This window comes from Microcebus murinus, chromosome 7, assembly GCF_040939455.1.
Source record: "Microcebus murinus isolate Inina chromosome 7, M.murinus_Inina_mat1.0, whole genome shotgun sequence".
Classification (NCBI taxonomy): Eukaryota; Metazoa; Chordata; class Mammalia; order Primates; family Cheirogaleidae; genus Microcebus; species Microcebus murinus.
Window position 1 is genome coordinate 99,119,064 of NC_134110.1, and position 144,179 is coordinate 99,263,242.

The following is a 144,179-nucleotide window of genomic DNA, read 5'->3' on the forward strand; positions in this document are numbered from 1 at the left end:
TTGGTTATTTGGCCTCTTTGTTGCTTCTATATGGATTTTAGAATTGTTTTTTCTAATTCTATGAAAAATGATTTGGTATTTTGATAGGAATTGCATTGAATTTCTAGATTACTTTGGGCAGTGTGGTCATTTTAACAATATTGATTCTTCCAACCCATTAGCATGGGATGTTTATCCGTTTGTTTGTATTATATGTGATTTCTTTCATCAGTGTTTTGTAGTTCTCCTTCTAGGAATATTTCTCCTCCTTGGTTAAATATATTACTAGATATTTTTTATTTTGCAGCTATTGTAAATGGGATTGAGTTCTTGATTTGCTTCTCAGCTTGATTGTTGGTGTATAAAAGTGCTATTGATTTTTGTACATTGATTTTATAATCTGAGACATTGCTGAATTCATTTATCAAATCTAGGAGTTTTTTGGAGGAGTCTTTACGTTTTTCTGGGTATAAGATAATGTCATCAGTAAGCAGATAATTTGACTTTCTCTTTCTCAATTTGGATGTCCTTTCTTTCTTTTGCCTGATTGCTCTGGTTAGAACTTCCAGTGCTATGTTGAATGGAATTGGTGACAGTGGGCATCCTTGTTTTGTTCCAGTTTTTAGGGGGTGCTTTCAACTTTACTCCATTCAGTACAATATTGGGTTTGGGTTTGTCATATATGGCTTTCATTAGTTTGAGGTATGTTCCTTCTATGCTGAATGTTTTGAGGGTTTTTATCTGAAGTGGTGCTGGATTTTGTGAATGCTTTTTCTGGATCTATTGAGATGATCATGTGTTTTCTGTTTTTACTTCTGTTTATGTGGTGAGTCACATTTATTGATTTTCATATACTGAACCATCCTTTTATTCCTGGGATGATTTCATCCCACTTGATCATGTGAGTTATCCTTTTGATGTACTGTTAGATTTGGTTCTTTAGTAGTTTGTTGCAGATTTTTGCATCTATGTTCATTAGAGATATTGGTCTGTAGTTTTCTTTTTTTGTTGTTGTTGCTTTCTTTCTTGGCTTTGGTATCAGGATAATACTGGTTTTGTTGAATGAGTTAGGAAGGATTCCCTCATTCTTGATCTTTTGTAACAGATTCAGTAGGATTTATATCAGTTCTTCCTTGTACATCGTATAGATTTCACTTGTGAATCTATCTGGCCCTGAGAAATTTTTTTGTTGGGAGGGTTTAATTACTGATTTAATATCATTATTCATTATTTGTCTATTTAGGAATTCTATTTCTTCTTGGTGCAATCTTGGGAGTTGTATATTTTTAGGGATTCATCCATTTCCTCTAGGGTTTCTGGTTTGTGAACATATAGTCGTTCATAATAGTCTGTGATGATCTTTTGTTTTTCTACAGTTGTAATGTCTGATTTTTCATTTCTGATTATGTGTATTTGAATCTTCTCTCTTCTTGGTTAGTCTAGCTAGTGTTTTATTAACTTTGTTTATCTTTTCAAAGAACAAACTTTTCATTTCATTGATCCTTGTATTGTCTTTTGGGCCTCTGTTTCATTTAGTTCTGCTCTGGTCTTTGTTATTTCTATTGTTCTGCTAGCCTTAGTTTTGATCTGTTCTTATTTTTCTAGTTACTTGAGGTGCATCATTAATGTTGTTAAATTTTTATCTTTTTACTTTTTTATATAAACATTTAATGGTGTAAACTTCCCTCTTAGTACTGCTTTTACTGTATCCCACAGGTTTTAGTATGTTGAATTTTCATTAATTTCAAAAACTTTTTAAATTTTCATCTTTATTTTTTCATTGACCTGTTGATCACTCAGGAGCATATTGTTTAATTTCCATGCATTTGTATAGTATCTGATGTTCCCCTTTGTATTGATTTATAGCTTTATTCCACTGTTGTCTGAGAAGGTACTTGATATGATTTTAACTTTTTAAAATTTGTTAAAGCTTATTTTGTGGCCCAAAATGTGGTCTGTCCTGGACAGTGCTTCATGTGCTGATGTAATGAGTGTTTTGTAGTTGTTGGTTGGAATGTTCTATAAATGTCTGTTAACTCCATTTGGTCTAAACTCCAATTTAATCTTTTTGTTGATTTTCTGTCTTGATGATTTGTCTAGAGCTGTGAGTAGGACATTGAAGTCCTCCACTATTATTGTGTTGCTGTCTATCTCTGTAGGTCTAGTAAAAAATTTTTTTGTGTGTGAATCTGGGTGCTCTGATATTGGGTGCATATATATATATGATTTTTATATCCTCTTTCTGCATTGATCCCTCTTTTTTTTTTTTTTTTACTGTTTTTGATTTAAAGTCTGTTTTATCTAAGTATAGCTAGTCCTGCTTGCTTTTGGTTTCTGTTTGCATAGAATACCTTTTTCTGCCCCTTTACTTTATGGGTAAGGTAAGTTTCTTGTAAGCAGGATATAGTTAGATCATTTTTAAAAGCTATTCTGCCAATCTATATCTTTAATTTGGAGCATTTTATCCATTTAGGTTAATATTGATACGTAATTATCATGTTATTAATTGATTTCTAGTTGTTTTATAAATTCTGTGTTTTTTCCTTTTTTTCTATCTTTTTGTCTTTGTGGTTTTCTGAACTTTTGTCATATTACCATTTAATTCCTTTCTCCTCCTCCTTTATGTGACTGTTTTATGAGACCTGTGCATTTTATTTTATGTATTTTCATGATGGTGAATATTGACCTTTTGTTTCCATGTTTAATACCTCTTTGAGCATTTCCTATAGGAACAGTCTGGTGGTGACAAATTCTCTGTGTTTGCTTTTCTGGAGAAGAGCATTTCTTTTTCATCTATGAAGTTTATTCTGACAAGGTATAAAATTCTTGGCTGGCATTTTCTTCTTTCAGCATTTTGCAAATGCCATCCCATTCTCTTCTGGCCTGTGTGGTTTCTGCTGAGGAGTCCACTGTTAGTTTGATATGGCTTCATTTATAGGTAACTAGATGCTTTCTCTTGCTAATTTTAAATATCTTTCTTTCACTTAAACTTTAGTCCTTCTGATTATACTATGCCATGGTGAAGTCCTTTTTACTGTGTATTTGCCTGGGAACAGTTGGGCCTCTTGTATCTGAATGACTACCTCTCTTGCTAGTTCTGGGAAATTTTCATTGATTATTAATATTTCCTTAAATAGGTTTTCTAACTTTTTTTATCTCTCTTCTCCCTTGGGAATACTGATATTTCATAAGTTCCATTGCTTTAGGTAGTTCCAGATGTCTTGTAGGCTTTGCTTATTCTTTTTTATCTTTTTCTTTTTTTGTCTGACTGGATTATTTCAAAAAACCTGTCTTCAAGTTCTGAAATTCTTTCTTCTGCTTGTTCTAGTCTATTCTTTTTTTTTTTTTTTTTTTTGAGACAGAGTCTCGCTTTGTTGCCCAGGCTAGAGTGAGTGCCGTGGCGTCAGCCTAGCTCACAGCAACCTCAAACTCCTGGGCTCAAGCAATCCTTCTGCCTCAGCACAGCAACCTCAAACTCCTGGGCTCAAGCAATCCTTCTGCCTCAGCCTCCCGAGTAGCTGGGACTACAGGCATGCGCCACCATGCCCGGCTACTTTTTTCTATATATATTAGTTGGCCAATTAGTTTCTTTCTATTTATGGTAGAGACGGGGTCTCGCTCTTGCTCAGGCTGGTTTCAAACTCCGGACCTCGAGCAATTCGCCCGCCTCGGCCTCCCAGAGAGCTAGGATTACAGGCGTGAGCCACCGCGCCCGGCCTAGTCTATTCTTAAAGCTTTCAAATGTGTTCTGTATCTCCTTCAACAAATATTTTGCTACAGAATTTCTGTTTTTTGGAGATTTTAGAAAAATGTCTATCTCCTTGATAAATTTCTCATTCATATTCTGAGTTGATTTTCTTTGTATTGGTTTTCGGATTTCTTTTGCATCTCATTGATCTTCTTTAGAATCAATATTTGGAATTCTTTTTCTGGCATTACAAGAAATTCTTTTGGATTGGGATCTGTTGCAGGACAATTATTGTGGTCCTTTGGTAATGTCATATTTCCTTGCTTTTTCATGTTTCCAGTGTTCTTCTGTTGATATATATGCATCTGTGGAGCAGTCATTTGTTTTGATTTTTTAAATTGCTTTCAAAGAGGAGAATTTTTTCCTGAAGATATGTGTTGGTGTGTATGAGTGTTGGTTGAGTGTGACACTTTTGTCCAGCATTAAACTCTCAGAATGACACTGGCTATAGGCTTGGAATCAAAGAGGGCTGGCCTCCTTTTAGGGGATCCACTGTCCGTCCTCAGCTGGGTGTGGCAGCAGCTGAGTCAGCCCAAATTCAGCCCACGGGTGAGGTCCTGCCTAGATTTAAACTCCCGATGGGGAGGCTTGGGCTTGTGACTAGAGAGGGTGGGGCCCTCTTCAAGGAGTGCAGTTCATTCAAGGCTTGGTCTTACTGCAGCCCATTGCAGGTTGGTGGGTATTGTTGTAGATGCGTGTTAGAAAGCCTAGTATCCCTACCCCTCCCTCACTTGGCAAGGACTACAGCTCAGTCAGCCCACACTCAGCCCAAGGGCAGGGTACAGCCTAGTATCAGACTCTCAAAATGGTACCTTGGGCCTGTGACTGAAAGGGCTGAGGCCCCACCCAGGCAAGTAGTATGGGCAAGAAACTGTGAAACATGTCCACTCACATCTCAGTCATAACAGCAGGGTGGTAGAGACTTTCTCCAGCCTGCATGGAAGTACCTGGGCTCCTCTATACCTCCTTGGAGCCATGCAGTGGCTGCAAGTGCCCCCATAGTTTCCTGATATTTAGGCTCAGAATGGCACCTGACTCAAGCTGCTCTAGGTTTGAGAGCCCGTGGGATTTTGCATGGGTCCCTTTATGGGGCAATATCTCTCTCTCTATGCAATTTCCAAACAGCTTCCTATGTTGGGCCCTAGAACTATGTGGGTCAGGGGGTTCTCTTGTAGCCAAGATTATAAAAGCTTGTCTCAGAGTGTGGAGCCTGGGGGCTTCTCTCTTACATTTCCCCACATCTAGAAGCTTCTCCCATCTCTTAGCCAATCCTCAGCAGGGAAAGCTTCCCATGAGGGTTGGGGAACTTGCACCCTTAGGGCCACATGCAGCTTTCTGGATCCTTGAGTGTGTTCTTTCAACTGAATCCCGATTTTACAAAACAAATCGTTTTACTAAAGGGATTTTTTCTGTTAGCATTTGGTCAAGGGGCTGTACTTGGGGATCTGGAGGGCCATATGTGGTCTTCAGGTCTTCAGGCTACAGGTTTCCCACCCCTGCATCCACTCCTTACACACTTTTGGTGCTTCTCATCACTTCCCTGGTGAATCCCAGTGTTCTCTCCTAAATGATCTGTTCAAATTATGAGACTCTGCTTACTAATCTGGTTCCTCTCCAGGGGGAGGCACATACTACCTGTGTCTATTTGGCCATTTTGACCTTATCTCCTGCCCAGGTTTTTCAGTGATTCTATGGTAAGGTTCTAGCTGATATAACAATTGCTGTAAGAGGTATCTTGCCAACACCATTGTGAGCCCACAGACAGAGCCACCAACCTTCTACTATGCCATTTTATATAAGAGACTTAAGCATCCATGGATTTTGGTATGAGAGGAGAGTCCTGGAACCACACCCCATACTGAGGGACAGCAGCATTCAAAGGAAGGCAAGTCAAAGGTTTCGCGTGAGTCAAGGTAAGGTCGGTGATCAAAGAAGGCAAAGGGCGTGGGGGAGGTTTGGCAGCAAGTACCAAGGATACACTTGAAGGGAATTTGGGATAAGGACAAGATGGAAATGCCATTGCTAAGAAGCTAGAATACAAGCTGAGATGGTCACTGGGAACCTAGGGCACCCACCAGGAATTGGACATTTAACTATCATGCTGTCTTCCCTGTTAAGGGTCAAGATTTAAAGTGGAGTTGAATGTACTAAACAGAGGTGCAGTGGATATATGGTAAACTGCACTGGAGGACAATCATCTTACCTGAATTGTGACATATAACAAGCTCTACCCTGCAAGAGGCTGCAGGGTGTCCTGGTTAGCAATGCAGGTTCTGAATGTTGACTGTGCCACTTGCCCACCACATGGCTCAGGGAAATCACTGTATTTCTCTGTGCCTCAGTTCCTTTCCTATAAAACGTAGGCAATAATAGAAACTATCTAAGGGTTGTTGTGAGGGTTACATAAAATAATAGCCATAAGGCACCTTGAACAAAGGTTGGTACATCTTATATGCCCAATAAATGTTAGTTTCTAAACTTTATTTTTCACTTGTGGTAAAATGTGTCTTGGTCTTGGGCACACACTGCAGCCCCACTGCCCACATGTTCAGGCTGCCGTAGGCACACCCCCGCCTTCCACGAGTTGTTTCTTCCCAGTCTTCTCTGTTCAGTCCTCTAAATGGGGATGTCTTTTTCCACATCACACAATAATAAATAATAAACAGTCACAGGAATGATAAGAGATTCACCCTAAACCAATTTCAAGATAAAATATGTAACAGATTCATTTCTGATAGTGTTTTATTGTTTTCTGAGCTATAATGGAGAAAATTGAGCATTATTTGAAACCATTTTATTCTAGGAAGCAAAACTGCTTCAAACTCTGTCTCAAATTTATCCCAACTCCTGTGGTAGTCAGCACAGAATTTCTCTATTGCTTTACATGTAGAATAGCATTAATGATATTTGTCTCTCAAAAAAATAAAAATGTTTGTAAAGTACTTACAAATTCAAAAAAAATCTCATGATCCTCTTATGAGGTTATATTTTGAAGGACTTGTTACAATTATTTGGAGATAAAATTATTCAAAATTAGAATAAACTAATCTGTCTTATTTATAGTATCTTTGCTAAATCTCCTCATTGAAATATATTTACATGACCCTGAAAATGTGGATGATACAAGGTCAATATTGTTTCCATTATCTTTTTGCTAACAATAAGACCAATTATGAGGCAAATAACAATGTCCTTGTACTTCATATGAAAAATGACACTAAGGACACACTATCAGAAGGACTTGTTCTTTGTTAATTGATAAGTAGTTATATATTGTGCTGAAACCGCCTTAATGCCTTGAATATCCTTCCTCACACATGCAGCTTTTGCTTTTCAAAATACTTAACAGATCCCAAAACATTTTTATAAATCATTTACTCATTTATTTCTTGAAAGACTATTCTGTGCTAAGTATTATACTAGGCGCTGAGGATACAGAGACCAAAACTTGTCCTTCAGGAGCTTATAGTCTGGGTGGGTAGAGAGGGATTGAGAGACACTCCTGATCTGTTATTTGCATGTCTAAAGGTTAATGTGTAAAAGGGTACAATAAAGGATGAAAAAGAGTGATTCATTTTAGTTATAGCGATGTTTGGAAATGCTTCTTAGAGGAGGTGACTTTTGAGCTGAGCCTGGAGATAAAAGGTGTTCACCGGATGGAGGGTAAGAAGAAAGAGGTGAAAGGACATTCTGGCTAGAATATTTTAGGCAAAGTCCTGGATGTAGAAAGGAACCCTTCAGGATAGCTGAAGGATGGCAGAGGGAAGGTCGCTGAGAAGGAGGGAGGCTGCAGAGGGAGCCAGAGGCTGCTGTGAGATGGGTGTTATAGGTATTCGTATTTTAAGAAGAGCTAGATTAAACATTTGACAGACATGCCGATCTGTAAGTAGTGTTAAAACATTGCCATGCCTGTAATAATGGAAAAGGTTTTATTTATCCACCTCTCTTTACCACCTAGAGTCAGTGGGACCCTCATAAGGCTTTGGGGGTGGGATAGATCTTGTTAACATTGGGAGTTTTTCCACCCACGTCTCACCTGCACTCCTCCATCTTTCCCTGACACAACACTTAACTTTTCCACAAAGTAAGAGCCAAACAAACATTTCATGCCCAGTGATGTTGGTCTTCTTAGGCTCTTTCCATCTACCCCTAATTGTAATCCATGGAATGGGAGATTGCAATCTGCACAGGCCCCCTGGGCTTTCTCACTCTCACTGCATCTTCCTGTGTCCTGCTTTGTTCAGGGAAGAGTCATGGAACCATGTCTGCTGTCTGATGTGCCTTCAGGCAAAGCATGACTGCCATAGTTGTCACTAAGATATTGCCAAGACTTGAGGAAGTCAGATGTGAGGAGTTTTTTCCCTCAGTATGCTGAACTAACAATTACATGGTGAGAGCTTAATTCACATGCATCCTCTCTGCATTTCTTTGAGTATTCAGTGGGTAGTTGCCAAGTAACTGAAAATGTGTCTAGACACAGATGTTTCTATTTTCAACAACAGGGTTAATTTTCTGAGTTACAAAGTAACCCCTGTAGCATAATGCATAGAATAAGGTAAAGATGAGGTGTTAAGATCTGTGATTGGGCTACTGAACTTCACTAACTGTAGGGACTTTGTTCTCCAAAATAATTCACTAGTGCTTTCCTGAGAATAAACCTCCAATTGCTAAAAAAACATCGGGTAGGAAGCAGTTAATGGCAGTCCTGCCGTCTGTTTTTTCCTTTACCTGGGACACATGAAAGAAGTGCTTCAGTGAAATACCCTTGCATACTAATAACTAGACCTCCTGATAAAAATGCTAATGGCATTTATGAGTAAAAGATAATGGAGAGCCCTTATCTGTGAAATGTTTTCAGTAGTTGTTCCAGCTATCTATTGCTATGTGAGAAACCACCTCAAAACTCAGTGGCTTAAAACAATAATTTATTATCTCTCACCTTTCCATCCGTTGATGTGGCTCAATGAGGTGATTTGTTGCTTGGAAACTCTCACCCAATTTTAGTCAGATGGTGCTGCAGTTGCAGACATCGGAAGAGATGGCTGGGCTGGACTTTTGAGATGGCTCCCTCATGCTGCCAGGCGATGAAGCTGGGTTAGGTTTTGTGGGCCGTATGGTCTTTGTTGCAGCTACTCAACTCTGCTGTTGTAATGTGAGAACACAAATGGATAATACACAAACAAATGAACATTCCATTGTTTCAATGAAATTTTAATTACAAAAGCAAGTGGTGGGCTTTGGCCCACAGGCCATATTTGCCAACCCCTGTTCTATGATCTCTCCAAAGGAAGAATGCTTATCCTGTGTCTTGGTAGCAATTCATCAGTAAACTTAGTATTAGGTAATCTGTGTCTAATACAATTTGATAATTGGACTCACATAGTCCCTTAGAGAATGTCTTGAATGTTTAGCACAATGCTTATGCATAATATAGGCATTTAATATTTGTAAATAAACTGGTCAACAAATATTAATTGAATTCCAGTTGTTGGCATACGTCATACAGCTGGCCCTCCATGTCTGTGAGTTGCATATTAATGGATTCAACTAACTATGGTTTAAAAATATTATTTATGTAAGGGACTTAAACATCTATGGATGTTGTCCACAGGGAGTTCTTGAACCAATCCCACACAGACACCAGGGATGATAGTATACTGATGTTCAGAATTTTCTATAGTTCAAGTATGCCTATACTAATTGCACTTAGCTATGAAAGAATGGAAATGGCAAAGCACATACTTTTCATTGTAAAAGCAGAAGTTCCTGTTAAACCTTACTTCATTATTGAGAAGAAATCTACATTTATTATAGTATATTTAGAGATCACAGAGCATATCTATACTACTTCTAAAGTATTTTTAACACAAAAGAAAAGTAAGCCTCCTGGGATATGGTTTCCGAGAAAAATTTCCTTTTATCTGCAACAGGATCTCTTCAAATGGAGGCTATTTGCTATAGTATCTCCCCCAATTTAAACCTAGAAAAGAGAATGGAAGGGCACAGTCTGAGGCATATTGTTAGTAATGGCTTACTGAATAGACAACAAACTTTTTAAAAATCTTTCAAAATTCTGATAAATGTAAAATAAATATTTAGACTTCAACTACATGGAATTTCCTTTCTTCCTTTAAGAACTTTAAAAGAAGTAATTTTCCAAAGAGATTAATAGATGACAGTAATTTTTGATATGAGTCCTGGGGTTGGATAAATAGCAGCTATAAGGCAAGGGGAAAAAAAGAGAAACTTGTATAGAAAAAATATCTGAACTCATGTTAGCTTTTTTTTTTTTTTTTTTGGTAAATAAAGTTTTACAATAGAAAATTATTGAAAAATATTTTAATTTTGACACATATAAAAGCAATACAAAACCTGTAGTTTTAGCTCTGTTATAAATAAATCGTTTCATAAGACAGTAGAACTTTTAATTTAAAAATAGACTCAGAATATTCCTCTGTTATTTTCTACAAATATTGCTAACTATTTTTATTTGTATTTTTATTTTGTCTTTTTGAAACAGTGTCTTGGTCTTTTGCCCAGACTGGAGTACAGTGACACAATCATAGCTAACTGTAACCTTGAACTCCTGGGCTCAAGCAATCCTCCCACCTTAGTCTTCTGAGTAGCTAGGATGACAGGTGTACACCACTATGCCCAGCTGATTTTTAAAAATTTTTTGTAGAGATGGGATCTTGCTATGTTGCCCAGGCTAGTGCCGAACTCCTGGCCTCAAGTGATCCTCCTGCTTTAGCCTCCCAAACTACTGAGATTACAGTCATGAGCTACCATGTTTGGCCCATTTTGTATTTTAGGCCCATTGTATTTGGGGCCCATTGTATTTTGGCCCATTTGTAACATTCTAGGAGAAGTTAAGTGATCATAAAGTATACCATAGGAAATATTGGAAAAGACATTTTTCCAGTGGAAGAAAAGAAAAATATGCTTAGCGAAACTTGAAAATCAATAAAAATAACTGTAGAAGACATTTTATTTTTCCACCCTTAAGGCTTATGTCATGGTCACATACTAATTCCAAAAGGGAGGAACACAGAAGTATTGTATGAATCAATAGCTCCTTATTTTTCTCTATTTTAGTAAATAAGACTTCCAAGCCTATATGCAAACTTATTCCTGTTTCTTTTCCCATGATAGCATGAGACAAAATCCCAGGGCAGGCTCAGATGGCAGGAAAAGAAAATAAAGATGAGATAGGAAAGAAAACCTTAAAAAAATGAAAGACATTCTTTAACTTCTTTAGTTATACATCAGAGGTGTGAGGTTTTCTATAAGAATTAATATCAAAATAAGATTCTTTATGGGATTATAGTTTGCAATTTGCCTGTTTCCTGCTTTCCCACATGAACCAAAGTTCCTCAAAATAAACTGGCTACAGGGTGGAAGTGTTAATAGTAGAGTGCACCCCTTTGCGTTCTGCTACTCCTTTGGCATTTTGGTACCAAGGCTTAAGTTTCATCTTTATTACCAAATATAGCTTTATGAAAAATTTAGTTGATGCAAATTTTATCAAACTGATCAGAGATCTTTAAATGAGGTATATGGATATATGAGGGGGACAGCATTAATGTTTTAAAAAGAAATATAACTTCTTAATGTTATAAACATAACTTCTTACTGAGCATTCAGTGGGCAGAATAGTGGTGAGTTTTAATCACATTTTGGAAATGTAAAAATATTCCCAAGGAAGTATGTGATTATGGAGCCTTTGAAAATAACAATAAAGACATCTTCATATTGCTCCTGTACTTCAGGGATAGAAGTGATGGGTAGAGATGCATGCCCTACACAGACTTCTAGGGGCAGGACTTTGTCCTTTGTTATGCTTGATGGTATGGGGAGGACAGTGAGAGAAGGGTTTACTCCTGTAGGTTTGATGCCATAGTTTTCCAAAGAGCACAAAATGATAAAATGAAGACTCATTTTGACTTTCCAACTAAACCAATCATGAAACAACTGGTAGATCTTTTCTTAATAAAAGATGTTCTGTGTCACGCTTTCCTTGTCTCAACCTTTCTATGTTTCTAACATCACAGTGGCAGGAAGCTCAATGACTTCTTCTGCTTGTGTTAGGAATCGTCTTTTTCTATTTTGAATACGTCTTTTCTTCATCCTCCCTCCTCAAGCCCCACTTCATTTGCTAAGCCCTACTTATTTTGTACAGTGTTTTCCTCTTTACTTATTGGTTCATTCCAACTCCAAGAGGACTCCAGCAATTTTTCATGAAAAAAAATTTTAGTCCTTTTTTATTTCATTTTTAGGTCTTCTACATCCTTACCACTATTTTGCTAGGATCACCAAACTGTGTTACTAACTCCAGCTTGACAGGGATATTCTGTACTACAGATAATGCCTTAATGTCAGGTTATCAGTATATCTGTCATCCATTCCTACCCCAAAATTTGACAGCAATGCCTAAATAAACTCCAAAATCTTTCAGCCAGTCTCATAAGGCTCAATGCTTCCAACTCAGCTATTTTGCCCAAAGTATCTGTTGTCCTCAAAAGCCCATGGCTATTTGATTTGTAATTAAAATGCTAAAATATTTCCAAAACTTTTTCATATGCTAGCATCCAAGAAGGAAGTCCATGATAAGCAATTATTTTAGTACTTCTTGATTTCACAACCTATTCCTTTCATAAATTAAGTAGAAATCCGTACTTTTCTAGTATTAATATGGTTTTCTTCTATAATTTCAGACTGATTTCCTTTTTCCTTTCCAGATGGAGACTGGAAAGTAATTGTGGTCACTGGGGATCTTGAAAATGCTGGCACCACAGCAACAGTGTCCCTTTATGTCTATGGAGAAACAGGATGTTCAGGTCCAATTATTTTGGGATCTGGGAAACACCAGCTGTTTAGCCCCAACAGTGCAGATATATTCAAGGTAAAGATGATATGGCTATAACTTGTTTGCTAAGATATATTATTATACATAAAACTTTCCCTAAGATGAAATTGAGAATGATTTTTTGGTTGTTTGGTATTGCATTTGCATTAAATTTTCTTGATATACATGAAATGGTTTGTCCTAAGGCAGTTGGGAAACAGTAGTTATAACAGGAACATAAGATTTTTGTTTCTTCTTTGTGTTTTATTTGTATAAAGACAAAAAAGAATATAAATTTTAGAAAATTTTAAAATTTGAGTGGAAAATATCAAGTTGAATATTTCCATTTTTTAATATCTGTCCTAGTCCATATCCATGCATGTTTTATACAGGCATACTAAGGAATGGCACCATAGTATGATGGAAAGGTGGTACAGCCTGATGGCTAAGACATGGGCAAAAGTACCAAAGGATCAAGATTCAGATGCAGACTTTGCCACTTATAAGCATGGTTGGGCATGTTACTTAAACTTTCTATGCCTCAGTTTCCTCAATAACCCTTACTTTAAAGGATTATTATGTGTATTAAATGGAATAATCTCTAGAATAGTGTCTGAAATGCTCAATAAATGTTTGCTATTAATATTGTAGTACATGGGCAATTTTGTAGCATCGTTTTTTACATGTAATATTACCATTTATGCAAGGAGCTATATAGTCTTCCTAATTATAATTTTTATTGATTAAATACTGAGCAATATACCATAGACAAATGAAACAGTTTAGTATTATTGGATATTTAAATGGCTTCTAGGTTTTTACTATTATAAATGGTACACTTTTAACCTTAGATTTCTTCTTATTTTTTTTGTAACCAAGCTATTTTATTTTCTTCTGATAAGTGCTGAGAAATGAGATTACTCTTGATCCATTTTGACAAATTATTTAATACATTGTAAAAGTGTCTGATTTACATAGCACACTGCCTACCAGGACAGTGTGACATAGTCAACAACTTTGTTGAATTTACTCATCAATTCCAGCAGTCTCTTGGTAGAATCTTTGGGGTTTTTTAGATATAAGATCATATCATTAGCGAAGAGTGACAGCTTGATCTCCTTTTTCCCCATGTCGATACTCCTTCCCGTTTATATAACTGATTCATGTCGTATGTGACAATGTGGGGCACCTCTAATGTCCTCCTGACCCAATCATAGTTGTTGTAGGAAAACTTGATTGTAGGACTGCATAGACAGAGGAGGATTCTAATTTCAAAAGAGACTTGCAAAATGGTATCAATCACTTTGTATTAATTTTGTTATCTACCCTCCATAGACTACAGGGTCAGTCCTATTAGTGGTACCTCACAGGGGAACAGGAAAGCTGAAGGAAATATGAGATCCTCAGAAAAACAAGGCAAAAATAAGAGTGAAGAGTCCATTATGGCAGAAAGTAGGGAGAATAGAGAGGATTTCCTAGAGAACAAGTACTGGACCTCATTCACTCACTAACCCTTAAATCTTGTATATTGCCTGACATAGACCAAACACTCATACATATCTGCTGAAAGCATGACAATTTAATGAAAATGACGTTGCTAAAATTATTTTTATTATTTACTGCTTTATGTTGGGGCATCTGTTACTGAATTTTCCTGGTGATCATTCTCCCCTTGAAGGCATTATAAAGGCCTCCCATGTATCTTATCTTGGTATTATTTACATATAAACCTGCCCAGAGATTTAGCTGGATTTTGTAGCATTTTTTAAAATTGAAACACTGAATAGTACTCTCAGTTGCTTGGGAAAAGTTAGTGCTGAAGGCATTCACTCCTAGAGGAGAGTTTTCTACTTTTGGTTTACTATTGTGTGAAGCCAATTAATTTTGTAGATAAATAGGTTTATTATTTATTATGAGCTCTTAGGACCCTTACAAAATCATTGAATATCCCTTATGTTCCTTAGAATAGGATACATAATACATTTTTGCCTTTTAAAAAACAATTTATATAAGCAGCAATCAGAAAACCTATGTTTGAGCTTCAATTCTGCCCTTTATTATCTAAGGAAACATAGATAAGCCACTTAACATTTCTAAGCCTTAATTTCCTCCTTTGTAAAATGTATACAGAAATAGGCCGGGCGCTGTGGCTCACGCCTGTAATCCTAGCTCTTGGGAGGCCGAGGCGGGCGGATTGCTCAAGGTCAGGAGTTCAAAACCAGCCTGAGCAAGAGCGAGACCCCGTCTCTACTATAAACAGAAAGGAATTAATTGGCCAACTGATATATATATATATAAAAAAAAAATTAGCCGGGCATAGTGGCGCATGCCTGTAGTCCCAGCTACTCGGGAGGCTGAGGCAGAAGGATCACTCGAGCCCAGGAGTTTGAGGTTGCTGAGAGCTAGGCTGACGCCACGGCACTCACTCTAGCCTGGACAACAAAGTGAGACTCTGTCTCAAAAAAAAAAAAAAAAAAATGTATACAGAAATAACTTATAATATTATTGTACAGACTGAAACTGTTAAATATTAAAACACTTTATGTAAAGTATAAAACATTTTTATCATTATACTCTTGAGGCTAACTCTTCTGACCCACAAATTGGGGTAGGCTTCCTAATGGGGTAGGAATTAAAAAAATTTTTTATATGAATGAAGGCAGGAAGGCAGCTGGGCAGATGGGTAGTAGGTGGCTATTGCTAGCATGGGGGTATGTGTAAAAATGTCTGGAGGCTGGAGTAGGAGGAAGGAACAGAGAAAAACAAGAGTACGTTGGCTGGGCTGGAGCAAATCAGTGAGTACATAAATCAGTAATGTTTATCTTGGGACTTTTCAATGTTTAAAGGTTAGATGACCATGTGGTTCTACACAGTATTAGCCATTGGCTAAATGGATGTCAGCATGTTACTTTAATTTTGGCACAATTCTGTATGGTTGTCTTCTTTATATATTCTTTTCTTATCTCCCCTTTTTCTCTCCCTCTTCCTTCTTTATCTTCTCCTTTTTATTCTTAAGTAGCCCTGAAACTTGGAGTTTGGTAGTATTTTACATTTACTCATTCAGCAGTTTAGGAATTGCAGCACTAAACAGTGCCCTGTTGACATGATAGACTTTCCTGTGAATGGCATATTCTATAGACAATTTAACTTGAACTTTTCTTTCTATTACAAAAGTTTAAGTATTTTAAAATAGCACCTGTATTTGGACCACCAACTTTTCACTTATGAATTCTTATCAAGAAAAATGATTAGAGTTGTTTCCCTTAAATACATAATAAACTATGGAAATGAAAACCCCAATGCAGGTGACATCAGCAAGATGGCAGAACGACATTTTCCCAGCTTTGGTACCCCATAGAAAGACCAACTAGCAACTATCTACAGATAAGAATGCCTTTGTGGAAATCCAAGAACCCAGGGGAAAGGGGTAAGGCTGAAGCACTCCCTTAGACCATAAAAACTGAGAAAAATATCATTAAAAGGGTAAGAGAAGTAGTTTCACTTTGACTGCAGCAGTCCTACCTCAGGCCAGTACATACCAAGAGGGTTCCCCAGGGCCTACAGTTTCCTCAAAGGTAGAAAGTGAGCCCAAGATGGATATTCAGCTTTCCAGGTGTTCTGGGGTACTTCACAGAAGACCCACTTCTGCCTTGTCTCACAGGGCATACTAGGGGAATTGGCAGGGCTAGACACATGGGGTCAGCCAATAACAAGGAAGGAAGGCATAGCTCAAAACAACCAGTGCATGGATTTTGTGGTACAGTGGAACCTACCCAGTGACCCTGCCAACTACAGGACACAGCCTGGAGCTCCACCTGAATGTAGAAAGAGCATTGCTTGGGCAGAGAGCACAACTTAGATCCCTCACCAGGGGAAATTGTGGGATCCATTCTATAGCCCCACCCAATTATGAGTCCAACCACAAGTACCACTAGGCCAAGGAGCAGAGCCTGTGATCCTGTACAACTAGAGGCAAATGTGTAGCATAGCCAGTGGTCCTGCCAGACTGTAGAGCCCAGCCAATGGCCCCACCTGGCCAGGGAGCCCAATCAGCAGTCACACCTGACACAGTTGCTGCCCAGCAGCCCACTGGTTGCATAGCCCAGAAAGTGGCTGTACCCAACCTTAGAGCATGGGCAGAGGATCCACCCAACTAGAGACGCTGACAGCAAGCTCTACTTGCCTGTGGATGCTACCAGCTGGCCCATCTAGAAGCCCAGGCTGGGCTGACTGGTGAAGGTCTTTTCCTTCCAAAGTGAACTTATATAGGCCTGAAGAGGTGACTGTCTCATTGAGGTACTTTCTTAAATGCACAGACACTAATGGAAGGATGTGAAGATGGCAAATAGTCATGTAAACATGACACCACCAAAGAAAACTAATAAAACTCCAACAATTGATCCTAAAGAAATGGAAGTGTATGAATTGACCAACAAAGAATTCAGAATAATCCTTTTAAATAAGTTCAAGGAACTTCCAGAAAACACAGACAGACAGCTAAATTAAACTAGAAAAACAATGGACAAACAAAACTAGAAGGTCAATAAATAAATAGCAATCATTTTTAAAAAATGAATAGAAATCCTAGAGCTGAAGAATTACATAAATTGAACTGAAATATTTCATAGAAGATTTCAAAAACAGACTTGATGAAACAGTAGAAAGAATCAATGAACTTGAAGACAGGTCATTTGAAATTATCTAGTCAGGGAGCAAAAAGAAAAAAGAATAAAAAAAGTTTTTAAAGCTTATGGGATTTGTGTGATGCCACCAATTGAAACAAAGTAGTATTATGGGAATTTCAGAAGGAGAAGAGAGAAAGAAAGGGACAGAAAATCTATTCAAAGAAATAATGACTGAAAATTTCCCATCACTTGGAGAGAATTGGACACCTAGATTTATGAAGCCAAATGCTCACCAGATGGGTTGAGGCTGAAAAGTTATACACGGAGCACATTATAATTATATTGTCAAAAGTCAAATACAAAGAGAGAATTTTGAAAACAGCAAAAGAAAGATGACTCATTGCTTGCAATGGGGGCTCCATAAGACTATCAGTAAACTTCTTAGCAGAACCCTTGCAGGCTAGGAGAGAATGGGATAACATATTTAAAATATTGAAAGGGAAAAAAACTTAGAATCCTATACCCACAAAATCTGTTCTTTAGAAATGAAAGAGAGAGAAAGCCTTCCCAAACAAACAAAACCTGAAAGAATTCATCACCCCTAGACCTTCCTTACAAGAAATGTTAAAGAGAGTTCTTCAAGCTGAAATGAAAGGACACCAACTAATAATATGAAAGCATATGAACATCTAAAACTCACGGATAAAAGCAAATACATAGTCAAAATCAGAATTTTCTAATATGGTAATGTTGGTACATAATTTATTTCACCTCTAGTAGAAAAACTAAAAAAAGTATTAAAAATAACTACAACTATAATAATTTGCTATTGGATACACTATATAAAAAACATCAATAATGTAAAATGTTAGGGGTGAAATGAAAATATAGAGTTTTTTATACAATTGAAGTTAAGTTTTTACAGTTTAAAATAGGATTTTAAAATGATACAATATTTTTTGTAAGTCTCATGGTAACCACAAAAAAAAACCCAAAACCCTATAGGAGATACACAAAAGATTAAGAAAAAGGAATCAAAGCATACCAATATATAACTCATCAAATAAAAAAGGAAAACAGCAAGAGAGTGAGAAAGGAACAAATAAACAATAAAACAGAAAACAATTAAGGAAATCACACAGTAAGTCCTTAACTATCAATAATTACTTTAAATATAAATGGATTAAATTCTCTGATCAAAATATATACAGTATCTAAATTCATTAACAAACAAGATCCAATAATGTGCTGCCTATGAGAGACTCACTTTAGCTTTATTGACATGTAGGATGAAGTGAAAGGATAGAAAAAGATATTCTGTGCAAATGATAATCAAATGTGAATGTGAGCAGGGGTGGCTATACTTATACAAAATTGACATTAAGTCAAAAACTGTCACAAGAGAAAAAGGTCATTACATAGTGATAAAGGGATCAATTTATCAAGAAAACATAACAATTGGAAATATTTATGTAGCCAAATTAAAGCACCTAAATATATAAAATGAATACTAACAGAATTAGTTAGAATCACTGAAAGGAGACATAAAAAACAATACAATAATAGTAAGGGATTTTAATACCTAACTCTTAACAATGGATAGATTGTTCAGACAGAAAATAAATAAGGAAACAATGGATTTGAACAACATTATAAACTCAGTAAACTTAACAGACATACAGAACATTTTATCCAACAGCAGCAAAATATACATTCTTCCCAAGGGCACATCAAATATTCTCCAGTATAGATCATATGTTAGGCCACAAAACAAGTCTAAAAAAATTCAAGAAGATGCAAATCATATCAAGTGTCTTTTCTTACCACAATGGTATGTAACTCAATCAATAACAGAAAGAAAATTGGAAAATTTATAAACTTGTGGAAATTAAACACACTCCATCCTGTGCTCTCAAGTGCATAGTGCCAGGTTGACATGGGACTCAGCTTTGTGGTGGTGGCCTTCACATAGCCCCCACCAGGCTGGGGAGGGAGCGGACTAAGCTGAAGCTCCCCTGAGCCATCCTCTGTAACTGGACACCAGGTGCCCCTCCCCTACAGCACAATGTGATCTGAGCACAGGAGTTGAATGGGGCACTGCAGGTTCGACCTGGACGGCTTTGGAAGACTGTTTCAGCAGGCCCTCAGGGGAGAACCCTATAGTCATTGGGCTGTTAGAACTGACCTCTTCTCATGTGACTTGGCATCCACACCATCCCTGAGCCTGTGGAACAGCCCACCACCTGTTCAGCTCTCACTCTGCCTGCCAGGTCCAAATAGCATGCTACCCACTCGGCTCTGACTTAAGAGGCCCTGTTTAGAGTATGGCTCTACTTCTGGCTCTTCCCCAGTCCCACCTCTGAGGCTCTCATGACAGAGACCAAGGCTCCATCCCTGTGGTTCTAGAGCTCCCCCCAGGCCTACTGCCTTTGAGATTCTAACACTGCACCTGGACCCCAAGGCCTCACCCCTGAGTCTCCATCACTGCCACAGGGCTGGCAGAACTGCTCTAAGGTCTGTTGCCCCAAAGGGACCTTTCCCAGCCTCAAGCTGCCAGTACACTGGGACTTGGTTAGAACAAAGGCCCACAGCCTGGGAACCCATGATCACTGCCTGGATAGCCTCACCCAGCTGCCACTGTTACCTCTGTGGGGAGACCCCAGGTGGAGCAATCCCCACAATGCCAGCTTCTGTGGTGAGGGTCTCACCCAGCTCCCAACTCAAACTTCCTATGACTATCTGATGAACAATTCAACGGCCAGCCCAAATATCATCCAGTATAGGCTTGAACAGTGGAAATAACAGGTGAACAGGACAAATCAGAATAGCTGCACATGCCCCTCACCTGCTATGCCAACATTCCAGAGTAGAATAAAAGCACCATCTAGGACCCTTCCCTTCTAATTAAGCAGGAGAGTTTGCGACTTATAGATTTGCACGTGCCCTGCAAACCTATAAGTCATGAGTCTAGAAAAGAGGTTTCAAATGTGAAGAAACCAGAAAAAGAACCATGACAACATGACAAAGCAAAACAGTTTGATACCCCCAAGGGATCACAATGAAGCAACAGGATTGAACTCCAAGCACTAGGAAATTGCCAAAATGACAGAATTGGAATTCAGAATATGGATGGCAAATAAGATAAAGGAAATTGAAGAGAGAGTTGAAAAGCAACAGAAAGAAGCCAAAAAAATATTTCTAAGCCTCACTGATGCACACAGACTCAATGTGAAAGGATGAGAAAAAATATTCCACGCAAATGGAAACCAAAAAAGAGCAGGTGTGACCATTCTCCTATAAGATAAAATCAACTTTAAATCAACACTGATAAAGAAAGACAAAGATGGTCCTTATGTGATGGTAAAAGGAGCAATTCAACAAGAAGACATAATAATTTAGGAAAAAATATATGCACCTAACACAGGAGCTCCAAGATACATAAAACAAATTCTACTAGAGCTAAGCAATAAAATAAATAATACCATTGTAATTGCTTTGATGATTTGTCCAGCTCTGACAGTGGGGTATTCCCACTGTCACAGTGTTGAATACCCCACTGTCAGAGCTGGACAAATCATCAAAGCAGAAAATAAATAAAGAAGCATTGAACTTAAATGGGACCCTGCAACAAATGGACCTGACAGACATTTACAGAACATTCTACACAAAAACTACTGAATTCTTCTCATCAGCACATAGGACATTCTCTAAGATTTATGTCTCAACAAATTTAAAAATATTGAAATCATCCTATGTATCTTCTCAGACTATACTGGATTAAAACTAGAAAACAATTCCAAGAGTAACACTCAATCTACATAAAGTCATGGAAATCAAACAATCTGCTTCTGTAAAATTATTGGGTCAATAATGAAATTAAGATGGAAATATAAAATTTCTTGAGCTGAACAACAAAAAGGACACAAGCTATTAAAATGTATGGGATTCAATAAAAGCATTCCTATGGGGAAAATTCATACCCATAAAAGCTCACATCATGAAAGATCACAAATTAATAACCCAAGGACACATCTCAAGGGACTAGAGAAGGAAAAATAAACCAAACCCAAAGCCAGCAGATGAAAACAAATAACAAAGTTTAGAGCAGAACTAAATGAAATGGAAAAAAAATACAAAATTTCAGTAAAACATAAAGTTGTTTCTTTGAGAAGATTAACTAAATTGATAGACTTCTTGCTAGATTAACCAGGAATAGAAGAAAAAGGACCCAAATAAGCTAAATCAGAAAAAAGGGAGATTTTACAACTGATACCACAGAAATATAAAACATCATCAGTGAATACTATGAAAATCTCTATGCAAACTAGAAAAATGTAAAGGAAATTGGCAAACTCCTGGAATAGAACGTTTGAACAGAACAAAAATGAGCAGTGAGATTGAAGCAATAATAAGAATCTTCCAACAATAAAAAGACCTGGACCAGATGGATTCACAGCCAAATTCTAGCAGACCTACAAGGAAGACCATTACCCATACTGTAGAAATTATTCCATAACATTGAGAAAGAGAGAATCCACCCCAACTCATTCTACAAAGCCAGGAAAGGACACAAGAAAAGAATGAAACTATAGACCAATACTCTCATGAATATAGATGCAAAAATCCTCAATATAAATAGAAGCAAAAACAAAGACCATATGATCATCTCAATAGATGCAGAAAAAGCATTTGACAAAATCCACCACCCTATCATAAAAACCATCAACAAACTAGGCATATAAGGAACATATCTCAAAATTATAAAAGCCATATATGACAAACCAACAGCCATATCATACTGAATGGGGAAAAACTGAAAGTATTCCCCTTTAGAAGTAGAACAAGACAAGGATGCCCACTGTCACCACTTCTATTTAACATAGTGCTGAAAGTCCTAGGAAGCACAATTAGGCAAGAGTAAGAAATAAAGTGTATCCAATTTGGGAAAAGAAGGTGAAACTATCACCTTTCACTGAGGATATAATCTTATATGTAGAAAAATCCCAAAGACTCTACCAAGAGACTCCTGGGATTGCTAAATTGGTGAGAAAACTGGATATCTCATGTAAAAGAATTAAATTTGACCTTTATTTTACACTATTCATAAAAATTAATTACAAATGGATTAAAAACATAAATCATCAGGGAATTGCAAATTAAAACTACAATGAGATACAACCTCAAATCTACTATGGTCACTATCATCAAAACAAAACAAGACATATTTAGTGTTGATGAAGATGTGGAGGAAAGGGAAGTATATACTGTTAGAGGAACATATTGGTATAGCCGTTATGGAAATCAGTATAGAAGGTCCTCAAAAAATTAAAAATAGAACTATTATATGATCCACTTCTGAGTATATATCTGAAGGAAACAAAACCAGTATTTTGAAGAGATACCTGCACTTGCATGTTCATTGCAGCATTATTCACAGTAGCCAAGACATGGAAACAACTTGTGTTCCATTGACAGATGGAACTGAGGGGTGTGTGTGTGTGGTGTGTGTGTGTGTCTGTGTGTATGTAATATTATTTAGCCATAAAAAGGTAGAAATCCTGCCATTTGCAACAACATGGATGAAACTTGAAGGCAAGTTATGTTTAATGAAATTGACAAAGAAAGACAAGTACTATATGATCTCATATGTGGAATCTAAAAAAATTGAATGAGTAGAAAGAGAGTATTATGCTGGTTACCAGGAGTCAAGAGGTGGGGAATATGTGATTTTGGTCAAGGATATTAACTTTTGGTTATAAGATGAATAAATCCTGGGGATTGAGTGTACAGCACAGTGTGACTATAGTTAATCACACTATATTGTATTGTATACTTGCAATTTCCTAAGAGAGTAGACTTTATATGTTCTCACCACAAAAAAAGTTAACTATGTGAGGTGGTGGAAGAGTTAACAAATTTGATTGTGGCAATAATTGCACTATATATATATCAATGAATCATGTTGTACATCTTTAAGGTATACAATTTTTATCAATTATGCCTCAATAAAGCTGGAAAATAATAAAAAGCAATTTGAAAAATAAATAATAAAACCCCCAAACCCAATGTATCATATACTATGAAAAACAGGTAATCATTCTTCAAAAGGGCTATATTTTCTCAGAAGCATTAAATATTAAAACAAAAACATTATCGGCCTCAGATATCAACCATTTATTTATTTATTTATTGTGGCATAGCCTATTCCTTAAGATGCCAAAAATCTTTGTTGGAGGAAATATTAAGGGTGTTTGCTGATGTCTACTCTAAGCTAGAAGCTAGATATTTAGTAAAGCTGAAACATGAAAGAAAAAACCACCCCTCTCTCTTGATATCTTTACAAAGATCAACATCTTTATTTTGAAGTTTGATCACATCCTTTCCTGTCTCTCAAGATTGCATTCTATCAGCCATCCTTATTCTTTCATGCATTTACAGGATGATTCTATTTACCCCTTGCTTTCAGTGTACAAACAGGTTTATGTTTTTCTCATTCTAAAATGACCCTTACTCTATTCTTTCTTTTTTTTTTTTTTTTTTTTTTTTTTGAGACAGAGTCTCACTTTGTTGCCCAGGCTAGAGTGAGTGCCGTGGCATCAGCCTAGCTCACAGCAACCTCAAACTCCTGGGCTCAAGCAATCCTACTGCCTCAGCCTCCCGAGTAGCTGGGACTACAGGCATGCGCCACCATGCCCGGCTAATTTTTTCTATATGTATTAGTTGGCCAATTAATTTCTTTTGTATTTATAGTAGAGACGGGGTCTCGCTCTTGCTCAGGCTGGTTTCAAACTCCTGACCTTGAGCAATCCGCCCGCCTCGGCCTCCCAGAGAGCTAGGATTACAGGCGTGAGCCACCGCGCCCAGCCTCTATTCTTAAAGTACCAAACTTTTTCCTTCTCTTCTTTGCAAACCTTCAAAATACTAACCAACACTTGTTACTTTACCTCTTTCTATTTCCATTCTCTCCCAAATCTTTTGCTGTTTGGGGATTTATTCAATCACTATTTAAACCACATTTTCTAAGATCAGCAGTGAAGTCCTGATTATTCTTTTTTTTAAATTTTATTTTTAAATTTTTGTTTCAGGGTATTATGAGGGTACAAACATTTTGGTTACATTTTATGTAAGTCCTGATTATTCTATCAGTTGTTTTTCTGGGTTGGTAGCCAAGGAGTTATTTTGGGTAGTGCTGGGATTGGAGATCCTGGGTTCAGGTTTTAGCTCCTTGATCATCTGTGAGTTTATGGGCAGTTATTTATCATTTTATCCTCTGTAAAATGGTAAAAAATAATTGTACCTAAGAGAATTTTTGTGAAGATTATTTGGATATATAAAATCAGTATATATTGCTCAGATCCATATAGACCTGAAAGTGGAAAAAAAAAATCAGTGTAAAATTTTCCACACGTAGGAGGGCACATAGCAAACACTGAAAAAACTTTAAGTATTTTTATTGTGTTCGATAAGCAAAGGGACAAAATGTTTCAAGAAAATATAGGTGACTGTTATGGTATAAACCATGCACCCCAAAAAAGATATGGTAAAGTCCAAGCCCCTGGTACCTGTGAATGGGAATTTATTTGGAAACAGGCTCTTTACAGATGTAATTAAGATGTAAATTAACATGAAGTTATACTGGAATAGGGCAGGCCCTTGATCGCATATGACCAGCATCCTTTCACAAAAGGAGAAGAGAAACCGACAGGCAGAACACCACTGACGACAGAGGCAGAGGTTCCACCGGTGCAGCTGCAAGCCACGGGATGTGAAGATTGACAGCCACCACCAGCAGCTAGAAAGAGGCAAGGAAGGGCTCTCTCTAGAGTCTTAGAGGAAGCATGGCCTCACTGACCTTTTGATTTCAAATTTATTTCCAGCCTCAAGAATGGTGAGAGAATAAATTTCTCTTATTTTAAGCCACCCAGGGTGTGGTGCTTTCTTATGGAAGGCCTAGGAAACAAATACATAATGATCAACAGTCAGATGCTGCACAGAAATGGAGAATGAAAATGGAAAGAAGATGGATAAGATGCCAACAAGGAGGGCATTTGTGCTTTTCAAAAGAGCCATTTTTCTGATCTTGCTAAGAGAGATTATAGGAAATGATAGAATCTATCATGGCATAAAAAGAAATGGTGGCTCTAGATATACAGCCACTTGCTGCTTAAATGTATTAAAGAGAGAAATAGGTTATCAGAGAGAGGGTACAACAGGGTAAAGCGAAGGGCTCTTTCCAGGAAGAGAAATGTCATCCACTTTTGCATAGGAAGCAGAAGGCGGCAGTACAGAGAAATCATTACATGTAAGATTACTGAAGATAGATGGTCACATCCCTCAACAGTCAGAGATCTGTTGATTTAACCACTACCAAGGATATATTTGGAAGAAAAGATTTTATAAAAGAGGAGGACACCTCTTTATCATCTTTGGCACTAAAAGTTAGGATGAGAAATAGATGTAATAACAGTTGTTATGGTAGAAATGAGGTACAATCAGTTTGGCTATAATACTTGTGTTGGAAACGTGAATGTGTTCTAACATGATTCATATATTAAGGAACAGTTTGAATGTAAGTGGAATTTCATATTTACTCATGCACATGTTGTCCATGAGAAACACTAGGTGAGCACAGAATAGTCTAGTCAGCTGAACCTGGTTGCATAGTACTATCGAAACTGCGTTCGCGCACACACCCCTCAGACGTCAACCAGCTACCTCAGTTCCCTGCATATGTTATGAACCGTACTTATTCACATCTGGTGTTAGAATGTCCTTCCAATTTCAGATTACCCTTCTTCTACCACTTGACAGTAATTCACAAGCTACAATTCTTTCCATACCCCTTCCACAAGCAGACTTCTTGTTATTTCTGGGTAAAGTACCACATTTATTGTATTAAATAGTATTTATATATTTCTTAACCAGTAATATGTGTAAAACTGTGCTACCATTTTTATTAGGTTTCTATATTTTTTATTCCTCCTACCAATGAAGCTTTTGAATGTTGTTCCCCAACCACCTCATTTTTGCCCAATAAGCCTGTGATTTTTATTGTACAATTTTGCAGTATGAAGATTTTTGGGAACACATGCATCACATTATAGAACTGGCTATGCATATAGCAGGAGCTCCTCCCAGATGGTCTGATTTTGAAGATATAGGAGAGACCAGCAATATTTCTATCCATGAAATTCCATTTGCCCAAGATAATGAATAAAGAAAGTGATAGATTAGGAAGTATATGTAGATGCCAAGTATTTATTAAGAAAATAAAAGGAAATTGAAGTCCTCACATTGCTGAATCTTTTGAGTTCTATTATCTATTTCCTGGAACTTGATTATCAAAAATTCAAAAATTATATCATGCAGGTTAGACCAATTAATAAATTGCACTTATAGCTCAAGTGACTTTTAGGTACAAGAGGACAGAGAAAAATATCATTATGCTCAGATGTATTTTGAGGGCATTGGTAGTCTTAGCACATATTGAGCTACATGAATGTGAAATGATTTGTCCTCAGAATATTTTAATTATTTTTTATTTTTACTTTATTTATTTATTGGGTTTTGAGACAGTCTCCCTCTCTTTCCTGGGCTAGAGTGCCGTGGAGTCAGCCTGGCTCACAGAAACCTCTCCTGGGTTCAAGTGATCCTCCTGCCTCAGCCTCCCAAGTAGCTGGGACTACAGGCACACACCACCATGCCTGGCTAATTTTTTTCTATTTTTAGTTGTTTGGCTAAATTCTTTCTATTTATAGTAGAGATGGGGTCTCACTCTTATTCAGGCTGGTCGTGAACTCCTGAGCTCAAGCAATCCTCCTGCCTCAGACTCCCAGAGTACTAGGATTATAGGCGTGAGCCACCGCACCTGGCCAAAGTATTTTAATTATTATAATATATATAGGAAACATTCTTCATATTTTTGGTTGCTGTTTAAAGAAGAAAAATAAATTATAAAGTTGTTCTTATCCTGGCTTGACAACATCACATATACATGTATATTTATATCAGTTTCTATTTTTATCCTTATCTTCTCTTAACATATATAATGTTAGCATATACAATATTTGGTACATCTTTTTCTATAGGCCTATGATAGCAAAAAGTGCTAATATTTTATATACAATTATTGTATTCAGCCTTTTTTGGATTTGGTTTTTCATACAGCATAACCTATAAATAATAGGATTGTAAAAATAAATGTATTTATACATTTTGAATTAACATTATGTTAATTCATTAGAAAAAGTATTTTCTTTTAAAGATAGATTCCTGAAATGCCTTGGTGATGTTACTTGCTACAACAGTATAAAAATAAAATGATAGAAAGCTATGTAGTGAATGGTTTTAATGCTATATATATTTGGTAATAATTTTTAATTTTAATTAATGAAGAAATAAATCTCACACTATTCCAAATATATTTATTCAAAAAACATTTATTTAAACCTACTTTTTACAAATATCATGACAAAAGTTTTTACTTTTTAAGAAAATTTATGGATATTTATAATTTATCTATGTCTTTATAGTTAAAGTGGATTTCTTGTAGATAGTGTAGAATTGGGTCTTGCTTTTTTTATCCTACCTTGTATTCTGTCATTTCACTATGTTTACACCACATTTGAAGTGATTCTTATACAGTTGGAACAAAATCTATATCTTGCTAGTTGTTTTCTATTTGTTTCATTTGTTCTTTCTTTCCTTTTTCTGTCTTTTTTGGGTTTAATAGAACTTTTTTTTAATGAATCAGTTCTATTTCCTTTATTGACATTATGTATACTACTTTTTATATCTTTTTTAAAAAAAACTTTTTGGTGGCTTCCCTGTGGCTTAGAGTATGTATTTTTAAAATAATCTGAGTCTCCCTTCAAATAATATTATACCACCTCATGTGGAGTATAAGGGTCATAGAATAATCCTAATTTCTACTTCCCATCTCTTATACCATTATTGTCATATATTTTGCTTTTACATATGTATAAATACACAATATATAATTACTGATTTTGCATTAAACAGTTATGTTTTAGAGAATTAAAAATGAGAAAAAAAAGAACATTTTATTTTATTTTTATTCCATTTATGACAATCTTCTTTTCTTTGTGTAGATAAGGGTTTCTGGCCTATACCATAGTCCTTCTATATGAAGAACTACCTTCAACATTTTTTGTGGAATAAGTCTGTTTGAAATGAATTTCATCAGTTATTGTTTGAGAAAATTTTTATTTATCTTTCATTTTTAAATGATATTTTCACTGAGTATAAAATTCTGGACTGCCAGTGTTTTTTTCTTTAGCATTTTGAACGTGTCACTCCATAGTCTTCCATTTGCATTTATTCTGAGAAGCCCAATGTGATTCTTATTCTTGTCTGTTCATAATGTGTCTTTTTCTCTGGCTGCCTTCAAGGTTTTCTCTTTGTCTTTAGTTTGTAGAAGTTTAAATATTATGTGCTTAGGGGTGTGTGTTATAGTATTTACCCTGCTCTGTGAGCTTCTTCAATCAGTGGTTTGGTTTCTAAATCTAATTTTTAAAAGTTGTAATCATTATCTTTTTCAAGTATTTCTCATGTCCTGTTCTCTTTCTTCTCTTTTCAAGATTCTAGATGTGCATATTTAAGACTGGCATCATCCCACAGCTCTTGGATGCTCTGTTCTATACATTTTTCAATGTTTTTTTCTCTGTGTTTCTGTTAACCTATCTGAACATTCATTGAGTCTTTCCTTGGCCATGTTGAATCTACCAATGACTCTGTCAAAGGAATTCTTCATCTTTACTGTATTTTTGCTTTCTAGAATTTTCTTTGGTCCCTCTTTTTAATTGTTTTACTGAAATTACCTATCTGACATTGTATATTGTTCCTAGCTTCCATTAGAGGCTTTAGCATATTAATCATAGTTATGTTAAATTCCTTATCTGATAGATTTTTTTTATTTTTTATTTTTTTGCAATCTTTTTTTTATTACCTCATATTATGGGGGTACAAATATTGTTGGGGTTACATATCTTGTCCCTACCCCCCTTCCCCCACCCTGCCATGCCAGAGCTTCAAGCGTGCCCAGCCTCCAAGTGGTGTGTGCTGTACCCACCATGTAAGTGCATACCCTTCCCCTCCTCCCCCCTTCCACCTGCCCACCTCTCAATAACAGATTTTGTTTTTTTAGACATTTTGGTTACAGTATGTATCTTTGCCTCTCCCTAAAAAGGGTTAGAGGTAATGCCTTCCCCACCACAATGCTCATCACATCCTTAAGATTGGATCCCCCCCCTCCAAATCCCTGTTGAACACTACCAGTTTTTGAGCACCATAGTTTTAGTCTGTCAATACCGATTTGATGGTGAGTAGACGTGTAGCCCATTTTCCAGGTCTTGTGTCATCTCACTTTGAATTATGGGCTTAAGCTTAATCCAGGATAGCATAAACGGTGCTAGCTCACTATCATTTCTTAGTCCCACCAGCAGTGTAAGAGTGTTCCTGTCTCTCCACATCCTCGCCAGCATTTGTTGTTTTGGGATTTCCTGATACAGGCCATTCTCACTGGGGTTAGGTGGTATCTCATTGTGGTTTTGATTTGCATTTCTCTAATGATTAAAGATATTGAACATTTTTTTATATGTTTGTAGGCCATTATTCTGTCTTCTTTGGAGAAGTTTCTGTTCATTTCCATTGCCCATTTCTTGATGGGGTTGTTTGATTTTTCTTGTTTATTCTTTTAAGTTCTAGATAGATTCTTGTTATTAGACCTTTATCTGAAGTGTAGAGAGCAAGTATTTTCTCCCACTCTGTGGGTTGTCTATTTGCTCTAATGATCATTTCCTTGGCAGTGCAGAAACTTTTTAATTTGATCAGATCCTATTTGTTTATTTTTAATGTTGCAGTGATTGCCTTGGGGGTCTTCCTCATAAATTCTTTGCCTAGACCAATATCTGATAGGATTTTCCCAACATCTTCTTCTAGGTTTCTTAAAGTTTCATGCTTTAGGTTTAGGTCTGTTGTCCATCTTGAGTGAATTTTTGTGAGAGGTGAGAGGTTGGGATCCTGATTCTCTCTTCTGCATGTTGCTAACCAGTTTTCCCAGCACCATTTATTAAAGAGAGAATCTTTTCCCCATAGTATATTTTTGTCTGCTTTATCAAAGATTAGGTTACCGTATACAGATGGTTTCATCGCTGGAATCTCAGATCTATTCCAGATATCGATGTTTCTGTTCTTGAGCTAATACCAGGCAGATTTAACTATTATTGCTTTATAGTACAGCTTGAAGTCAGGAAGACTGATCCCTCCCAGTTTGTTCTTTTTACTTAAGATTGCTTTGGCTATGCGTGGTTTTCTCTGGTTCCATACAAAGCGAAGAACTATTTTTCTAGATCTGTAAAGAATGCTGGTGGTATTTTGATGGGGATTGCATTGATTCTGTAGATCACCTTAGGTAATATTGACATTTTAACAATATTGATTCTACCAAGCCATGAACATGATAGATTTTTCCATCTGTTTAAATCATCTGCAATTTCTTTTCTTAGTCTTTCGTAGTTCTCCTTGTATAAATCTTTCTTATCTCTCGCTATGTATATTCCTAGGTATTTAATTTTGGGGGGGGATATAGTAAAGGGTATGGCGTTTTTGATTTGAGTTTCTGGTTGATGTTTCTTAGCATATATGAATGCTTCTGATTTGTGTGTATTGATTTTATACCCTGAAACTTTACCGAATTCATTTATCAAATCTAGGAATCTCTTGGATGAATCCATGGGGTTTTCTAGATATAATATCATATCATCGGCTAAGAATGAGAGTTTGATCACATCTGTTCTGACTTGGATGCCCTTAATACCTCTCTCTTGCCTGATTGCTATAGCTAGGACTCCGAGCACTATGTTGAATAGGAGGGGAGAAAGTGGGCATCCTTGTCTAGTTCCAGTTCCAAGGGGGAATGATTTCAATTTTTCCCCATTTAGAATGATGTTAGCCATTGGTTTGTCATAAATGGATTTGATAAATTTAAGGTATGGGCCGTCTATGCCTATTTTGTTATGAGTTTTTATCATAAAGGTATGTTGGACTTTATCAAATGCTTTTTCTGCATCTATTGACAGAATCATATTGTCTTTGTTCTTGACTTTATTTATAAAGTGGATTGCATTTATAGACTTGCGTATGTTGAATAAATCCCACTTGGTCATGGTGAATTATTTTTTTGATGTGCTGCTGAATTCTATTTGCTAAAATTTTGTTTAGGATTTTTGCATCTATATTCATGAGGGATATAGTAATTTTCTTTTTTTGTTGTATCCTTTCCTGGCTTTGATATCAATGTGATATTGGCTTCTTAGAATGGGTTAGCAGAATACCATCCTTCTCAATGGTGTGGAATAGCTTCTGTAGTATAGGTAGGAGTTCGTCCTTAAATGGTAGAACTCTGAAGTGTAGCCATCTGGCCCGAGACTTTTCTGTTTGGAGAGGTTTTTAATTACTGCCTCAATTTCTGAGCATGTGATTGGTCTGTTCAAGAACTCTGTTACCTCCTGGGTGAACTTAGGGAGGTTGTATGAGTCCAGGAATCTGTCCATTTGGTCTTCATTCTGTAGTTTTTGGGCATATAGATTTCTATAGTAGTCAAACATAATGTTTTGTATTTCTGTGGAGTCTGTTGTGATCTCTCCTTTTTCATTTCTTATTGAGATTATTAGAGTCCTTTCCCTTTGAGTACTTGTCAGCCTAGCCAGAGGGCTGTCAATTTTGTTGATCTTTTTGAAAAACCAGCTTCTGGTTTTGTTGATCATTCATATAATTCTCTTATTCTCCATTTCATTTAGTTGAGCTTTGATCTTAGATATTTCTTTTCTTCTGCCAGGATTAGAATTGGTTTGCTCTTCTTTTTCCAATTCCTTGAGTCTATTCATTAGGTTGTTCGTGTCTAATCTTTCTGTTTTTTGGATGTGAACATTTATTGCTATTAGTTTTCCTTTCAGATATGCTTTTACTGTATCCCAAAGGTTTTGGTAAGATGTGGCTCCATTGTCATTTTGTTCGAAGAAATTCTTGATTTCCCTCTGAATTTCTTCTTTGACCCAATAGTCATTCAACAGTGGGTTGTTCAGTTTCCATGACTTAGTGATGTGGTATGTATTTCTGTTAGAGTTGAACTCTAATTTTATACCACTATGGTCAGAGAAGACACAGGGTATTATTCTTATTTTCTTGAATTTTTTGAGATCTGCTTTGTGGCCTAGTGTGTGATTAAATTTTGAGAAGGATCCATGGGCTACTGAGAAGAATGTAAATTCAACTTATTTGGGTGAAATGTTCTGTATAGATCAGTCAGACCTTTCTGGTCAATAGCTTTGTTTAGGTCCCTTATTTCTTTACTGAATTTCTGTTTGGATTTTCTGTATCCAGTTCATTTAATGATGTATTGAAGTCCGCTGCTACTATGGTAGTATTGTTTAAAGTGGTTTTTAGCTCAGAAAAGGTTTGCTTTATGTAATTGGGTGTTCCTGCATTGGGAGCATAAATATCAAGAATTGTTAGATCTTCTTGTGGGATCTTCCCTTTCACCATTATAAAGTGGCCTTCTTTATCCTTTTTTATTTTTGTTAATTTAAATCTAATGCTGTCTGCAAATAATATAGCAAATCCTGCTTTCCTTTGATTTCCGTTTGCCTGGATGATAGTTTTCCATCCCTTGATCTTCAGCCGGGAGGCATTTTTATGGTTTAGGTGTGTTTTCTGTAGACAGCAAATACTAGGCTTGTGGAATTTTATCCACTCTGCCAGCCTATGTCTCTTCAGAGGACAGTTGAAAGCATTTACATTTATTGAGAGGATTGAAATTGGAGGAAGATTTCTGTTCATATTGATGGGTGAAGTCCTGTTGCTTTGACTTAGCACTTGAGCCATCATGGAGTTCGAGATCTAGACTTTAATTCTTTGAGAATTTCATTTGAGGAATATCTATTCCCCTGTTCACTGTGGAAGGCAGGTCTCAGTATATCCTGTAGTGCTGGTCTGGTCGTTGCATATTCCTTCAGCAATTGCTTGTCTAAGAAGGACTTTATTTCAACCTCATAGATGAAACGTAATTTTGCTGGATAAAGAATTCTAGGTTGAGCTTTGTTCTGTTTTAGAAAATTAAGGATAGGTACTCATTCCCTCCTGGCTTGTAAAGTTTCAGATGAGAAGTCGGTGATTAGTCTGATAGGCTTTCCTTTATAGGTTATTTGTTGTTTACGCCTTGCCGTACAGAGGATTGTTTCTTTCACATTTACTCTGGTCAGCTTAATAACTACATGACGAGGTGATTGCCTATTCACATTGTGTCTCCCAGGAGTTCAGTGCGGTTCTTGAATTTGGATATCCAGATTTCTAGCTAGGCCCGGCATATTTTCCTCCAGTATGCTGTAAGATAAGTTTTCCTACCCTGTGAATGTTCCTCTTCCCCTTCTGGAATGCCAATCATTCTGAGATTCAACTTTTTAACATAATCCCATACTTCCTGTAAACTTTGATCTTGTCTCTTGTTTCTGTGCACACTTTCTTCATCTGATTTGTTTAGCATGTAGGTATAATCTTCAAGCTCTGGGATTCTTTCCTCAGCATGATCTATCCTGTTTTTGAGGCTTTCCACTGTATTATGGAGTTCCTTGAATGTTTCATTCATTGTCAGAATTTCTGCTTGGTTTCTCTGAATAACTTCAATATCTTTGGAGAATTTTTCATTAATTTCCTGGATTGTTCTTGTTGTTTCTCTATGTTGGGATTGTATTTTCTCTTCTATTCCGTTGAGCTTTTTAACAATCCATATTCATAATTCTTCCTCTGTTAGTCTAATCATATCATGTAAGTTGGTGTCAGTTGGTGGAGAATGAGTATTTTCTTTTGGAGGTGAGTTTTCTCTCTGATCTTTCATGATTCCTGATGTGTTTTGCTGGTTCTTCCTCATCTGGATACTTTGTTGAGGACCAGAGGTGCTGGAAGTCAATTATGAGCTATGTTCTTGGGTTCTAAAGGAATGATCCCTGGAAGAGCTGGGGAGGATATGTTCTGGTCCTGTATTGTCTCAGAGGAGTTTGGGCCTGTTGGGTTATCTTTGACCTGATGTCTTCACCTTCTGTCCACAGAGTTTAGTGGTTTGGGTCCCTTGCTTAGATACCCAAGGGATTGTTCACATTAGTGAGATGGAGACCAGTTTCCACCACTAGGTTGAAGTGGGAGGCACTGTGTTAAGCACTGAATTTATTCTTTCTTTTGTTCTCTGTGTTTTGTGGGAAGGAGTCAGTTATCAATATATCCCAAGATCTTTGTATTGTGCTCTAAGCCTCCAAATAGGATATACTGGTATCTCAGTGTTAAGTGAATGTCTTACCTCTCCCAAGGGTTCCTCGAGTCCTCAGGTATAGCACCCTTCTTCGCTTCTCCGCCTTGCTAAGATAGGCTCTGCTCTCTGGGCACAGAATGCCAACAGCTGAGTACAGCAAGAAACCACCCCGGTTCAAACTTGTGAGATAGCTACCGAACAAAGCACCACTCTGAACTTTCCACCCTTATAAATTCAGCTTCCAAGTCCACCTGCCAGGTTAGGGCAGAGGGGAAGACTGAGTTCACTACCAGGGCAGCCCACCTCAGCATTTCCATGCTAAGGAGCGGTGAGGCAGAGCTGGGAAGCAGCTTCTGGGTTCGGACCCTCTCCCACTCGCTACTGCTTCAGCAGAGTGCTGGGAGCTCAAGAAGCTGCCCTCTCCAGAAGCAGGAACAGTTCAGCTGGTTTGGGGCAATGGGAAAGCCTGGAGAATGCCTCCCGGGAGGCTCTGCGCGGTGTCTCCAAACTGCGGGCGCGTATTTGATAGTTTTTAAACGTCATGTCATATCTTAATCTGGCCTTGATTATTGCTTTGATTTTTCAGATCATAATTTTCTTGCCTTGCAATTTTTTTTTGAAATTAGGTATGTTGTACAGGACAGTAGATAGTGAGACAAATATTGTTTATACTTGGAGGTAAGCACACCTTCCTTCTGATTGGCATTTGGTATAGGAGTTTGTGTTAATGTAACCAGTAGTTGGTCTGAGTTTAAAGGAATATGTTGTTATGGTTAACCCCAGTGTGTCTTCACATTCCTTTAGCAATACCTTATGTTTAGGATGTAGTGTAATTAGACAGATTTTGCTTCAATATTTGCTTCCCAGTTAGCGTGGGTCTCTCTACCTGGCTTGGCCCTTCTGGTCTATCTGTTGCAGCTATACCAGCTGCATTCTACTGTTATTTTTACTCAACACTTGTTAATATCAAGGTGAGAGGGTAGGGAAGTGGTATGTTCTCTGATATTCTGATTGAGCCACAGTTTTAGACAGACACTGTGAACCTGAGTCTGGGGGAATGTGACCTTCAGAAGTATTCCTAACCCTCCTCCAGAAGTAGTGGACCTAGCATGGATTCTTGCCACTCCCCTAGGATCAGATGCTTTTGTTTTTCATGTTTCCCTGCCCCTGTTGCAATGGATTTCCACTGGTACCCCCAGGGACAGTTTTTGTTGCTCTTCTCTCTGAAGATTAAATCTTTTGTTCAATAGGAGAGATAAAGGAGATAGGTTTCAGAGTTTGAGCATTGGTTGCTATTCCTACCCCTAGCCAACACCAGGAAGGAATTTCTCTCGGTGGTCTCTCCAGTCTTTCCTGCAAGTGCCTGGTAGGGTTCCTGGGAAAAGTCTGCAAGAGAGTGCAAACCCTTACACTAGCTCACAGCCTTTAGCAATTTGTTGAAATTTTCTAGCTGAATCCTTTACTGGCTCACATCTGTTGACATCCACCTCAGAGAAGCAAATGCTTGGGTGTTGTTTCTCCCTGTAGAAACGTGTCTCTCTCCAGAGTTTGGGTTAGTTTTTTACCCTGGAACCTACTTCTCCAGGAAAAGTTATTAATTTGAAGTTTGTCCAGAGTTTTATTTGTTGTAAAAATGACAGTGACATTCTTTCAAACTCTCTACATCTCTGAGCTCAAACAATGAATATTTAGATGTATAGGTGGGCTTATTTGTTTATTTTTATTAGATTTTATAGAACTGTAGTCACTAAAAAGCTTCAGATTATATATAAAATTTAAAAATATTTAAAGTCTCAATAACCAGTTAGGAAAATAAGATATTATTTTGAAACATAAGTCCACTATTCTCCATTTTCTCTGAGAAGAGAATAAATGACATAGACTGTCACAAGAGAAATTAAAGTCATATTCAGGAAAGATTTTCTAAATAGTAAAATAGCCTTGGGATAATATTTATTATAGTTTATTTTCCTCTTATAATATTAAACAACAATTAGAGCTTTTTCAGTATGTCCTGATTTAGATGAAACCAACCTATCTATAAGAGAATGAGTCTATAAAAGACTGTTTAATCATGGTGTTTGGTGAAAAATATTAAGCATTTCAGAATATAGGCTTTTTAATGAGTGAAAAAATAAAACAAAATGAATACCTTCAAATATCAATTTGGAGTAAGGAGACCACAAAACCTCTATCAAAGGTCTTAGGAAAGATAAGATAAAATCTAAACAAAATGTTTTATCCAGGTTCTCAAAAAGCAATTTAAGAAAATAAAATTGTTACTTTTTTCTAAAAAGTAGGGTATTCAAAGCGTGTGATTAATTTCAATATAGTTCAGCAAGTGTGTCCAGAGTACACACAATAGTTTAACACTGCTCAGACCTCTGAAAGGTACAAAACTATAAGATGAGAAACAATCACACTGAGGAGAAAGGACATATACACATTCTGGCAAGATGCCAGAAATGTTGCGAGTTAGTGCCCTATTAAGCAGCATAGATACAAAAAGCTTATGGCCTTAGAGAAAGGATCTACAGTTCTCTCTTTCCTGGAATTGGCTGAAGCAAAATCTTTTATAGCCGTTGACTAGTGAACCTTTCAGCAGGGAGGGATCAGGCCGTGCTAGAAGTGTGTTCTGTAGAAGCAAAGTAGCTTACTAAACTCAAGGGAGAAAGGAGCTTTGGGTTTCTTTGAGTTCATATCTCATTTTTTTCTCTATGCTTCTTTGTGCTTCCCACATAAAATTCTCAACCTCAACTGCAGCAACAATTATCCCTTTGCTGAATATTTCCTACACCTTTGTAACTTGCCAGGAAACTAAGACTATAAAATATTATTTAAAAAAAAAATCTCACCAAAGACTGTCTTACTTTTTAGTCTAATCAGAGTTCATTTTTTAAATTAGTTTTCATAGCTACTTTTGGGGTCTATATGATAAGTTGACTGGGATTCTATATGAATATAGTCCTCATTGTCTCATGAGGAGGACTAGAGAGAGACACGTAGACAGAATCTTGGAACTATTGATAAGGCAATTATGTATCATAGATGAACATTAAAAGAAATGAACATGACCTTATCAGGAATTATAAAGGATCTCCTAAGAACCATGAAAATTATCCTGATTGTTAAAAGTTAATGAATTTGAGATAACTGTGAGGACTCATCTGAAAAAACTGAGGGTCTAGAAAAATGTGTGACAAATAACGTTATTACACAGTATCATCCTCCAAATGCTATTTGGGAACAATGTTGTTGAATGATTTCCTTAAAAGAATTATTTATTATGTAAATGAGTGATGCATATCTCTATCAACTATTGCAAAATGATTCACACCATATATTATATAATAAAAAAAGTGGCAAAAATGTATACTACCATTCACTTAAAAACAAGTTAGTCATGAATATATAATATCTGCATATGCATATAAATATGTTTTTTAATTAAAAAGAAATACTAGAAAGATAAAATATAAGATAAATGATTACATATGTGAGAGGGAGAGGCTAGAGTAGAAAGGTCAGGAAGAGAAACTAGATTTCTCTGAATCAACCCTGTTTTGCAGCTTTGATTTGGAAACATATAAATATTTTATTTAATTAGCAAAAAGCAGCAGTCCCTACAAGAGAAATGAAAATGGAACAAATGAATCTGTAAATCTAAATGATGTACCACACAGCTAGGAACTGTTCCAAAATGACTTTAAAATCCAGTAATTTGACTATATAACCCTCACAGGACAGACAGTAATCGCTTAGTTGGTGGTAGTTTTGATGTGGAATCGGAGACTCTTGTATATGTAATGGGGGATAAAGCACATGAATAATTATCTTACCATCATTAAGAATCACTTAAAAGTTTTCTGGTGATTTCAAAAAAGCTAACAAAAAAGTGTATGGACAAAAATTTACCAGACAAAAAGAAGCAGAACAAAACAGTTGGTACTAAGATTATTTCAGATTATCCTGGATAGAGAGTTTTTATAAAAATTTGTGATTTTTCTCTGCCAAGAACATTGAACTTATCTTCTGAATATTGTTTCAATAAATGTGTTCATGTAATAGTTATATATTAGTTATGCCTGGCTGGTTATTTATTTCTATCTCTAAGGTATCTTTCAGATGAAATATGTATCTTATGGCAGAATTATTAACATTCTTTGCTAGGTTTGACCGTTAGTCTTCAGCATCACAGTAAATAAAATTTGTGCTTTCAACTTTCCCACAAAAGTAGGTAGAAAAATAAAATAAAATACTACAAAACCAACAATGTCACCTTTCAGACCCATGACTTGAATCCTATTATTCTAAATGGTTTATCTGTAGTATATTATACTCTGTCAAACTGTGCCAAGTTAATTGGACTTTGTTCCAAAAAGTGACTGAGTTTATACAACTGGAAAATGTAAGCATCCTGGTTGCACCCTGGGTGTTTTATCAGTACATTAGTTACAATATCCTGGCAATGATGCCAGCTGCATGTTCATGTAGTGGAAATGTTTTTCATTTATTTAGATTTTTTTTCATTGTCTACAGGTGCCATAGTAGGTAAATGAATGTTGTCAATGCTTTCCAGGCTGTTAGAGAATCCAGCCATTATATAAGGCATCTGAAACCTTGTGAATGATGGCCCCTTATGGGTAGCTCCTCAGGTGTGTGTTTCCTGGTAGCCCCCAGAACACATGATAGGTACCAAAAGATAAACACTAACTCTTCTGAGTGGAGCCCATAATGTCTGTGTCTGATACAAAAAGAGAAGAAAGTAATGAATGAAGATTTTTTTAAACATCTACATAGAGTCAATTGGAAAGCTTAAAGATGGACATCTTTTCAATGTGGAATCATTGACATTTATCTTAGATAGGGCTGATTAAAAAAAACAAAACAAAAAAGCCACCTCTCTTTATAAGGTTTCCCTGGTTACATCTTAGCAAAGAAATGTAGCTGTTGTTTGGCAAGCAGTGTGGCACTGGATTTAGGTTTGAAATTTCAGAGTTGTCGTTTTTTTCACCTTCCACCCCCACATTTGTTTCATGAACACAATTCCTAAAGTTATATACCTTGCTATATGAGAACATATGTGTTTAAGAACTCATAAGTTATATAATCAGGCTTACAACTTATTTGGTGATAGTTTTGAAGATAGAATTGGAATATTGGCCATTGTAGAAATTTAAGGAAGGGCTTATATATTTGCCTCCATTTCCTTCCTTGTATTTTTATAACAAGTATTCTTTGTTTTTCACAAATTGTTGCCAGTAATGGGTAAAGGAGGAACACTTAGTACCTCAAAGGGAGATGGATAATTCTCTTGACCCAGGGACAATACTATAGTTAAGGTAACTGAATGCTAGCCATGTTGTCCCCCAAATAAGCTGGGAGTGCATCAGTTTAAGTTGCCTTTGTCTTTAAAGTCTAATTTACCAAAGAATTAGATTTCTAAGAGAAAACTGAATAAAACAGGTTCTTGGCAGCAGAAATGTCTTGTTCTTGTTTGCAAGATAGAGTGCCAAAATTAATATTTATTGACCACCTGAAAAGGGCAAGGTTTGTTTGAGGTATTCTATGTGTGTCATCTAAATTAAATTTTCCCCATATGCCATGATGTAGACTTCAAAAGAACAGGTACTTTGTAAAGAGCAATAGGCACACACCTCATGGGTCCAGGTCTGACAGGCTTCATCAGTCTTTCATTATATCATGTTGCCCTTTTGGGCTAGGGACTGAAGTAGTCCAGTACATCTCAAAAATAGGTGGAAAGGTATCACCTGTCCTTAAAAGAGAAAACTCTTCTGAAGTGGGAATGATATTTTCCTCCTTTTAGTCAGAAGACATCATGGAAGTCACACTTGCTAAAATATCCCATAACCTACGTCAACACTTCACTAAATCCATTCACTGCTCTGACCACGAGTGTAAATGTCTGATGTATAGGATGGGTGTTTATGATACTTGTCTATTTGTTTGAATTTAAGCTTATCCTTTAACTTAGGCACCTAGATGGAGGGACCTGTATTAATCATGGTTCTCCAACAAACAGAACAAATAGGATGTGTGTGTACAAACATATATGTATATGAGCAGAAAGAGAAAGAGAGAGAGAGAGATTTATTTTAAGGAATTGGCTCAAAATCCCTTAAATTGTGATTGTGGAGAAGCAGGTCCAAATACTGCAGGGTGGGTTGGCAGGCAGGACCTGGGGAAGAGCTGCAGTGCCAGTCCAAAGGCAGTAGTATGTTGGTAGAATTCCTTACTTGCTTGCACCAGCTCAGTCTTTGTTCTATAAGGCATTCAAAGGATTGGATGAGGCCCATCTCCATTATGGATGGTAATCTGCTTTACTGAAAGTCCACAGATTTAAATCTAATCTCATCTAAAAAACACCTTCACAGAGAATAATGTTGGACCAAATATCTGCCAAGTTGACACATAAAATAACCATCATCTCCCTGAAACTTCTTTTTTCAACAACCAAGTGAAGAGGGGCTTACAGGATATGGGGTTCACTGAGGTAGAGGAAAGTCTCCTTTCACAATCAGGAGTAGGGAAATGGTGGTTACTTGATGATCCTTCGAGAAGCCCTTCACCTTCAGTAAACTGGAGTCTACTGCGTGGCACTCCACTCCCCCTCTTGCTAGCCTGCCTCCCTGCACCTCTGCACAAGGCTCTCTTAGGATCCCTGGGGTGAATGGAAGAAGATGCCATTCCTTTATCCTGCTGGCTGGGAGCCTCCAGCTGCTTAGAGTGAGGGTGGACATCTCTGCATCCTCACTTCCTCCACAGTTTGCCATCAGCCTGAGCTTTGAACGGTTGTGATTTAATTCTGTGGTTGCCAACTCTCGGGGCAAGGGGGAGTGGAACTTATAACCCTGGTCTTTTCAGAACCCTTGGCTATTTCTTATGGATTAGGGCACTGAGCTTGTTGTCATAGATTAGGATCCCATGATTAGAATTCTACAAGTGAGCAAAGCTCTTCTTCCTATGATTTTTCACTTGAGCATTGTTTTACTATTTCTTTCTTTAAAATGTTACTCCTGCACGAGTATAACCCCATAGAATTCGGAAGGTTCTGATGAAGAGACATTGGCCATGGTTGCTTATCTATTTATCATTTTTTTTCTCCCTGGAAACTCTATTCATTGTTACTGGAAGAGCCTTTGATAGCCACACCCAGTTCCACCTAGATCAGTTTCACAGAGTTCACTGAAGTTTGTAAGTTCTTCATATCTGCCAATATCATCTGTCCTATAGCATAAGCAATTAGTAAATATAATGTTATAATGCTAATGAAGAAGATGAGTGACTTGTGAAGCCAAAAGCTCTGGTTCCAGCAAATATTTGAATGATTTTGGTATTTTTTCACTTAGCATTTCAAACTTCATTGCTTAAGAGTTTATCTAAATTTTCCTGTCTTTATTTTTTTTATTTTTTTAAATTATTATTTTATTTTTATTTTTTAGAGACAGGATCTCTCACTGTCACCCAGGCTGGTGTGCTGTGGCTTGATGATAGCTCACTGCAGTCTCAAACTCCTGGGCTTTCAAGTGATCCTCCCACCTCGGCCTACCAGAGTGTTGGGGTTACAGGCATGAAGCACCACACCAAGCCTCTTTATTTTTAAAATCTGGGAAATATCATTTGCTTCCTTCATTGCCTTTATCTAGAAATCTTGAGACAATATGATTGAGGAATTAATGAGATGTAGCTCATAAGATCATTATTTTATTATATTGCCCTATAGTACTATATTAAAGACAGAAACAGGAGTTTGCAGGGTTTTGCCCTGAAGGAATGTGTGAACTCAATGGTTCACTTATCAGAGGCTGCTATCATGGGAGAGCTCTCAAATCTCCGGTAGGGATGTTTTCCAGGAAGGCTTCCTGATTTCTCACAATCTGTGAGCTTCCCTGTGTCTTGAAAGACAAGGCAGAGCAAATATGGCCCACAGGATGGGAGCCAGAGACAATGAGTGCACTTTGCCCAGAGATGCACCCCGGTGGTTATAAACAACCTTTTTTATAGAGATGGGTTTCCTGCTCTCTCCTGACTGTCTACCTTTAAGTCCACAATAACTAAATCAAAGAAATATAGAGTCACAATACCTCTTTTGTTATACCTTTGTTTTTTTTTTTTTGTTTGTTTGTTTGTTTGTTTTTGAGACAGAGTCTTGCTTTGTTGCCCAGGCTAGAGTGAGTGCCGTGGTGTCAGCCTAGCTCACAGCAGCCTCATTCTCCTGGGCTCAAGCAATCCTACTGCCTCAGCCTCCTGAGTAGCTGGGACTACAGGCATGTGCCACCATGCCCGGCTAATTTTTTCTATATATATCAGTTGGCCAATTAATATCTTTCTATTTATAGTAGAGATGGGGTCTCGCTCTTGCTCAGGCTGGTTTTGAACTCCTGACCTTGAACAATCCACCTGCCTCAGCCTCCCAGAGTGCTAGGATTACAGGCGTGAGCCACCACGCCCAGCCTACCTTTGTTAATTGACAACTACCTCTTAGAACTTAGAAGTTAGTTCCTGAAAGACTTTGTACCTATTTGTTCACCTAGATAGATTAGAAGCCCTTTGGGAGGACTTTTATCCCCAACCCACTATCTGTATCTCCTAGCAACTGCATTCCCTGATATGCAAATATGTTACCCTGACAACTGGTAATTGATATCTGTGATTATAAAAACCTGTGTGAATCTAACCATATTGCTGTACGTTCACGGGGATACACCAGTCTCCTGAGAACCCCACTGTGATTATTCTAATCTTTTTATATAAAACTATAAACTATACCTTAGTCTCTGTGTATTCTTTTATTCTCTCTATTTCCTATCAATTTTCTTATCCTCTGTGGCGACCCCTATCTAAGGGACTTGGCTCCGTGGGAGAAGTAGCTGATCTCCTCGCAGGCCTACCTCAACTCTCCCCCGCATAGAAAGGATTGAGAATCGATATAAGATTGAATTTGCTTTTATTAACTTGGAGATCTTTCTAAAGTTTAGTTGTACATACAGCTTGCTAACACCTTATGCTATCATAAATAAAAGCTCATATTCTTATACATTCCCTTTCTTCATTCTCTGATGCAAAACTTGGATTGGATCAGTGGGAGTTGTGTATATGCTTCCAAAAGAGGCCTAATTCTCACAGGGTATCAAAATAGCCTGGTGAGATAGTATCAGCAATAGGGGTTCACTGGAGGAGATGGAGTCTACTGCTGGCATCTGAATTATGTATGAGTTAGATTCATGCAGTATGTTAGGAATAGCGGACTGTGTTCATAAAATCCTTAAATCCAAACATTTCTCTGTATTTATTTCAACCTTATGCCAGAAAGACATGCTGTACATAAAGATGACTGTTTTTTTCACAGTCATTGTACTGTAGAGGAAATAAAAATCTATTTTATTTGGTGGTTTTGCTAGGAAAAAATAACACTCCATCCTAGAACAATTTGTGCAACAATGACACCTTGACACTGAGGACTGTATGCATGCCATTTGCCATGGTGAGGTCAATGTTGAAAATTAGATAGTGACTTCGGCTACATTCTTAAGATGGGAATAAGAAAGTCATTTGTGATGCAGTGTGATATTGAGAATATTTTCTTCAGAATTGCAGTGTGAAAGAGAGAGCTAAAAAACATTTGACAGTATTTCAGTTGGCAAGCGGTAGCATTTTAATAAGTCAGTACTGCTGAGAGTCCAATGTAAAAGCTCATCTGAAGGTGAAATAAATTGATAAAAGCTCAGACCAATGAACAGCTTCACTACTCTAAACAGAGTGTGCATATGTGTTTGGAGCACACAAATGAGTAACTTTTCAAAATGATGCGCACATTGGACCATATGCTCCAGTGAATGCCATTAAAAATCCCTGCTGGAGTTTCTAAAAAAAATCAAATATAATTTACATTTTGTACCAACACGAACCTGTAATTATTTTTGGAATAAAAAAGATACCAAACAATATTTCAAAATGACTTGTATGCTGGAGTGCCCTGCTTCTCATAAGGCAATCAGGGAAAGAAGATGGGAGCTAAGGTGACTGCTTTGATCCTAGCATAAGGATTTTAGAAAGGATATTTCTGAACATTAATATAGTTAGTCCTATTCTTTGGGCAATTTATTTTCTTACATATGGTAGGTGATTACTTTTTTTTTTTTATTTCGGCATATTATGGGGGTACAGATTTTAAGGTTTCAATAAATGCCCTTCCCCCCCTCCCCCCACAAGCCTGAGTCTCCAGCATGACCATCCCTCAGATGGTGCACATATCACTCGTTATGTATGTATATACCCGCCCCCCCCTCCCCAATACCCTATTACTGTAGTACCTATGTGTCCACTTAGGTGCTACTCAGTTAATACCAGTTTGCTGGAGAATATATCTGGTGCTTGTTTTTCCATTCTTGGGATACTTCACTTAGTAGTATGGGTTCCAGCTCTAACCAGGAAAATATAAGATGTGCTATATCATCATTGTTTCTTAGAGCTGAATAGTACTCCATGGTATACATATACCACATTTTATTAATCCATTCTTGGATTGATGGGCACTTGGGCTGTTTCCACGGCCTTGCAATTATGAATTGTGCTGCTATAAACATTCGAGTGCAGGTGTCTTTTTTGTAGAGTGTCATTGGATCATTTGGGTAGATGCCCAGCAATGGGATTGCTGGATCAAATGGTAGATTCACTTGTATCGCTTTGAGGTATCTCCATATTGCTTTCCACAGAGGTTGAACTAGTTTGCAGTCCCACCAGCACTGTAGGAGTTTTCCTCTCTCTCCACAAACGTTCTACCATTATATCTTTAGCATCTTGCTTTATTATTATTGACTCTGATTGTCAAAATGTTCCCAGAGACCATTTAAATCCCTTTCATAGGCATGATGCTTCTTGAAACTTACTATATATTGAATTATTTTTTTTCTCTTCTATTGGGAAGAAGCTGGAACTAAATCGACTGTTAACTATTGTTCCCAAGTAAGTTCCACCAAGGTCCATGTGTTCTTTTCTCAGAAAAATAAATTTCACATTCTGGAGACAAATGAAACATGTAATGCTTGCACTGCTTCTTGGAAAATCCCTGTTCAAACACTGTGCCCTCTTGCTGTTTAATGTTGTTCCTGGAGAAGAGAGAAGGGTCTGTCCAGTATGCTACAGAAGACTCACAATTGCAGATCTCCACTGCCGATCACAGAAAGGGGCATAAAAGGCAGCACCATCCCATCCTATTGGCTTTGAGGCAGAACCTATTGGTAGGCCAATAGGTTTGTTTATTTCTGCCACCCAAAGAGTAAGAGGTTCAAATCTGTGCAACTGCATGGAAAAAAAATAGAACACACACACACACAGGAGGGCCAGACCCATGGTGGTAATCTTTGAATGCTGTGATACAGTTTTGTATAAAGAATTAATAGATAGCAGAATAAACCCTTGTTTGATGGTCAGTCTCTAGGTCTTTCGCTATCCTGAAACATCCTCCCCTTTGCTTATTTAAAAGAATCAAAATAAAGCCTAGCTTAGAGAAGGGAGAAACCCCTGATCCCTGATCCCAAGCAGGCACGGAATGTGAAGTTCTATCCATTTGCTTTGCTGTGATGTGCAGAGCAGTTTTCCTCGCAATTGTTGCTGCTGCCAACCCACATCTGGCCTGTCTTCTCATGTCTACACTGGACCAGCATCCTTATCCTCCTACCAGGGTCCTCCTACTTTTTCCCCAGTCCTCCAGGCTTTTCCCCCAAACTCACCTTCAGCTGCTGTTAATTTTACTTTCCTGAAATTCTACTGGGTCTCAAACGTAAGAGTAGATTCTCATTCACGTGACTCTAGGTACCTCTCTTTCTCTCTCTCTTTCTATCCTCATTTATCTATCGAATTATAAAGTAAAGTAGGAATGATATTCTTAATAGTCCTCCAAAGATTCAAGCAGCTCCCTGCTATAGTTATTTCAGTTTCTAAAATGCCTGTGTTAGCTCATTCTTACTAATCCATCTGGCCAAAAGATTTTATTAGTATTAACACTTTTATGCCACAAGTCAAAATTTAGTTTTTGCTCGTTTTCTGTGAGAATCTTATTGGGTTAATGGAAGAGGTGTTAGGGGAACCCAGTCCAACTTTGGCAGTTTGCCGGCCAGGCGAGTGGGCCACAGTTTAAGCATGAAAGTGAAGCCTTAGGCATTGAACTAACTCTATGCCTAAATTGTCTTGAGCAATTACCTAAGTCTAGTAACAGCAGGCAAGCAAATCAATATCTACATGGTTCCGTGGAATATTTTTCATTCTCCTTTAGCTGGACCCAGAGACTGAATTAATTGACAGCAACTTAGCACACTAGGAAAGGAATCCCAGTTTTCAGGTTTGTCACATTGTCTTGGGGGACAGAGTTCTGTGGATAGCCTGACCAGACACCCGGGTACCTACACAGTGGTTTGCTACACCCTTTACTTTATAGACCTCTGTGCTTTCAGCTCCATCTCTAACTGAGGACAGAATGCTTTTTATTTCACTCATTTGGTCTGTTTTTTGCATAATCATACCTGTGCTTTTTTGTTTAAGTGTGCTGTAGTCTAGGTTCAGCATGTACAAAAATGGTTAACCTTTGCCTCTAATGCAAATAGAAATACATGCCATTGTAAAACCAGGCCACTTCTGGGAGAGCAAAGGAGTAGCTGAATGGATACTGTTGTCCTACTTAAACTTAGAACACAGGGAGAAAAACTTTCCCACTCCGCAGGTATGAAGGACATTTAATTCAGTTTTAACATTGTTTCATCATTTGCTCTTATGAACAAAATATTACCTAATACCCTGGAAAACACTGTAGACTATTTGAGAGCTGGCCCTAATATGTGCAGTCACACATACGTCTTCATGCACACAACAGTCACACGCACGCATTAGATAGGCACAGGATGTGGCCACACCAGGGGTGGGGCGGATTATGTAGGAACGGCGTGGGCCGAAAGGATCAAGGGACTATGTGATTTACACTGGACACACCTATTATGTTTGCTGTTTCTATTTTGTTTTGTCTTCCTATGTGGACCAGGCTTATCTCTTAGAGCAGAATTGTCCAGATGTTTTAGTGGGCCGGAGGGTGGAAAGGACATGCTCTATGAAATCCTGTCATCTCAAGTTGAAAGTCCCTCCTGTGAATCTTAGGAGCGATGGGGCTTTGAGGAAATGACTCAACCTCTCTGAAGCTCAGTTTCCTCTTTTGTAACACAGGGAGAATTATATGTATCTCATAGTTCCTGTGAGGATTTAAAATAGTGTATGTAAAGTGTTTGGCAAAGGGTCTCCTTCCCTATCCGACAGTACTCCTGTTGTTCTTGTCTTCACTGTCGGTGTTAAACCCAATAAACATCTTGAATCTTGACTTGATTTTAGTTGTAAGATTGGGTTAGTTTTAAGTGAAAAGCCAAAATTCTTAGATATGTTAGGCACATATTTAAGACATTTTCTTGGTGTAATCCTGAAAACGAATAGATGCATGAAAGTTTCTAAGAAGTTCATGGGAATATTAAAAATAAGTCTTCCAGTGAAATCAGTAGAGAATGAATGAGCACACAAAATAACTCAAAAGTAAAAACAAACAAAACTCAAAATAACTCAAAGTGTACTGACCCTTGAAACTATTTCAGACTATAATACCATCCAGTGTGGAGTGGGTGGAGGTTTCTCTGTCTGCAGAGAACAAGATGCCATGATGGATTATCAGTAGAACACATAACATCTGGTTATTTTCTTAGAGTTTCCCAACTACACTCTGTAGTAAATTGGTCCTGTAACGGGACCCTGCATGTCTGTAGGAGGCACTGGACATGGAATTTAATCTCCCAATTTTCCCTGTGAAGTAAGTTTCCTGGGTATTGTGTTTTTAAAGCTCTCTCTCAGGTGTGGTGGTTACTTACTGCTCTTTCATTTGGTAGGTTGTTAACTTTGTTAAACTGACATTTGATGCTGCTCAAATTGCTTCAGCTATTTTGTTTCTCTCTTTGGAGAGGTTTGCCACTGAGCACAGAATGACAGTGCCCCTGGGCCCATTAAAAGGAATGAAAATTTTGCCTTAAAAAAGCCTCAGCATATGGCCTTGCATTTCTTTGGGGGTCTAGGTAATCTAACATGCACCTACTGCTCTCCCCACCCAACTCCACCACCCCAGCCACTGCCACAGAATCCTATCTTTTGTCACTGAGCTGTTCTTTTATGTGTCAGATGGTTTATAGAAAAACTATTTTCAAAATACTTTTATGGCATGCTTATAGAATGGCTCTCAGTCTTAGAAAAACTTGTTATATAGTTTTTAAGTTAAAATCAAGCCTTAAAACTCTCTTCTTAAAAAGGGCATGAAGAAGCTTTGGGGGATGACGGATACATTTATTGCTTTCATTTTGGTGATAATTTCATGGATACATGCATATGTCCAAGCTCATCAAGTTGTAGGAATTAAATATGTACAATTTTTGTATATCAATTATACCTAAATAAAGCTATTACATAAAGTAAGTAAAAACTCTCTTCTCATACTTTTATTAAATGAAATACAGAAATAACCTATAAATCATTGCCTAGTATTTGTACTAACTCAAGGAGAGAGTGTACTTTTATTATTCTAGCCTATGAATTGCACCAATATTGATTTGTTGTACTCCAGACCATGTAGTTTGGTATCAATATTCCTAACATATGATATGAATGTTGAGGTAGATTACAAAGGAAATTTGGAATTTTCTTCATGATCTAGAATGGCCTGTTTTTGCCCTTCTTAATGGCAGACAGATGGATTGGATACCATAAAAAGCTCATTTCCAACCCTTTAATTCTTGGAGCATTTAAAAAAAACAAAAGAGAGAGAGAGAGAGTATGTGTGTGTGTGTGTATTTGGAGAGAGATGAAGAATACCAGTTTAATATTTTAAGTTTTAAAAAATAGTTGTGTGCCTTAATGTTCTTTTTGCTAATGTTAATATTTTTCAGAAGGATAGAATTTGGCTCAGTTGTAGCTAATTTTTATAATGGGGATTAACTTATGTCTAGACATGAACATTTTGTCTTTGCTTCGAGTGGCATTATTGCTTCAGAAATTTTAATACACCATAAATATGATCCTGTGGCATACTGATGTATCCCAATTTGACTACAACACTTTCTGAGTGTTACAGATCTCTTGTCTACTAGCTTTGTGATGACTGCTGAGTCCTAACGCTGTTCTTCCACAGGTGTGAATGTGAAACCTTGGGGGATTTGGCTTACAAGGAAGGTAGATTCTTAAAAATAAAACCCTTACTCTCCAATTATAAACAGTTTCAATGAGAGAAAGGGGTGAAGTATTTAATAAAATCACTGTGACTACATAGAGATTTCTTTGATGAGCTAAAATTTTAAAAGCTGCACTGTAAAAATGCATAAAGGCACAAAATTAAGAACAGATACAAAAAAGGTCTTTGCAAGGATAAAGCCTTGTACAGCTGGAGACGTGGAAAATGCTAATGGCCATTAAAAGCACAGAAGGAAGAGACAAAGAGATAGACTCCCTGCTTTGGTCAAATAAATAATGTGAACAAAAGCTGGGAAAAAGGTAGAACTGCTGAACTTTGGCTCTTCAATGAATAATCTCTAACCTGAAAATATAAAGGCACATAAGATGGAATTTCAGTCCCAGAAAGTGAGGAAGTCATTTGATAAAATAGCTGGCATAGAATTTACCCCATATATATTTGGGATCCTCTCCTTCTTCCCTCTATTTTCGTTTCCAACACCCAGATCAGGGTCACCATCTTCTCTCACCCAGATTCATGCCCTAGTCTCTTAGATGGTCTCCTTGCTTTCACTTTTACTTCCTTACAATCCTTCTTTTGCAGAATAGTAAAGGACATCTTTTAAAAGCATAAGCAAGATCATGTTATCTCCTGCTTAAAACCCCCATGTGGTCTCCTATCCCTGCCAGAGGGTGCCTGTCCCCCTCTTTGTCCTTCATGCATCGTGTGCTTCTCCCAGGTCACAACAGCCCAGGCAGCTTCTCTCTGCTCTAAGCATGACTGCTCCAAACTCATTCCCACTACAGGGCCTTGGAAAGAGTCTGGTAGCTGGTCGTCTGCTAGCAATGCTTTCTCCCCTAAGATCCACCAACTGAATATCTTTTTGTCATTCGGATCTCAGCCTAACTCTGGCCTTCTCAGAGAGACCTTTCCTGGCCATCCTATCTAGAATGACCACCCATGCAATCTCTCCAGAGGATGGAGCACGTCATTGCTTTTTTTCCACATTTGCATTTATTACCTCTCTCATCCAATTGGAAAGTATGCTCCACAAAAGTAGGTACCCTATTTTATTCATTGCTATCTCTTCCCATTGCCTAGAACAATGCTTGGTATATAATAAGCCCTCAATAAAAGTTTTTGAATGACTGGGTGAATAGCTGTTAAGATCTGGGAGAATTCAAAGACACAGGAGATCAACGCAGGTTAGAGTTGGCGTCTTGGAGGATGCTTCGGGAGGAGGTGGGATCAAGCGGCAACTTTGCCTGAATCTTGGAAAGGTGGAGAAGAGACCTGGGCACACACTGTGGGCCAAGAGAATAGCAGGAAGATGCTGATGGCAAAGTCCAAATTGAGGAGCTAAAAGCAGCTAAGCCAATCTAGAAGGCAGAGAGTGGTGGGGATGAGAATGAACACAGTGAAGTCAGAGTGTGGCAGGGAGCGTTTGAAAACTAGATGGGAAAGGTGGGCAGCTCTGTGGCAAATAGGCTATATATATTTTTGTGAGCAAAATAAAACTGTTTAATACAGAGGAAATTATGTCACAATTAATTTTCTAAAGAATTTCCTCCCTTATATAGGAAGTTAAATGACTCTAGGACACTTCATTATTCCATCTGTTAATTCAACTGATGTTCGCATATGTATGATGTACATAAAGTAAAACATTTTTCTGTAAATATAATAGGCACTTCACATTTTAATTTATTAGACTCGTGTTGTAGTATTACCAAGTTCCACTGACAGAGAAGGTCATAATGAATATGCAGCCTGTTTTATTTTCACAAAAATTATGAAAACATCATTAGGAAACGTGTCAGTCTCTACTGAACTTGTATTTCCCACGCACTCCTGTCCTGTTCTCATAAAGCTTACCCAATTGAATGCCCATGACCAGAGTTTATCTATAAAATAAATGTAAAAAACAGCAAAAAGCCAAAAAATCTTCAACCACTTGTAACATTGCACAGATGCAATATGTTAACAACAACTGCTTAGGTCATTTTTTCAGGCCAAGGTCATCTCAAGCTGCCTTGGTTGGGAATGAAGTTGACTGACAGTTTTGAACCAAATGTTCACCGGAGGCCTGTGCGCTTCATTTGCATGCTTCCTATGTAACCTCAGACTAGCTACTTTAGCTCGATTTCCTCAACTGTGAAATGGATTCAATAAATAGTGTCTTTGGAAAAATGCAAACTGTAGCTGAAATAAGCCTTATGCTAATGATGGCCTGTTCTGACAGATTTCCTGTCCTCTCGTCTCCCTCAACCCTAAAGGATGAAATTAAAAACCCATCAGATTTATTTAGGTTGAGACTTTTTGTTCAAAACAGCATCGAACTCACAACCTATGAAGATTCAGTAACAGTGAAAAAACCCCAATGTAGAAAACTCACAGACTAATCACAGGCGTCTTGATGCGGGAGCCCAGTCCGGAGGTCACGCCCAGCTTTGCTCATCGGGGCAGAGGCAGGACGGGGCTCAGAGTGTCCCTGCGTGGGTCCTCCGAACTTGGGTCCTGGGGTCTGTGCCCACTGGAGACAGGCAGTACCTACTTTTGCCCCTAAGCAGCTACTCTGAGAGGCGCATTGCTGTTTGCTCTGCTTTTTCTTCAAGCAAGAACATCTTTCCTGCCGGGATCCCGGAACAAGGCCGGCACTGCAAACCCGGGAGGCGCGGAGCCACCCGCAGGTCGGGCGGTGAAGCAGCGCCCGCGCGAGCGAGTCCGGGCGAACTGAGGGCCGGGGCCAGCCCGAGGAGCGCGCCTGCGCGCACGTTCCCAGGTGGCTGTCCTGTCCTCGGAAGAGCGGCGAGGGACCACGGCCGCCGGGAACCCACGGCACGTTCTGACGAAAGGAGAGAATATTCTGGGACGCAGCAGCAAGCCGAGGGAGGAAGCCGGAAGCGCCTTAGAAACAACAGCACAAAGCAGAACAGAACTCACGTCTACGTCGGGCAAGTGCAGGATAGCACTGCGGAAGGTGGACTGACTCGGAGGTGAGGGACTCGCCAAGAATGGCCTCCCGGAATCGGGGAGCGGGGCGGAACAGAAAAAATAAGAGAAAAGAAGGCAGGTATGGAAGATGGAGAACAAAAAGTAAACCAAGGTGTTTGGGAAGAAGAAACAAGGGAATATATAGTAATAACCCTCAAAAATATAATGTAACTGACTTTCTGTAGTTATAGAAAGACTACACTATCATATATATACATAAAAGGGCTTAAAATAAGTGGAAAGGCATGGTGGCTCACGCCGGTAATCCCAGCTATTTGGGAGTCAAGTCCAGTTTGGGCAACATAGTGAGATCTGTCTCTAGAAAACAAAAAAGAGGTAGATACTATTTTTAAGAATGAGTGAAAAGAGAGGTGCACTTCCAGATATACCTGGGTGGCTTTGTGGAATGGTAAAGATAATCCCACAAGTGTCCGCCCAAAAAACAAAATGTTGTCAAAACATGATTTATATGAACACATTCACACTGATTTCAATAGGTTTATGTCCATCTAAAATAAATTCTAGTGATTATGGGTTGGAGACCATATTATGATTTACTGCATGATGGAAGCCAATTTAAGACTTTCCAACCCTTGACACTCTGATCTGTAGAAAGTGGGTGCAGACATTTACCTCTTAGTTGGTTGTGAGGATGAAACTCCCAGCACAGGGAGCCTCAGTGGTTTTAGAAATCTCATACTTAAGGAAAAGAGCAACTTAATGTGTTACATAGGAAAAATTAGTATCAACTCGTGACCCTAAAAAGATTCCTGTTTTCTAATCTGTCAACACTGATGGTTCCAACGGCAGAGGTGCAGTCACTCACCACCAACTCTTGTGTGTCCTGTACTGCCCATAGTGAGACCCTGATGATGCAGACCACTGCAAAGAACCAGGGTCCCTGGGAGGAAAATTGATTACACTCTGTGAGCAGGATAAAGAGCAGAATTGGTCTAGAATAGACTTTTGTTGTCTTGAATCAATAATAGCTTCAGAAACGTCAAGGGCAGTGCTAAAGGACAGAGGAGCAGACTTAGTGGGGCTTCTGTAGGCTAAGCTGCAAGGATCTTCACAACAGGGATAATAATCATAACAGTTAATTGAAACGAGTGAAGACCATGAAAGGCCCTGCATTGGAAATTATATTCAAAAGAGAAACGTGAATATAAAATATACAAAATGTAGTTGTAATGCAAAGAAGGGTATATATAATAGTATATATTTAATTATGTATTAGTTTTAATAAATAAAGAAGTGTTAATAAATGGTATTCCTGTAAAGCCCTGTGCATTTGAAATTTTAATAAATTCACTTCTATAAAAGATATAAACAATCTGAATAAAACTACAGAGAAAATTTACCCAGAGAGTAGCATATTTGATTGCAGAGTCTTACTTTTCAATGTATCCACTATGATTTTGGATAATGAAGCTGATGTAACTTATGTCATTCAGTATAGCATAGTTTTTATTTCCTGGAATGTAAAAGAAAGAAATTAGAAAAAAAATCATCAACAATTTAGTTTAAATGAGTAAATTCCATCTTTTCTACATTTTGTATATTGTTTATATCTTCTATAGATACAAATGTATTAAAATTCAAACTGCACATTTATTTTATGGATATCTTGAATATATGAATATTTTGCTTCTTATTTTAATTATGTATCTGTTTATAAGCAGAAAAATGTACTTGTTTCTATCTCTGTGGGAAGGAAGAGTAAAACACAGAGAATTGTGAATAATCCAGGTGGTCCAGGAAGAAGCAGGTGTTATACCAAGATAAGGAAGGACTGCCTCAGCCCACCCTATAGACATCCACAACAGCCAAATGGAGAGGGGTTCATTGTGTGCTCCAAAATGGCGAATTAACCAAATGACTAGAGGAGGGCTCACTACACAGATACAATCTCTCATCTTCTAGAATGAGACCTCCAGATGTCCGTGCTAATTACAACCAAATACTAATAAGTACATTTTTAAACTGTTATTTTTAGATAATTATGTATTAACAGGAAGTTGCAAAGATAGTGAAGAGAAGTCCATGTACCCTTCACCTAATTTCCCCCAATGGTTTCATCTTACATAGTAGTAGTTCAAGAGCAAAACCAAAACTTTGACCTTGGCACAAAGTGCGTCTAGTTCTACATTATTTTATCAGGCGTATGGACTCATGTGACCATCACCACCATAAAGATATAAAACTAAGTCCTCTCTTGGGCTATCCCTTTATAGTAGTCACTTCCCCCTCCCCTGCTGCACTTACCACCATCTCTGGCAAACACTATTCTGTTTTTTTTCCTCAATATTTTTTAGAATGTTATATAACTGGAATCATACAACATGTGACCTTTTAAGGTTGGTTTTTTTCATTTAATATAATGCCCTTGAGATATCTATCCAAGTTGTTGCATTTACCAATTGTTCATTTCTTTTTATTGCTGTTCATTTCTTTTTATTACTATTTATTAGTATTCTATGGAATGCATCTACTTCAGCTTGTCTAACCATTCACTCATTGAGGGACATTTTGATTGTTTCCAGTTTGGGGCTTTTATAAATAAAAATTTTAGGACAACTGTATACAAGATTTTGTGTGGACCTAATTTTCATTTCTCTGGAATAAATGTCCAGAAGTGTAATTGCTGGGTTATGTGGCAATGTATAGATAGTTTTTAAAGAACCTGAAAAACTATTTTCCAGAGTGACTTATATTATTTTATCCCCATCAGCAATGTACAAAAGATCTTGTTTACTTATTTATTTTGCATTCCTGCAAGCGTTTGGTATTGTCACTAATTTTTAGTTTAGCTATTCTAATAGGTGTGCAGTGATCTCTCATTGTGGTCTTAATTTGCATTTTCCTAATACAAAACATCTTTTCATGTGCTTATTTGCCATCTATATATCCTCTTTCATGAAATGTCTCTTCATATCATCTGTCCATTTTCTAATTGGACTGTTTGTTTTTTTTATTGTTGAGTTTTTAACCTCTAGTAAAACTGACAAAGGAAAGAAAGGGAGAAGATAAATTACAAGTATTAGAAATGACACAGGAGATATCACTATAGATCCTGTACACATTAAAAAGAAAATAAGGGTACACTACAAACAATTCTACATATAATTTTCCAAGTTAGATGAAATGAGTTACTTTCTCAAAAAACACAACCTAGTACAACTTACCCAATGTGAAATAGATAATTTGAATAGCAAGGAAATTGAATTTGTAATTGAAAAACTCCAAGATAAGAATCTCCAGCCTCAGAGATGATTTCACTGGAGGATTCCACCAGATATTTAGAAAATTGTCAATTCTACACAATCTCTACTGAAAAACAGAACAGGTGGGCATACTTCCTAACTCATTCCATTATTACCCTGATAAACAAGATAAAAGACAGCAAAAAAAGAGGGAAACTACAATACAATGTTCCTCATGAAGATAGATACAAAAATCCTTAGTATTAGCAAACAAAGTATTAGCAAATAAAATTCAGCAATATACAAAAAAGAATTATATACCATGACCAAAGAGGGTTTTTCCAGGCATACAAGTCTGGTTAAACATTTGAAAAATCAATCAATGTAACCCACCATATTGACAAGCTAAAAAGCAAAATTGCATGATCACTTTAATTGAAGCAGAAATAGCATGTAATAACATTCAACATTTATTCATGATAAATACTCTCAGAAAAATAGGAATATCAACTTGATAAAGAGCATCTACAAAAAACTTGCAGCTAACACTATACTTAACTGTGAAAGGTGGAATGCTCTTCCCCTAAGATAAGAGCAAGGCAAAAATGTCTGCCTTCAGCATTTTTATTCAACACAGTGCTGGTTCTAACCAGGGCAATAACTCAAGAAAAGGAAATAAAAAACATAGAGACCCGAGTTCTTATACATGTATTATTGTGCAGTTAAACACAAAAAGCATGATCCATAAAAGAACAAAAATTGGATTTCATCAAAATAAATAAAAAAAATTTATTCTATGAAAGATCCCATTAAAAGGATGAAAAGACAAGCTTCAGAGTGGGACCGTATATTTGCAAACCACAAATCTGATAGGTGACTCATACCTGTGGGGGAGTGTTCCACACAGGTCAGTGTGATCCTGCTGGCTGTTGATGGCGTTGACTTCTTCTGTGTTCTTGATGATTTTCTGTCTAGTTCTTCTATCAGTTGTTGAGAGAGGGAAGTTTGAGTTGCCAACTATCTTTGTGAATGTGTTTATTTCTCTTTTCAGTTTTATCAAGTTTTCCTGTACGTATCTGGCCAGAGCTATGTAAAGATATAATAAGTGATGTTTGACTAGAAAAGGGCAGTTCAGCTGAAAGCGACTGATTCAGGATTGACACACCTGGAATAAGTAACCACACTTGAGAAATTGTAATTTGAGCAGGATCTTAAAGAGTGAGTGTGTAGGCAAAAAAGTAAAGGAAGGGCATCATGGATAGAGGGACAAGTCCTCACTGAGGTACTTGGAGAATAACGCAGATTGTTCTACATGCCACATCTGCATTCTCACTGCCTGCTTCACGGAGGAATGCTGTTCACAGATAGCACTGATTTTCTTTCTTTCTAACCACAAAAGTCTGTGCATAACTGAGATTGTTACTTTTGTCCACTGTGGAATTCTTCTTTGTTCCATGATGTTTCTTTGAAGATATAAGTTGTTTTACTTGTTTTCTGGAGAGTAAGTATTACAAAGTATTTCCGTTATCAGTATAACATGAATTATTTAAGTACTATAACAAACTATCAAAATTGCAGAACTATTTTATTACATCAAATAATTCAATTAAAAATCTAGTCTCAAATTTAATACATTATTTTACAAATTTAGAGAGAACTGTCAAATCCCCATGATGTGTGTGACCCAATACAAACCCTACAAAATATTTATAAAAACATACTATTATAAAGAATCTGCATGTAGTGTGATATTAAACTTTTCCTGCTTCATGTTCAAACTCTAATACAGTTATGTGTTGCTTAATGATGGGGATATGTTCTGAGAAATGAATTGCTAGGGGATTTTGTTGTTGTGTGAACATCACAGGGTACACAGACGGCATGGTGTACTACACACCTAGGCTATATGGTACAGTCTATTGCTCCTTGACTACTAGCCTGTACTTCATGTTATTGTACTGAATACTGTAGGCAACAGTAACACAATGGTAAGTATTTTTTATCTAAACATAGCTAAACATAGAACAGGTACAGTAAAAATACAGTATGCAAGATAAAAAGTGGTGCATAGGACAGTTACCATGAACAGAACTTGCAGGACTGGAAGTTGCTCTGGGTGGGTCAGTGAGTGAGTGGTGAGCGAATGTGAAGGCCTAGGACATTGCTGTAGGCTTCATAAACACTACACTTAGACTACATTAAATTAATAAAAGTATTTTTTTCTTTAATAATAAATGAACCTTAGCTTATCCTAATGTTTTTACTTTATAAACTTTTTCATTTTTTTAAACTTTAACTTACTGCTTTTCTGTAATAACACTGAACAACTTAAACATTGTACAGCTGTACAAAATATTTTTTCCCTATATCTTTATTCTATAAGCTTTTTAATTTTTAAGATTATTTATTTACTTTTTAAACGTCTCTATTAAAAGCTAAGACACAAGCACACACGTTAGCCTAGGCCTACACAGGGTCAGAATAATCAATACCACTGTCCTCCACCTCTACATCTTGTCCCACTGGAAGGTCTTCAGGGGCAACAACATGAATGAAAGCTGATATCTCCTATGACAACAATGTCTTCTTCTGGAATACCTCCTGAGGGACCTGTCTGAGGCTGTTTTACAGTTAAATTTTTTTTTAATAGTAGGAGTGCACTCTAAAATAACAATAAAAGTATAGTAAGTAAGTAAGTATACATACACCAGCAACATTATCATTTTCAAGTATAATATAATTACATGTGCTGGACTTTAATATGACTGGCAATACAGTAGGTTTGTTTACACCAGCATCACAACAAACAAGTGAGTAAAGCATTGTGCCATGTCATGACAATGGCTATGACATCACTAGGTGATAGGAAGTTTTCAGTTCCATTACAATCTTATAGGACCACTGTCATATATGTGGTTCATCATTTGACCCCAACATTATTATGCAGCAGATGATTATAATCTTTCTGTTTTGAAGTTCTGTTAGTAGGTACCTATACACGTAGGTTTGTTATGCCTCCTTGTTGAATTGACCCTTTTGTCATTATAAAATGTCCTTCTTTATTTCAAATAATACTCCTTTTCTTGAAGTCAGCATTATCTAATATTAATATAGACATGCAGATTTCTTATGCTTGGTGTTTTCTTCGTATCTCACTTTCCCATCCTTTTCTTTCCTAGCTGTCTATGTCTTTATATAGTACATTTTTGTATATAGCCTATAATTGGATATTGCTTTTTTATCTAGTCTGATTAACCCTTCTATTTAAAAAATTGGGTTCATTTACTTTTTTAAAAGATCAAGATGAAATGCACATAGCATACAATTAATAATTTTAAAACATACAATTCAGTGGCATTTAGTGTATTCATAATGCAACAACTCCCCTATCTACTTCCAAAATATTTTCATCACCCCAAAAGAAAACTCTGTATTCATTAAACAGTTACTCCCCATTCTCTCTCTGCTTCCAGCTGGCAACCAGTAATCTGCTTCCTGCTTCTTTATATCCAGATATTGACTATTTCTGGATATTTTATACCAATGGACTCATCCAATAGTCTTTTATGTCTGATTTCTTTCACTTAGCATAATGTTTTTGAGGTTCATCCATGTTGAAGTATGTATCAGTACCTCATTTCTTTGTATGACTAAATAATATTCCATTGTTTGTATATATAACAGTTTATTTGTATATGCCATAATTTGTTTATCCATTCATCAAATGTTGAACATTTGGGTTGTTTCCATATTTTGGCTGCATGAACAGAGCTGCTGTGAATATTCATGTATAAATATTTGTTTGAATACCTGTTTTCAATTTTTTTGGGTATGTAACTTGCAGTGGAATTTTTGAATAATACTGTTTAGTAATACTATGTTTACCTTGATGAGGAACTGCCAAATTGTTTTCCCTAGTGGCCATTCTTTATTGCTGTTTTAAGAATTCTTTAAATATTCTGGATATCTACCTCAATCTTGTTAGATATATGATTTGCAAGAATTATTCTGTTCCTCCTTTCTTTCCTTAGTTTGGGATATAAAACTTTTATTTTTCTTTTTTACCGTTCAATAGTATCTCCACTTTTGGGTTTTTACCTGTTCCTCTTTTATTTTTTAGTGGTTTATGTATACATTATAATATGCATACTTAACATGTATAATGCATTTTAAAAAATGCCACTCCATTCATATCTCTTCCATCCTTTGTGCTATTATTGTCATGCATTTCATTTCTAGATATATTAAAACCCCTGTAAAATATTGATACATTTGCTTTAAACAACTGATTTGCATAAAATTTAAAAAAGAAGAAAAATTACCTTTTATGTATACCCACATATTTACTATTTCCATGCTCTTCCTTTCTTGCTGTAAATTGATATGTCCATCTTATATTAGAAGGTGCTATTTCACCATTGTTTCTTTTTTCTTTTCTTTTTTTTTTTATTTCGGCATATTATGGGGGTACAGATTTTAAGGTTTCAATAAATGCCCATTTTCCCCCTTCCCCCCACAAGTCTGAGTCTCCAGCATGACCATCTCCCAGATGGTGCACATCTCACTCATTATATATGTATATACCCGCCCCCCTCCCCCCTGCCCAATACCCTATTACTGCAGTACCTATGTGACCACTTAGGTGCTACTCAGTTAATACCAATTTGCTGGTGAGTATATGTGGTGCTTGTTTTTCCATTCTTGGGAAACTTCACTTAATAGTATGGGTTCCAGCTCTAACCAGGAAAATAGAAGATGTGCTATATCACCATTGTTTCTTAGAGCTGAATAGTACTCCATGGTATACATATACCACATTTTATTAATCCATTCTTGGATTGATGGGCACTTGGGCTGTTTCCACAGCCTTGCAATTATGAATTGTGCTGCTATAAACATTCGAGTGCAGGTGTCTTTTTTGTAGAGTGTCATTGGATCGTTTGGATAGATGCCCTGCAATGGGATTGCTGGATCAGATGGTAGATTCACTTGTATCGCTTTAAGGCATCTCCATATTGCTTTCCGCAGAGGTTGAACTAGTTTGCAGTCCCACCAGCAGTGTAGGAGTATAGAATTTTTTTATTTCCATCTTGATTTCTTCATTTATGAAATAATCATTTAGTAGAAGGTTGTTTAATTTCGACGTTTTTGTGTAGAAATGTGAGTTTCTGTTACGGTTGATTTTTACTTTTATTCCACTGTGATCTGAGAAGATACATGGTATGATTTCTATTTTTTTAAATTTCTTGAGGTTTACTTTGTGTCCTAGGATATGGTCAATCTTAGAGATGTCCCATGAGCTGATGAAAAGAATGCATAGTCAGTGGATTTTGGGTAGAATGCTCTGTAAATGTCCGTCAGACCCAATTGTTCTAGAGTTTTATTTAAGTCCATTATTTCTTTATTAATTTTCTGTTTGGAGGATCTGTCTCGTGCCGTCAGTGGGGTGTTGAAATCTCCGGTGATTATGGAGTTGCTATTAATCCATTTGCTTAGGTCCAGTAAATCACCATTGTTTCTTAAAGCTGAGTAGTACTCCATGGTATACATATACCACATTTTATTAATCCACTCATGTATTGATGGGCACTTGGGTTGTTTCCACAACTTTGCAATTGTGAATTGTGCTGCTATAAACATTTGAATGCAGGTGTCTTTTTGTAGAGTGTCAGTTGATCTTTTGGGTAGATGCCCAGTAATGGGATTGCTGGATCAAATGGTAGATCTACTTGTATCGCTTTAAGGCATCTCCATATTGCTTTCCACAGAGGTTGAACTAGTTTGCAGTCCCATCAGCAGTGTATGAGTGTTCCTATCTCTCCACATCCATGCCAACATTTATTGTTTGGGGACTTTTTGATAAAGACCATTCTTACTGGAGATAAGTGATATCTCATTGCAGTTTTGATTTGCATTTCCCTGATGATTAGAGATGTTGAGCATTTTTTCATATGTTTATTGGCCATTATTCTGTCTTCTTTTGAAAAATTTCTGTTCATGTCCTTTGCCCACTTTTTGATAGGGTTGTTTGATTTTTTCTTGCTGATTTTCCTGAGTTCTAAATAGAATCTAGTTATTCTGAGCTGGAATAATCCTACTAAAATTTGAGATCACTAGGTTTTTGAAACCTTTTAAGAGTGATGAGGAAAGAGCTTTTGAACTTAGCTTTGTGAATAGCACCAAGATTAAAGAATATAACATTCTTTAAATCAAGGATGCTGGGTTAATTTCACAAGGAAGCCTGAAGATTCTAGGCCATAAAGCCCCTGGACCCTTTAAAACATGGTAAGTATCACTTACTTACAGGAAAGATTTCTTTTCTAGTTCTTTCATATACTAAGAAGTATATGAAGTTTTACCGAGGCCATGTATAGGAGAAGTGTATCATATTTTTATGTATAATGGAACAAATTGTGTATGCTTTGGGAGGTTTGTTGTTGGGGTTTTTTTCCCCTGTTTTTTTTTTTGTTGTTTTTTTTGTGTGTGTGTGTGTGTGTGATGTCACTTCCTCCTAAAATTTATGCTAACAATATTAAGTGTTTCTAACTTACTAGAGCTAAAGTTTAATCTATACTTTCATATTACTGCCCTGAGCTAAAAGCTACAATAGTTCCTTGAAGCCCACTGAATATGTAAAATGAGCTACCCTATATGAATTGAAACACCGAGTAAAGATAAAGTGCCCCAGATGGCCTTTCAGTGATCATAAAGCTAATTTGTGTTCTGATGTGTTTTTCCAAATATGAAAACTTTTAAAACAGAGAATACAGATTTTCTGCGACATTAAATTTCCCGCTGGAATTGAATTTAAGTTTTAAAAATAACTTACCTAAAAATACTAAAGTGTCTGTCTCATGAAGAGATTTAGTGTATTCTAGTTAGAAAAATCCAACTGGGCAGTCATTACATTGCAAAAATGTTTGGGTTAAGAAGAGATACATCTGAAAGTATTAATAGATGCCTGAAGAAGGAATACTTTTTCCATAAAGTGTTTGTATGAATATTCACAGATTATGTTGTTTGCCTCGGAAATGCAGGTTATTCTCTGACTGTCCTTTGTTGTGCTATGGAATTTTCATGTCAAAAATCTTCCATTTTTGCAAATGTGGAATATACATTGCACTGTTGAATTTGAAAACGGAATGTATCTTACTCAAGTTCATTTTTCAACTTTGAGAATCTTTTCTGATATTTTTTGCATTAATAATTTCATTTTCATTATCAAATGAAAATGTCCTTTCTTACAACAATCTTCAGATTCTTTCTTGAGTGGCCCTCAAATTACTGTCTGATTTTCTAACTATTTTAATCAAATGGACTCCAGAAGAAGGATCACGGTGGTCTGAACGCTGGTGACACGTATGAGTCCTTCTGCTTGTTCTGCACAGGCCTCTCCACACCCCTCTAACCTGCTCTCTTTGCTGAGAACTGTGAGGGATGCCAGTCTGTGGATTGCAAAGTATTTGCACAAAAGTATCTATTTTGGTCCTTACAAAAAAAGCCCTCTTTTTGCCAACAGGGACTTGAGGCTCAGAGATACGAAATGAGGTGAGAGGACTAAGACCTCTAGCCAGATTTTCCAACAACAAACTCTATGCTTTTCCTCACATGCCCTGTTTCCCAGAACTGACTGTCTGACCCAGATAGGCCTACCTGGTCATTAGGAAACCCACGCTGGAAAGACACTAGCCCAGTGTCCCTCGCTGTGTGGCAGGTGCAGGGGGACACCACTAGTGGAGAGGGCTGGTCTCCTTCGTGTCCCTCCTCCTCCCATGAGAACTCCCAGCTCCATGCTGCAGGGTCAAAGGTGGGGAAAAGCAGAATGTCCTTAGAATTAAAGTAGGTGGTCTTTGGTTTCTTTCTCCCCATCGTATTCATCCCTTCTTCCTTCTGATTCCCTTTAGTAGTGACAACAGTAATTACTATGATCACCACCATTTACTGAGTACCTAATATGTGTGTATTTGCCCAATTTTGCTAATTGATATGCAGTAGTCCCCCCTTACCAGCAGTTTCATTTTCCATGGTTTCAGTTATCCTAGGTGGCCTAAAACTATTAAATGGAAAATTCCATAAATAAACAATCCATAAATTTTAAATCGCATGTCATTTTGAGTATGAGCATCATGATAAAATCTCATGGACCTGCTGGTCATTGCTGAGTCCAAGTCCCTTGTTTCCTCTGCTACTTGTACTGAATCAGCTCACCATGTTTTTCTTATATAATACCTCTGCTTTGCTTATTTGTTTCCTTGAACAGATTGAGTTAGTTTACATCTCTGTCCTCACACATGAATTGTAAGATCTGTTTATATGCTTGCTTACAGCAGTGTTTGTAAGAACTTGATAAATATTTAAATGGTTTAATCTACTTGCTACACACTTAAGTGTTCTTGGAGTAGTATTTATAATAAGCAGAATTATCCAAAAATGTGATGGATATTCGAAGTGCTTTATTTTCTTTTTTAAATTCAGTGTAGACTTAACTCTTTTTTTGTTAATAATTTCAAGCACCCAAATCAGACATTCTCAGATAACAATTTTTTTGTCTTTATGTTCTGGTAATAGAGTAGGGGTTTATTGGCACTATTTCTAACTTCAGTATGTGACATTAAAGCAAAGGGAATGGACTATGTTTCAACCTTTCTTCTGCTTGTCTCTGATTCTGTGTCTCTCAATCCATATGCCTCCTTTGGTCCTCAGATTGATGACAATTTTATTTTAACCTGTGACTATACGTGACTTTAAGCATAGTTCTCTTTGTGAAGAATAATTGAGCTGTAATGTGGTCCATCTTTTTGATGAAAGCTATCCTACAATTTGGAATCACAGTTTTTTGTTTTGTTTTGTTTTGTTTTTTTGTATTTTCAAATGTAGGAAGCTAAAGCAGAAACTAAAAACAGTTATGTGCAAGAATAATTTCTTGGAATATTACATTCTTAATTTGATTGAAGCTGAAGTAATCAGGTTGATTGCATTAAACCAGAACTAATAGTTCCGAACCAGTTTGGCTAATATGTTAGAAGTAATTTGAGAGTAATATAGCACTAGCCAGGCTATGGTACAGTCATTTCAATTCTTGTTCTAATTGGCTAACCCAGGCATGCATGGTGTATGAATAATTTAGTTTCTGTCTCATGGCACCATTCAGTTGTATTAATAAGTATTTTTACCAGCAGAGTTAGACATAGGGTTTATCAATGTAAATTTCACTTATGATGCCCAAACACTAGTTTTAATTTCCTTCTGTGAGTGCTGGCCCCATCTTCTTTTCTGTCTTTAGATTAGGTATATTTAGACACATTTGTTGTTGTTGTTAGCACAAAGTTCTGTTGTAAAACAATAGCCGCTAATACTTACTGAGCGCTATAGTACTTCCTAAGATTGGTATATTATACCACTCAGATGGGGACACTAAAGCTTAGAAAGGTTGAGAAAGTTGCTGCAGTTTATGCAGCCAGCAAGGGCAGAAGAACTTTCAAATTCTGGTCTGTCTGAATTCAAAACCTGGGGTTGCAGTGACAGTGTTATTTTGCCTCCAGATGCAGGTTGGAGTGTAGCTTCTGCTTTCTATCATATTGCCTACTGTCTGGAACTTTGGTTTCAGGAGTTCTGTACTTACTTGTACTAAGCACCAATATTAAGATTTTCTATGTGGTGAGAATTTCTATAACCACATTGTTCCATAAATAGTAGGAGAGGCCCAACTATTTAGCTCAACTTTGTTGAATTCTATCTCTATGCACCCATACCAAAGAGCACTTTAGCTACAGGACAGAATTTATTCAGAAAAAGTATCAGCAATACAGCAACCTAAGATTATATTACCAAGAAAAACATTTTAGTAGGAAAGGTGGCAGGCCTGTGTAAACTCTGGAGTAACTTCCTGTGGCGATGTGAATGTTTATGGCAGCACCAGAGGGGAGAAAAGCTGTTGCAGGTTGTCGTGGGGGGTTGGGGGGGCAAAATACCAGAAGGCAGGTTAAGTTGTTTCTGATTATAGTATATATGGCAGTCAGAATTTTGGTTCCCATGTTCTTTGGCTCTTTTTTTACTCCTATGAATATGCTACGCTCCATGGCAAAAAAGGATTGTGCAAATGTAATTAAGGTTATTAATCAGCTGACCTGAAAATAGGGAGATTAGTCTGGTTTATCCAAGTAGGCTTATTTTAAGTCATCTGAGCCTTTTAAAGCAAACATTTTTCTCCTGCTGGTAAGTAGGGGGGAAGCCAGAAATTCCAATCATGAAAGGGTTGTGATGGGCCCTTGCTGACTGGGAGATGAAGAGGGCCACAGTTAAGGAAAGAGGAACCTCACTTCCACAGCTCCCGGGAGCCGGATTCTGCCAACAACATGAATAAGCTTGGAGACAGAATCTTTCCCAGGGCTTCCAGAGAAGAACTTAGCCCAAACAACATCATGATCTCAGCTTGTGTGGTCTCGGGCAGAGGCTCTACCGAGCCACATGGTGCCTGCACTTCTGACTCATGAAACTGGGAGACAGTAACTGGGTCTTGTTTTATTTAAGTCATTAAGTAATTACCATTTATGGTAATTTGTTATGGCAGAAATAGAAAACTAGTGTAGTACATATTAGTTCAGTTTTTTTTTTTTCATATGATCCCTGTAGGAATTTTCAAAAGAAAAACATTGCTTATTCTGAATAGTGAATAATTTATTACAATATTTGTTGTACCAGCTCATTAAGTGTTTTAGGGGGTACAAATGGGTATAACACATTACCAACACTGTTTCAAAGTCACAGTCTTTCCAATACAAATTCAATGTGCTTCAGGGCTGTCTGGTTAATGCTAGTTTAAATCTAGGAGCACATACGATCTCTTTTCCTCAGGATCTCACTTCAATGGCAAAATTCGATCTGTTTTAAACACCAGATGATTAGATTATCTTTTTCTTTAAGTCTAATCACTGAATCAGTACTGTATATTACTAATCACAATAAAATATTTATTTTGCAAGATAGTAATGATGAGTTGCTTAAGAAATGTAAGGTAAACTAGCTGGATTTAATCTGTTGGTTTGCCCCCAGTATATACATGCTTCACTAATTAGAACAGCATTTCATGGTGATACTAGTAACTAGCTCTAAGGGAAATTGGTAAGGAGTGTTAGTGATAAAAAAGTAGATACTGAGTTCAAAATTGAATATGAATTTGGAATTTGAAAAATCAAATTGGAGGTGTGGGGAGTTTTTATTTTTATTTTCTCCTTTTTGTTGCAGATTAATCTTAAGGATATTGGTGAAATCTATAAAATACGCATTGGACATGACAATAGCGGAAAGGATCCTGGGTGGTATCTGGAAGAAGTTAGACTTGAAAATATAGCCACACATGAGCTGCTTTGTTTAACTGTTGATTCCTGGATAGCTGAGAATGAACATGATGGAGATTTATGGAAAGAAATGCCCATTGTGAGAACTAAGAAAGCACCTTTACCAGGTATATAATTTTATTTTTTCTGATATGTGTTAATAATTAAAAGAATTAAGATAATTGAGATGATTTATAAGAAGAGCTATCATCCTTTCCTGTAAAAGGCCAAACAGTGGATACCTTATGCTTTGTGGGCTGTAGAGTCTCTGTCAAAACTCTCAACTCTGCCACTGTCAAGGGGCAACGGGCATGGCTGTGTGCCAATAAAACTTGATTTGTGGACACTGAAATTAGAGTCTCATATGACTTTTATTTGTCAAGAAATAGTATTATGCTTTTGATTTTTTAAAAATCATTAAGAAAAATAAAAGCATTCTAACTCGCGGACTGTACAAAAACAGGTGGCCAGCAGATTTGGCCCACGGGCCATAACGCTCCAGATCCTCATGGCCCTTCCTAGTTGTCCTGTGGTCACGTGAGGGTGGCAGTGGTGTCTAGGGATGTCCAGAAGATGCCAAAGTGGAGAAGATGGAAGAGCCCTAAGAGACTTAGAAGCCTGGTTCTGCCCTGCATATCCTAGGATCTGTCTATCCTATTCACACAGTTGCTACTCTGTTACGAAGCAATTCTACTTTTAAAAAATGATGCTTAGAAGAGTTGTGAAATCCATGTTACCAATAAGAAACAGAAGAAATCTTATTGGCCTACTACATTATTAATAGCTATTTCTCAATTTGTAGCATGGCTGCATTATTTTTAAATGAACTTTATTTAAACTCTATTAGACAACCATTTCGTATTTCTTTCAATTGCCTCTTATGTGATGTATGCACAAGTTGTTATGTGCAAAAAATGTGGAAGGCAGTTGTGTGAGTTTTTTAAAAAATCTGATACAAAAGAAACTGCACTGCATCTTAAATGAACTATTGATTTTGGGTTCATTTAACTTGAGCAGCAGTAAAGGCTCAGCATGTCTCCCCTGCATCTTTCTGTTCATTCTTTCTCCACCTAACTAATGAAACTTTAGCCATTAGCATTTCCCATTTAAAGGGGTAATTTCTTCGTGGAAGCACATCAACCATTTCTTAAGGCATTTTCTCCAACAAAATAATATAATGTAATAATGATACACAGAGCTAATGTGGTCCAGTTTTCTCATTTTTCTCAGGCTCTGATAAGTCAATACAGCTGCCCCTTTCCCCCAGATTGAATATTTTCTCACTTAGGGGGAAATGACACTCCACTGTTCAGGAATTAACTAGAGACCAAAACTCACTGGTGAACAAGAAGCAGTTGGAGCGTGTTGAGTATCACATTTTGGAAAATCATTCTTGGTGCCACCCAGAGGTTCATTTACTATTCCTATGACATTATTTACTAATCCCATAGCAGATTCAAACCAATGAATTGATGCTTCTTTGGTTTGGGTTTGAGAAGAGTAAGGCAGTATTGACCTTCAATATTTTGGGATCATCTGTCAATCTGTCAAAGCATTCTGAAGCCAACCCAGAAAAGAACACAAGAAGTGATGAAGAGAAAGTTTTTATTATAATTAAGCTATTAATACTTATCTTGGAGTTGCCAGGCTAGATAGAGTCCTAAGGACACACTTGAGGGTTGTATAATTTTTAATTTAGTATCACAAAAAGAGTGATTTTCCATGCAGTTGGCACTTACATTTTGAGCTAATTAATTTTGTGACTTTGCCTCTTCCTTTCAAAAGATTACTGGAATGTTTTCAAAAGAAAAGAGTTTTTGAGACTGTTAGTTTATAAGTCCTCGTTGTTTGGGGGCTGGGCTAGATTGCGGGTGGGATCAAAGTGATCTCCTCCCAGAGGCCAGCACTGCTAAGTTGAGCTTGTTCCACACCTTCCTCTGATTTATTCACTGACTGCCATGTTGGCAGGGAGAGGCTGAGCACCCTTGGTTTGTTGTCCGTAAGAGTCTTTAGTTAATGGCCTGGCAGGGATGCCCAGGGCTGGTAAGAATGCCGACTCAGCTCCCAGCAGCCTCCTCACAGGTTCAGCATCTCTCCAGGAGAGATGGATGATAACGGGAGGTGAGTTTGAGGCCACATGTATGGCTGAATAAATGTTTGATGCCAGACTTTGGCAAGTGGGCAGGAGGTTTGCTTAGTGGTTTACTTCAAATCCAGAAATAACTATCTGAGAATGCATGAAAAAGTAACATCATAACTGAAAGGTGTCTACTTCAAAATATTTGCATTTATCAAACTTTAAGTAGTGAGAAAACAAGCTTGCTGATTTTTGATTTTCTGTGTCTTCTGAAATGTATTCTGATACAAGTTTTACAGCAAGTTTTAGATGATAACAACTAAGCTAAGTTGAAAAAAAAAAACAAGCTTTTTTAATGCTTTAGCTTTTATCACAATACCTGTCCATGTTCCAGGGGAAAATGTGGGCTTTGGAGGGAGAAAGGCCCTTTCATCCATGAGAGGACTGCAGCTCAGATAAGCAGAGACTGGTTTCAGATCCAGGTCTCCCTCACTGGCTTTGTGAATTGGGCAAGTGACATAGGTTTTCTGAGTCACAGTTGCTTTGTTTATGAAATGGGGCATATAATATCTTTTATCAGAATTATCACTGTATAATTCACCACCCAAACCAGGAATTTTTTGAGAGTGAAGAAGGGCTCTGGGAATAATTGTACCAGGACAGCAGGTGTCAATGGGAACCATTCCAGGCAAACCAGAGCCATGAGCATCCCATGGGGTTTCCATCAGGAGCATGTGAGAGCATGGGGATAAGGTATTTGTCACACAGAAGGCACTCGGTTCACACTAAGTTAATTCCCTTGCCCTCCTTTCTTTAAAGCATTTAGCTGCTATCATGAGAACATCGGTCTCACAGAGTGCTGTGGGATTAGTACAGGCTATTCTCAACCCTGCAGCCAGAGTGACCATCTTAAAATGCCAGTCAGATTATGTCATTCCTTTGCTTAAGACTCTAGAAAGGTTTCCTAACTTACTAAGTATAAAAGCCAGTCATAGCAATGTCCTACAAGGCCCTACTTGTGTCCTGCCCCCTCCCCCACTTCACCCTCAGTGCTCCCTGGTGGCCCAGGTGTGCTGTCCCCACGGCCTCCAGGCCCTGCCGATTCTCCCCTGTCTGCTGTTGTAGCGCCCGCCCCAGGCCTCTGCATGGCTCCTTCGCCTTTGGTCCATAGCTCCTTCGTTTGTTCCGAGGGACCTTTTCTGTGATGCCTTCCTGGCAACTTTCTGTGAAATTGCAGGAAATCCCACTCCCTTCTCCACCGTGGCCAGGACTCTTTTTCTCTCTACAGCTCACAGGTACTTCTTTTCAGAAATAAGATACATATTTTCAACCAAGAGGCACATGAGGATTCAGCCCAAACCGCCACTGTACACGGTCTTGGATCACAAACCGTCAGCACAGCCTGGAACTGAACTGTCTGCACATGTGTGACACCGAGTCTCATTTACCATCTGCTCCTGAGAGCTGATGTCTTTGGGCCATTTGTATCGTCATGATCGCGCCACAGTGAGTGCTGAGAAAGCTTAATTCTTGGAGACCTGAGAGAAAGCACTAAAACAGTTCATTAATTATATCAAAGGGAATATTCAGCCCAGGGCTTTATGTTTGGAAAGTTCAGCCAGAGGTCCCAGGTGTCTGCGCCCATCCGTGCTCGAGTCCTGCCGGTAGTACCCGTGCACGGAGGGGCCAGCTCACCCAAGGCGTTCCCAGGGCAAAGGCATATTCTGTATTATTTAATACCTACGCCCGTTTGAGCTTCACCACTAAAGCTCAGGGACTATGGAAGTCCCCCAAACACAAACAATTCCATTTTTTTTTTTTCTGATTAGGAACATGTCCAGAAAACAATACCTACGTTCACTGAAAACACTGGACGCACTGTGACAAGGATGGAGCATAAATGAAGAGTTCATGGCGTTCTAGCCTCTGCTCGAACTTTGTGATTATCTGGTTATGCCACCCAAGGTAGACGGACCCTGAATTGCGTCCAGAGCTTGTTTCCCAGCCTGACAGGAAGGGATGACTTGTCTGCCAGAGAAAGGCGAGAGGCTGCTGGCCCAGAGAGCCTTCCTTCCAACCCCCTTCTCTAAATTGGAGAGCTAAACATAGCATTCGAAAGGGCCTGGGGGGGGGGGATGTTCCAGTTAGGGCCTTACTTAAGAGATAAGGTCCCATGAGTTTCACTGGATGGAAGGGTCTTCACCCCTAACTCAGGGCACGGAGTCCTGTGTGTGCGCGTGCATGCGCGTGTGCGTGCGCGTGTGCGTGCGTGCGTGCGCGTGTGCGTGCGTGCGTGTGCGCGTGCGTGCGTGTGCGTGCGCGTGTGTGCGCGCGCGCGCATAGGGCAAGTCTCTCCAGCTTGAGTCCGGCAGGTAGTTTCCCAGTGAAATCTGAACTATGTACCTTGTCAGAAGAATAGAAGTCTACAACATTATGGATATAGCTGGAAGAACGATACTTTTATTTGATAAATGGAGGATTTTTTCAGAGAAGATTGAGAAATCTCGGACGGTTTGGACTGAAGGAGAAGGAGGACGAGGAGGCATTTAAATGGGCGCTGTCAGGAGGAGCTTGTCGCACAGCGTCTGGCATGAGGGACTAACGATCCAGGTCCCTTCTTCAATCACTCCGTGCACTGGGGCATGGCGCTCCTGTGAGAGGCTGAGAGCCTGGGAAGCTAAACCGTATTGTCCATTTCACTGGCAAATGTGGACACAAGACTAGGAGACAGAGCCAAGGGGCCAGAAGCTGGGTGGACCCTGAAGTGGAATGGTGAACACAAGCAGCGTTAGGAACGAAGAGACAAGTCCCAGCGACCACTGCAGAGAAGCCGCTTTGGGGCTGGGTTGCACGGTGCCTGGGAAGGCAGGCCTGGTTAAAGGCACCGTTCTGGGCGAAGAGCAGCTACAGCACTGGTTCAGACTTGAGGAGTTCCTGGAGCGGCCAGCAGAGAGAGAACAGTGCACAGCACGTGTTGCTGGCTGGATGGACAAGCATCCGTTTATTCAGTAGATACTACAGTGCTAGGAGCTAAGGGTTCCAACCTGAGAAAGATGTGAGCCCTGCCCTTAGGGAACGTGGGACTTACGATCAGGAGAGCAGATGAGCAAGCCCTGCAGGAGTACCCTTCGTGACAGGGTGCAGCCTGAGCTATGGACACAGTCATTGCTTAATGGATCACGGATAATTCCAGGTGACCTTAGTAACAGAATTGTGACATATTCTTCTATGCTTTATTCAAGACCACCTTAAATTAAGGCGATTGCTTCCAGAATAAAGGCATTTCTCTGGCAATGGCTGCCTAAATCTAGGAGGAAAATTGCCTGGCTACACTAATGTATTAGCAAGTCCTAAACTGGCAAACGCAGACTGTGGGAAGGCAGCAGCCTCCTCCTGTGCACACTGACCTCTGGGGCCAACAGTATTTGGTCCTCAGTACCTCTTTATTCATGTTCAATCTTGATGTCTTGGGCTGGGTTAGCAGTGGCCCTTTCATCCTGAAACATATACTCCTAATGCTCTGTGCATGACTACACACGCATAGAAGTCTGAAGGGCAAGGACTCAATTCAGTTCTACAGATAAACTTCTGATTTCTAAATATTTGAACCACTCCATTCCAGCTAGCATCGTGAAGGGCTGTTCTCACCACCCCATGTCAGCAGCCTTTGTTCTACCTTGGGTGATCAGAAATGGGCCACCAAGAAGGAAAATCTTCTTGACCTGAGTGGATCTTAGGAGGTAATCCTTCAAATGGAATCTACATTAAAATCACAGAACTATTATATATATAATATATTTTATAAATAGTTAATTGGCTTTAATTCCTTCATACATTCATTTAAAAAACAGACAAGCCTTATGCATGTGATAATTTTCCTAGATACTGTCCTGGTTATTACTATATCTACATTGTTTTTACTGTCATGTAGTAGACTTAAATCTTAACTTTGAAGGGTGCAGAAATGTAACTTTTTTCATTCTCCATACTGATTAAAATAAACATCCCTCCGTAGGAAACTTTTTGGGGTGATGGAAATATTCTCTATCTTGATTGTGGTGATAGTTCCAAGACTGTAAACATTTGGTAAAACTCATCAAACTGTATACCCTAAAAGAGTGAATTTTGTTCCACGTAAATTATACTTCAGATGAACTGGACTTCAAAATAATCTAAGCTGTTATTTCGACTGTTGGTAGAAATCCTAATCATTTTTACTCAGAATCTAAGCTCAGTCGCTTCCAGTATAAAGCTTGGTTTCTTTTGGTCTAAAACTGTTGAATTCAGGATTCTTCTCATTCTGCCCCCTTTCCTTCTCCATGGGGATATCTTCGTTCCTGTATACCATCTTCATCTGTGGAGAGGGAGCCCTGCTGTTCTCTCTGGCCTCCCCTGAGCTATCTCATTCCATTTGCCTTTGGGGGTCACCTCCTCCCTTGTAACAACTGCTGGGGGAAACACATGTCACACATGGATGGCTTTGATTCCCAGGCCCACAGACTCTGCATTAACTTTGTCAAAACACAAAAAAATTTGTCCCTTTGGGGCTACCACCCTGATCTCAGCCACTTCCATATTTCTCTTGGCAATGGGAGGTGAGAGTTGAGGAGGGAACTCTGCCGCCTCCCCCATACCCCTTCTGGCTGCTTGGGACAGTAGTATGTGGCCTCGGGCTGCCCCCAAGACTCAGCCCTCAGCCCTTGCTGGTATGTCATTCGCGCCTAAGTCAGACGCACAGAGAGAGGGAAGGAGGCAGAGAGATTGAAAGAAAAGGAAAGGAACTTCTTTTTCAAATGCCCTTTTTTTTTAAAAAAAAATAGACTTTTTCAATATGTCTTACAATTAAAAGTCATGTTTTTCACAAGTGATATTTCTCCAAAGATTCATTCAGTCTGTTCCAGAAATCAATGAACTTTTTATTCTAAGCCTTACTCAGAACTGCCTTCCCCCAAGCAGTAAGAGTCACTTCCTGGAGGCCCCAGGGCCCTCAGGGCAAAAAGGAAAAATGCAGGCAATAAAAGTCTCAGTTACAATCTCATAATAGTATCCTGGTATGTTTGCCAGAATTGTGATGGATAATAATGATCTTTTGACAGATTGGATTCTAGTTCTGAATGGTAGAAAGCAGGGCTTTACTCTGGCTGCCTTGTTCTTACATCGTGTAATCCCTGCACTGCCCTGGGGGGTGGGGTGGGAGGGCAGTGAGGCCCTGGGAACGGGCTCAGCAGTTTCTCTCCTGAGAGCTGTACTTGGTCTCCTCCCAGCTGCTGGAGCCCCTGTACTCGCCTCTGATTCCTGGTGGCTCTCACAGGCCTGTGGCCCTATCCAAACTGTTACCATTCATTAGGCTGTAATGGCCCTTCACACTTTCATGCTACCACTGCCCGTTTCCTGGCTCTGCCCTGGGGTGAGTGAGTGAGGTCCACTCCCTGGGGACAGAGTGTTGCCCACACTGTTCAGGGCTCCACCACCTGCTGGCACAGTGCTGGGCCCTTGGGAAAGAGTTGCAGAATGAATCTAACAGCTGCTGCTTCTCCTCTCTGCTAATCTACTCTCGTTTCCACTACTTCTGTGTCTTTGGCCACTACTGTAAAATACAAAAACAATTTTGATTTAATTTGCTCTTAATTTTAACAGTTTTTCCCACAACACAAAAGTACATGTGATTGTTCTCTCTCCTTCCCCTCCTTCATCTTTCTTGCCTTCTCCCTCCTCTCTCTTGCCTTCTCCCTCCTGTTGTAGTTTTGTCCTCATTTCTCCCTGTCCCACATATCTGAGGGCTTAGACATCTGGTGCAGACATCCTTAGCATTAAATTCAGGGTAGCACAGGTGAGGAGTGAGTGAGGATCTAAGGAAGCAGGTAGAACTGACCAGCCTCAGGCCATTTCCACCTGCTTTTGTACCTTCTCCCTGAGTATGGAGGCTCATGGGCACCTTGGATTCTAAGGAGCACCTCCTCCTATCCACTTCCTCCTGGCACCTGGGACCATGATCCAAAAGGAGTGCTTGTAGGAGTGGTAAGGGGAGATGAACTTTGGGTCTCTAGTTCTTGGTGTGTCCTGCCTCAAGTTCATCCTTCTCCCCCACCTGGTGTTGATATAGCTGCCGGAGACACATATGGCGTCTGGTTAGGACTGTTAACCCATAAACATTGCCAGACCTCCTATACTATTAGGGAAATATGAACTCACAGCCAAAATAATACAATCTCTGCATAGTACAATTGTTTCAAAAGAAAAATCCAGAAACTGGATCATGGATGCAGGTTGTATTATAGCAAAGAAACTAAAAATTTGAAGACTTAAAATGAATGTTCCAAAAGAGATAGGAAGAGATGTTATTGATGAAGAAAAGTTCTTTCCCAGGATATTTTAGAGAAACTTTGTAATGACTGATGAGCTCTCAGACCAAAGACTCTAAGCCTGTTTAACCATTCTTGGGTGTGCCAAGGATGCCCATCAAGGAAGCAGAGACTGGGAAATGCCAACATCTGGGATTCTGCAAGGAGGAGGCAATTCACCTGTGCATTATTATGTAAACAAGAAAATAAAAGTGTGTTGTGTTTTCTGTTTTGTTGTTATTGTTGTTTTTACAGGTTCAATAACCAACTAGGAGACTAAGCAACTAAGTTCATTCATTGCAATAAAACTTGACTGGAAGAAAAATTCAAGTTGTTATCCCTGGACAAATGCTTTGCACATCCCTCTAGTAAACTTCTAGTGAAAAGTCCTATTAGGGGATTTGTTTCAGCCTCCTCCTGCCAGCCATGTGACATTTTTAATAAATCCTTGTGACTAAGGAATTGTATGTCCTTATGAAGAGCAAGTGTGTGTGTGTGTGTGTGTGTGTGTGTGTGTGTGTGTGTGTGTGTGTATTTTTAGTTCTGTACTTACTGCAGTAAGCAGAGAGACTGAAGAATCCAGAGATTAATGATACTATTTATGGAGATGTTAATGTGTGGAGTTGATGCTGATAAGTCATCATTAACAAACACTTAGCAAAGATTCTGGCCTACAAAGATGTTTGATAATAAACCTGCAGGTGAAAATTTTGAAAGATTTTTGTGCAACTAATAAGATGATATTAAATCTTATTATGTAGGTCACAAGTTTATAAGCCTGAAGTATATATAAGTTAAAGAAATCAGACATCAAAAAATGCTAGGCTTTGACAATGATAAATGTGTTATGCATTCCTTGACAGATGGTGAAATTGTTGAAATGATAATAAATAGGTAAGTATAAGGATGAGAGTGTTGAAGATGATGACATTGCAAACAAGTGAAAAAACATGCTGAAAAAATGGTGAAACTATATACTATAGCTATCAATTGAATTGGATGACGATTGTGGCATAGGAAGGCAAGCATTTTATTCTGTGCTTCTGTCAGACTTTGTGACAGTGAGTAACATTTTCATAAGCAACTGAAGCTACTGACTAATTGTCAAAAAGAAAAATTTATCATCAGCCCTGATAAAAATAACATTAAAAAATTTTGGCAGAAATGGCCAACACATACGGATAACCTAAACCAACAAATTGACTCTTTCAAATACTTTTAGGTAAACGATGGTAATAAATACATTAGTAGCCACTTCTTAAAACTGTAGTTTAAGAATGATTATTTGTAATCAGAATGATTGATTAGTAATACCTATCTTTGAATATGTTCAGGTAAAATGACCTCCTCCATACTGTAAAACATTGACATCTTGATTCCCATCCTTGCATTTTCAAGCATTTGAGCTAATTTTAAGTTTTCTTCTAACTTACATTTTAAACTTAGCATGAAGCTCCTCCTGGAGTTGTCTTTTTGTATGTGGGATGTCCTTCTCTTTGGGTGAAGATAATATATTAGCCTTGTACATTTTTACAATAGAATGAATATTTGTTAGCTAGGGTATATGGCCCTGCCTTTAAATCAACAACATCAAGACCTGACATTTCATGCCCAAGAGGAAGGACTGAAAAAGGATTCAATGCAATATTTACTTGCTAAGACTTGTTTAAACCACATGATATTTTAGGGTGCATCTCAGTGACATGTTAACTAAGCATTCTTTAAATTCTCCATTTGAGTTAAGTTGGCTAAAGAAAAATTTTACATTGCCTTAAGGATCATGAAAAAGTCTGGAGTTAGAATTTATTGTTACACATTTAGCATTTTTAAAAAAGAATTTACATGCTTTTGTTACAGAACCATAGCAAATGCTTAGTAAATTATGTTATCTAATACAATTAAAAGAGAAACGGAGTTACAGATTCTAGCAAAATGTCTATTTCTTCAGGTGGTATTGTGTTTTCTTTATTTTCCAATTTAAAACTCTTTTATGTGGTTTGAAAATAAAACTCAGTGCTCAGCTATGATAGCCACCTTGTTCTAAATTTTTGATACATTTACCTCTTTTTCTTTGAATTATTTAGGTAGAATGTACTTTTTTGTTTTGTTTTATTTTTTGATACATATGTATTTAATCAATTAAAAGCAGTTTCTGGGAACACTGTGGAGAAGTCTCTGAGGCTATGTGCAGGTTAACAGAAAGCCACGTGATTTTGTTACAGGGTGTGTACAGTGGTTGAGGAAGCGATGAGTGTTGTTCTTTGTGCTGTCAATATGTAGTTTGTGTCCTAAATAATTTTTCTATTTTGGGATCTTATGGGGGCACAAACATTTTGGTTACAAGCAATGACTTTGCCTCGACCAAGCCCGGGCTAGAGGTGTGCCTTTCCCCCATACAGTGTGCACCGCATCCGTTAGTTGTGAGTTTGCCCACCCCTGCGCTCCCCACCTGACCGACACCCAATGAATAGTACTACCATGTGAGCACCTTAGTGTTCATCAGTTAGTACCAATTTGATGTCGAGTACATGTGGTGCTTATTTTTCCATTCCTGTGATACCTCACTTCAAAGGATGGGCTCAAGCTTTATCCAGGATAATACAAGAGGTGCTAGATCACCATTGTTTTTTGTAATTGAGTAGTATTCCACTGTACACATACACAATGTTTTATTAATCCACTCTAACCTTTAACTACTCATTTAATTGTCTTTATGTGTTTTAATATTTTAAATGTACCTCTTTAATAAAGTTGTAAACAAGTTTACTCTTCATCTGAAACAAAGAAAAAATTCTCAGTAAACAGAAGCCTAGTTTCTCTAGAAAGACATCAAATCATGTTTTTCCTGACAAGCACTGTGCTTGTTTTCATGAAGGATTCTAGCAGAAGTTTTGACTTAATTCAATTCAGGCAGTTCCAGAGGTTGTAAGACCAGCTCTTCTTCATAGGTAGTTTTAGAGATTTCTTTGGTTGTCCTAAATTCGTGAGAAGTGTTCTAATTTTCTGCTTAAACTCAGCTGGGTTTCACTCTAGGGTGTTTTAGAATATGTAAGACTACACAAAGAAACTGATTTATCTTCTCTGCTCATGCCATTTCCCAATATACCACATTTGTCTTTTTAAAGGTCAGGCATGATAGAAACAGGCAATGTTTCTCACTTGCCTTGTTTTCTTACTTGTTGGTTTTTCATGTCAGAGTTCTTGGAAAATGTTAATGTGAATTTCTATAAATGCAACTGCTCAATTTCACAGAGTATAATTTATAAAGAGTTCTAGGATCTTGGAATAAAAAGTGCTCATTGTGTCCAAGATATTATTCATATTTGTAGTATCAGCAAGAGCTGTCTGTTTTCTAATTAGTGACTTCTACCAGAGTCTCAGAAATTGCCTTAATTCTAAGGTCAAATATAGTGGATTATAATTTGCTGATACCTTACTGGGTTCTTTTTTAAAAAATTATATTTAAATTTGCATCTCTCTAGGATCTTTGTAGTTTTTCTCTCTCAAGAGAGCTATTAAAAATCTCCATTATTAGAATAATCTCCAAGAAGCAGCAGCATGAGTGACCAGCTGTGATTAGAACAGCCAAACTTCAGGGGGGGAAATTGCCATTTTCATCTAATTAAGAGAGGAGAGGTTTTTTGTTTTTGTTTTTTTTTTAAATACAGCATCTCATAATAACTGTGAAAGTGCAATGGTTAATGAAAGTACATAATTGCTAACAATAATTATTTTGAAACAGTAGTTCTGGGAATAGCTGAGAGTCCATATGAATGAGATAAACATTAACTAGCTGAGAGCATGTTTGAATGAGGGTACACATAAGAAAAAGAGTGAGGCCAAGAACCAGAGAGAAACTCATATCAAGTGGATTAAAGAACATTCTGATTTCCTTATAGAGCTTCCAACTACATTCAAAGAGATAGATAAAAATGAGAAATATAATATTAGATTTTTGACATTTCAGTGGTGGTATATGAGATTCACATACACACTGGCACAAAGCCATGTGCAGAAACAGAGTCCAACGTATTTATCAATCTCATCGGCTCCAGAGGAGATACTGGGAAACGAAGGCTTCATCAAGCCCAAAACAACAAAGTCAAGTTTCAGCGTGGACAGGTAATAGAAAGATCTTCATCAATTCTTATCTATCATCCTTCCTCTAATTTCTTTAGAAAGACACACATGCAGATAGTTGCTGAGATGCCATTTGGTATCTACTGGGAAGTCCAGGGAGATGTGGTCATTCCTTGATGCACATTTTATCGTTCTGGATTGGGTAGAGGTAAGATTTAACCGGGAACAATGCAGCTGTAAGTAAGTCACAGTTCTTTCTTCTATTAAACAACAACAAAATTCAAGATTCTACTTCCATCTAGGGCAGACTAGATTGTAACAAAATGAACATCCTGCTGGGAACAACTAGAAATGTTTCATAAGACATCATTTAAATTGGTTTTAAAGGAATTGGAGAGCGACCCAGGCAGTTAGGACTTGAGGGCTCAGGGTCCTGGAGAGAAAGGAGTGCAGAGGAGGACCTGGTATCAGTGCAGCTTTTTGCCATTTGCAAGCGGAAGCATAGAATCAAGAAGCCAATCAGAAAGTGGCAGTGGGGAGTCTGAGATGCTGTGCAGAGATTTAGGAGGTCTTATGGGGCTGGGATTCCAGCCCAGCAGTAAACTGAGGCTCTCATAAACCCATACCTGAAAAGTGGGGACCTTAGTGTCCCCTCCCACAGCAGAGCTAAACAGGTCCTGCAGGTTGTCCTTAGGGGAGGTGATCCCAGGAAGCAACAGTGAAGGAATGTAGAGAGTGAGAAGGAAAGAAGAGCCAATGGAAGTACACATTCTAGAGGTCACTGCTGTTGGCCGCAGGGACTGGATCCCTCTAGGACCAAGACACCAGCGGCTGAAGCAGCCTTGGGAGACAGAGCCATGTCCTAGGACTGTGCACAGACAGCCTCCATCCCTGCCATCATGGTTACTTCACCTGTGGGTCTGTTGCACAGCAGTCACTGGGGTGGCCAAGGCAAGGCCTCTACATAGAAAATTATAAAATATTACTGGGAAAATTTAAAAAGACATAAATTAGCCAGGCACAGTGGTGTGTTCCTGTAGTCCCAGCCACTCAGGAGGTTGAGTATGGAGGATTGCTTGAGCCCAGCCTGGGCAACATAGCTAGACCCCATCTCTTAAAAAAAAAAGATATAAATTGATAAAGACATATACTATGTTCCTGAATTGGAAGACTCAATACTACCAAGTTCTCGCTTCTGTCTAATTGATCGGCTGTTTTAATGCAATACCAATCAAAATTGCAGGAAAAATTTTTACATAGCAATTGGTATCCTAATTCTAAAATTTATGTGAAAATCACAACCCCTATTTTACAGCAAATCCTCAAATCAGTTTTATGCAAATTTATGTGTAAATGTGAAAGGTAAAACAATAAAATATCTAGAAGATACCATATGAGAAAATCATGATCTTGGGGTAGACTAGCATTTTTAAAATTTTTAATTGTGATAAAATGCACATAACATAAAAGGTATCATTTTAACCATTTTAAAGTGTAAGGTTCAGTGGTATTAAGTATATTTACATTATTGTGTAACTATCACCACAATTCATCTCCAGAACTCTTTTCATTGTAAGAAACTAAAGCTCTGTACTCATTAAACAAGTTCTCATTCCCCTTCCCCAGTCCCTGGCAACTACCATTTTCCTTTACGTCTCTGAATTGACTACTCTAGGTACTCATATAAGTAGAATCATCCAGTATTTGTCTTTTTGTGACTAATTTTACTTAGCATAACGTCCTCAAGTTTCATGCATGTTGTAGCAGGTGATGGGATTTCTTTCCTTTTTAAGGCTGAATAATATCCCATGGTAAGTATATATCACATTTTGCTTCTCCATTCATTTCACCATGGATACTTGGGTTGCTTCCTGCTTTTGGTTGTTGTGAAAATGTTGCTATGAATATGGCTGGACAATTATAGACTAAGATTTTAAAGACAAAACAGAGAAAGCACTTAGCATAGAGGGAAAAAAGATAAATTGTACTATTTTAATATCAAAGATTTCTCTTCCTCACGACACTGTTAAGAGAGTAAAAATGCACATGGCAGAAGATAAATTATATACTACAAAAAGACTCATTTGCAGACTGTATATAGAACACCCACAGATCAACAAGAAAAGGACAGATAATCCAATTTAAAACATGAGTGTGACACTTGAATATGTACTTTACAAAAGAAGTATTCAAATCACTAATAAACATGAAAAACAAATCTAATCTTGCTAGTACCCAGGAAAATACAATGAAATCTATAATGAAGTGTTGCCGTGCATAATCACATGGTTAAACTTAAAAAGAATAACAAAAAAAAAGTATTGATTAGCCCGTGGAGCACTTTGAACTTTCATATACTGTGCATGCAGAGTGTATATCAGTATAAGCATTTTAGAAAACTGAGATTAACTACTAAAGCTGAATATATAAACATCCTATAACCCAGATGCTCCTCAACAGAAACGTATGCAAATACTGTGAAAAGATAAGAACCTTGTGAGCAACATAATTCTAGGAACAAGGATTGGCCAAAAATAGTAGAATGGATAAATAGCTTGGAATAATATTCAGTAATGAAAATGAATAAAATGCTGTTGAACAAAACAGCATGGACAATTTCACAAATGTTGAGTGAAACAAGCCAGGCAGAAAGAGAACACACTGCATGGTTCCGTTCCTATATGATCCCAGGTGAGGCAAAATTAACTAAAAGTGTTAAAAACCAGGGGCATGGGTATCATTTGGTAGACGGTGACCAAAATGGGCCTGCCAGGGTCTTGGGTGCTGCAAAGGCTCTATTACTGACATGGATGTGCTCATTGAGTGTGCATTTGTAATTTGTATACATTGTGTTATTTTGTAGCATATTTTAAAACTTTATATGTGTATATGCACACATATTAATATTTTTAGTGCGTAATTTATTTAAAAACAACACATACTGGGAGATAGAAAAACAATGGTGGAAAGGATGCACGTGGCGGCAGCCTCCCTGGGTCTGAGACCTGGCTCTGTCACCGCGCAGGTGTTGACTTGGGACAAGTGACTCTATGTGCCTCAGTCTCTTCAAGTATAAAATGAAAAAGTGAGTAATACTTACCTCATAGGTTGTTCTGAGGATCAAATGAATTGAAATATGGAAGACTCTTGGCACATAGTAAAGACTGTATAAGCTACTATTATCATTAGCAGTAGTAGCTTTAAAATGTGTCCCAAAGGCATTTTTTTTTCGGCATATTATGGGGGTACAGATTTTAAGGTTTCAATAAATGCCCATTTCCCCCCCTCCCCCCAAAAGTCTGAGTCTCCATCATGACCATCCCCCAGATGGTGCACATCTCACTCATTATGTATGTATATACCCGCCCCCCTCCCCCCTCCCACCTGCCCAATACCCTATTACTGTAGTACCTATGTGTCCACTTAGGTCCTACTCAGTTAATACCAGTTTTCTGGAGAATATATATGGTGCTTGTTTTTCCATTCTTGGGATACTTCACTTAGTAGTATGGGTTCCAGCTCTAACCAGGAAAATATAAGATGTGCTATATCACCATTGTTTCTTAGAGCTGAATAGTACTCCATGGTATACATATACCACATTTTATTAATCCATTCTTGGATTGATGGGCACTTGGGCTGTTTCCACAGCCTTGCGATTATGAATTGTGCTGCTATAAACATTCGAGTGCAGGTGTCTTTTTTGTAGAGTGTCATTGGATCATTTGGGTAGATGCCCAGCGATGAGATTGCTGGATCAGATGGTAGATTCACTTGTATCGCTTTAATGTATCTCCATATTGCTTTCCACAGAGGTTGAACTAGTTTGCAGTCCCACCAGCAGTGTAGGAGTGTTCCTCTCTCTCCGCAACCACGCCAGCATTTATTGTTTGGAGATTTTTTGATAAAGGCCATTCTCACTGGGGTTAAGTGATATCTCATTGTGGTTTTGATTTGCATTTCCCTGATGATTAGGGATGTTGAGCATTTTTTCATATGTTTGTTGGCCATTCTTCTGTCTTCTTTAGAAAAGTTTCTGTTCAAGTCCTTTGCCCACTTTTTAATGGGGTTATTTGATTTTTTCTTCCTGATTTTCGTGAGTTCTAAGTATATTCTAGTTATCAGTCCCTTATCAGATGCATAGGATGCAAAAATTTTCTTCCATTCTGTAGGTTGCCGGTTTACTTTCATGACTATTTCTTTGGCTGTGCAGAAGCTTTGTAGTTTGATCATGTCCCATTTATTTATTTTTGTTGCTGCTGTGATTGCCTTTGGGGACTTCTTCATAAACTCTTTGCCCAGGCCGATGTCTAGGAGAGTGTTTCCAACTTTTTCCTCTAGAGTTCTAATAGTTTCATACCTTAGGTTTAAGTCTGTTATCCAGCATGAGTTGGTTTTTGTGAGAGGTGAAAGGTGTGGGTCCTGTTTTAGCCTTCTACAGGTGGCTATCCAGTTTTCCCAGCACCATTTACTGAAAAGGGATTCTGTTCCCCACCGTATGTTTTTGTCTGCTTTGTCAAAGATTAGATGGCTATATGAGGATGGTTTTATATCAGGATTCTCACATCTGTTCCACTGGTCAATATTCCTATTTTTGTGCCAATACCATATTGATTTAATTACTACAGCTTTGTAGTATAGTTTGATATCTGGCGTATTAATGCCTCCCATTTTGTTTTTGTTGCCTAGAATTGCTCTTGATATTCGGGGTCTTCTTTGGTTCCATACGAAGCATAAAATTATTTTTTCTATATCTGTGAAGAATGCTGATGGGATTTTAATAGGTATTGCATTGAATCTGTAGATCAGCTTGGGTAGTATAGACATTTTAATGATGTTGAGTCTGCCGATCCACAAGCATGGTATGGATTTCCATCTGTTTACATCCTCTGCTATTTCCTTCCTCAGTGTTTCATAGTTCTCCCTGTAGAGGTATTTTATGTCCTTGGTTAAGTAAATTCCTAGGTACTGTAATTTCTTTGTTGCTATTGTGAAGGGAATTGAGTCTTTGATTTGGTTCTCAATTAGATTGTTGTTGGGGTATATGAATGCCTCTGATTTCTGTGTATTGATTTTGTATCCTGAGACTTTACTAAATTCATTGATCAGTTCCAGGAGTTTCTTGGTTGAATCTTTGGGGTTTTCTAGATACAATATCATATCATCAGCAAACAGTGCAAGTTTGATCTCTTCAGCCCCTATTTGGATACCTTTGATTCCATTTTCCTGTCTGATTGCTGTATCCAAGACTTCCAGCACTATGTTGAACAGAAGTGGAGATAGTGGGCAGCCTTGTCTGGTTCCAGTTCTAAGTGGGAATGATTTCAATTTTTCCCCATTCAGTATGATGTTGGCTATGGGTCTGTCATATATGGCTTGTATCATTTTTAGGTATGTCCCTTCTATGCCTATTTTCTTAAGTGTTCGTATCATGAAAGGGTGTTGAATTTTGTCAAAAGCTTTTTCTGCATCTATTGAAAGAATCATGTGGTCTTTGTTTTTGCTTCTGTTTATGTGGTGAATTGCATTTATAGATTTATGTATGTTGAACCATCCCTGCATCCCTGGGATGAAGCCCACTTGGTCATGGTGGATTATTTTTTTGATAAGCGTCTGGATTCGGTTAGCTAAGATTTTGTTGAAAATTTTTGCATGTATATTCATTAGGGATATTGGTCTGTAGTTTTCTTTTTTTGTTGCATCCTTTCCTGGTTTTGGTATCAGAGTAATATTCGCTTCATCAAAGGTGTCGGGGAGGTTTCCGTTCTTCTCGATGTTGTGGAATAGTTTCTGCAAGATAGGTACTAGTTCTTCTTTGTAAGTGTGGTAAAATTCAGGTGTGAAGCCATCTGGACCAGGACATTTCTTTTTAGGGATATTTTTAATTGCTGTTTCTATTTCAGCTGTTGAGATTGGTCTATTCAGGGAATCTATTTCTTCCTGGTTGAGCCTAGGGAGGCTGTGTGTTTCTAGAAATTTGTCCATTTCCTCCACATTTTCCAGTTTGTGTGCATAAAGATTTTTGTAGTATTCATAAATTATATCTTGTTCTTGTATCTCTTTGGGATCAGTTGTGATATCTCCTTTTTTGTTCCTGATGGAGCTTACTAGAGATTTCTTCTCTTTTCTGCTTTTCGTTAGCTTAGCCAATGGTGTGTCAATTTTGTATATTTTTTCAAAGAACCAACTTTTTGTTTTATTAATCTTCTGAATAGCTTCCCTGTTTTCAATTTCATTTAGTTCTGATTTGATCTTGTTGATTTCATTCTTCTGCTGGGTTCAGGGTTGGTCTGTTCTTCTTTTTCAGCTCTTTGAGTCGTTTCATTAGATTGTCTATTTGTGATCTTCTTGTCTTTTGGTTATAGGCATTTATGGAGATAAACTTTCCTCTCAGAACTGCTTTAGCTGTGTCCCAGAGGAGTTGATAACTTGTCTCTCCATTGTCGTTTTCTTCGTAGAATTTTTTTATTTCCGTCTTGATTTCTTCATTTATGAAGTAATCATTTAGTAGGAGGTTGTTTAATTTCCACGTTTTTGTGTAGAAATGTGAGTTTCTGTTAGGGTTGATGTCTGCTTTTATTCCACTGTGATCTGAGAAGGTACATGGTATGATTTCTATTTTTTTAAATTTCTTGTGATTTTCTTTGTGTCCTAGGATATAGTCAATCTTAGAGAATGTCCCGTGAGCTGATGAGAAGAACGTATATTCGGTGGATTTTGGGTAGAATGTTCTGTAAATGTCAGTCAGACCCAGTTGTTCTAGAGTTTTGTTTAAGTCCATTATTTCTTTATTAATTTTCTGTTTGGAGGATCTGTCTTGTGCCGTCAGTGGGGTGTTGAAATCTCCGGCGATTATGGAGTTGCTATTAATCCATTTGCCTAGCTCCAGTAAGGTTTGCTTTATGAATCTGGGTGCACCTAAGTTGGGTGCATATATATTTAAAATTGTTATCTCTTCTTGTTGAACTGTGCCCTTCACCATTATATAATGACCCTCTTTGTCTTTCACTACTTATGTTGGTTTAAAAACTAAATCGTCTGAAATTAGAACTGCCACACCAGCCTTCTTTTGGCTTCTATTTGCTTGGGATATTGATCTCTACCCTTTTATTTTTAGTCTATATGCATCCTTACAGGTTAGATGTGTTTCCTGAAGACAGCATATACTTGGCCTGTATTTTCTTATCCATTCAGCCAGCCTATGTCTCTTGAGTGGAGAGTTTAAGCCATTCACATTTATTGAGAGAACTGATAGGTAAGGTAGATTACTGATCATTCTGTTGGGTAGGATGTTGTTGCTATGATTTCTGTCTTAAGCCATTGTAATATCTGGCCTTTAATATCTTTGGGTTTTGGTTGTTTTTATATTCGTGGGTTATTATTATGATGTTCCGTGCGTAACGCTGTTTTAAGTACTTCTTGTAGGGCTGGTCTTGTCTTGGTGAATTCTCTGAGCCTTTGTTTGTCTGAGAATGTTTTTATTTCTCCTTCATATACGAAGCTTAGTTTTGCAGGGAATAATAATCTAGGCTGAGCATTGTTTTGTTTCAAAAGAGTGTCTCTCCTTGCTTGTAAAGTCTCATTAGAGAAGTCTGATGTTATTCGAATTGGCTCCCCCGTGTATGTTACTTGCTTCTTTTGTCTTACAGCTCTTAGAAGGGCCTCTTTAGTTGATACTTTGGTCAGTCTGATGATTGCATGTCGTGAAGTCTTCCTGTTTGCGTTGAATCTCCCAGGGGTCCTCTGAGCTTCTTGAACTTGTATATCAAGATTTTGAGCAAGACCTGGGAAATTTTCCTCTATTATATCTTCAAACAGCTTGTCCAACCCTTGAGTGTTGTCTTCTTCCCCTTCTGGTAACCCTATGACCCTCACATTAGGTTTCTTCACATAATCCCACAGCTCTTGTAGGCTTTGCTCTTTTCTCTTGTTTCTCTGCTCTATTTCTGTGACTGCTTTATTTAATTGGAGGGAGTTATCTTCAAGCTCTGAGATTCTTTCTTCTGTTTGATCTACCCTGTTCTTGAGACTTTCCACTGTATTTTGTAGTTCCTTGAATTGATTCTTCATTTCCAGGAGTTCAGTTACACTTTTTTTCATTGTGTCTATTTCTTTTCCCATATCCTGGAGGCTTTTTGTGGTTTCTTTGTGTTGGTTATTGAGTTGTTGTTGCAGCTGGGTGAGTGTTCTTATGATCCACATACGAAATTCCTCTTCTGTCATATTGGTTTCCTGATTTTGGTTGGTGTCCGTTTCTAGGGGGCTGGTGCTCCTCTTTGGGGGTGTGTTTTCCGTTTGGTTCTTCATATTTCCTGAGTTCTTTCGCTGATTTCTTCCCATGTCGATCAATTGTTGTTTCTTTCCTTAGGTTATTGTTTGGGTATTCACACACCTTGTTTAGATTCTGAGGCGTTAGGTGGTGTCTGTGGGTGAGATTGGATCACTCCCTGTATATTGAGTCAGTGGGTGCCATGGAAAGGCTGTGCAAGATGCTGTCCCTGTCAGTAGGTGGCGTTTGCATGGAGGAACAGGCTATGCTGTTGATTTTGTGTCCTGCTATCTGCTATTGTTCTGGGCGGAGCTGGGTTGGGTAAGCCTGCCCTCAGGCCGTTAGCATGGGTCAAAGTTCTGTTCTCTGCTTCCAGGGAAAGCTGTCAGGGCGGGGCTGGAATGGTCCCGTTCAGCCAGAAAGTCTGCGTGTGGGGGTGGGGTTGTCTGAGACCTGCAGTCTGGAGCGGGCCTTGCTTCTTTCCACCCTTCCCAACTCCGCAGCTACTCCTGGGCCTCTGCCAGCAGGCCAGACCACAAGCCACCAGGCCTCCCTGGACTGTGATGCCGGCGGGGAGGTTCCCTACACAGGAACGCCACCTGGGTTGGGCGCACGGCCTCCTCCTGGGAGGAGGGTTGCCCTCTGGGACGCCAATCCGCCCCTGGAGGCACACACACCTCAGTAGGCTGTTCACGTATAACCCTTCTGTGCCCCGGGCAATGCTAGCCCTCGGTGCAGGGGATCTGGTCTGCAGGTCCGACCTCTGGGTCCCAGAGTTCAAATTGTATCCCCACCAGGGAGAAGATTTCCGGTCCCAATTCACCCACAGGGAGCCCAAGCTGGGTCTATGTCTCTCAGCCTCTGAGTCGGCACCGTTCTCCTGGGAACACGGTGCCAGCAGCACCTGGGAGGGTGGGCGGGTAGGGAGCTCACAGTCTGAGTTCCCCTGAGTCAGCTGTAGGGTCCCAAACGGGAAGGTCCAGTTCCCTGGAGGTGCCTGTGGCTGGTAGCTGTATTGTCTCTCTGGGCAGCCGCGGGTAGGGTCGGCGGAGGGGAGGAGGAGGCAATATGTCGCCTGCCGCGCGGCTCGGGTGTGTGCACACGGAGGTGCCCGGAGGAAGTTGGGAACCTGGTGCTACGTCTGTTATAGGCTCACCGCTGGCTGACGGCCGCAGTCTCTGGGCTGTTGTCCGCAGGTCTCTCCACCCGCTGGGGAGCCCACCAGCAGTCCCAAATGCAGGGGAGGGGAAACAGCAAATCCACCTACCCTTGCCTCTGGTCTCTGGGCTGCTCCGGTAGTCTCAGCCTCCAGTTCTCCTCCGCAGCCTCCTCCACCTACCCTTGCCTCTGGTCTCTGGGCTGCTCCGGTAGTCTCAGCCTCCAGTTCTCCTCCGCAGCCTCCTCCCGTGGAGTGTCCTGGGGTCTCAGGTACCCCTCCTTCCGGCCCTGGTCCGCTGTATGCTCGTCTTCTTGCTTCTTTCCTCTAATTTCTGCTAGAATCTGTCTTTTTGCAGAGACTCTCTGGCAGTGTTATTCGTCCGCCATCTTGCTCCCCCCTTCCCCCCCCCTCCAATTTTCTATTATACAAACCACCATAGGCAACAACAGCTTTGCCAGATATTGCTACTATCTAACACAGGTTACCACTTTCCCAGCCTTCTAGAGAAGCTTCCTCATTCCCAAAGGCATTTTATAAAACTTTTTACTAGACTGCATTATTCAGGAGAGCAAGAATTACACACTACATGTTTGCATGTCTCCCACAAAGCATAGTGTAGAACTTTGCGTATAAAATATTAAATGGTAACTTTTATAGTAATAGTAAGAATAATAGTATAGTAGCAATATATAGTAATATATTAATAGTTATATAGTATTGATAAAAATACTATTTTTTCTTCTAGAGAAAGGAAATATCTAAATGGTCACTGAGTTTATTTCTTTATTACACAGGTTGATATTTTTTCCATCAAAGCTGTGTCTCTTGGAAAATTGAAGAAAGTTCTAATTAGTCATGATGGGACAGGTCCAGGTAAGATTTAGTTTCATGGTAAGAAGCTTGTTTTACAAAAGTATGAGAAATAGTATGAATGGCAGGTGAAAGAAAAATGTACAGGTCATATAAAATTGAGATGAGAATATAATTCTTTTATAGTTAAGTGAAGTTTTGTCAGGTTAGGTTTATTACATGCCTTACAAAAGCACATGGTTTTATTATTATGAAGGAAATTTCCTAGGAAGACAAAAGCTTTAGTGTGTGTGTTGGGTGTGTCTGTATGTGTGTGTGTGTGTGTGTGTGTGTGTGTATGAGCTCCAGACCTCCAGGCAGTCTTCACAGTTGGATCTGACATGTGTCCATCCTGCAGATGTGTTTGCCCTGGTCCTGTGTGCCACAATCAGCACACCAGTGACTCAGACATCATCCTTGATCCTCCCTTCCCCTTGTCGAATTCTGTCTGCGATGACTATCATCTAAGTCCTGTCAATTTCACTTCATTAGTATCTTTTTTCACTGTTTCTCCTAGAGCTATTAAATTCAAACTTCAGTTTGTTTGGCTCTAGAACCTGGTATTCGTTACTGCTAAAATACAGCTATATATTTTAACTATATCATAGTACTGAAGCCATTTTATTACATTATTACTATATATTTTTTTTTATTTCTGCTAGATTTTGAGCTTTTTGAAGCTAGAAATTATGTATTATTCATCTTCATTCTCCCAGTGCCTCATACAGGCAATATAAATAGTTTAATTAGTAACCATTTATTGAATGAATGGATTTAAATCAGTGAAATGCTTTCCAATGAGCTCTTTAAAAGGAATGGGAAGAGCTTAAAATGGCCATGGCAAGAAAGAAGACTGCGTGTTTTCAACAGAAACCAAAGGGAAAGGAAGCAGAAAATGGAAGGTGACAGTGAACAGAAAGAACATAGACAGTTAAATGAGTTCAGGATCATATATAGGAATTGATTACAAAGAAGCAGGAATAAGAGTTTGAGGAAAGAATGACATAACGGACTGCCTTCTATGCAAGGTGTCTCTACAGAAGGATGTCACTGTAGAGAAGTGTCACTGTAGAGGGATGTCTCCATAGAGGGACCTCTTTGTAGAGGGCCATTGCTACAGAGGGTTGTGACTCTCGAGGGGTGTCACTGCAGAGAGTTGTCACTATAGAGGTGTGTCACTATAGAGGAGTGTTACCATAGGGTGGTTTTACTGCAGAAAGGTGCCACTGTAGGGTGCTGTGCCTTTTAGATTATTTCCATGATGGGTGGAGATTTCCTGCTTTTGCACCAGCCTCCTTTGCAAACAGTGCATGGATGTGCAGGATAGGTGATTACAGTCACAGTCTTACACTTTGGCAGGGCTCAGAGCAGGGCAGTCATCAGAAACCCAAGGCTTCACCAGGCTCTAGTGTTTAGAAATTACTCTGAGATACCTCTTGGTGATAGGGGTAGGAAACATTGTTATAACACCAACCCGTACCCTAAAATGCCCAAGTTGAGGTGCTGTAGGGACAGCAGCAGCCACAACAAAAGGGCAGTCACTGTCATAGGTAAAGGAGAGACAGGGCTTTGTTTGAAGGGGTTGGCTGGTTGTTTGACCCAGAGGATAAAAATGACAGAAGGAAAAATTAAAGGGACATTGTAATTTTAAATATGTTTTGGAGATAATTAACTCATATAGAAAAAGCTTTAATGGAGGGAGCAACAAACTTCCAAAATACTGAATTTTTTCAATGAAATATTTTTAACAAAAACCTGTGCAGGTACGGGAAAGACTTTAGTGAAATTCTCAAGGATTCTTTTTCTTCCCATTTTTACAAAGAAGCCATGGGAAACATTATTCTTTTAACATGGATACATTTGTGTCTATAGCTACCCCAAATATGCAGCAAAGTTTGTAAAATTTCAGAATATTTAAGAATTATCTGAGTATCTTAAAACAAATAAAATAAACACCTGGGCCCACAACCAGAGATTCCAAGAGGTACTGAGTGATTAGAAATATGTATGCTTGTTTGTTTATTTTTATTTCAGTATATTACAGGGGTACAAATCTTTAGGTTACATATATTGCCTTTGTCCCACCCAAGTCAGAGTTAGAAGAGTGTACATCCCCCAGATGGTGTGCACTGCACCGATTAGGTGTGAATAGACCCATCCCCTGCTCCCTCCCCACCCGCCCAACACCCGATGAATGTTACTACCATATGTGCACATAAGTGTTGATTAGTTAATACCAATTTGATGGTGAGTATGTGTGGTGCTTGTTTTTCCATTCTTGGGATACTTCACTTAGTAGAATGGGTTCCAGCTCTATCCGGGATTATACAAGAGGTGGTAGATCACCACTGTTTTCATTGCCTGAGTAGAACTCCATGGTACACATATACTACATTTTATTAATCCACTCATATATTGATGGGCACTTGGGTTGTTTCCACATTTTTTCAATTGTGAGTTGTGCTGCTGTAAACATTCAAGTGCAGATGTCTTTTTCCTAGAATGTCTTTTGTTTCTTTGGGTAGATGTCCAGTAATGGTATTTCTGGATCAAATGATAGTTTTACTTTTAGCTCTATGAAGCATCTCCATATTGCTTTCCACAGATGTTAGACTAGTTTGCAGTTCTACCAACAGTGTATGAGTGTTCCTATCTCTCTTCATCCATGCCAACATTTATTGTTTCGGGACTTTTTCATAAAAGCCATTCTCACTGGAGTTACAACCTGGTTTAGGTATCAGGGTGATGTTGGCTTCATAAAATGTGTTGTTGAGGATTCCTTCCTTCTCACTGCTGTGGAATAATTTCTTCAGGATAGGCAACAGTTCTTTGTAGGTCTGGTAAAATTCAGGTGTGAAACCATCTGGTCTGGGACTTTTCTCTCTAGGAAAGTTTTTCATTGCTGCTTGAATTTCGGTAGTTGATATTGGTCTGTTCAGGAATTCTATTTCTTCCTGACTGAGCCTAGGGAGGCTTTGTGTTTCTAAGAATCTGTCCATTTCCTCCACGTTTGTAAGTTTATATACATAGAGTTTTCCATAGTATTCATAGATGATATTTTCTATATACATGTTATCAGTTGTAATTTCTCCTTTTTCATTTCTGATTGAGCAAAAGATTCTTTGAACTAAATGATGAAGGAGGCACAAGTTATCAAAATCTGTGGGACACAGTTAAAGCAGTTCTGAGAGCAAAATTTATATTCATAAATGCCTACATCCAAAAAACAAAAAGATCACAAATCAACAATCTAATGAATCACCTCCAAGAACTGAAAAAGGATGAGCAAACCAACTCTAAACCCAGCAGAAGAAAAGAAATAATAAAAATCAAAACAGAACTAAATTAAATCACTAATAAAACAACTGTATGGAAGATTAATAAAACAAAAATTTGGTTCTTTTATGTTTGTTTCAAGATGAGCACTTTCAGGATCCTGATTGAATTTGCCGTCAGACTACTTTTCAACATGAGCATTATTTGCTGAGGCCTGCTGGGTGGCAGCACTTGCACAAGGTGCAGGGGGTCACTGTGCTCACAGGCAGGTCCAGTGGTGGCAGACACATGTGAAATAATTATATTAAATTAGGATAAAGTATGATAAATATTTGAAAGTGACCTTTAGAGGGGTATTGTGCCATTTGGCAAGGGGACCTGAGTCCAGAAGGACACTAGGACCAGTGATTCTGCCTTTATTTACTTCTACTATCCCCTCCCCTGAAGTATCCACACTGATAACCTTGTTTATTCTTGATTTTTAAAATCTTTGCTTTTAAAGAAAAAGTCTTTACTAATCACTTAGGCTTACTTGAAAATGCTCTGATAGTTTGCGTTTTGTAAAAATTGCGATGTGCTATATGACATCTTTTGTGACATGACCTTTTTCCACTCAAGATTCTTTCATATGTAGTGCAATAGATCATTTATTTTCACCACTATGGCATGTTCTATTGCATAATTACATATAATCAATCTATCCATCTCTTGTTAATGGACAGTTTTTTTGTTCTCAGTTTGACTATTACAAACAAACTTAAACAAACATTCTTGTTATGGCTCCTAGTGCACAGAAGCAAGAGTGCTTCTAGGGAGGTGATTCCCAACCAGAGGCAAATTCGCACCTCACCCCTTGCCCCAGGGACATTTTGCAATGTCTGGAGACTTTTTTTGGTTGTCACAACTGGCAAGGAGTGCCACCAGCAGCTAGTGGATAGAGTCCTGGGATGCTGCTGACTCTCCTACAGCACACAGCACAGCCCCACAGCAAAGAATTATTGGGCCCAAATGTCAACAGTCCTGAGGCTGAGAAAACTCTGTTCCAGGGTAAATCCAGAGAAGTCAATTGCTAGGCCGATGAGTGTGATCATATCTAGCTTTTATAGGATAAACTACTTGTTTCAAAAGTGATACTAAGTTTTACTCTTACCTATGATGTATAAGAATTTCTATCATGTCATATTCTCACCAACGCCTGGTACACTTAATTCTTACCTTTATTAAGTGGGTATAAACAGTATTCCATTGTGGCCTTAATTTGCATTACCCTGATTTTTAGGAAGAGTGAGAATTATTTGATCTCTTTATTGTCCATTGAATTTCCTCTTCTGTGGAAATACATGTTCTTGTCTATAATATTTAAAGGCAAAAAAGTGTTCAAAAATAGTTTTAAAAAGATAGAAGCTTATCTCACACTCAGGTACTAGCCACAGAGTGAATGGTTGTGATAGCTCTGCCCGGCTGACTGCCAGAGACCCAGGGTCCAACCATCTTGTGATTGTCCCATCACCTAAATCTCCTGCTCCTTTGTGTGGTCAGACCTAGTCACAGTACATGGAATAGAGGGAGAGTCTTTTAAGCAAGTGAGATGGAAACTGCACACAGGACTTCTGGCCACATTTCGTTACTAAGACATTAGTCATGTCTATGGCTGCGAAGACATCTGGGAAAAGTGGGCTCCAGCTCTGTAGAAATTCCAGAATGAGAGAGCATCTAGCAGAGACTGCCACAGCATCTTCTCCAGTTTGTGGTATATTTTGATGACTAAAATTCTTGATTTTAATGTAGTTGAATTTAACAATATGGTATTATTTTTGACAATCAGCACATTTTGTGTCTTGCTGAAGAAAGTCTTCTCTACCCCTAGGGTATTCCATATATATATATATATAAAATATATATTGAGGGAGATATATATTTTATATATTAATATATATGTATAATCATGTGCAACATAACAGTGTTTTAGTAGATAACGGGACACATGTAAGATGGTGGTTCCATAAGATTATGATGGAGCTGAAAAGTTTCTATCACCTAGTGACATCATAGCCATTGTAATGTTGTAGCACAATGCATTATCTTTTCTATGTTTAGATACACAGATATTTACCATTGTGTTACAACTGCCTACAGTATTCAGTATAATAACATGCTGCACACGTTTGTAGCTAAGAGCAATAGGCCATACCATATAACCTGGGTGTGTAGCCTGTGCCATCTAGGCTTGTGGAAGTACATGCTATGATGTTCATAAAACTACAAAATCACCTAACAGTGCATTTCTCAGTATGTATCCTGAGTATCGTTAAGTGATGTGTGACTGTAAGTTTCTATATTCACATACATATATTTTAAGTTTTGTTTTTTTAATTTTTTTAAATTTAAAATCCTACTGGCTAATACTTGCTTTTTGCATGCAAATATTGCCCAGCTGTCACTAGAAATATACCTCTTACTGCTCTCTAGGACTTGACCAACTTATTTCTAACTATGCTCCTGACATGCAATTCCTCCTCATACTTTCAGGCTGTTTAAAATCTAGTTCCTTAATGATACATCCACATCACACTGATTTCTTCCTCCACTGAATGTCTAGAGATTTAATGATGGTCCAAATCACTTAATTAAGCCAGCTCCTGCAGCAGTCTGTCCCTAACTGCCCTACCAAGTATGGCTTTTTTAATTTCAGCATATTATGGGGGTACAAATGTTAAGGTTATATATATTGCCCTTGCCCCCTCCTCCCCCTTGAGTCAGAACTTCAAGCATGACCATCCCCCAGACAGTGCACATGGCACTCATTATGTATATATATACCATCCCCTCCTTCCCTCTCTCATCTGCCCGACATCCGATAAATGTTATTCCTATATGTCCACTTAGGTCTTGATCAGTTAATACCAATTTGCTGGTGAGTACATATGTTGCTTGTTTCTCTATTCTTGAGATACTTCACTTAGTAGAATGGGTTCCTGCACTATCCAGGAAAATATACAGCCAAAGAAACTGTCACAAGAGCAAACAGACAACCTACGGAATAGGAGAAAATATTCGCATGCTACACATCCGATGAGGGGCTGATAATTAGTATATATTTAGAACTCAGGAAAATCAGCAAGAAAAAACCAAACAACCCTATCAAAAAGTGGGCGAGGGACATGAACAGAAACTTTTCAAGAGAAGACAGAATAATGGCCAACAAATATTTGAAAAAATGCTCAACATCTCTAATCATCAGGGAAATACAAATCAAAACTGCAATGAGATATCACTTATCTCCAGTAAGAATGGCCTTTATCAAAAAGTCCCCAAACAATAAATGCTGGCGTGGATGTGGAGAGATAGGAACACTCCTACACTGCTGGTGGGACTACAATCTAGTCTAACCCTTGTGGAAAGGAATACGGAGATACCTTAAAGCGATACAAGTAGATCTACAATTTGATCCAGCAATCCCATTACTGGGCACCTGCCCAAAAGAACAAAAGACACTTTATAAAAAAGACACCTGCACTTGAATGTTTATAGCAGCACGATTCACAATTGCAAAGTTATGGAAACAACCCAAGTGCCTATCAAAGCATGAGTGGATTAATAAAATGTGGTATATGTATACCATGGAGTACTATTCAGCTATAAGAAACAATGGTGATATAGGATCTCGTGTTTTTAAAATTTAAATATTTATTCCATCTGTAATTGCTGTTGAGTACAATATTAATACACTTTAATTTTTTTTCCATTTGGATAACCAGTTGTACCACCACATTTATCAACTATTCCATGTTTACCCGAGTGTTCTACAAAGTCATCTTTATTGTATACAGGCTACCCTTGCTTTGCAATGTTTCCATATCCACAAATTTCAGTTACAATGATTTAACTAAATAATGCAAGTCCCCTAAGAACATAGTTCAATTTCAGTTACCATGCTACAATGACTGTAATTGTATGAAATACAAACTTTGCTGACAGCTTTTGAGTCTGCAAATCACAACATGGATAATAGATGCCCATTCTGATCACTGACCAGTCACATCATTTGTTTCAAAATTTGTCTGCTAGTGTTGGGTCACTGTGGGTCTGTTGTTAGTTCACACACAGACAGAAAAGTGTTTAGTTGTGTTGCCTCCCTGTCTACCAGTGATGAACACTGTAGCAGTTCACGACAATACGTAATTAAAAGATGAAAGTGCATCAAAGAAATGAAAAGTGATAATGCCAGAAATGAAGTTCAAATCTAACACAAGTGGAGTTCTAGAAGAAATGTATGGCTGGGGATGTTGACACTGCCACCATTTGAGAGACTTTGGACACACAGAGGAACCTAGTGAAGGGAACTGATGCCGCAAATAAGGAAAAGTGGTCGTGCCTAAAAGGGTGAAGGTGTTAGTAAACACTTCCCATTAAAGGAACTCTAGGAATATTTTATGACATTGAAAGCACAAAGGGGATAAGATTTTGAAAGCTGATTCAAACTTAGAAAGGAATTTGATAATTTGCTAAGACATAGAAAAGAGCATAAATTATATGATGGGGAAAAAGAAGGCAGGCACCCTTCAAACTATTCCTAAGTTTTTTTAATTTTGCAAAGAAATAAAACCTTTAAATTTTTAATGTTTCTAGTGTTTTAAATTCAAAGTTTAGTGTTGCTATTTTTTTCATGTTTGTATACATTTTTTAAAATTTTTATTTATTTATTTATTTATTTCGGTATATTATGGGGGTACAGATTTTAAGGTTTCAATAAATGCCCGTTTCCCCCCTCCCCCCACAAGTCTGAGTCTCCATCATGACCATCCTCCAGATGGTGCACATCTCACTCATTATGTATGTATATACCCGCCCCCTCCCCCCTCCCACCTGCCCAATACCCTATTACTGTAGCACCTATGTAACCACTTAGGTGCTGTTCAGTTAATACCAATTTGCTGGTGAGTATATGTGGTGCTTGTTTTTCCATTCTTGGGAAACTTCACTTAATAGTATGGGGTCCAGCTCTAACCAGGAAAATATAAGATGTGCTATGTCTGTGTATACATTTTTAAGTCACAGTAAGACAGTTTTTGATGTTTTGCTTACAAGTAATCAAATAATCATAATTTTTCCACATTATCAAGATGGCTTGGCATGGTTTCAGGTCTCAGGCCTTTTTATGGTTTCACACCACTGTGCTGAACAAGGCTGCCTGTCAAGTTTGTATAAATGTGGTAGGTCAATTCTGAATTCTTTTTTCTGTTCCATAGTCAAATTCTCCAAGCCAGCACCAATTCCGTATTGCCTTAATTAGTACAGATTTACGATAAGTGTTGCTAACTGGTAGGGTGAATCCCTGCCCTTACTCTAGGTCCGAAGTGCTTGTGGTATACTTGGGCCTTTATCATCCACATAAATTTTATCATCAGCCTGTTATTGTTTTTTTTTTTTGTGAAATCCTATGGTGAACCTGATTTAATTACACTGAAGTTTTAGATTGGTTTGTGAGAAACTGATATCTCTACAATATCTTCCTTCTCATGAATATGGGGTAATTTTTCATTTGTTTATGCCTTCTTTGCTGTCACTCCTTAAGTTTGGATAATCTTTCTATAAATTATACATCAGTTTTTAGATTTACTTCTAGAATCTTAAATTTTTGTGGTGATTCAATATTGAAACTTTTATTGAATTAATTATGTTTTTTAACCCTTCCTTTTTGGCCAGTAGAATGCACTAGATTTATATATATTTGTTATACAATGTCATCATCGTTCTCATTTCTCTTAATTCTTCCATTTTTTGTAATTTATTTGTGGTTTTAATTTAGTAAGTCATATCAACTTTGAATAATGATAGTTGTTTCTTTTTTTCTAACACTTATCACTTCTATTCTTTCTTCCTTCTCCCCTTATTTCATTCCTTCCTTCTTCCCTCCTTCTCTCTCCCTTCTTTCCTCTCTTCTTTCCTTTCTTTCTTTTTTCTTTTTTTAATTGCACTGACAAGTGCATAAAACAATGATAACTCCTAAATTTTCACCATTAAGAATGATGACTGATTGTGACTTGCCATTCTTATTTAAATGTGTGAATCTTCTATAACTTAATATAATTGAAACACATTTATGTGAATTTGCTTCTTTCTTTCTCCTTGGTTCATGTGCTTTTAAATAATTATTTTTTAGAATTTTATAGAGAGTTTGTGTCCATAATAGGGAATCTTCTCTTTTCCTCTGCTTCTACTACTCTGAGGAATTAGGTTGCTCATTCATGCTTTCATTTCTCTGCTGGCATAATTTGGTACATATTTTTGTATCCAAATTACCTGACAAACATACTTAAAAAGGACCATTTGGAGAGTCTATGAATAAAATCACAATGCTAGTATATTTTATGCTGAAGAGTTAAAGTAATCTTCTTTGTCAATTTACACAGGTAATGGATGGTATCTTGAGAGTATTGTTGTTAAGTCTGAAGGGGAAGATAGCAGTCAAGAGGTGCTGTTTCCATGCAACAGGTATGCTGTTACTTTACACATCATTATGCAAAATTATGCACTCCTTTGTCCAATTCATTCCAGCTGTGTCATTCAGCATGCCTCCTCCCAGCCATTGGACATCATTCCCTCCTTAAAACCAGAGCTGAAGGCTTCTCTCCACAGGAAGCTGTTCCTTATCAGCACTAATTATTCTCTCTTTCTCTGTTATACCTAATATTTTTCTCTTCTGGAAAAGCATGCTGAAATGGAGTGAAAACTGGATTAGGACTTAGAAAATGGTTCCCATTTCTGTTTCTCAAATACTTGCTACGATCCTTGCTAGTTCTGCAAGCTCAGGTACTACTCTCAACTTCTGTGAGGCTCAGTGTCCTCATATGTAAGACATGAATGATACCTGTTCCTCCCAGTTCACTTGAGTCATTTAAGCCCAAATGGAGTTATGCATATGAACTATGAACTCTAATCCATTATACTAATGTGGTATAGATATGATATAATCAAGTTGCAAGAGGCGCTCTATAAGTCCTTGGCTATGTGGTCATAGGTAAATCACTTAAACTGATTCTCAGTTTTCAAAATTTTCTGATGAGTGATTAAATCTTCCCTATCTACTTTATAAAATTGTTATGAATAACAAATACACTTTAAGATAAATTACACAAAAATTAGAAATTATAAAATTAGTTTCCCTCCATTATTAATTAATCTATAGGATATGTAGACTCATCCAGTCATTGTACAAATGCTAATTGGCCACCTACCATATGAAGAAGTGGAGTAGACATTGGAGATCTAGCAATAAGGCAATCCAGTCTGTTCTCAAGAACCCATGGTCTTCCATGTGAGAACAAACGTTAGCGTCCTAAGGGCCATGACAGAGACTTATGTATGCTGTGAAGACCCAAAGGTCAAGGTGTCCATGAGATTACACATTCCTGGAATCTAGAGAACTCATGCAGTGTGTACATTAATTTATTCATCCATTCATTTATGCAAAAATATTGCATACATGATAGGTGTCAGGCACTATACCAAGTTCTATTATATTTTACATGAACAAAATTTGTAACACTTCTCTGATCTTCTGTTTCTTTTCTCAATACACACTCATTTAAAATGCATGTGAAGCATGGTAGTTATTGTCATTTTATAAACTTTAAGCTCTGAGGACAGACATTATATCTATTTTGTAAGCAATCTTATTAATTAGTGAGGAGTTCAAGGAGCAAAGACTGAAGTTTTTTAGAACTACATTTGAATTACAACATCATTACTGACTAGCTCTGGGAGCCTCAGTTTGTTCTCATGTAAAATGGCAGTAATGACACCTATTTTGTAGAGTTGTTTGAGATAATGTACATTAAACTATCTACAGAACTGTCTTGTGATTGTTAGCGGCTGGCTCCATGATGGTAAATGTTATTATCATAGAAGCAATTTTAGATTAAAAAATAAATCTTCGGATACAATACTATACACACAAATGAAGGGGGAAAACTTACCTTTATTCCTAGGACCTATGTCAAGGATTTAGAGCTCTCCAAATAATTGACTAACTTTTAGTTTTTAGAAAAATATGTATCTATAAAGTCCAATATGTTAGCCCTTAGCAACATATAGCTAATTAAATTTAAATTAATTAAAGTCAAATCAAATAAAAAGATTCAGTTATTTGGTTGTATTAACTACTCTTCAAATGCTCAATAGACACATATGGTTAATGACTACTATATTGGTCATCATATATATAATATTTGGTTCCATACCATGTCTAGATATTTGGTATCATATGAAGCTATGTTTAATTCAATATAGTTTTATTGCTCTGGATATGATAGTAACTATGAAATAAGGAAGGAATAAATAAAAGATTATTATTTTTCTAAATGCATCATATTTAACAAAATCAAAAGTTATCAAGAGCAGGTGATAATAGTCACATTCTTTTCAGAGCCAAAATTAATTTCACTGGCAAAGCAAAGAAGTGGAAGTCAAGATGGAGGTGACTTATTCCTACATTTTAGAATAATTACAAACTTTGGAAATTGGATTTATAGGAACAAAATTATGCAGGTGAAGATATTTAAGATGTTTTATTAGATTATACTATATTGTATAATTACAAACTGCACACAGGCTTATCATTGCACTGTTGTCATTAGTTTTACTGTAGCAGTAAAAGTTAACAGCTTTCATTGCTCGTTTTCCCTGAGGGCCCAAGGTCACATAAGTAAGAAAAGAAAAAAGCCTTCTTGCTATTCCATCAGACGTAGAAGAAACCATAGATAACATTCAGTCTTATGCTTTGACAGATGAGAAAATTGACCTAAAAAGATTAATGACATGCACAACTCATAGATGAGTGAGAGAGCAGGTCTCCTGGTCCCTTGGCACTGTGGAAAATTTTAATGTAGTATCTATCAATATGTTGTTTCTATTGTATCACCATGATTTTGTGACTTATCTTCTATGAAAGAGGTACCTGCATAAGATACTAAGTTTGTTAAAAAATGGTTTTGTCAGAAAATTCTATGTAGATTTTGGAGAGTTTAGAAGACACAGGTTTTACTGTCTTCCCCAGCAAAACATATCAACTGTTTAATCTCAAATCCCTTTCTATTAATAATTATGAGAAAAGAAAGGGTCTCTGAGAAAGAAGTCATTTATACCTTTATAGTGGAGTTTAAAAATAACCAAAACCTAGAGGGGTCTATGCTGTTGTGGACTGTCGGAGGTTTCCACCCCGTCCTGTGTATTGCTGGAGAGAAGGTCAGAAGGACATGCATCACGAGCATTTCTCGAACTCTTACCAAGGAACAGGCTTCATGATGAAACCAGAACCTCACACTGGAACGAATTTGATCCTCACAACAAACCTATGGCTAGACTCTGTGATACTTCTATTTTACAGACAAGAAGCCTTAGGCACAAGGAGAGTAATTTTCTTATCCAAACATAATTGGTAGAGTCAGGACTCAGATCCAAGTACGTCTGACTCTAGAACTGTACTGTCCCACAGGGGGGGCCACAAGCCACTTGTGTCTACTGTACTGGGGCTATTCTGAATTAAGATGTGCCATAAGTGTAAGACAAATACCAGTTTTCAAAAATGTAGAATAAAAAAGGAATGTAATGTAATTTTTATATTGATTACATGTTGAAATGATATTCCTTTGAATTTGTGGAAATGAAAAATACTAAAATTAATTTTACCTTTTTCTTGCTACTTCTTTACAATATGTGGTTTATGTTCTATTTCTCTTGAAGGGTGCTGCTCTAGAGTCTGAGGATTTAGCCAGTGTATACACCTCCTAGTCACATGGGCAGGAGAGAAATAACAGCCAACGTTAGGGAAAGTCCAAATGAGAAATGTTTCCAATTTAAGATATATTATAATGTTTGTGATGTTACCATAGGACTTTTCTAAAAGCCAAAATTTTAGAATGAACCAATATGACCTTGAAACTTGAGTATAGGATAAAGATTGGCTGAGGTTGGACTCCTAAAGGTAATTTGATGTGGCTTGCTTTTCAAAAATTTTTAAATGCTTTTTAAAAATGTAAGCTTCTCTCTGAAGGCTTCTTTAAATCCTTTTCATATTTTTTCCTTCTAAGTAATGTGTCTTCTTTTAATACTCTCTCATGTTAATTATCTTCCCTCTTCCCATGGCAGATGGTTAGACGAGTACCGAGATGATGGAAAGACTGAGTGTGAACTGCTACCAGAAGGCAGCCACAGTGCAGGAAAAACTGGATCAGTCACCTCCTGAAAGGGCCCACTTGGGGCCCTTGCTCCACTATGCTTCAAAAGTCTGATCGTGATGGTGCGTCTGCCCTTTGCTTGGACTGGAGCAAATGCCCGGGGAGGGTCAGTTTGTGCTGGGCACATTCAGTGCTTTTGAGAACTTCCAGTGTTGGGAGAATGCACTGGCAGCATCGGCCAACAACTGGCCAAGGTCGTCCTACAATACCTGGGGTGCACATACTGCTGCTCCCTTCGCCCCTCCTTGAACTCCTCCTCTTTCTCTTTTTCCTCTTCATCCTCCCCCTCTTGCTCCCTCTCCTCTAACTTCTCCTTTTTCTTTCAGAAAATCTCAACAACTACTATGTTTACTAAAACATTTAAATAGGTAGCCTTTGTAGAAAGTAACTGAAAAGGTGCCCAATAACATTTGATTAATGCAAAATACTTTTATGCAACATACGTTAAAGTGGAAGTCTTATTCTCAGAAAACGATATGTCTTTCTCAGTATGACCATAATAGCAATAAGAAAATGTAGAAAGAACCGAACCAGTTGGATTACCTTGTGTTCCCATCGCACTTCCTGCAGGTCCTTGTGTGCCTGCTGGGGTCTTCTGCAGCCGGTCACGGGGCTGCAGGTGGACAGCAACAGAGTGTGAGGCAGGGAATGCATGTCCAGGCAGATGTCTTACATCCCTTAATCGCTTTTCCCCCTTGAATACTTGTCAACCCAGTGGCACAGGCAGCTTCTGCCAGTCCTTCAAATTACACACGACATAAAACCCATTCACCAGCCAATGAGAGCTCATGGTGGCTTTTGACAGCCAAGACACCTGTGTTTGACTCTCAAGTCTGCCACTATGAGGTAGATACTATCAATACCCACATTTTGCAGATGGGGAAACTGAGACATGGAAAAGCCAAGTGACCAAGTGACTTGTCCAAGCTCAGAGAGTGAGATAAACAGAAGAGCCAGGAGTCTGACCCCAGAGCCCCAAACACACACACACACACACACACACACACACACACGCACACACTGTGCCTCCTGCCTTCTTCCCTGTGTTTTTAGTAACTCATGAAATCACGTGGAAGGACCCAAGGAGTCAATCTCACTGAGCACCTCCACGATTATTGTCATGCGCAGTAGTACTTGTACTATTATATACTTAACACTTTTTTCTTTGAACTGTGTTTAGATGTATTTAAGAGTGTGGAGAGCTTAGCTTCATCCTGAATCATATTCATAATATCCATGAAATCACTGATTTAATACGTCATTACATTGTTTTTCCTAAAACACATTAAAATAAATCTATATCTAAAAAATTTTTGTTAGTCGTATACTGCCTAAAATTATCTTATAAATATCCAGTGGTGAACATTTCAAAATTTGGAAAAGCACTAAGAATGAATACCTATGTAATACTTAACTCTTGTTGAGGCATATAATTGTCAGTAAATAACATTTCAATAAATGGAAGCTGTTGTTATCATGGCTTCCCTTTTACCAGTCCATAACTAAGAACTAATCCAGTCCATAGAAATCATACATTTTCACCTGAGGATAAAAACACGTGCAGAATAGAGCTTCAGTGATTTGTGGTTAAATACAGCTTTTTTCTCAAGTGGCCAACAGAACCAAGCTAGGGGTAAGAAAAGTAAGTACAATAGCCCCCTTTATCTTTGGCTGTGCCTTCCGAGGTTTCAGTCACCAGAGGTCAACCAGGGTTTGAAACTGTGCGTACTAAATGGAAAATTCCAGAAATAAAAAATGTATAAGTTTTCAATTGCATGCCATTGTGGGTGGTGTGATGAAGTCTCATGCTGCCCTACTCTGTGCTCTGGGACATGAACCCTCCCTTTGTCCAGCATTTCCACAGTGTGGACGCTCCCTGCCTGGGAGTCACTGAGTAGCTGTCTCTGTTTCCAGATCGACTGTGGCAGGATGGCAGTGCTTGTGTCCAACTCTCCCTTATTTTACTTAATAATGGCCCCAAAGCGCAAGAGAAGTATCAATTCAGATATGCCACAGAAAAGTTGTGAAGTGCTTCCTTTAAGTGAAAAGGTGAAAGTTCTTGACCTCATAAGGGAAGAAAAAAAAAGTTGTATGCTGAGGTTGCTAAGATCTACATTAAGAACGATATTCTACATTCAGCCCATGAAACCCTGAAGAAAAAAGAAATTCGTGCATACTGTTTGTCGCATTCGGTACTACGCACAGTTTCAAGCTCCACTGGGATTCTTGGACCGTATCCCCCACAGATAAGGAGGAACTTCTATATTTCATCCAGGCTGTGGGACAGCTTGGAGAATCACCTCTAACCCTTGATGACACTTACTTCCTGGTGTCCAGCACGGAGCAGAATAAACACTGTTATTGAGCAGAAGTTTGTTAAGCATCTCCTGTGTGTGTGCCAGGCACAGAATCAGGTACTGGGGACAAACTGGCAAACAGCAGAGCCATCTCCCCTTCTCCGCAGAGGGACCGGTGTTCCGGTGGGGACCTGGGTGGGCAATGCACGCTTCAACAGCATGGCAGGGCTCTCTGCTAAAGCACAAGCCCATGGACGGAGAGATCATCGTGTGCTCCACTTCGTGTATTACGTTCTTGGCATGCTGCCTGCTCATAGTAGTGCTCCGTGTCTGTTAAATACATGAATCATCCGTGCCTTATGACACAATACACCTTTTTAATAACTGGAATATTAAATGATACTCGATTCAGTTTATGTTTGTGTGGGATAAGTATTCACAAATAATCACACTCAAGCTTCTAATTTTTTTTTACAGACTTTCCTATAATAAAATATTTTAATTCTGAACATAATCTTGACCCCCACCCCCACTATTCAGAATAGAGGTGTCTGTTTCCTGGTTCTGTCCAGCTGCACATTTACAGTCCTTCTGCTGAGTAGAGAGGTGGTGTAAATACCAATTTGATCATTTTGTGTTGATTCTCATTTATTTCATTCTCAGAGTGCTCATTGCTTAGACGTTATCCAGATTCTGGAACTGTCTCAGTCCAAGCCCTTATACAGTGGCTATTCCCTGAAACTGGAAAATGAGCAGACAAGCCATATTTATTTCTAGGTTTTCAGAGAAGGCAGAAAATTACTGATAGTATACAGCACAAAAGTAGAAAATAGATTCTTAAAGGCTGGGTGGAAAGAAGCATTTTTGTTTTCTTGTGGAGAGAACAATGCAATACTCTTATCCAGAAACCTGACATGCATATCCTTTGGAAATAGAGCAAAAACAAGGATGAGAAACAGAATGTGACCCAATTCATGGAGCACAGTTGTTACTCTAGCACAATCCCTGTGTCTTCACAGGTTTGCTTGGGGTAAGGGCAAGATGGAGTGAACAGCACTTTTATCTGCTGGGATAAATCCTCTATTTTAACCAGCAAGTTACAGTAATGGTGCAATGATGATGGGGATGGCCTAAGTTCCAATGTGTTTTTACACAAACTTTGCAAGCAGATTTAAGTGATACATTTATTATATAGCAAATGATGATGTAACTTCTTTGTGGCTACAGGTAATATAGTGTCTTAGAGAGCTAAACTAATTGCTTGAATGGGGAGAGAGGCTTTCCAGAAAGTCCACCAGAGTTAGGTTTATACTATAGTTATCAGGGCTGGTAATAGTTTTAGATAGTCACATTTCAAGTTACTTTTAGAAGGAGAGACACTGCAAAGAAGGCCCTCCTCCATATCCCAGTAGTCTGATGTTTTTAACATGCAGGTTCATTTCAGTTCATTCAGGCAGTGGGATACAGTATACTGAGCAAAGGCCCTCAAGTTCAGAAATTAATCTGGATTCTCTACCACAAAGAATGTGAAGTCCTCTGAACATAACATCAAACTCCTTGGACCTTTCTTCCATGCCTCTAAGATGGCTAGACAGTACTAATTAAATTGATTACTAAGTTTATATATATGGCAATAATATGATTATAGGGTCAACATTAATATTTACAAGTTCATCTGCATCAATTGATTGAAACTTTGCAAGTACACCATTCTCTAGGCCTTTACTCACATTGGTTTGTTTGCTTGGAAGATTCTTCCCTCTTTGCCTGGAAAGCTATTCATTTTCTAAGATCAAGCTTGAAGTTCTCAGCATCAGAGTTAAGGCTTCTCATCCTCTATGTTTCTGTACAGTCAAGTCCTTCCTCTCTTATTGTAATCATCATTTTTATAGTGGGCATGAATCTTAGTTCACAAACTCAGAAGCATGACAAATAATACTTCTTTTGTTTTCCATATGTCAACTTAATGTCTGGCTCCAAATCTCCATCACACAGATTAGTAGAAAATTCCTTCTCAAACATAATTGAGGCATGTTTCTCCTTTCCGAAGGGCAACAGAATCCTAGAGGCTTATGCTCTGTCGGGAAAGGGAGGAAAATGCTTCTCCCCTGAGTCTATCACTGTCCCTGGTTCAGTATATTCTCTCTCTACTTCTGGGCCACTCACAAAGTGCTAGAGTTTTCAGCAAGGCTGAGAAGCTGAACACCTCAGGTTCTTCCTTTCTGGGCTATTCAGGAGCCTTCTCCTTAGAAGTTTGCATTTCTTCCAGATCTTTCCTTCCATGAAGATAACAGAACTCATGGAGAGCCCACTGCTCTGGGGCTCACAGATCTCTTTTCTTCTGGTGGATGAAAATCTCTCTTCTTTACCCTGTTGCTTCTCCAAAGCCCTCTCTCTTTCTCCTCCTATATCAGTACAACCAGTATAAGTTCTTTGATGTGTTTTGACTTTTATAGAAGACTGGACTTTGTTTCCAGTATGAGCATAAGGATGGCAGACAAAAGACTCTTTCCCCTTCTGTTCTTACCCAGATCAACAAGAGAATGGGAAATGTCTAGTCTCCACTTGCAGTGAAAGCACGAGGCAGTGGACATCTGCAAAATTCCCAATACATGGTATGGCCTGTCAAAAGCTGCTGACACAGAAGTTTGAGAGGCCAAGTTGTGGCAAATTGTATAAAGTGCCACCAGAAATCCATGTCCAAAGGGTGTGTGGCCCACCAGGAAATAAAAAAGCTATATTTTTTATTTATAATAGTTGGAGCAGGCACCTATGTAAAACCCAACAGAAAGGAGGGCTAAGATTGGGCAGAAGCCGTGTCAAGGAAGGTTGAGTGGGGAATGTCTCTTTCGTTGCCTCAGAGCCTCCACAAATAATTTGCCAAGGAAAATGAACAGTATATAGTAAACAAACAAACACCACCCCCACCTCCCCAGCTAAGCCTTAAACTAAAATAAGGAAGCATTGGCAGAAATAAGATAGTAGACACAGAGCCTTTAGATATTGTCAACATAGATTATTTTTTTAAAAATATGTAGTACTATGTTAAAAAAAATAAGCAACAGGTTAAAAATATCTGCTGGAGTAGAAAACTGTAAAATTAATCTAGTGTATTGGAAAAAAATAACCAAAAAAGGACATACAGAAATTAAAAATATGAATACAATGCTTAAACTTTAAATCTATGTTTATGTGTTTAACAACAAATTAGGCTCAGCTGAAAAGAAAGTTTGTTAACTGGAATATAGATCAGAAGGAATTTTCTAGGGTGTAGCAGAGAAAAATAAAGAAATGATGTGTATAGAAGATAAGTTGAGACTTTGAGGATAAAATGCTGAGTTCCAATATATCTGATTGGATTGATAGAAAAAGAGAACACAAATAATGGTACAGAGAGAGTATCTGAAGAGATAATGGTTGAGAAGTATCCAGAAGTGTTGAAAAATATCTTTTCACAGATTCTCAATTTCCAGCAGACCAATAAATCTCAAACTGGACCCATAAAAACATCCCACATCTTACAGCTAACATAGTAAAATTGCTGAGTTCCAAAACCATACAAAACATTTAACAAACAGCCATAGAGAAAAGTTAGTTACCTTCAAGGAAGCCGAATGTACACTTGCAGGAAGAGTCTCAAGATCAACAAAGGAAACCAGGGAATGGAGTAATATCTTGAGAAGGCTGAAAAGTTACAATAACCTAAAATCCTCCAACCAGAGAAAAAATGTATTTTCTCTGAAGTCAAAAATGAACATATTTTTAAACACAGAAACCCCCAGATACAAAAATCCTAAGAGAGTTTTCCAGTAGTCCCTTACTAAAGCAAATGCTAGAGCAAGTTCTTCAGGCAGAAAGAAAATGATTCTGGTCAATAGCTTTGTTTAGGTCCCTTATTTCTTTACTTAATTTCTGTTTGGAGGATCTATCCAATTCATTTAGTGATTTGTTGAAGTCCCCTGCTATTATGGTAGTGTTGTTTAAAGTGGTATTTAGCTTCGACAAGGTTTGCTTTATGTAATTGGGTGCTCCTGCATTGGGAGCATAAATATTGAGAATTGTTAGATCTTCTTGATGGATTTTCCCTTTCACCATTATGGAGTGGCCATCTTTATCCTTTTTTACTTTTGCTAATTTGAATCTAATATTGTCTGCAAATAACATAGCTACCCCTGCTTTCTTTTGACTTCCATTTGCCTGGATCATAGTTTTCCATCCCTTGATCTTCAGCCAGGTGGCATCTTTATGGTTTAGATATGTTTCCTGTATACAGCAAATACTAGGCTTGTGGAATTTTATCCACTCTGCCAGTCTATGTCTCTTCAGAGGACAGTTTTAACCATTTACGTTTATTGAGAGGATAGAAATTGGAGTAAGATTTCCATCCATATTGATGGGTGAAGTCCTGTTGCTTTGTTTTACAGATCTATACAGAACATTCCACCCAAATAAAGCTGAATTTACATTCTTCTCAGCAGCCCATGGATCCTTCTCCAAAATTGATCACATACTAGGTTGCAAAGCAGATCTCAAAAAATTCAAGAAAATAGAAATAATACCATGTGCCTTCTCTGACCATAGTGGTATAAAATTAGAATTCAATTCTAACAGAAATACACACTATATCACTAAGTCTTGGAAACTAAACAATCTACTGTTGAATAACTATTGGGTCAAGGAAGAAATTCAGAGGGAAATCAAGAACTTCTTCGAACAAAACGACAATTGAGCCACATATTACCAAAACCTGTGGGATACAGCAAAAGCATATCTGAGAGGAAAACTAATAGCAATAAATGCTCACATCTAAAAAACAGAAAGAGTAGACACCGACAACCTAGTGAATAAACTCAAGGAATTGGAAAAAGAAGAGCAAACTAATTCCAATCCTAGCAGAAGAAAAGAGATATCTAAGATCAAAGCTCAACTAAATGAAATGGAAAACAAGAGAATTATATGGAAGATCAACAAAACCAGAAGCTGGTGTTTTGAAAAGATCAACAAAATTGATGGCCCTCTGGCTAGGCTGACAAGAACTCAAAGGGAAAGGACTCTAATAATCTCAATAAGAAATGAAAAAGGAGAGATCACAACAGACTCCACAGAAATACAAAACATTATGTTTGACTATTATAGAAATCTATATGCCCAGAAACTACAGATGAAATGGACAGATTCCTGGACTCATACAACCTCCCTAAGTTCACCCAGGAGGTAACAGAGTTCTTGAACAGACCAATCACATGCTCAGAAATTGAAGCAGTAATTAAAAACCTCCCCGAACAGAAAAGTCCCAGGCCAGATGACTACACTTCAGAGTTCTACCAAACATTCAAGGATGAACTCATACCTATACTACAGAAAGTATTCCGCACCATTGAGAAAGAAGTTATTCTGCCTAACTCATTCTACGAAGCCAATATCACATTGATACCAAAGCCAGGAAAGGATGCAACATAAAAAGACAATTACAGACCAATATCCCTCATGAATATAGATGCAAAAATCCTAAATAAAATTTTAGCAAATAGAATTCAACAGCACATCAAAGAAATAATTCACCATGACCAGGTGGGATTTATTCCCGGGATGCATGACTGGTTTAACATACGCAAGTCTATAAATGCAATCCACTTTATAAATAAAAGCAAGAACAAAGACCATATGATTCTGTCAATAGATGCAGAAAAAGCATTTGGCAAAGTCCAACATAATTTTATGATAAAAACTCTTAACAAAATAGGCATAGACGGCCCTTACCTTAAATTTATCAAATCTATTTATGACAAACTAACTGCTAATATCATCCTAAATGGGGAAAAACTGAAATCATTCCCCCTTCAAACTGGAACCAGACAAGGATGCCCACTTTCTTGCCTCCTATTCAACATAGTGCTTGGAGTCCTAGTTATAGAAATCAGGCAAGAGAGAGTTATTAAGGGCATCCAAGTCAGAACAGCTGTGATCAAACTCTCACTCTTCGCCAATTATATGATATTATACCTTGAAAACCCCATGGATTCTTCCAAGAGACTTCTAGATTTGATAAATGAATTCAGTAAAGTTTCAGGGTATAAAATCAATATACACAAATCAGAAGCATTCATATGTGCTGAGAACCATCAAGCAGAAACTCAAATCAAAAATGCAATACCCTTTACTATATCCCCAAAGAAAATTAATACCTAGGAGTACACTTAGTGAGAGATACGCAAGATTTATAAAAGGAGAACTATGAAACATTAAAAAAAGAAATTGCAGATTATTTAAACAGATGGAAATATGTACCATGTTCATGGATTGGTAGAATCAATATTGTTAAAATGTCAATATTACCTAAGGTGATCTACAGAATCAATGCAATCCCCATCAAAATACCACCAGCATTCTTAACAGATCTAGAAAAAATAGTTCTTCACTTTGTATGGAACCAGAGAAACACGTATAGCCAAAGTAATCTTAAGTAAAAAGAACAAACTGGGAGGCATCAGTCCTCCTGACATCAAGCTGTACTATAAAGCAATAATAGTAAAATCCGCCTGGTACTGGCACAAGAACAGAATCGTCAATATCTGGAATAGAACTGAGATTCCAGAGATGAAACCAATAAGTAACCTAATCTTTGATAAAGCAGACAAAAATATACTATGGAGAAAAGATTCTCTCTTCAATAAATGGTGCTGGGAAAACTGGTTAGCAACATGCAGAAGAGCGAATCAGGATCCCAACCTCTCACCTCTCACAAAAATTCACTCAAGATGGATAACAGATCTAAACCTAAGGCATGAAACTTTAAGAATCCTAGATGAAGAGGTTGGGAAAACCCTATCAGATGTTGGTCTAGGTAAAGAATTCATGAGGAGGACCCCCAAGGCAATCACCACTGCATCAAAAATAAACAAATGGGATCTGATCAAATTAAAAAGTTTCTGCACTGCCAAGGAAACAATCATTATAGCAAATAGACAACCCACAGAGTGGGAGAAAATATTCGCTCTTTACATTTCTGATAAAGATCTAATAACATGAATCTACCTAGAACTTAAAAGAATAAACAAGAAAAAATCAAAAAACCCCATCAAGAAATGGGCAATGGAAATGAACAGAAACTTCTCCAAAGAAGACAGAATAATGGCCTGCAAACATATAAAAAAATGTTCAACATCTTTAATCATTAGAGAAATGCAAATCAAAACTACAATGAGATACCACCTAACCCCAGTGAGAATGACCTGTATTAAGAAATCCCAAAACAACAAATGCTGGCGAGGATGTGGAGAGACAGGAACACTCTTACACTGTGGTGGGACTGCAAATTAGTGCAACCTTTGTGGAGAAGAATTTGGAGATACCTCAAACAGCTAGAAATAGAAATACCATTCAACCCAGTAATAGCATTGTTGGGCATCTACCCCAAAGAATGTAAATCTCTCTATTATAAAGACATCTGGACCTGAATGTTTATGGCAGCACAATTCACTATTGCAAGGTCATGGAAACTACCCAAGTGCCTGTCAATTCATGAGTGGATAACTAAAATGCGGTATATGCTCACAATGGAATATTACTCAATCCTAATAAATGACAGTGAGCTAGCACCATTTATGCTATCCTGGATAAGCTTAAGCCTGTAATACAAAGCAAGACAAGACAAGATCTGGGAAAGGAGCTACACATCTACTCGCCATCAAATTGGTACTGATTGACTAAAACTACAGTGCTCAAAAAATGGTAGTGTTCAACAGGGATTTGGGGAGGGGAGACCCACATTTTAAGGAAGTGGTGAACATTATGGGGGGGGAAGGGATTACCTCTATCCCTTTTTAGGGAGAGATAAAGATATACATTGTAACTAAAATGTCTGAAAAAAATCTGTAATCAGGAAGTGGGTAGGTGGAAGGGGGTGGAGGGGAAGGGTATGTACTTACACAGTGGGTGCAGTGCGCACCACCTGGAGGCTGGACACGCTAGAAGCTCTGGCATAGTGGGGTGGGGTAGGGAGGGCAGGGGCAAGATATGTAACCCTAACAATATTTGTACTCCCATAATATGAAGGAATAAAATAAATAAATAAATAAAAATTAAAAACAAAAAGTGACAGTATAGTCAAGTTAAAAAAAACAAAAGAAAGAAAATGATTCTGGAGGAAAGAACTGAGAGGCAAGAAGGAAAGATGATCATGGAGAAGGGAGAATATGTAGGCACATCTAAAATAACATTGACTGCATTGAAATAAGAATATTGGCTTATAAATAAAATGAGATATAGCTAAAATAGGATGAAACAAATGGCATGTATGTCTTAGTTGGATGAGGGCAAGTGAAGCACTAAAGAGCTTGCATGACCTAATAGGAGGATGAAGGTATCAGATTAGGTATGTATGTTTGAATTGCTAGTGTAGCCACTGAAATAAGAAGAACAGGATAAAATTTCCAAACAAGTATAAGTTGGTGAAAAAATTTAATTCATTGAGAAGTTAATGTAATTTTAAAGTAATACTACTAATAATATAGTCTGAAATTATATAAATAAAAAAGGGCAAGGAAAACTAAACAGATATATAATAGTATTGGGAGATTTTTAACACTTCTTTGGTAATTGGGAAAATAAATAGGAAAAAAAGTTAAGGATATAGAAAATTTAAATGACACAATTAACAAAGGATCTAATAGAGACATGTAAAACACTGCACCCAACAAATGCCAAATGTGCATTCTTTTCAGATATGCATGGACATCATAAAAATTGAGCATAAAACAGTAAGAAAACGTAATGAGCTCTAGACATCTCAATTCCATGTATAAATTTTATAAACATAATGTTGAGCAAAACAAGCCAGAAACACAAATATGTAAATGTATTTCTATTTATTTAAAAGTCAAATGCAGGCAAAAATTTCGTATGTAATTTTTAGTATATATATCATATGTAAAATACTATTTTTTGAAGTTTTAGAAATTATTACCAAAAAGGTCAGGAAGATGGTGACCCCAAGAGAGGAGGTCACCTGGGGAAATTTGCAAGAGGACCTTCTAGGCAAGTGATGGTGTTCTTTTGTTGGCTTGTTTTGATGGCTACATGAATGTTGATTTTATAATTATTATTTACACTGCTCATATTTATTCTTGTGGTGAAATATACATAACATAAAAGTTGGCATTTTATTGTACAGTTGATCTTCATTATTCATGGATTCTATATTTGCAAATTTGCCTACTTGTTAGAATTTATTTGTAACCCCCCCCTAAGAAAAGTAAATATTTTAACCATTTTTAGGTGTACAATTTAGTGGCATTAAGTACATTCACAATGCTGTGCAACCATTATCACCATACAACTTCATAACTTTATCATCATCTGAAACAAAACCTCTGTGACCATTCAACAATATCTCTTCATTCTCCTCTTTCCTCTAGCCCCTAGTAACCACTGGTCTACTTCCTGTTTTGCTTAATTCTGAACATTTTATGTAAATGGAATCATACGATATTTGCTATTTTGTGTCTAGCTTCTTTTGCTAAGCATAAGGTATTTAAAGTTCAACCATGTTGTAGCGTGTTTTAGAATCTCTTTACTTCTTAAGGCTGAATACTATTTCATTTTATGGATAGGCCACATTTGGTGCATCGTGATGTGTGTTTTATGTACACTTGTCTTAATGTTATATTTCACAATTAAACATAAAAATAAACTACAGAAAGGTGTACAAGAAACGAGCAAAAACCAAAAAGGTTATCTGTGGCCACGGGGAGATGGGAGTGCGGAGGCTGAAAGGCAAGAGTAGGAAGGAGTCGTTTTATGCTTTTCATTGTTTTGAAGCACTGTATGTATCACATATTGTAAAAATTAGCAATAAACGAATAAGTGAATGAATGATTGGAAATGAATGGGGAGTGTCTTTAACTACCAAGGTACATGAGGGATAGGTTTTCAGGGAGCTTCGATCTTCCTTACCCAAATGACAGGGACAGAGATTTACCTGGCCTGATCTGCTCTCAGAAAGGAAGCGGGGAAAACCAAACCACAGAAGTCAGGGATTAACAGCTCAGAATGTTCCTGTTGCATTAGTCTAGTTCTCTTTTGAGAGCATGAATTTTTGTCTTATTCATCTGTTTTCCCAGTGCCTGGGTCATTATAGACACACAAGAAAACATCATTTTTTGCTGTTAGAAAGTATTTAGTAGTAACGGGGATTAATAGGAAAGCTGAGGAAATGGAAATATTTTAGCAAATTCATCTCACTTTCTTTTTTTCCCCAACAGTATTTGTGATTCTGTGTTAGCTCAGTGAGATATTCTTAGAACAGAGATTTGTGAAGTCTCTCGTTTAGCACAGTGTCATTGTCAGCTAATACAAAGGGACAGTTCCTCAGAAAGACTTAGGAGGGTAAAAATGTATCCTACAGTGACAGTCCCAGCAGTGGTGCGCCAGAGCCCTGGCGCTGGCGGGCTTCCTGCGTGCTGCCACGCTGGGGGGAGAGACTCGACAGTGTCTTATCAGAGACAGCGGCTAACGAGGAGCACAAGCAAGAGCATCTGCGCCCCGGCGTTATGAGCCTGTTGGGAATATTACACTGATTTGCCTATTGAGGGAAGAAGACTCGGGGTGCACTTATAAAGTGTCCATTTTTGTAAACTTTCTGGCTCTCTTAGTTATTTTGCCATCAATCTCCTCACGACTTTTGTGATTCTCTATTTTACTGCTCATCTCTGTCAGAATTTGATGATTACTGGTTTCTTTAATTTTAATAATAAAACTGGTGATTGTTGGAGGGAGGTTGCATTTATGCATTCACTCATCTGAATGTTTTTCCTATGCATTTAAATTTTTAGCAGATTCCCTAACACTTTAAAAATCCCCCCTCCTCCCTCTTTTTTTAAAAACAATGTCAGCAGTGTAACCAGAGGGTAATGTGTTAAACCCAGTTCCGGGTGTGGCCCCCATCTCCCTTTCGTGAGAGCAGCCCACTTTCATTTTGAGGAACCGCTCTTCCTAACACAGTGGACTGTGCTCTCTTGCTCCTGCCCTTATCGTGACTGGAGGCAAGGCTTGAGACCTAAGCAAAGCTCATGCTTGGGCTTGGAAACTTGAGTTGCCAAGAGACAGCAAAGTTGCATTCCCGCCCAACTGAGCACAGGGACCTCGAACCAGAGTGGTGGCTGCTGAGGCCTCTGCACCTGGGCGAGTGAGCTCTCTGGTCCCTCCCACCATCCCAGGCAGGCTGGGTGCCCACAAACTGGTCCCCTCAAATGCATTCCTACAACTGCCTAAGAAATCTAGCATCAGTTACTCTTCCCTGCAACTAAAGTATTCTAATTCAAGCACTTCAGCTCAGCCTACTTGTAACTTCCCTCTTCTTCTGCTCTGTGGCCTTCCTGGCTCCTTCTGCAACTTCAGCTGCTCACTCTACCCCAGCTCCTCCCACCTGCTTCATTTCACTCCAAACTTTAGTGAAGACGCGGGATGGTTTTAGAATAGCAGTCCTTGAACAATAGGGGTAATGGGTTTGTTTTTTTTTTTTTTTTGCTGGTTTTTCTTTTATTACTTGATGGTTATGTGGAAATAAACAAAAACTACTCAAATGAGAAAAGCAAAGGCTATTTATGCCCAGTTTGCTGTAGCAAGGGGGTCAGCCACTATCACTTGCATTTTGGCAGAGACTCCATGTCCCGCAGAGGAATGGGAAAGCTTCATAGTGGAGAAAGGGAAGGCTCCAGGTCAGCCGTGATGAGGCTGTTGGCCTGGGGAAGCTGGAGGCGGCTGGCTGGAAACAGGACATCCTACGTGACGATTAGAGGTATATTATACCTCTAATTCTTCTGGTTGAGCATATGGTATACGGAGCAAAAAATAGGGAAGCTGTCAGTACCGATCCAGTTCTGGCTGTTTGGGCTATTGCTACAGAGGTTGTGTTTTGCCTTCCTGGACTGGTTGCTGCACAGCTTGTGGCTCAGAATTCTATTGTCATGTATGGTCTGCCCATTGTCTGTTTGTTCAGCCTCTCAACTGGCACTTGAGTTTTGTGGTTAGGTTCTATTTATGTTTAACACACTCTCTTCTTACTTTTACTTCCCAAGCTTTTATTTCCATTCCAGTGCAAGGGAAAGGAATGCTAAGAAATAAAAGTCTTTGCCTTAAACCACCTGTTGAAACCAAGAGTTCTAGTTTCTAATTGAATGGCATATTTTGTTTTGTTTTAATAAATGAAGATTATCTTTTAGTTGCTCTTTGTAGTCTATAAATGCAGGTGATCAAGGCCTGCATGTGAAAGGATTTTAAAAATCCTTTTGAATCATGTCTTCTGGTCTGAATACACTTAAAAGTTAGTCTGCAAAAATGACTAAGTTTTCTCCCTGTGGGACTCTGATCAAGACATTATTCCCAAAGGTGCTTACACATAAGAATAACCTGAAAAAGTTATTTAAAGTGCAGATCTCCAGGCACCACTGCACACTTAATGCACCAGACTGTCTGGAGGCAGGGTCTAGAGTTCTTTGGTAGTTTGCTTGTTTGTGTACAAGAAGTGCCCCAAGTGTTTTTTATGTGGTCTGGCAGGAACTGGTTTTGGGGCTCACATTTGGTAACATTGGAATTAGGAATTTCACTGGTACATGTTGGCGGGACTGAGAATGTCACATCATTCACCCCTTTTGTAAATGTTGCCTTTGACAGGCACCCTTAGATTTGTGTTGCCTGAGGTTTGGAAATTGTGTAGCCAGGGGGATTTCTGATTTACCATTGTTTGATATATGTTATATATATAGTTCTATAAATATTTTATGTTTTTTTTTACACCTGGGAGGGAAGACAGGTGAAGGCAACATATAGGTCAGACCATGTTACTTTGTCCTTAAACACCTTGCCGGAGGTGCTTTCCTGAACCCAGAACAAGTATGAAGAACAAAGCTTCACAATGTTAGAAAATTCAAGGAAGAGCAGAGTTGCAGAGCACCTAATCATGAATATATTAATATGTAAAATTTTACAGTTAATTTAATGAAAGGAGTCACTTTATCAATTTAACCATAATGCCTAAAATAGCTTTTGCTCCAAATTCTTTGAAGACTGGAAGTGCAAAGAGAGACAGAAAACCTTCCTACTGAGTCAGACAATAAGTCACTCAGTTCTCCCAGAGTCATTCTTGCCTGAGTGTTAATTAGAGTTCCCTTTGAGACTCTTCTGAGCAGGATGAAACCCAGCAGGCAGAGGCTCTGTCCCTGGAGCAGGGTTGCTATCTCTGGAGGGGCCAGTGCCGACAGCTCCTGGTGGTCTGAATCTTTCAAAGCGTTGCCATCAACAAAGAAATGCACTGCCCCTGCAGGCGGGCGTGAACTCCAGCAGGGCCCTGGCTCTCACAGGCTGGGATGAGTCTTCAGTAGGGTGCCTATGATGACCCCATGGCACCCTGGCAGCTCAGACAGGAGGAGAGGTGTCAGCAAAGGATGCTTCTCAGCCACCCAGCCAGTCCACACTCCTTTGGTGTGGCTTCATGTCTCCAACCAATTATCCATTCCTGCAATAAGCACCACAGAAGTGTGTCCCATGGCCTTGCCCCAGGGTGTGTCCTGGACATGAATGGCATCCAATCTTGCCCCATGTCTCTCTTCAGTGATCTCAAACTGCTTTCCTACAAATTTTATCCTGAAGCCAAATGGAACTCTTAGCCCTCCTTGAATGTGTTGTATCCTTTCACCCTTGTGCTAGGTCGTGTTCCTCCAGTCTGCATGTGGCATTCCCACTTCTTTGCAATATCTACATTTTAAAATCATGCCTGTCTTTCAAAATCCAACCTTCTTTCCTACTATTCCTTTGAGTGAAGCATCCAACAGGCCTACCTTTCCTGAATATATCTTTAGCATTTAACACAGTGGCCTTAGGTTTGCCCTGTGAATCTTCGGGTCAAGCATAAAGTAGAGCGATTGAAGAAACATAGACATGTTTTCTATAAAGCTGACACAAAGAACTGTCACATTATAGCAGCACAATTCACAATTGCAAAGATGTGGAAACAACTGAAGTGCCCATCAATACACGAGTGGATTAATAAAATGTGGTATATGTATACCATGGAGTACTATTCAGATATAAGAAACAATGATGATATAGCACCTCTTGTATTTTCCTGGCTAGAGCTGGAACCCATTCTACTAAGTGAAGTATCACAAGAATGGAAAAATAAGTACCACATGTACTTACCAGCAAATTGGTCTCACTGATCAACACCTAAGTGCACATATAGGAATAACATTTATCGGGCGTTAAGCTGATGGGAGGGGGGAGTAGGGGATGGGTATACATACATGTATATACATACATGATGAGTGTGATGCACACCGTTTGGGGGATGGACACGCTTGAAGCTCTGACTTGGGGGAGTGAGGCAAGGGCAACATACATAACCTAAACATTTTTACCCCCATAATATGCTAAAATAAAAAAATTAAATTTAATTTAAAAAAGGAAAAATCTTAATCAACCTTTTAAGAAAAGTAAATTAAGCCATTTCAATTTACATTTTACTGTGATGTCATCTTTAGCATAAGGTGTTAAATGTCATCTTCTAACCTATAGTGATCTATAGCCACCAGTGCATTTAACATAGGTGGTTCAAGACTAATTTATTTTTTTGAACTATATAAAAATACCTTAGCCATTTCACAATGTATACATATTTTAAACCATCATGTTGTACATAATACATGTAAACAATTTTTGTCAAATTTTTAAAAAGTACCTGAAACTCTCCATGTAACAATATTAGGTGCTGCTGCAAGTAGAATTAATATTTGGGGGAATTTTCTTTTAATATGTCCTTTAAAATTTTCATACTTTTTAAGGTTATAGTTCTTCTCTTAGGACTTTAAATTTCTTTAATATTTTAGCCTAGTTTTACAATTTGAATTATTTCAGTGTTTTTAATGTGTTGATGAATTAAAGCAATTATATTCCTACTTCTGTTGCTTATGTTTTGTTTATTAGTCTCAACAAATTTGATTGGTTTTGATGAATTATTTTAAAGGTTACTCCTAAGATAGCATTATGTAGTCACTATGAGATGACAGGGAATGGCATTTTGAGTTTTTTTCTAGCTTAATTGAGGTATAACTGACAAAAATTGTAAATCTTTATAATATAAAATGTGATGCTTTGATAAATATACACTTTGAGTTTTATATGTCAAAAATAATGAGTTTAATAGGTCAAAAATAATCTTAGTAATTAAGAGGTATCTTTTTACTCTTATGATTTATCCAAATGAATTAAATCATGACTGAGTTACCTATCACATTGTTGACACACTTTAATAAACACATATGTCCTAAATACTCAAAATCCTAGGATCCATCTAGTTGGGTGGCTTCTGTGGACAGTAAAGTGGTCAAGCTTTTGCTTGACCACTTACCATTGGGACTACTTGTCTCTCTCCCTCAGTTTCCTCATCTGCAGAATGGGAATAATAATCACTCTGGTTGTTTACAATAATAACTGCTGTGTTATAAGCATGTAATAAATGGTAGCTATTACGGTTATATATACATGTTATGCGTGGGTGTCTTTTTCCTGATAGGATATTTTTCTCTGTTATAATAAAGCACAATTGTCAGAGTGAAATTACCTGAATATATTTATTTTTCTAATAGTCTTTTTAAGCATTTACAGAAGCTCATTCTTCCTTAAAGCCTAAATCACTTCATTGTCTTCTGCGAAAACAGTGGATTCACATCCGGTGCCTTTGTTCTTTAAAGTGGCAATAGTTATGTAGCTTTATTTGTTTGTTTCACTCATTTGGAGACACCTGGGGAAGGTGGGGAGGAGCATGCCCAGTCACCCCTCTTGATGTGGGCTCTCCAGCGTGACAGATAGAGGCCCTCTCAATGGACAGAAAAATTCACGTATGTAAAGACCTTTGCTATCTGCTGGTAGTTTCATTCATGGGGAAATAAATTCCAAACACCATAAGCATAAGGAGTTTAGGGTTAGAAGCAGCCGGCCAGGTTTATTCCACTTGGATCATGCTGTTTTCCCTCACTCAACTTGTCTTTATCACTTGTTTTGGGTGCTCCAAAAATGTGCTCCTTGTGTGGACAGGGAAACCTAGTGGCCAGCTTGACCACACAATCAGAGAAGCACAACTTCAAACCCCTGGGTGTCGTTCACCGCAAAGGTGCACCACTTCTGTAAAGTAAGTGCACCTTGTCAGGTGCTCTAAATTATATTACTATTACAATAATAATGATTTGAAGCAGAGGTTGGTTCACTGTGGCCCATGGGCCAATGTGACCTGCAGCCTGTTTTGTGTGACCTTGGAGCTTTCACAGGGTGGAAAAACAAACACAAAGGAAGACAGGAAGATGTGACAGAGACTGTGTGTTGCCTATAAAGTCGACAGTATTAGCTTTCTGTCCTTTTACAGAAAAAGTTTGTCAACTACTGACTGGAGGTTTCTAAAACAAGTTAAAAATCAGTATGTTATTTTGAATTAAAATATTCTAAGTAATTTAACAGTTAGTAAATTATACTGCAATGTAGTAGAAGAGCTGGGGTTCCTGGGAGTGACCCCAACCCTGGTCCTGCCAAGAATTTGCTAAAGGTCTTAGGCCAAGCATGTCACCCATCCAGGCTACCACCAAAAAATGTACATTTCATTATTCTTTCCCCGTTACAGCACATAGAAAAAAAAATTATTTCCAAATGGAAACACATGCCCTGTTCCTAATTTCTCTTAAATTTCCAGAGCTGCATCCAACCTGCCTTGCTCCAGGTTTGCTGACATGTGTAACCACTCACCTTGCCTTATTCACCTGAAAAGAGCACAGTGGAAGTTATCCATTTGCGATGTTGACTCTGGCCCATTTGTAAACATTGTTACAATGGGGACAAAACTCTGTGGATACTCTGTGACTTTTAATATAAGCAAATGTTTTCTGTAAATCACATATAAGATAGACCACAACCACATTATAACCGTCTCTTCTTTAAGCATTTCAAATTTCACAAAGTTTCCCAGTATATATTTTTATTAAACAAATTTAATTGCAGTGACATTAAATTAATCAAATGACAAGAATATTGAAATGGGGAAATACCATGTCTCTCCACATTCCTGGATTCATCTCTTTTCAAACGTTGCCGTTTCGTGCAAAGTATGTTTCTATGCTTTGGACGAAAAGTGAATTCTAATGACAAGAACCTGCATTCCACAACAAAGGACAGATTCATCAAACCTCACGGACTGAGACTATATTGCTGCTGGCTGTTGCGTATTTACAGAAGGACCAGGGAATTTTGAAATGGACATAGAAAGTCTGCAGAGAGAATAAGTAAGGAATTAAAATGTAAATTAATGGGAAAAAATCTACAGTAAAATTAAAGGCAATTAAAATCAAGGATTATAAGAAAAGAATACAATTTATTTTAAAAATGTTACATGAAAAGTCTACGACAAAACCTCTCAATTCTATATCATATTACTATCTGTAATATACAGACTATCTTAAATTTATCAAAAAATTTCCTCTGGTTTTGTCTCACAGTTGGAATACAGATTGGTAATATACGTTTGCTTATTTGTTTTTATAAATTCACCTTCCCATTTGAGAGCACCAACTATCTCTACTGTTCTCACAATGAACAAACTCTCTCAGCCACTGAGGACAAGGTGTTATTTTCAGTCTACCTGAAAAATTTCAGTTTATTTTTTAAATGAATTGGTTGCCTAGGTTTTTTTCTAGGAGTCTGATGGTTTCTGATCTTCTATATAAGTTTTTAACACATTTTGCATTACTTTTTCTATATGTATAAGACAAGGGTCTAATTCATTCTTTTGGATATGGATATCTAGTTTTCCCACCCTCATTTACTAAAGAGACTTTCCTTTCCTCATTTCATATTCTTGGTGCCCTTGTCAAAGATTAGTTAACTATATGTGCATAGGTTTATTTATGGGCTCTCTCTTCTGTTCCCTTGGTCTATGTGTCTGTTTTTATGCCAGTACCACATTGTTTTGTTACTATAGCTTTGTAATATAGTTTGAAATCAGGGAGCATGATGCCTCCAGCTTTGTGCTTTCTCAAGATTGCTTTGGCTTTGCAGGGTCTTTTGTGGTTTCATATTAATTTTAGGATTATTTTTTTCTATATCTGTGAAAACTACCATTGGTATTTTGACAGGGATTGCACTGAATCTATAGATTACTTTTAGTAGTATGGACATTTTAACAATGATTTCTGGGGGGGAGGGGGGAAATGACTTCTAAAACACAGGCAACAAAAGCAAAAACAAGTGGGACTTCATTGAACTAAAAAGCAATTACACAGTAAAGGAAACAGTCAACAGAATGAAAAGGTGGTCTATGGAATGGGAGAAAATACTTGCAAACCATATATTTGATAAGAGGTTAATATCCAAAATATATAAGAAAACGATTCTGTTATATGGATGTCTTATAATTTATTTAGGCACATGCCTATTGATGAAGCTTTAGATTGTTTCTAATTTTTCTTTTATTTAATTTTTTTATTTCCACATATTACAGGGGTACAAATGTTTAGGTTACATATATTGCCTTTGCCCCACCTGAGTCAGAGCTTCAAGCATGTCCATCCCCCAGATGGTGCGCACCACACACATTAGGTGTGAATATATCCATCCTCTCCTCTCCCCTCCCATCTGCTCGACACCTGATGAATGTTACTACTATATGTGCACTTAAGTGTTGATCAGTTAATATCAATTTGATGGAGTTGGAGCCCACGCAGTTTGGAAGCCATGCACTATTTATGGAATGTTGCCCTTGCTCCCTCCCTTCTATTCGTTCTATAAATATTTACCAAGTACTTACCATGCACCGGATATTGAGGCATTAGAGCTTTGGAAATTTAAGTGCCTGACTTTGAAAGATTAAATTATAGTCATATGGGAAAAGAGGAGGAACTTCTATAGTATACATGTTCCTTAGAGCAACTTTCTTTATCTGTGTCACATTTATTTCCTTTACTGTACTGTTAGATAAAAATAGAAGATTTTTACTCAACCTTTCATTTTGTTAATGCTTAGTCTATGCTACTTCTCATAATGTATCCTTTACAAAAAGTAAACAAAAATATTGAATGTAGGGATAATTTTATCCAGAATATTTCACAGGTTCATGTTTGCAAACATTATCACCATTCGATATTAAGGTCTTTTAGAAGCCACTAGTGCTTAGCTCACTGGAGCCACTGCAGTTATGCATGCTTTTTAAACAATACAATTTTAAATGATCTTCCACAATTAAAACTGAAAACCATTGTTTAAAAAACTTTGTAATTATATTTTTAACTTAAAAAGTTTACCTGGAGTCCATTTAAATTTTTGGTATGATATCTCTCACCTTTAAATTTTTTCAACTTTGCAAGCTCTCTTAAATTAGAAGAATGATAGATTATGCCTGAAAGCCTTTCATGGTGACAAACATTCAACATTTATACCTGTCTAACAGGGAATGGATCGTGCAAGCGAAGACAGTTGAAGACTCTGTGGAAGCTCAGGAACGTGAGAGAACACAGGTGTTTACAGGCCAGAGGAAAGCATCACCATCAGCATCTGCCAGCCCAGGGCAAGGCTTGCTTTCTGCCACTACCAGTGAATTCCTTGTAAGTCACTGGAGACATTCTTTGTGTATTATACTGTGCAACTCCAACAGAAAGAAAGAGACAGTTTGTAAGAAGGAACTTGGTGCTCTTTGAATTCAGATGGTTTATGTGTCTCCTGTGGATTTTAAAGTAAAAACTTTCCAGGCTTCTGTGTGTGTTTTATCTTGGTAGCACTCAATGGGCTATTGTACAGAGCAGATGCTCAGTGCTGCAGCGTTCACTCAGTCCTGCTCCAGGGCATGTTGCCTTCCGCTTGGACCTGTTCCCAGGGATCTTCCTGAGCCTCCATCTCATCCCTGAGCTGCCAGCCCTAGATCACCTGCACAGAAAGTGATTCTTTGGCCACTTTCAGTTGCCCCCTTCCTCCAGCTCCGGCCCACAGTCACTTCTAACCCCATTTACTCTGACATGTATTCTTTGTAGAACTCAATGTCCTCCAAGACAGTACACATTTGCTGGTGTGTTTGTTTATTGCCTCTCTCCCCAGCTATTACATGGACTTTGTAAGAGCAGTGATTATGTCCTGTTCAGTGCAGAATCCCAGGGCCTGGATCAGTGTCTGGCAAGGAGTAGCCGGCTATAAATATTTGATGAAGAATTGAATACTAGCTGATTGCCAATTAGAACTAATCAAACCAGATAACTGCCTCTTCCAACTGGGATATATTTAAATTGTGGACATCTTTAAATTGAGCCTAATAGTTTGCAAAAAAAAAAAAAAAAAAATGGCTAAATCTCCCTGTGGCTAAAAGCCTAGGCAACAGGCTGGGAGGGCCCTCATCCCCAAACCTCTGCCAGTCTGTGCCCACCACGCCTGGCCACCAGTCTTTGCTGAAATTGCAAGGCCGTGTCCAAAGGATAGAACCTTCCCTGCCTGCAGAAATGGATCTCTTCTATTGTGGCCAAGAAAGGCTGTCCTCTCTGAGTGACAATACAGGGCCCCTCCAGGATGCTAGTCTTAGCCCAGATTTATGTATCAAACGAAACTTTCTCTTGTTCAGCCTGTACCTCAAAATGCATTTCTCTGAGTATATCCCATTCCCATGCCCGTTAAGACCCTACAGAGTAATTGGGAGTAGAATTAGCCTCCCCCAAGCCCCGCTCAGGGTGTTGAAGTCTCATAATGGCTGTGGATTATTTCATGGTCTGGTTGTCATAATAATAGCCTGAGAATTTCATGAAACAGAATGGACAGAAATCATGATTAGATTTCCCCAGCCTCCTAACTCTCTGGTCAGACATGTCGGCTACAGTTCCATACCCTAGAATCATCCTTCACAGGGAGACAGCTCAGCAAACTGTTAATGTTTGTTTTACTTTAGGCTTTGTAGGCTTGACTTACTCCACATTTATGATTGTATCGGTAACTCACTGACCACTTCAAAATAAAATGCCACCCTTCTCACTGGTGGAGATCAATGAGGAAAAGAGATACATTTCATACTTGTTTATACATGATCTTGCAAGAACATTAATACTCTCAAAGTGATAATTTTTTTAATTTGTTATTTTCTTCTTGAATGCATTATAGTGTTTTATCAATTTTTTAAATGCTATACAATAATCAGAACAGCAGGGTGCAACAGTAAGAAGTTAATGTTTCGTAGAAAACATTCTAGTTAGAAAGAATTGAATGCATATGCTATGTGGTTGCTACTTTTTTGCTGTCTTTATCAATAAAAGTTTTATTGGAATTAGAATATTCATTTCTGAAGGAAACTGGAAGCACGTAGCATACCATGGGTTTGAGTTGTGGGGTAATGATGACGTCTTGATGAACAAAGCAGAGCCAGCGCAGATGAGGAGCAAATTGCTGGCATGATAAAGTAGAATATATCTCTAAGAAAGTAAAGATGGCAAGAAGGAGAAAATCAGAAACTCATTAAGAAATAAAAGTTTGATATGTTCTGAGTGGCAAAGAGGAAAAATGTGGCAAGAAAATGAAGCAATTAACAAATAGCTAGGAACCAAAGCTCTGATTAATTTAACCAAAATAGTAAAGCTTTAAAAATGTGTTTAAGAACATCTTAAAATTAGTGAGTAGGAGGGACGTTGAGTTGCAAATGTAGCCTGTTATGTAGGCAGTGAAAAACATCAAGTGAAAGCCGTGACTTTGGCAAGCCAAGATTTACAAAAACGAAAAAGCCATTTTGACAGCAATCCAAGTCATTGAGTACCACAAAATATTCTTTTAAACGGCTTCCAGGTAGTTTTCAATATTGTGTGCAATGCGTGCAATGGGCCCTATTGTGAAAGAGGAGGGAACATATTTGTAAAGACACTGCTGGTCAAAAGCCTAAGAACTAGAAAGCCAGGCGACGATTCTTAGGTTGCAAGACATTCCCTGCTACGAGTGGGCTAACTCGTGAGATTCATTATCTTCCTAAACCAAGAAATTTCAAGTATAATATTTTCTGAGAAATCCATTGTGATCATGGAGATGTAATTTGAGAACTGAGCCTACTGCAGTGAAAGACAGAGATTTCCATGGTTCTGTGGAAGGCATGTGAATTAACCCCAGGGACATATGTGTGGTCCCAGTGTAGCCATGTGTTTGCCCTTAAATGAGAATCACACTCACGGGAGAAAATGCAAACCATCCATTTGTTGAAAGTTTTCCTGTCTGCATCAGTCCCTTTGCACCTCAGTATGGCTTTACAAAGTCAACTTTTCTGTTTACAATGTATTTCATGAAAGCTACTTTGTTATTTTTTATAATTTTCCCTTAAATCTCCAAAACACTTTTCAGGTTTTTGAATGACAGAACTCCTGTTACCAAAGCATATGATCTCTAAGTAGAGAAAAGCAATCTGCTCCCTTGTTATAATTTTGCTCCTACTGTGCGCGTGAGCTCTAGAAATCCTGTCTCAGAAGATGCTCATTCCAGTCTTCTCCACAACCAGAGCAGGTAGGCTACGCAGAGTGAAGCAAAGGGACCAACACCTCCCTCATTCTTTGTTAGGAAGCTGTTACTCTTCCTAAAACTAGTCAAGATGGTGGTAGGAAGATCTCAGCTGTATAATGTGGTGGCCAACTGGCCTTGGGTAAATCATTTCATCTCTCCAAGACCGACATTTTTTCTATAAAATGTGAATAATATTGTTCACCTCTCTGGACCTATAGCGAGGATGAAATGAGATAATGTGGGTGAAATTGTTCTTGGATGTGAAAATACTAATAATAATGATAATGATAGTAACCATAATACAGCTCATTTTGAAATTCTTGATCTCATCATGAGAACAGAAACATCTCTCTCTGGGTACAGCTGACTATAGCCTTGGCCGATACTCAGAGACTTCAATAACTGTTACCCTCTTGAGTGTAATCGGTTAACATTTGCTTTACTTTCAGCTTTGTCCTTGATGCAAACCCTTTTGTAACACTAAAGAGTAGGGATGTTATACTGGGTAGTCTAAATTTAACTGGTCTATTGGGGGTGGGAATTCTGAGAACAAATTTCCTAAAGACTTATAACCATTGTTAGTTTACGACCACTTGGGGTCACTATGGGCAAGATGCACTAAGGTGAAGCTCCCTGTATCCTACAGCTGCCCAAGCTTTTCCTCTATTTTGTTTTTAAATAATGGGCTAAAAATGAGAAGTTCAACAGTATGTGATACACATAAATGTTTAATTTATTATAATGGTATGATTAACTGTAGCCTGTTAAATATTCAATATATGGCTTATTAGCAAAATTATAAAGCAGACTCCAAAATGTTTAATAACTTTTTTCCACAAAAATGAACAGTGTAACCCTAAAAGCCATCATTGAAACTTCAATGATACTACTAGAATTTCTGATCTTGAAATTGCAGGGTCAGAGGAGGGCATTAGATTATTAATATATTTAACTGGTGACTCCAAATTTACATCACCAATGATTTATTAAAGAGAGAGCTCTGTACTGGAGTTAATTGTTACTAAAAATTGTCAAGTCTGTGGCCACATTGCCAGACCTTTTAGGAGACATCTGAAATTAATGGATTCGTCACCACTATCCTGGGGACCCTTTGTCTTCTTGGTAGACATGTTGACATTGAGCCACAGGCAGGGTGAATAATGATATTTCAGAGACATTTGAAGCCCTGTGCTCTGGAGACAGCAAAAGCAATTGAACCACTTAAAAAATCTGTGAATTTTCCTGGAAATTGTGACGTCATATATGCTAACTAACTCTGTAATTTTTCAAAATCCACAATGCATCAGACTGTTCCTGTATAGGGAGACAAGGTGGTCTGTGGTGGGCTTCTACCCAGCGCAGGTGTCCAGCTTGCATCTGAGGACCTGGGCTGCCTTTATTAGTCCAGCCTTGCCTTAAGTTTATTTCCTGAATTTTAAGATTTAAAGTGTCCAGATGGTCTGTTACATTGGAAAAAACCTTAAATCTTGTGAATCACTTGATATCTAACAAATTGTCTTTCTCAGAGCTTTTAGTTAAAAAAAAATCCTTCATTGGATAAACAGTTAAGTACAGCTGTTCTCTTCAACAAGTTCCTACAGTCTGTCTGTAAACAGCCACCGCCACCACAAAGGCAGCCACCATACTTTCCTCAACCTTTCTTAAGCATCACATGAGCTGATTATGGTTAAAGGCACAGCACGAAGGAAAGGACTAAACTTGGCTATTTATTCTGTCTGCATTTGGGGCTCAGAACACAGCACCCCAGCATATGGCACCTTGGCACGCCAAGTACTTTGAAGGACACTGGGAGGGGCTCAGAAGCAAAGCCCGTCGCAGGCCTTCTCCTGCCCTTCTGTCTCTGCTCCTCTCCTTCCTCCCTGAAGCAAATCATAGAAACTATAATCCTTCTTCTGTGAGGTGGGACATAAAAATGAGAATTCCTCTCCCCCAGAGCAAGCCACAAAACCATGAAATGTTACTCTCTTCCCTCTCTCTTCTCCTTTGAAGATCCTCACTGCAGAAGGGCCCTGCCCTATATGAGGGATCTTCAAAAAGTTTATGGAAAATGCATGTTATAAAAAACTACACATGGATTTCAAACATCTTTTTTCACCAAAATAAACTCATATTAACATGTTACAATATGTTTGAACAGTATCCAGTTTGAGACACTAAGAAGGGTAAGATACCAATTTGAAAAAAGCCCCTATCAGAGCAACATGATTTCTGCTAAAATTGAAACAAGAACAAATCAATTTATGGTGAAGCTTGGGTGGAAGAATGGTGAAATCACTGATGCTCTATGAGAAGTTTATGGGAATGATTCCCCAAAGAAATTAGAAGTTTACAAATGGATAACTCATTTTAAGAAGGGGTGAGACAATGTTGAAGATGAAACCTGCAACAGCAGACCATCCACATCAATTTTGAAGGAAAAAAATTCATATTGCCCTAATTGAAGAGGACTAATATTGAGGGTTTGTGACATCACCAATAAAGTTAGGGTCCCCAGGCAGAATGCATTGCAAGAGATGAAAGAAACAAAGATACAGACACAGGAATAACATTAAAAGTGTGGGGAAGTCGGGGACCACCAGCACTCAGATGCAAAGGTGGTGGTAACTGAAACCCGGCGCTTGCTTTTATTCTCTTTTTCATGCCACAAAGTACAATGATCTCGTGTGAAAAAATCACGGGATACAATGAACAGAAGTCTCAAGGCTCCCCTAAAATCACAAGGTGTCCTCTTCTTTCTAGAAGTGAAAACACATAATTCTTTAGTAGGTACAACCCTGTCCCAAGGTAAACTAATTTTATCCCAAGCACATGCTATGTACATAAATAGCAATCTTTAAGTTCAGTAGCTATGACCCATTTGAACAAAGAACAAAGAAACTACATGTTTTCCACTGGGAGGTTAGTTTCACATTAACTGAGGCATTGTTATGAGAAAGGAAGAGAAGGAACTTGGTCCGGTGTTCTAACAATTGAAGCCTAAACTCTCTTCTCCCAGGCTGACATATTGCAAACTACCTCTATAGCCATAAGAAGTTTTCATGTCAGGCCACTCTGCAGCTGTTCAGGCATGAGACCCCTCAGGCTCTAAGGTTGGAACATGCTTTGCTGTACTCCCAGATTGCTGATATGTCCCCCAAATAGGCAGTTAACATCTTATTTCAGGCTGCTGCTCAGGCAATTCCTTCAGCTCCTCTCCTCCCATGGCCTCAGACATAGCACCGCTAAGTCCCAGTGGTCTTATCCCCATCAGACTAATGATTAACAGCAGAAACAATAACCCACAGCATAGACATCTCAATTGGCTCAGATTACACAATTCTGACTAAAACATTATGGTTGAATAAACTTTCCCATCCATGGGTGCCAAGCCAATTGCACCTGGGTCAGCTGTACACAAGAGCAGAGCTTTCAATGGAAATTTAAACAAGTGGGATCAAGATCCCACAGCATTTCTTCTAAGAACTGTAACAGGAGAAGAAACATGGCTTTAGCAGTACAACCCTGAAGACAAAGCATGATCAAAGCAGTGGCCACCAAGAGGTGGAAGTGGTCCAGTCAAAGCAAAACCAAACCAGTCAAGAGCAAAGGTCATGGTAACAGTTCTTTTGGAATGCTCAAGGCATTTTGCTTGTTGACTTTCTGGAGGGCCAAAGAAGGATAATATATGCTTATTATGAGTGTTTTGAGAAAGCCCAAGATTTAGCAAAAAATTGTCCAGGAAATCTTCAACAGAAAGTCCTTCTCCATAATGACAATGCTTCTCCTGCTCATTCCTCTCATCAAACAAGGGCAATTTTGTGGAGTTTTGATGGAAAATTATTAGGCATTCAACCTACAGTCCTGATTTGGTTCCTTCTGAATTTTTTGTTTTATTTTGTATTATAGTCTTAAAAGATTTGTATAGGGAACTTGTTTTATTCAGTTAATAATGTTAAAAATACTACATTCAGTTAATAATGTTAAAAATACTGAGGCAGAAAGATCGCTTAAGCCCAGGAGTTTGAGGTTGCTGTGAGCTATGCTGATGCCACGGCACTCTAGCCTGGGCAAGAGAGTGAAATTCTGTCTCAAAAAAAAAAGTAATTCTGTTTGCTAAATATTTCTAATCATGTGCTATCAGCTGCTAATATGAATCATAACTTTATACAGGCTGTAACAGACAAAGTTGACTGGTGGGTAGACTTTGGGGTTAGAATGACCAGGGTATAAATATCAATTCTCCTACTTATGATTAAGCCCCAATTTCTTCATTTGTGAGATGTGCTTAATAAGGCCTAATTAGCAGGACTATTGTGAGGATCAAATGAGTACTATTGCAGCACTGCCTATCACATAGTATCATGTCCAAAGTTATAACTGTTATATCGCTGTTAGCAACTATTAATATATATGTTATTATATATAGCCCAGTTACATAGCCCAGCATCCAATTTCTTCCTAACTCTATTGTAGATTGAATCTGGTTGTGGAAAACATGTATAAGGTTCAGATCAGCAGTGAGGTCTCAGCAGCCTTTGAGGGCTGGCATTTGAAGTCTTGTCTCATAAAAAAGAGGAACATATAAAACATGAGGTGAACTTTGACTGTAGTTGATAGTTCTCTCTTAACAGAGAAGACAGGGTACTGGTCAAAAAATTCTCTGCAGACAGAATGGATGAAAACATTTTATCAGGTAAAAATTATGGTGAAAATAGAAACAGTGCCAACTAGGCTTTGAAAACAAGTCAATGGGGCATTATATTTTATTTTTTTCCTCTTCTCCTGATATTTGCTTATGCTTATATGTTTTCATAATAACTTTGCATTTTTCAATGTTAATGAGTCAAAGTTCAATTTTCACATAACTCTGAGAGTGTAAAATCCCACATATAGTCTTACTATTAAAAGACAGTATGTGTTATTCGAAAATATAAGCCATTGGTGTTAAAATTTTGTATTTACTATTTTGTACCCTTGGTTGAAATATATGACAAGTAGTTATTATAATCCAGAAATGAGCTATTTTATTATCAAGTATGTTTACATAATCTTTTACATGTTCTTGTTTCTAAGATACGTCAAAAGTGCTTAATTACTATATCTGACAAACCTGAGAAAAATTATAAAACAGAGTTAAAAGAAAAATAAAAGATATTGCTAGTTCTCTTAATCTCCTAGAATATGAAAAAAAAGTAATTTGTAAAATGTATTAAGAAAATATTAGTGATTTCTTGGAGAGGGGAAGGGATGACTAGGTGGAGCACAGAAGATTTTTAGGGCTACAATGATGGCTATATGTCATTATAGATTTGTCCAAACCCATAGAATGCACAATACCAAGAGTGAAATCTAATGTAAACCATGGACTCTGGGTGGTAGTGACATGTGAATGTAGGCTCATCAGTTGCACAGAGGAAGTTGTACATGTGGGAGTACATGGGGAGTATGTAGAAAATCTTTGTACCTCCCTCTAAATTATGCTAGGAATCTAAAACTGCTCTAGAAATAAAAATTCACACAAAAAATATTAAGAAATTAGAATATCCCAGGGCTTATGTTTTTTATTTTTCTTTTTACCCCCCAGCACAGAATTAAGCTATATATGAATTAACCTGGGTGATGAACTAAACAGAAAAAAAAAGATTTTTATTTTCTAAATTAGAGAATATCACTTGACATCTGTTGTTTTTCGGTGTGTACCTTTCATCATTATGCTCATTTCCCCAAGTGTTATTAAATCTTTGCATTTATTTAAATCAAAGATGTTAACAAGCCTGTGTATTTTTCTTGAACTTTCTTTCAATTTTTAACAACAAAATACCTTACTTTCGAGCATTTACAAGTTTACAAAACATTATCACACAAATTAAAACTCTTGGGTCTCCAAATAACACTGAGTCTTAAGAATTAGCGTAACTTAATAGAAGAGAAAATTCAATCTCAGAGAAGTTAAGACTTGTCAACGGTTATATAGTTAGTGAAAGTTAGGGCTGGAACCAAAATTATGAATTCTTAATTATCAGTAGAAAAATTTATGTTTAGGCATTTTTATCTTACATTGATTAGGAACTGACAGCAAATATCCTTCTGATGATATTGAGCTCCCCCCACCAAAATCTCCAACCCTTCTAATTAGTTTTTCCCAAGATATGAGACAATAAACAGGACTTAACTGTGCTTCTATTTCCTGCCTGAGACTCAGAGTAGAATAATGATCAAAAGTATAGATTGTGGAAAAGAGCAAGACAACAAAGATGTAAATCTTAATCTTGGCTGTAGCACTTACAAGCTGCATGACTTTGGACAAGTGCTTCACTGGTCTGTGCCTCAATTTTCTCATCTGAAAAGTGGGGAAGATAATGATGCTTATGAAGATGGATTAAATGACTTAATATTTACAAAATATTTAGAAGATTTCATGCCACAATACTAAACATTGTATGTGTATTACTAAATAAAATGATATTGCTTTACACTTTCTATTATCCCCTTTTCTTCTGAAAAGCTATTATTTCGAAGTTCATTAATGAACATCAGTTACTAAATTCCATTATGAATTTTTTTTTTGAGACAGAGTCTCACTCTGTTGCCTGGGCTAGAGTGCCGTGGCATCAGCCTAGCTCACAGCAACCTCAAAACTCCTGGGCTCAAGCAATCCTCCTGCCTCAGCCTCCCAGCTAGCTGGGACTACAGGCATGCTTGACCATGCCTGGCTAATTTATATATATTTAGTTGTACAGCTAATTTCTTTCTATTTTTTAGTAGAGACGGGGTCTCACTGTTGCTCAGGCTGGTTTCGAACTCCTGACCTTGAGCGATCCTCAGGCCTCAGCCTCCCAGAGTGCTAGGATTACAAGCGCGAGCCACCATGCCGAGCCTCATTATGAATTTTCAGTCTCTATCTTCTTATTCCCCTCTAAACTGTCCCAACAATTATTAAAAAGCATCTATTGTTTCATGGAACATTTTCTTTAGTTGGTAATACTTCATTTGATTTTTATATTCTCTTGCTTCTCCTAAGTTTCTGACATGTTCTCAGACTTTCTCATTCTCTTTTTCAGATTTAGATGTTCTTCTTGATTAGTATTCTGTAAACTGTATTGGATCTTCCAACTCTTAACTCCGAGGAAATTAAAACAAATCCATATATCTAACCCAGACCTTTTCCTCTTCATGTCTTCTTTACATTTATTAATTGAATTAACACTCATAGACATTTGTGCTGGTTTTTTAATTCTATAAAAATGAGGAATTTGAACTTAGTACTCTTTAGCACCTCCTTTTTAATGTTTGCACTAAAATTTTAATTCAGAAATGAGAGTGAAATGCCAAAAATATATACATTAACCATTATAGTATTAAAGTGAGTCAAGATCTCAGAAACTTTTGGTACAGAATGATAGCACTACATATATTCTCATACAATAATACAAAAAAAAAATCCTAGAGCTCAGGAGAAATTAGAGAAGAAAGTAAAGGTAAATAAAAGAGGCTGGAATATGAAACCTAAAAGTCACTGTGATAAAGAAGAAATTACATGAGCTTTCGAATTAGGGTTGAGTTGAAATCCTAGTTCTATAATCTTAAACAAGTTATTTATTTATTTATTTAGTTATTATTTCAGACTATTACAGGGGTACAAATGTTTTGGTTACTTGAATTACTTTTGTCCTGCTTGAGTCAAAGTTATAAGTGTACCCATCACCCAGAAAGTGTACATTGTACCAGTTTAGTCTGATTGCACCCATCCCCTCTACCCTGTCCCACATGCATGATTTCTTTTGAGTTTTATTCCCATCTGTGAACATGAGTGCTGATCATTTAGTTCCAATTTAATAGTGAGTACATGTGGTGTTTCTTTTTCCATTCTTGTGATACTTCACTTAGGAGGAGGGTCTTCAGTTCCACCCAGATTGTTGCAAAAGGTAAAAATTAATTTTTTATGGCTGAGTAGTAAGTACTCCCTCGTGTATATATACAGCACATTTTATTAATCCACTCAGGAATTGATGGGCACTTGGATTGATTCCACATTTTTGCAATTGTGAATTGTGCTGCAATAAACATTCTAGCGCAAGTGTCTTTTTAATAATATGGCTTTTTCCCCCCTTGGGAAATATCCAGTTGTGGGATTGCTGAATCAAATGGTAGGCCTACTTTTAGTTCTTTGAGGAATATACATACTGTTTTTTAGAGAGTTTGTACTAGTTTTTAGTCCCATCAACAGTGTATAAGAGCCCCCTTCTCTCCACATCCATGTCAGCATGTATTGTTTTGGGATTTTTTGATAAAAGCCATTCTCACTAGGGTTAGGTGATAGATATCTCACTATACTTTTGATTTGCATTTCTCTGATGATTAGTGATGTTGAACATTTTTTCATATGTTTATTGGCCATTCATCTATCTTCTTTTGAATTACCTCCTGTTCACGTCTTTTGTTCACTTTTTAATGGGGTTGTTTGATTTTTTTTCTAGTTGATTTGCTTCGCTTCTTTGTAGTATCTGGTTATTAGCCCTTTATCAGATGTATGCATGTGAATATTTTCTCCCATTCTGTAGGTTGTCTATTTGCTCTGTTGAATGTTTCCTTGGCTGTACAGAAGCTTCTTAATTTAAACAAGTCCCATTTATTTATTTTTGTTGCTGGTGTGATTGCTCTTAGAGTCTTCATAAATTCTTTGCCTAGGCCGATATCCAAGATTTCCAACATTTTCTTGGAAATTTTCTTAGAATGCTTATGGTTTCGTGTCTTAGATTTAAGTCTGTTATCGAATTAATTTTGATGAGTGGTAAAAGATATTGATCCTGTTTCAATCTTCTGCATGTGGCTTATATCTGGTTTCTCTGTTCCCTTCCATTGGTTGATGTCTCTATTTTTGTACATGTATCATGCTGTTTTGATTACTGTGGCCTTGTAATATAGCTTGGTAAGTCTGGTAAAGTGATGTCTCCAGATTTTGTCCTTTCGTTTAACGTTGCTTTGGCTATTCAAGCTCTTTTCTGGTTTAAAACAAAGCATAGAATTATTTTTGCTAGATCTGCAAAAAATGATGTTGATATTTTGATGAGGAGTGCATGAAACCTGTAAATCACTTTTGGTACTATGAGCATTTTGAGAATATTGATTTTGCTAATGCATGAGCATGATATGTTTTTACATTTGTTTACATCATCAATAATTTTCTTCTCCAGTGATTCATAGTTCTCTTTTTAGAGATCTTTCACCTCTTGGTTAAATATATTTCTAGGTATTTTATTTTCTTTGTAGCTATTTTGAAAGGTATTGAATCTTTGATTTGATTCTCAGCTTGACTATTGTTGAGGCATATAGGAATGCTACTGATTTGCGTACATTGATTTTGTAGCTTGACTTTGCTGAATATATTTATCAAATCCAGGAGACTCTTGGAAGAATCTTTGGGGTTTTCTAGATGTAAGATCATATCACCAACAAAGAATGATAGTTTGGCCTCCTCTTTTTCCATTTGGATACCCTTAATTTCCTCCTGTTGCCTGTTGCTCTAGCTAGGACTTCCAGCACTATGTTGAATAGAAGTGGTGACACTGGGATTCTTGTCTTGTTCCAGTTCTGATTGGGAATGCGTTGAAATTTTCTGCATTCAGTATGATGTTGGCTATGAGTTTGTCATATATGGCTTTTATAATTTTGAGGTATGTTCCATCTATGCATATTTTGTTAAGAGTTTTTAACAAATGGGTGCTAAATTTTGTTGAATGCCTTTTCTGCATCTATTGAGATGATCTTATGATGTTTGTTTTGGGTTCTGTTTATGTGGTGAATCACATTTATGGATTTACATATGTTCAACCATATTTGCATCCCTGGCATGAAGTTCACTTGGTCATGGTGAACTATTTTTTTGATGTGCTATTGAATTCGGTTTCCTAGAATTTTATTAAGGATTTTTGCCTCTATATTCATAAGGGTTATTGCTCTATAGTTTTCTTTTTGTTGTTGTTGTTGTGTCTTTTCCTAGCTTTGGTATCAAGGTGATATGGGCTTTGTAGAATGAGTTGGGGAGGGCTCCTTCATTCTTGGTGTTATAAAATAATTTCTGCAGTATGGGTACCAGTTCTTCCTTGTAGGTCTGATAAAATTTGAACGTGAGACTCTTTGGTCTGGGACTTCTTCGGTTGGAAGTTTTTTTTTTTTTTTTTTTTTTGGTGTTTCAATTTCAGTGTTTGATATTGTTCTGTTCAGTTCTATTTATTCTTGATTAAGCCCTGGAAGGTTGTGTTTCTAGAAATTTGTCCATTTCCTCAATGTTTTTGATATATGCATAGAGATTTTTATATAATTCAAATATGATATTTTGTATTTCTATGGTATCAGTTGTAATATCTCTTTTTTCATTTCAAAGCTTATTTGTGTCCTTTCTTTTCTATTTCTGGTTAATCTAGTAAGAGGTCTATCAATTTTGTTTATCTATTTAAAGAGCCAACCCTTTGTTCATTAATCTTCTCTATTTTTTTTTGTTTTGTTTTTGATTTCATTTAGTTCTGCTTCTGACCTTAGTTATTTATTTTCTTCTGCTGGATTGGAGATTGATTTGTTCTTCCTTTCCTTCTGTTTCTTTCTTTCCTTGAAATGATTCATTAGATTATTAATTTGTGATCTTTCTGCCTTTTTGATGTTGGCATTTAAGGCTATGAATTTTCCCCTTAGGTCTGCTATTGCTCAATCCCACAGATTTTGATAACTTGTGTCCCCTTTGGTATTTAGTTCAAGGAATCTTTTGATGTCCACCTGAATTTCCTCCTTATAATCATTCAGCAGTAGGTTATTTAATTTCCATGACTTTGTGTAGAATTGAGTGTTTCTTTTAGAGGTGATTTCTAATTTTATTCCACTATGGTCTGAGAAACTGTATGGTATAATTTCTATTTTTTTAAATTTGTTGAGACATGCTTTGTGGCCTGAGATGTGATCAATGTTAGAGACTATTCCACGTGCTAATGAGAAGAATGTATATTCAGTAGTTTGGGGGTAGAATGTTCTGTAAATGTGGGTTAGTCTCATTTGTTCTACAGTCCCAGTTAAGCCCAGTGTTTGCTTATTTATTTTCTGATGAAGGATCTATCCAGTTGTGTCAGTGGGGTGCTGAAGTTCCAGCAATTATGATGTTGCCATTTATCACTTTGTTTAGATCTAGTAGGGTTTGCATTATCAATCTGGACACATCTGCATTGGGTGCATAAATATTTAGGATTGTTAGGTATTCTTGATGAATTGCTACCTTTACATTATATAATGACCACTTTTGTCTTTCATTACTATTGGTGATTTGAAGTCTATTATCCGATATGAGAATGGCTAAACTTGCATTCTTTTGACTTCCATTTGCCTGGACTATTTTTTACTGTCACTCACCTTGAGTCTGAATGAGTCCTCCTGGGTTAGATATGTTTTCTGGAGACAAAAGATACTTTGCTTGTATTTTTTTATTCAATCAGCCAGGCTGTTTCTCTTGATTAGGGGATTCAAGCCATTCATGTTTATTGAAAGAATTGATAAATGGGATGTATTAATATTTCTGTTCATCCTGTTGCGTAGAACCTTATTGCTTTGTTTTACATCTTGAGCCATTATTTTATATGGGCTCAGTATTTTAGCTTTCGGGTGATTTCACATGCATGGGTTTCTATTGTGGTGATCGATGTATAATGTAGATCTGATTACTTCCTGCAGGGCAGGTCTGGTCTTGAAAAATTCCCTCAGTGTTTGCTTGTCTGAACAAGTCTTTATTTTCCCTCATATAAGAAACTTAGTTTTGCAGGATAAAAAATTCTAGGCTGGACATTATTCCCTTTATGACTATTCCCTTCTGGCTTGTTAGGTCTTCAGTTGAGAAGTCTTCAGTTAGATCAGTTTTTCTTTGTAAGTTACCTGATGCTTTCACTTATGGCTCAAAGGAGTTTCTTCTTCATGTTAACTTCGGCTAGTCTAATGACTATGTTTTGTGGTGATTGCCTCTTTTTATTTATTTTTTTTCCAGCATATTATGGTGGTACAAATGTTAAGGTTACATATATTGCCCTTGCCCCTACTCCCCATTGAGTCAGAGCTTCAAGCTGTCCATCCCCCAAATGGTGCACATCATACTCATTATGTATGTATATACCCATCCCCTCCTCCCCCCTCCCATGTGCCCAACACCCAATAAATGTTATTCCTATATGTCCACTTAGGTGTTGACCAGTTAATACTAAAACTTCTCCTTCTTACTGAGATGCTCTGGTAGCCAATGTCTCTGGACAGCCATCTTCCTCCCACCCAGCACCCCTTACAGCATTGCAATTCAGTAAGTTTATGAATAATGAAAACAAAATGTGTAATTTAGAAAAAAATATGTAATTATGAAGTTTCTATTAATAAAAGTCCTTAAAACCAGTGATAAAGAGAAAAATCTTAAAAGCAGAATGGGGAGAAATAGGACTCATAACATAAAGAGGAACAAACATAAGAATGACATCAGATTTCTTTTTTGAAACAATGTGAGTAGAAAGATAGTGTGAAAGAGAGAGAGAGAGAAAGAAAGAAAAAAGAAAGAAAGAAAGAAAGAAAGAAAGAAAGAAAGAAAGAAAGAAAGAAAGAAAGAAAGAAAAAGAGAGAAAGAAAAAGGAAGGAAGGAAGGAAGGAAGGAAGGAAGGAAGGAAGGAAGGAAGGAAGGAAGGAAGGAAGGAAGGAAGGAAGGAAGGAAGGAAGGGAGAACTTGTTAACATAAAATCTATTCTCAGTAAAAATATCTTTTAAAATATAAGTAAAATACTTTTTCAAATATACAAAAACTGAAAAAGTCCCCTACCAGCAGACTTGTAGTACAAATAATGTTAAAGGAAATCCTTCACACAGAAGGAAAATGATGTGATATAGAAATACAGATTTATGCAGGGAAATGAAGAACATGGAAAAATGCTGAATATGTTAGGAAATATAACTGTGATATTGGGTCTAAAGGAACTTTTACATGATAAGATTTGTAGTGTTTCAACACTGAGTACAACTTCCTATTGAATAAACCAAAGGACTATTTTTCTTATGATCATGAGTAGTAAAAAGGAAAAAAAGACTTTCTTTCATAATACAAAAGGATTTTTGAACAGCAAGCTGAGCCTTGAACAAGATTGTGTTTAATTCTGTCTTATTTTTTCAAATTTTAAGAATTTCTAAATACTAAGGGAGTACAAATGTTTTTGTTACATGGATAGCTTTCATAATGCTTAAGGCAGGGTTATTAGTGTACCCATAAGCCAAATAGTGCTCACTATTATACTTTTAATCTGAACTCAATGGCATTTTATTTTTCTCTTGATAATCATTTCATATTTAAAATTTCTTTTTATACTTACTCTCCTAATTTTTTAATCATACTTGCCTATCTTTTCTTCCTGGGTTCTAATTTTTCCTTTTGCCTTCTGCCTCAGCCTTTTCATTTATTCTTTGCACCTTCAGTTTTCTCATTCTGCCTGTCTTCATAGCTTCCTTCTTGTTTAGCATAACATTTTGGAAGCCATCTTATATTCTTTTCCTAAAGCTGGTCATAGATTCAGCAAACTCAAGGAAACTGAGAAATGGCTTAAATACTTTTACAAGTGGGGAATATAAAATTTAATGTTGACTATAAAGAGATTTATTTATTGAACACCTATAATTTACTATTCTAGGTATTTGGCATATCTTGGTAGATAAAATAAAGTAAATTTCAGACCTCCCTCATTTTATATTCTACTGGGAGGGGCCAGCTAATAAACAATAAACTTGATAAATTAAAATTTTTTGTTTTACATTAAAAGGTAATCTAGGTTATGCAAAAAATTATGGCAGGGGAAAGTAGATGAGAGTGGGAGGCAAACACTGGAATAGTAAGTAGAGTGGTAAAGTTATACTCCTTTGAAAAGGTGAGATTTGAGGGAAAACTTGAAGGTACTTCCAAACAGAAGGGCAGATAGACAAGAGTCACAGGCCATAAAACAAGAACATGTTAGGTGTGTTCAAAGAACATTGAGAAGACCAGGGTGGCTAGAGTGAGCTCCTCGAGAGTGGGCTGGAGGAGAGCTGTGAGATAAGACGTAATGGGTAATAATTCAGAGACGTACTGGGGAGCTGATAAAGTAAGGCTTTATAGGTCACTGAAAATACTTTGACTTTTATCCAAGTATGATGGGAGCCATTGATGAGTTTTGAGCATAGAAGTGACATGGCATAAAACATGTTTTTGAAAAAGTATTCTGACACCTCTGTTGAGAATAGATTATAAGAGGCAAGGGGACAAGAATAGAACCCAGAAAACCTTTTGTAGTTATTCCAGCAAGAGATACTGGTGGCTTAGACTAAATGGTAGCAGGAGAGGTGGTGAGAAGCTGATTGGATTCTAGCTATAGTTTGAGGGTAGAATCTATGAAACAGATTGATTAATTATCTGTGGGGTGTGAGAGATAGAGGTGGGGCCAGTGATGATGCCAAGATTTATTTACACGACTGGACATGCAGAGATCCTTTAACCTGAGATGGGAATGATGAGTTAATTTTGATAGCACTCTTGTACATATGAGCAGAAATACCAAATGGATAATAAAATATTCAAGTCAACAATTCAGTGGGGAAGTCCAGGCTGGAGAGCTAAATTTGGAAGCTATCATCATGCAGACGTTACATAAAGCCAGAAACTGGATGGGATCACTATGAAAGTGAGTGTAGATGGAGAGCAGAAGCCACCTGAGGACTAAGCCCTAGAAATCTCTCCTATTAAAAGGTTGGAGAAAAGATAAAGAATCTGTCAATGAGACTGAGGAAGTATGTCTTTTTGTTCATGTTTCTACATTTATTCTTTGCAGACAGGGTTTGTAAAAAACGTTCCTGTTTCCAGTTTCATGAGAGACCATCACCCCCTTCTCCTGGAGCTCTGCAGCTCCCATGGCACCATGTGGCATGCCTAGCAACGTGTTCTATAGGTGCCGGGTGATGCTCCCTTCACCACAGTGCCCTGTGAGGACCGTCACGAGGGCCACGACACGGACAGTTGAGAGCCTAGGCTGTTCAGTGAGACAGAAGTGGCTTGAACCCAAGCCCACGCCTTATTAGCTCTGGGAGCAATGCACTCATCTCTGTTTCCTCACCTGTAAAAGGGGGATAATAATCCTACCACATAGTGTGTCGATGAGAGGATTAAATCAATGACTCGATGAACTACTGTCTGCCAAGTGCATATGAAAGAGTAAGCATAACATAATCAATCCACATCTCCTCCTCCGAGCTCGGCTTCAGTGTGAACTGGAGCAGTGGGCAGTCTCCACTGCCGGTGTGCACGTGTTCTTCAGAGAGTCAAGTGATAGACAAGCAGGTGTGAATAATAAAATTGAAAGTGCTATCAAGGAAACAAATAAGGGGCTGAAAAAAAGAGTGAGGAGAAGCTACTTTTCATATTTATTTCATGTGTAATTTTTATAGCAATCCTGTGAGGTGGTGTTAATAACACTGTTTGAAGATGAAGAAGTTGTGGGATAGAATAGTTAAGTTACATGCCCTAAATCACACAGCTATCAAGTGGCAGAAGAGGGATTCAAACCCAGATGACTTGATATAATTTTTGATACAATTATTTGATATAATGCTCTCCTGCTGCCGCATTCACTGTGCTTTATTTGTACTTGGATATTCTTGTGGCAAGTGAGGGGTCCACGAATTGTAGGGAAGGCCAATGAATATTTAATCAATT

General features: G+C 37.9%; 2 protein-coding genes and 1 long non-coding RNA gene across 3 annotated transcripts; 2 read left to right on the top strand and 1 right to left on the bottom strand.

Annotated features, from left to right (window-relative positions):
* Positions 1-3,311: 3,311 nt before the first annotated feature.
* LOC142871876 (uncharacterized) lies at positions 3,312-3,507 on the bottom strand. Its single transcript, XR_012920049.1, has 2 exons — positions 3,449-3,507; positions 3,312-3,402 (listed from the first exon to the last, which is right to left on the bottom strand). It is a non-coding gene; the product is annotated as an uncharacterized LOC142871876 (long non-coding RNA).
* A 787-nt stretch (positions 3,508-4,294) lies between these two features.
* Positions 4,295-67,769, top strand: LOC142871954 (lipoxygenase homology domain-containing protein 1-like). Its single transcript, XM_076005301.1, has 3 exons — positions 4,295-5,640; positions 12,466-12,629; positions 67,224-67,769. Exons 1-3 carry the CDS (start codon positions 5,511-5,513, stop codon positions 67,449-67,451), a joined length of 522 nt encoding a protein of 173 aa, XP_075861416.1. The 5' UTR covers positions 4,295-5,510; the 3' UTR covers positions 67,452-67,769.
* Positions 67,770-72,494: 4,725 nt separating this feature from the next.
* LOC105859457 (lipoxygenase homology domain-containing protein 1-like) lies at positions 72,495-103,612 on the top strand. Its single transcript, XM_076005347.1, has 5 exons — positions 72,495-72,585; positions 79,701-79,855; positions 90,036-90,114; positions 99,780-99,861; positions 103,516-103,612. The coding sequence occupies exons 1-5, from the start codon at positions 72,495-72,497 to the stop codon at positions 103,610-103,612; spliced, it is 504 nt and encodes a 167-aa protein (XP_075861462.1).
* The last annotated feature ends 40,567 nt before the right edge of the window (positions 103,613-144,179 follow it).

Bases quoted from the DNA above. Each gene is read 5' to 3' on its own strand.
- LOC142871954 (XM_076005301.1), top strand. From the start codon at position 5,511: ATGCCATTTTATATAAGAGACTTAAGCATCCATGGATTTTGGTATGAG. The intron at 5,641-12,465 runs GTAAGGTCGGTG...TTTCCTTTCCAG, and splicing joins AAGGTTTCGCGTGAGTCAAG to ATGGAGACTGGAAAGTAATT. The intron at 12,630-67,223 runs GTAAAGATGATA...TTTTTGTTGCAG, and splicing joins ACAGTGCAGATATATTCAAG to ATTAATCTTAAGGATATTGG.
- LOC105859457 (XM_076005347.1), top strand. From the start codon at position 72,495: ATGAGCAAGCCCTGCAGGAGTACCCTTCGTGACAGGGTGCAGCCTGAG. The intron at 72,586-79,700 runs GTGACCTTAGTA...TTGACATTTCAG, and splicing joins TGGATCACGGATAATTCCAG to TGGTGGTATATGAGATTCAC. The intron at 99,862-103,515 runs GTATGCTGTTAC...TTCCCATGGCAG, and splicing joins GTGCTGTTTCCATGCAACAG to ATGGTTAGACGAGTACCGAG.